Source organism: Centruroides vittatus, unplaced genomic scaffold, assembly GCF_030686945.1.
Source record: "Centruroides vittatus isolate TY-2023 unplaced genomic scaffold, ASM3068694v2 contig_926, whole genome shotgun sequence".
Lineage (NCBI taxonomy): Eukaryota > Metazoa > Arthropoda > Arachnida > Scorpiones > Buthidae > Centruroides > Centruroides vittatus.
The window spans coordinates 1,669,196-1,813,374 of record NW_027122612.1 but is presented as its reverse complement, the minus strand read 5'-3'; the positions used below and the strand labels follow the sequence as shown (position 1 = coordinate 1,813,374).

The 144,179-nt window shown below is 28.1% G+C and overlaps 6 protein-coding genes across 7 annotated transcripts; 2 read left to right on the top strand and 4 right to left on the bottom strand.

Moving 5' to 3' along the window:
• Positions 1-26,391: 26,391 nt before the first annotated feature.
• On the top strand, positions 26,392-52,917 carry LOC136984707 (calcyphosin-like protein). Its single transcript, XM_067281803.1, has 5 exons — positions 26,392-26,459; positions 48,739-48,892; positions 51,146-51,329; positions 51,723-51,932; positions 51,993-52,917. The coding sequence occupies exons 2-5, from the start codon at positions 48,744-48,746 to the stop codon at positions 52,092-52,094; spliced, it is 645 nt and encodes a 214-aa protein (XP_067137904.1). The 5' UTR covers positions 26,392-26,459; positions 48,739-48,743; the 3' UTR covers positions 52,095-52,917.
• LOC136984667 (zinc finger BED domain-containing protein 5-like) lies at positions 36,657-37,175 on the bottom strand. Its single transcript, XM_067281742.1, has one exon. The coding sequence runs from the start codon at positions 37,173-37,175 to the stop codon at positions 36,657-36,659; it is 519 nt and encodes a 172-aa protein (XP_067137843.1).
• Positions 37,302-38,561, bottom strand: LOC136984666 (zinc finger BED domain-containing protein 5-like). The gene has a single exon (XM_067281741.1). The coding sequence runs from the start codon at positions 38,559-38,561 to the stop codon at positions 37,302-37,304; it is 1,260 nt and encodes a 419-aa protein (XP_067137842.1).
• Positions 52,918-67,938: 15,021 nt separating the features above from the next.
• LOC136984700 (uncharacterized) lies at positions 67,939-82,954 on the bottom strand. Its single transcript, XM_067281793.1, has 8 exons — positions 82,652-82,954; positions 75,442-75,623; positions 74,430-74,612; positions 74,187-74,324; positions 73,919-74,108; positions 72,094-72,185; positions 70,363-70,473; positions 67,939-68,496 (listed from the first exon to the last, which is right to left on the bottom strand). Exons 1-8 carry the CDS (start codon positions 82,776-82,778, stop codon positions 68,239-68,241), a joined length of 1,281 nt encoding a protein of 426 aa, XP_067137894.1. The 5' UTR covers positions 82,779-82,954; the 3' UTR covers positions 67,939-68,238.
• A 443-nt stretch (positions 82,955-83,397) lies between these two features.
• Positions 83,398-120,203, top strand: Vha44 (V-type proton ATPase subunit Vha44). Of its 2 annotated transcripts, none has more exons than XM_067281794.1 (13): positions 83,398-83,515; positions 97,709-97,847; positions 99,794-99,861; positions 100,177-100,262; positions 102,240-102,334; positions 105,519-105,610; positions 107,009-107,107; positions 107,177-107,245; positions 110,083-110,175; positions 114,208-114,301; positions 114,654-114,751; positions 117,416-117,545; positions 119,787-120,203. In XM_067281794.1, exons 1-13 carry the CDS (start codon positions 83,496-83,498, stop codon positions 119,877-119,879), a joined length of 1,176 nt encoding a protein of 391 aa, XP_067137895.1. In that variant the 5' UTR covers positions 83,398-83,495; the 3' UTR covers positions 119,880-120,203. The 2 variants fall into 2 exon arrangements, with proteins under 2 accessions (XP_067137895.1, XP_067137896.1); XM_067281795.1 differs by lacking the exon at positions 83,398-83,515 and adding an exon at positions 83,654-83,673.
• Mtap (Methylthioadenosine phosphorylase) lies at positions 120,082-136,111 on the bottom strand. The gene is made up of 9 exons (XM_067281802.1): positions 136,052-136,111; positions 128,404-128,490; positions 128,269-128,327; positions 126,787-126,954; positions 126,600-126,702; positions 125,325-125,477; positions 122,277-122,363; positions 121,132-121,254; positions 120,082-120,257 (listed from the first exon to the last, which is right to left on the bottom strand). The coding sequence occupies exons 1-9, from the start codon at positions 136,058-136,060 to the stop codon at positions 120,219-120,221; spliced, it is 828 nt and encodes a 275-aa protein (XP_067137903.1). The 5' UTR covers positions 136,061-136,111; the 3' UTR covers positions 120,082-120,218.
• Between the last annotated feature and the right edge of the window lie 8,068 nt (positions 136,112-144,179).

Genomic DNA, 144,179 nt, shown 5'->3' with positions numbered 1-144,179 from the left:
TATTTTTAAAATTTGGTTCCACTTACAGATTGTGTAGCTAAAAACTCACTAAAACTTTTTGTCATATCCAATAGCTGTAAATACGATAAACTTGAATGAATTGGAAGTAAATTTTATATTAATACTTTCTTTTAGATTAAAATTAACTATATGCTTAATAACTTGCATCACCTTACCAATAATTCTATTACGGAATGTTATCAAGTTTTTAGTAAAACAGAACTTTTCTGTCAGTCATATAATACTAATAAATTTCAAGGTTAATGAAATTTATAATAATTTTTACTGCGAAAATGTATATGATACAGTTAAAGTGATCAACCGCTATTATGCATAATAGCATATTATTATGTATAATCCCCAATTATTTTGGTGAGCTTGATAAATTTCACTAAATTTCTCACTGTTAATGTGTAATTCCCAAACGAATTTGGAAGCTTGCTACTTATCGCTGAATATAATTCTTTTAATGCAATTTTTGCATGATTTCCGAAATGTACTTCATAAATTTGATAAATGTCATGAAATTGCCCATCTTATTTTGTTTTAATAAAGTAGCGTATGGATTTAAACAAATTTTAATAAAATGGATCATAAATGCATTTTTTAAATTAATATTAGATCGACTTAATGATTATAAAAAACAAACATAAATCTGTTTCTGCTTAATATTAAAATAATGTGTAAAAAAATATCAAAAAATATCTATTGGACATAAATAGAGAACTCTAATAATTATTACTACTTATTCAAATACGGCAAACTATCATGACATTTTGATTTACATAATTTTCACTTTTCTTATATTTCCGTTTGGTTGAATATCACTTTTCTTTTCGAGCATTTTGGTACAACCTGAAATTGATGTTTTTCTTGAGCATTATAAGAGGATAATTTTTGGTACATTCTGTACTGTAAGAGTTTGTGCTGTGTAACAAACAATTGTGATAGACGTCCCTCCTTTGTTTCCAAGTGATAGTACTCGTCATTTTCAGTAGCTAATGTTACTGCCAATATAAATATATTGGCATAGTAATATAATGAGTACTGTCACTCCGATCGCTTCTTGCCCTGTTCACATCTGTTATTGTTAGCTTCATTGTTTCTCCTACTTTGTCTACAGCAAACTTCGGCTCCGATATTTTCTTCATTTTCTTCTCTCGAGCTTCTAAACCGGCTTTTGCGTTCGCTCGTCTTTTCTCAACGTCCTCCTTTTTTTCTTGATTGTAGAAATACTGTACTTTGATTGACGGATAGTCACATCGGGTTGATTGAATGACGGCTGTTCATTTTCAATATTTTTTCTGAAATATTTTCATTGGGTGCTTCTAATTGACATTGATTTTAATCTGGTGATTCAATTATTTCTTGTAGCTCCTCTTCGACGCGAATATCTGCTACAGCATCATTAGGAAGAGATGATGTCTTCAGCCCAACTTTTAAGGGTGACCCATCATAGCTTCATAACTACTACACTTAATGCCTTGATGATATGACGTATTTTTTCGTGAGCTGTACAAGCGGTAATTTCTCCACCCAGTGCTGGATTTCGTTATTTTCTAACCAAGACTTACTCGACGAGAATGCATTATTTATCAAATTTACCATCCTAGACTGGCGAGTATGCATAATCATCAGTAAATGTGATTTAATATTCAATATATTAAAGAAATCCATCACATTTAACGAAATCGCGGTGATTATGCACAACAACTTGTTCGAATCCGGCGGAGACCTTCAGGAAATTTTCGGGGCGGTCTGTCCCGAGATATGTTATGCTCGTCCGTCACTATCCGATTCCCCATTGTGAGTCTGGTCAAACAATAGTGGATATAGGAAAAATTCTTATTAGTGTCCACGTCAAATATGAAAAGTAAACCTTTAGTTATCATTCTAATACATATTTTGAATTTAATGAAACAATTAATTTATAGCATTTAATAATGATGATAAATTCACATTTTCCAAATCCAAATTTAAAATAATAGATTCACCTTTATACTTTTCACAAAATTATAAATGTAGATTTAAATTGAACAAAGATATTTGTCATCATTTTTTTCTGCATAGATATTCTTAAATATGACTGTAGTGTTAATTCCTGTTGTAATTAATCAAATATTAGAAATAAATAAAATTAATTAAAAAAATAACAGTTGAATTTAAAACAGAAAGTTTGAATCTTATTAGCTTAGAATTAAAAATACTTGAGAAGTTTTTACGATCCTAACCTTATCATCATTATCCGGTCACATCATACTTTTTTTTTTAATTGGAAGGCTACCTCTCATTTATTTTACAATCCTCAGAAAACCCGTATATACACTTATGTAGTCTTACATACCGTTATGAGATCCTCAGAAGGGTCTCATAACGATATGTAAGACTACATAAGATTACCCTCATCTTAGAAGGATTTCACAAGAACTCTCATTGTAAATTGTACACGGGTATAATCTCACCGTTTATGCGCAAAACTTAAAGTACTGTATTTATATGCACATATATTATGTATATGCATTTTTTTCGAAAAAATCTTTTTACATACAATAAAATTACATTCGCATAAATGTATTTTGATTAAAGATAAGATATTATTTTCTCTATAGAGAGTATTGATATATTTTTTAATTAACACGTTACTTTTTATTTTTTAACATTATCTCATATTGCATATAATGTTTTAATTTATTCATTTTAAAAAACGCTTAAATCTAGAAATTTTTTGACATTTTTCTATATATTAAACTTAAAAATTTAATAAGCTTTAAAAACAGAAAATATTTCTGATATTAGCAGATGGCTTTAATTTAAAGTCGTTTAATAAAGCAAACAAGGAATTAATCTAAATTTATTTAATCAGAAGTGTTTGGCAAGTACTTAAATCAATATTTTATAATGAATTCCGCATTTTTCAATTATGTTATATAGGAGATAGATTTAAAATATCTTGTTTTCGGGATTACCTTAAAGACACAAACTTTAAATGAAAATTAGGATTAGCTATTTATACATTTTAAACAGAAATTATACGTTCATATATGAAGGAAATATAAAATATTAAATATACAATTTTTAGTGTAAATACTGTGTATGCAAACACGTTCATAAAATATTCTTCTCTGATATTATTTATACAGCGAATCTACGTAGCAGTGACTGAATAAATAAAATTTTTCCATTATATTTTTAATTAAAATTTCTGAACATTAAAATGTTAGTAAAAAATCAGATATAGATTCATTCAGACATTTTTTTAACGAAAAGTCACATAAATACAAAATGCCATTTGAAATAAACTGTCTAAGATATATTTTTAAATATGAAAAATCGAAATTATTATTTTTGTCTTTATAATATTAAGAAATATACATAGGGTGAGGCAAAAGTCTGAAAACACACTTTTATCTCCAGTAATGTTGACAAAATTGACTTCCCATGTGTCAAGATAGTAAGTGGGCGAGAGCTGTACCTTTTGATGGGAATAACTTTGCAGCCGCCTTCTTGAATACAACTTACAATTTTAGAATGAAAACAGTGTCAAATAGTTTATCAATTAAGGCGATAATTTATTCCAAAAACACAACGAAAGCAATTTTGCTCCAAGTTTATTAGTTTAGAATTTATTCACATGCGGTATCCTCTATCCTAATTTTTATTCGAATTTTGTGTCTTTAAGGTCTAAAAACAAAATATTTTAAATTTAACTTTTATATAATATAATTAAAAAATGCAGAATTCATTATAAAATTTAAAATAAATTAAAGCTTAATACGTGCAATGTGTTTTGTGCAATTATTTTTGTGCAGTATACCAATTTGATTGAAATTCATATACCTGCACACAAAAAATCACACAAAACAAACCGCACAAATAAAAAATTGCACAAAAATCGACCGCACAAAAACAGGTTCGAGTGTATATATAATTAAAAAATGCAGAATTCATTATAAAATTTAAAATAAATTAAAGCTTAAAAAGGAACTTAAATCATTATAAAATATTGATTTAAGTTCTTTCCAAACACTTCTGATTAAATAAATTTAGATTAATTCCTTGTTTGCTTTATTAAACGACTTTAAATTAAAGCCATCTGCTAATATCAGAAATATTTTCTGTTTTTAAAGCTTATTAAATTTTTAAGTTTAATATATAGAAAAATGTCAAAAAATTTCTAGATTTAAGCGTTTTTTAAAATGAATAAATTAAAACATTATATGCAATATGAGATAATGTTAAAAAATAAAAAGTAACGTGTTAATTAAAAAATATATCAATACTCTCTATAGAGAAAATAATATCTTATCTTTAATCAAAATACATTTATGCGAATGTAATTTTATTGTATGTAAAAAGATTTTTTCGAAAAAAATGCATATACATAATATATGTGCATATAAATACAGTACTTTAAGTTTTGCGCATAAACGGTGAGATTATACACGTGTACAATTTACAATGAGAGTTCTTGTGAAATCCTTCTGAGATGAGGGTAATCTTATGTAATCTTACATATCGTTATGAGACCCTTCTGAGGATCTCATAACGGTATGTAAGACTACATAAGTGTATATACGGGTTTTCTGAGGATTGTAAAATATATGGGAGGTAGCCTTCCAATTAAAAGAAAGTATGATGTGACCGGATAATGATGATGAGGTTAGGATCGTAAAAACTTCTCAAGTATTTTTAATTCTAAGCTAATAAGATTCAAACTTTCTGTTTTAAATTCAACTATTATTTTTTTAATTAATTTTATTTACTTCTAATATTTGATTAATTACAACAGGAATTAACACTACAGTCATATTTAAGAATATCTATGCAGAAAAAAATGATGACAAATATCTTTGTTCAATTTAAATCTACATTTATAATTTTGTGAAAAGTATAAAGGTGAATCTATTATTTTAAATTTGGATTTGGAAAATGTGAATTTATCATCATTATTAAATGCTATAAATTAATTGTTTCATTAAATTCAAAATATGTATTAGAATGATAACTAAAGGTTTACTTTTCATATTTGACGTGGACACTAATAAGAATTTTTCCTATATCCACTATTGTTTGACCAGACTCACAATGGGGAATCGGATAGTGACGGACGGGCATAACATATCTCGGGACAGACCGCCCCGAAAATTTCCTAAAGGTCTCCGCCCGGATTCGAACAAGTTGTTGTGCATAATCACCGCGGTTTTGTTAAATGTGATGGATTTCTTTAATATATTGAAAATTAAATCACATTTACTGATGATTATGCATATGTACGGTTCGCCGACTTTAAAGGGGGATACAATTAATCCCGCGTCACTGACACCAGTGTAAGATTTGGACTGGTGTAGACTGGGCTTAAATATCCCGCGTCAGGATGAGCTTAAGGGAACCCGTGTATGTGGGCGGTGGCGAAGGAGGCAAATGATGACAAGTGTTTACATGCGGAAAACCGTTTATTTGGTCGAATACATGCTTACATCGGTTAGGTTGATCCTAATCTCGACGATCTTCAGAACGTAAGAGTTCGGCAGGTCTCTATATCCAGTCCCGGGCGGACGAGAAGGGCCGTACGGCGATGTTGACGGGCGGTGGCACACTTAAAGTTCCGAGGGATGGCACAGCACACACTGGTTTAATCCTCAAGTGGCACGTCGGTCATTCCGAAAAACTCTTTTCTTCTTGACCTTGAAGTCCCAGTTTTTATACGTTTTTCCGTGTCCTGTCCACCTTGCGGATTGGTCCCTCGTCCCTTTCCTCGCTTCCCGATTGGCCTCTCCCTTTGTTTCCAAGCGCAAAACGAGACCATGTCGGGTCGCGGGAAAGGTCCGATTCGAGGTGTCTATTTGACACTCTTTTTCGACTATGCTCCAAGATTGTTGATAGAACCACAACACCTGCACTCATAATTTAATCCGTTGTTTGCAATTGATGTCATTTTGGAATTCTAACGATCACGCGATATTTTTCTATTTCTTCAATTTTTCCCTTTTTCTGAAATTGTTTTCCTATGTTTAATTTTTTCTTTGAATACTTGTGTCAACCTTATATCTCTTTATGAGCGTGTGTGTCAAAGTTCTACCTTTGGATTAAACATTAACAGGTCGTTTAACACGCGTTGACGTCATCCCGAGACTCGTTGTTTACATTTTTCGTTACGTTGTTTTGATTAAGAGGTTTTTCTTCTCTCTCTCTCTCTCTCTCTCTCTTATATAATTTATCGTTATTTTTTTTCACAACAGAATTCTGCATTTTTGCTATTTCGGACCTCGTCTGGGTCCTTACACATACTCGCCAGTCTAGGAAGGTAAATTTGATAAATAATGCATTCTCGTCGAGTAAGTCTTGGTTAGAAAATAACGAAATCCATCACTGGGTGAAGAAATTACCGCTTGTACAGCTCACGAAAAAATACGTCATATCATCAAGGCATTAAGTGTAGTAGTTATGAAGCTATGATGGGTCACCCTTAAAAGTTGGACTGAAGACATCATCTCTTCCTAATGATGCTGTAGCAGATATTCGCGTCGAAGAGGAGCTACAAGAAATAATTGAATCACCAGATTAAAATCAATGTCAATTAGAAGCACCCAATGAAAATATTTCAGAAAAAATATTGAAAATGAACAGCCGTCATTCAATCAACCCGATGTGACTATCCGTCAATCAAAGTACAGTATTTCTACAATCAAGAAAAAAAGGAGGACGTTGAGAAAAGACGAGCGAACGCAAAAGCCGGTTTAGAAGCTCGAGAGAAGAAAATGAAGAAAATATCGGAGCCGAAGTTTGCTGTAGACAAAGTAGGAGAAACAATGAAGCTAACAATAACAGATGTGAACAGGGCAAGAAGCGATCGGAGTGACAGTACTCATTATATTACTATGCCAATATATTTACATTGGCAGTAACATTAGCTACTGAAAACTATAAGTAATATCACTTGAAAACAAAGGCTTGATCCGTATTGGATGAGTTGTGATGACCCCGCTAGTGCTAACCTTAACGTCCAAAGGGCTTTGTATGACTTGTTTAAGTAAAAAAAAGAATCTCGTAAAAATGCCAGAATAATTGTTTTATGTGATAATAAATTTTTTTAAATTTTGGCAACAGATTGTATAAACTATGCGGAAAGTGTGTTCTCATAAATATTGCGTTTATGGAAAAATTATTGGATTAGAAATTTTAAAAATTTTAGACTTATAAATTCTCACTGCCTTCCTTAATCTCGAGAACGGAGTTAGATGAAAGTCGAGACCATGCATGGAAATCGTAAAAGAAAAGAACCAGATTATCTATATACGAACTTTTACAGACGACAGTGGGAATTTATAAATTACAATTTTTCAAATTGCAGCAGCTTAACAAATCGCGGCCCAATAGGTACTCTCCAATAACCGAGTCTATAAACCAACGAACACCGGTGGTTTTATAAACCAATGGTTTTATTTATATATTTATATTTAAAGTCGTAGATTCGTGCATCGCCAACAGACTGGCAAAGTGAATTTTTTCGAGTTTTCTTCACGTTTGTAACCTCGTCCCTCTTCTGATTTTGTACCCTTATTAATCAGTGGCATGCTTTTAAATTGTATTTTCAGATGGTTTCTTCGCGTGTGAAAAATATTTTGCGAGAGGACCAAACGAAGATAAATTATCATCTAGTTCGAGACAGCACTCAAAAGCTGTACATTTTAGATTCTCTCGATCAAATCTCTTAATTCAATTCAAAAACCAGTGAGAGAGGGAAAATCTTAAGAATTAATGTTTAAAATATTTTAAAACTTCGTAGAAATCTAAAAAAATTATAATTTTTAAAACCCTAAAACCGTGCATTAATAGCAGACTATAAATGTACAGAATAAAAATTATTCTACGTTAATCGTTGCTGGTTTGCTCGTTTTTGCAAGTTTTTTTCATATTCTTTTACAGTGGAACCTCGCTTAACGAGCATAATTCGTTTCAGTCTTACTCGTAATGCGAAACACTCGTGAAGCGAAACAATTTTTCCCATAGAAATTAATGTAAAATACGATATTGCGTTTTACGCCGAAAAAATGCTCAAATGTTTTATGTATAACGTTTATTCGAAAAAAAAATAGTACAATATACACTGTTAAGAAACCTGAATCATCATTATATTTTCTTCTAGCGTGGAATGAACCATCCTGGAATTAGAATTCGATTTGCAAAAACAAAAACAACAACAACAACAAAAAAAACAAAATTACAGCTAATATGTTTGATAAACACTTTAAACGATATGCTAAATTCTTGGGTTATGTAAAGACTATAATTAAATATTAGAAATTAGTGAATTTGACTAGAGGTAAGCAGTTACGTTTCCATCTCGTATCAAATTTAATAATTATAAATATCTCTTCTTTGAAACCGTGTTTGATGATTGTTGGACTATGAACCCAAAGTTGAGTTTTAATTAAACACTTGGCTTTATTTCTATCTTTATTTAGTCGATACGTGCCATTTGCACGTTTCGGGCATAATTATAAATATTTAATTTTTAATTCAGACATTTCTAAAGTTTAATTTGGAATCGGTCATTAAATTTAATGACCCAAGAATTTGGCATATCGATTGGCGTGTTTATTATATAACGGGCTACGGTTGTTGATGTTTATCAGTAATATGTGTGAACACAAGTTTGGAAAAATATGTGATCACAAGCGACACTAAGATGCTAGCGGAACTAGTGCTAAACACAGACTGATGGAACATGCCGCATGCGCACAATTCGGGACTTTCCCTCTCCTCATCACACGTTATGCAAAACATCGCTCGTTAAGCGAGGCAATATTTTACAATTTGTTTGCTCGTTATGCAAAATACTCGTTGTGCGATGTGCTCGTTAAGCAAGGTTTCACTATATAAGGTCTTTAACGCCATCTACAGGAAATCATAGACATAACCAAACGGCTTACAATTATCTATATTACATATAATAAATGACTTACTTTTAATTAGAACGTGACACATTCGATACAAAAACAGATTAACGTGAAAAAACTGAATAAACCTTAATCTTATATTAAAATCAATAAATAAGAAAAAGATTTTTATTTATTAAATTCTGTATTTTATTTCAACTGTAAATAGTCTATACATTTATTTCTCTTATAATAAATATTTATTGCTTTTTGTGTAAAATTAGTTTAATAAAAACGGTTTTAATCGTCCATATTGATAGAACTTTGTATATGGTATATTTATAATAAATACAATCAGGATATTGTGAAATTAAATTACATTAATTAATTAATAGTTATTGTATTTAACAAGAGATGGCGGCCTGGCTACCTACCAAATTGCTAGTAAAGAATATCTCTATGTTTGGCACATACAAAATATATAATATAAACACCTATTAAAATATTTTCTAAGAATCTTCATGCAGATTTTTGGAAAATTTCACTTCATTCAGAATTTAACGATAAATAAAAAATTACGATACAATCTAATCTCGTCTATCAACGTGATACGACGATGAAAGTTCTTATGGTGTTGGAAGTTTAGCAAATAAATTTGACTTGATATTTACCCGTTTTTGAGCTTACCTGTTAATTATGTCTGTAAATCATCAATATTTACAAGTTTTAGGTGATTATAGCAAGTTTACTAAGAAATGATTTGGTTAATGCATGTAATTAATACACGAAAAATATTTAAAAGTTTTCCGGATAAACTAACAGCTAATTTAATGGATCGATTTTCGTTGGTTTTTGAAATAATTATAGAGAAAAATTTTCTAATAAAACCTGTTAAAAGATCCATATTTTCCTTGTTTGCATCGATCAAGTTCGAAATTTTTGTTGTTTTATAACTTGCGTCCATACTTTTATTATCAAATAATTGAAATATATTTTAAATGAATGTTAAAAAATACTTCTCAGATTAGTTAAAGATTTAATCAATTTGACTATTAATTAATTTATTCGATTTACAAATAATTTGGAATAAATAATAACTGTTACGAGTATTATTTTATCGATTAAAATGATTTGTCATTAAAAAGTATTGTATTTTTGAGAATAAATTTAATATTTCCGAAATTTTCCAATTACACGTAATTATTTAATTCCGCGATCATCAATCAACAAGTCAGCAATCCATCATACGTGAATTCCATTCGTAGAGTGCATTCTCATAATCGGAGATTCGCACAAATCATGGCCAATTATTGCAAGAATTATTACAATTATTATTTATTCCAAGAAATGCGTTAAAATTAGGAGAAAGCCCTGCAAACAGTCATCTGTGTAAGAATTTTTGCAGCTGATTTTACGTAGATAAATAAAGACATATTTTGTGATTAATATAAATAAGGTAAAATTAAATGAAATGTGTAGCGAAAATTTATACTCACTACACGAAAACTTTTATTTTTATAGGCTAATACATTTACACTTAATTTGCATTGTACAATAATACATATAATATTTATAAATATATTCAATGATATTTGATTTGACTTCTTTACGAGTAACATTAATTTTTTAATATTTACTCTGTATGACTTACAGCGCATTAATTTTAGTGCGTATATGTAGATTTATTTATTTTTATGACTTATAACAAACAATTGTTTCAAAATTACTAAAACAAGACCGAATCATATCTGCTTCGTACTTTTATCGCCTCCGATCATCCGATTCACGAACTGATCACGTTGACTCGAACAAGTTGTCAAGAAAATCTAGTATTTATAATTGATATGGGTTCGAATCCGGACGGGTCAAAAAATTCCCAGGAATTTTTCGGAGAATGACTCGTCTGGATATTTCGGGCCCGTCCCTCACCACCAGGCCGCCCCATTGTGGGCCTGGCCTTACCCACAATGGTCTTGCTAAAAGAGGTCCTCTTAGTGCCCATAGGACGGGGGTGAAAAATGATAACTTATAATTAACATTTGTCCGAGGGTAGTAAGAATAAACGGAATGTCTAAATTTGTAAATAATTCCTTGCAGAAAAACTATTTTCCAATGGATTACTAGTGCTGTATGAGACGAACGAATGGATTATTGATTTAGCAGGTTTTTTTTATTTATTTAATGGTTTCATGTATACGAGGAAATACTAGGATCTGTGAATCTAATTAGTATCTGTGTATATACTAGAACTTGTGAATTTACCAATATTTACTCCTATTAACTAATACTAGTGTCGTTTACTTAACATTAATTCACTAAAAACTCATTCGATCTAAATTTATAAGAACTGAGTATTATAGTTTTATTACTTAATGAAATGTATCTATGGCTCGTGTTTCAGAAAAGTTAAATTGTTAGGAATGAACTTTCATTTCATTCAAGGAAACCGAATTAATTAAATAAAAAAAAATCATTTCAGTCAAAGAAATGGATTATTTCTAATATAGATTTTAAACCATAAAATTGAATCTATATATAGCTTTTTCTTAACTGTTTAATTGCATTAAAGTTATCGTTAACCTGTATTTTCGCTTTCTTTAATATTCACGTTGCTATTGGAAACACTGCTATGCAGTAAAAATGTAAAGGAAAATTAATAAGAAAAAGAAACTCCTCCTATTTGCTAGTACAAGAAAGTGTTATTTTTCTTAATTGTAAATATAAAACATAATTAAATTAGAATTATGAATAAAAAGTTTGTAGAAAATTATTTAGTTTTGTCTGAAAATTTATAATTAACACTCATCAAATTATTGATTTTTATTGTGTTTTCTCCATAAATTAAAATAGTAAGTTAATAGTTTCAAACTTATAACTTATAATTCGAAAATTTATTTTTGGTGGTAACACAATAGGAACTTTTATCTTATATTTGACACCACGTGCATAAAATTACATTATGAGAATTTACATATGGTTAATTAAAAAGAGATTTTTCTTATCGTCTTCGATACAGTTAAGTATAAATAATTAATAATATTCATTTAATATGTTCTATATATGGTATTGATATAATTTAGTAGACTTTTAGGTTTTAGAAATAGCTATTTTACTGATAATTTTTAAATACGGTATTTACTCGAATATAAGACGACCTCGTATATAGGGCGAGGTGTGACTAAAGATCGAAAAAAAAAAAAAACTTAGATTTATTAATACAATTCTAATTTTATTTCGTTTAATCACAAGTAAAATATCAAATCAACGTAGTACATGCACACATTGTCCCATAAAAATTACTGGCATTTTAACCTTTAAGGAAAATTCTTGTAAAATCGACAACATAATGTGTAAAACTGAATCTCTTTTGCCAATTCTTAACAGTTGAATCCACTCTCCGTCGATTACACTTATGAGTTTCTCCGAATTCTTGATTTCCGAATAATCATCTGTTTTCAACTGGGAATGGATTAAAACTTAGGTTAAAGTTTACCTAGGGAACCCCAATGGCCGCACTTCCGGTCGCCATTTTGTTTGCTGTACTACGCACGCGTACTACGTTCAAAAAATTATGCAAATTAGTTAGTATGTATAATTTTTTGAAAAAATAATAATTACATTAGTAAAAAATAAATGTTTTAAGATTATTTTGCAAGTTCAGCTAGCTATGAAATATAAAACAAACTGTTACTCACGTGTTTGACGCTCTGTCATACATTTCCTTTCCGTTTCTTCTCGCTTTTCCTTGATTTGCGATCCCTATCGCTGATGTTTCTCTTTTTACTTGATATTTTTACACGTTTTTTAGTTTCGCCACACGAATGTGCCTTACTTTTTTTTCCCCTTCTTACACTCGTCGCTTTGTGTAGCAGCTGGAACGGACTCCGGTTCTTTTCATTTCGGCTCGATTCCGGACCCTTCTCTGCACACACCTCCTACAACCACCTCGTCCCCTTCAATTTTCTACCTTTCTCGTATTTTCTCTTTGCAATCGCTGTTTCGTCTATTTCCACAACTTCATTTATCCCGCCAATCTTAAAAGTACAGTACATAGGTTATTAATGGAAACCATCATAACAAAACGTAAAAAGTTTGCCCAGTCGACTGGTGTTCTTTTGGAGATTCCCGAAGCTCCAGCAGCAACAGTTAGCGAACACTCTAAACACAGTAGGTGCCAGATAAATGACAAAATACTCTCCCACGACAAACGACCACATTTCCGTTTAAAGGTTCCTTGGAAAGCTGAATAATTCGTCTTGCAAACATTACATCGCATCGATACAGAGTTTTTATCTGCTCTATACATTAATTTACGACGTTTCCCACATTTGTCGCATACCTCTTCTACATGTTGCAAATTCGAGAATATTGCAAATTTCACATCACTAGGCATTTTCTTATCTATTGCCAAATCATCGTAACCAGAGTACATTAATCTAAAGAAACGACCGGAGGTACAATTAATCCAAAAATTTTCAAAATTAATGTATGCAGTTTCCATTTTGTCGCCAAAAAAAAGAAAAAAACGTCTTACAACAATTACGAATACGATAGAATTATTAAATTTGCTGCACGTTGCATCACGAAAAGTAGACGAATAAAAACTTACCTATTTACTATTAAAAATAGCAGAAAGTAGCATTTTTTCTTCAAAAATGTTTAACTGGTGGGAAAAAAAACCACTCGCAGCAGTCGAGCCGTCACGAAAAACAAAAAATTTGCATACGATAGCGTTATTTAAAAATTGCGCCACCTACACCGAATTTCTAACATCACCTGCCGTCGAGATTACCGGAAGCGCGGCCATTGGGGTTCCCTAGGTAAACTTTAACCAAAACTTATATCGGACTTCAGTGCGATTTTGGAATTTCAATCTGTAATTGAATTCAAAAGCTTTGCTTTTCCTATTACTATTCATCTTTACTCCTGACAATATACAGGAACGATTCAAACGACCCAGATAAAATACTTATGTTTTTAAATACAAGAGGGTAAGCATCCGGTAAAAAATGCAAATACACGGTTCACAAAAATTATTTGCAAAAACGCAAATAATCTTTCGCTCGCGCGTATAGGACGACCTAGGAATTTGAAGCTGTGATAAATGAATAAAAACCTCGTCTTATATGCGAGTAAATTCAGTAACTAAAGTATTGGTGGAATTTATTAACTTGATGCAAACACCTCTCGAGATAAGAAGATACGTGAACCACCACCTCGACCCTTTTAACCATCAAAAATTTAATAGCACCAATGCCTCTTATATACAAGTTACCATGCCAAATTTTGTTATTTATTCTTTACCCCATTTTGAGATATTAAACGAAATAAATGTCAGCACTCACACATTCACACTGTACAGTACGTATACATACATACATACATACATACATACATACATATCTATAGAATTTTTTCTTGTTTTGGGGGTTCAGGACGTCTCGAAACGTGGAGATTTGCGATAAACCCGGAAGGTCAAATTTGACAGGATTCCAAGGTACCCTTGTTATATATACATAATATCCGGGAAAATAAGAATTGCTTTGGCTTAAAGTAAAATTATTTTAAAAACTAACTGTGTTTTTTTATTTATTTATTTATAGTAATTTTTCTTTATGTCTTATTCCTCTATTCTTCAGAAAATAGGGATTTCATTATTTGTGACAATATGTGACAGAGAAAAATGCTTTTGAAAATACAGTAAAACCTCGATTTAACGGATTAATTCACGGAGGTGTTTGTTAAAGTATATAATAAAATGGGTTTTCCTAATGCTCGTGTTAAAAAATTGACAAATTAGTTAATTTATCAGTTTTTATTTACGTAGATATGTTTATGTAATTAATAAAATTTAATTTAACAGAAAAGTTTTCTATCCGTATTATTGCTTATGTACTCACTATAGTTTTAAATTGAAATAAACAAACAAACATTTTTTGGAAAATACAGTTTATGAGAGTTGACTGTTGGATTTGAGAAAATAACCCGTTAATTTAATTAAATATAAAAAATCTTAAATTTAATTTAATATCTTGTTAATACAAGGTATTAATTTTTACATATGACATATAGACCGAAAATTTTGTCCGTTAAATCGACGTTTTGTTGTATATATAATAGTAAAAATCTTGTTTAATAACAAAATAAAATAAGACAAATTAAAAAATATATATTTTTTAAAGATAGAATACTGTTTTCTATAGAGCTAAATGAAATTTATTATTCAAATTTTCTGCTTTATAGATTTTTGTGTTTTAAGGAAAACTTTTTCCTTAAAACTCCAGCATTAAGTAATGTGTAACTATTTATAGTGTTTCGTGATGTTGCAAATGTACCGTAAAACAAATAAATTCATGTAGTTTAATCAATAAAATAAGAATATATTTTTGCATTTTAAGATTAAAATTATCTTAAGAACAATTTTAAGGAACATATTTTATCGTTTGTTTCTACTTATCAATCGACTCGCGTGACAAAGAAGCGAAAATAATGTCAACATTCCTATACAGCTTTAATAATTCTGGAGAATGTACTGTACCTTAATATTTCAATAGATATCTCAGATAAATTCTTGATTAAAATAAATTTGAATGTAAACGTTGGCATTAAGAATTTATGGAATACAAGAAGTAAACTTTGTTTTGTTATACTCATTAATAAGTTCTGACATATTAATATCGATTAGATTTATTGTTTTAATTTAAAATAGTCTTTTATCTGATACATATTATATAATATTATCGATCATGCTTGACTAAAAAAGAGTCATAATAATATCATAACTTTCTTTTCAGTCAAGCTTTACTAAGGAATAGACTAAAATGTAGTGACCTAAAGAAACGATGATAATTTTTAGAAATAAAACCACTCGCATATCTTTATTAATGCAAAATGAAAAGTTGAATAAATAGTAAATTTCCGTTTTCGCTGAAATTTTTTCCGTATACACGCAACAACTAACACGCAACTTTTTAAAAGGACAATTGAATTAATTTTGTTCCAGAAAATTTTTTACGAGTTATATTATATTTTGAAATATCCTTTTTATCGATAGAATATGCAAGTTTTCACGATGATAATTCGGGTAAATAAAATACATTTTTTGGGCAGGAAGATGCTATGAAATTAGGTTACAATCCTTTAAATGTTCGTTTAATTTAGAAAATAAATTTCGTGTTTATAATATTTTTTTTTCCTAATTTTTTTCAATACACGATGTATTTATAATTTTATTTAAAATTAAATTTTTAATGTTAGTAAATGTCACTATACGTCTTCTAATAATATATTTCTTCCCATGCGAAACTGTTATGAAAGCTGATAAATTATTATTTTTTCAATAAATTATTTATTGGTATCGTATTGTATGGTTCACATTGCGGAAAGTTTGTATATTAAGTACTTATATACACATTATTTAACATTTAGAAAAGATCGAGGACAAAATACTCTTTAGATACATATTAATTACAGCATTGTTTTAGTACTCAGAAATTTCACATTATTTCAGATTAATTTAAACGGATATAAACAATGAAATGATACAGTATATGATTTTAATTATAGAAAATAATTTACAATGAGATGAAATTATTTAAAGAAAGAAAAAATTACGTGCAAGCCGTTAAAAAATAATGTCGATATAGACGTATAAAAAGACCTTAACCTACATTTCAGTACTTCATAAAAAAATAATAACGATAAAAATTAAAAGTAAACGGAAAAGCAATATATAATAGATTTCAAAATTATTCAATAAATTAATTTTTTAAACACAATAAATTCAATTTAATTATTTAAAAGAATGAAAGACTCGATAAATTAATTCGTCTTGTAACTTAATTAAATATTCTACAGTGCGATATTTAATTTGGATTCGTATTCCCTTTTCATTCATCTTTTTTGATTTTATTGAAGGTCAGAATCGTCTGTAATGTGCAAAACAGATCTCTCACATTAGGAAGATTGGCCATGTATGTAATAGAATCAAGCCCAAATCTATTGTAATCAAATAATTAAGTAAACAAAAATAAGATTTCTAAAGAAGACTTCAAAAATTTTATAGATTATATTGTAAATCTCAAAACCGTCTACAGTATGAATATCCAATTCTCATTAATTCGATTAAGTGTGGAGAGAACGAATCTTAATATAATTTTTAAAAATCGCAGACTTTAAATGAAATAAAGGAGTTAAAATGAAAAGAATAAGGAAAATAAATTTTAAATGTGATACTTTATTTATAGAAGAAAACCAACAGTCGAAAAAATAAACAAATAAATAAATAAAACCGAGCAATTATATATTGTGACATCGTCACAATGCCAGGCTGCAATTTTTAATCATATTTTTAATTTATTTCATTTAAAATATATGCTCTCCGCCTCAAATTAGTAGTATCTTGCCCCTGTACTGTACATCATACTTTTCCTTTAGCAATAGAGTCGTCCCCATCATCTATCTAACTCCTTTCAGGAGAAATTTTGAATTGAAATAAGCGACTTCCGATTTGTATCGAAAATCTGTATATAGTTAATTGGGCTTCGTGTCCCTAAGCTTTCCATATATAGTCTCGGCTTTCAATTATCTAACTCCGTTCTCGAGATTAAGGGAAGATAGAGACAGACAGAGACGGGGGACAGTGGGAATTTATAGGTCTACAATTTTTTAAAATTGTAGCCCAATAACCTAGTTTTTCTCCTCATCATTACCAGGATAAGGAAAATCCATTTCGTAGTTTACGTGTTAATTATTTTCTGATTTAAATGAAACTTAATTAAACTTAAATACTTCATACAGATATTCGTTATATCAGTAAGATGTTAATCTATTTAATAGTGCATATATACTTATGTACATTTATATAACTATATTATGTATTATGTATGTGAAATGTATAAAAAAATGATTGTCAAAAACTTAGTTATGAAACTTTTTTGAATTTTAGAAAGACTTTTTAATTTTTATAAAAAATTGAGCGTGAAAATTTTAATTATGCGCATAATAATATTGAACTATTCAAAATTTTAATAAATTGATAATACCAAATAAAATGCTAACCTTCAATTTTTTAATCTTTCAAACTTCGTTAAAATTTAAAATTAATACAATATTTACTATTATTATTAAATGTAATAAAAATCTCTTTCATCTCAGATCGTATCAATAGATAATATTTTAATATTTACGGAAACCTGAAATTCAGATGGGAAAAAATTAAAATAAATTATATTTAGCGATCCATATACAAATATATATATATATACAGGGTGTAGGTGCCAATATTTGAAGTATAGATCGTGAGGTTTTAATCCTAGAATATATCCTAAGAATCCATCCCTACCTTTTCTTAAAAGCAGAACTTCAAAATGTTTATAGAGGACGTTTTACGATATTTTTAAATACATTCTAGAGTTTTAGTCCTGAAACTTATTTTAAAAAGTCGTAAAAAATCCTCTATAAACATTTTGAAATTCCTCTTTTTTTCGAGATCTGACCACCTAAAAAAATTATATCAATTTTAAATCTTCTGCCAAATGGCTATCGCTGTTTGTTTTCCACTTTTGTTACCAACAAATATAAACTGATCTTTTATTTCAAATGTTAAAAACTATGTTGAAAACATAGAAATCGAACTCGTTTTAATACGAGTATCGAGCTTTACTTGTTTTTGTTTTTTTTTTAATAGGAAGTGAAATCCACTTCCTCGGAGAACATCGTGAGAAATTCTTGTAAATTTTTTTCTTTAGTTATGCAAAAACGAAGTTCTATTCATTGAAAAATTCTTATTATTCCAATTAATTTTTATATTTTCTTTTTATTATAAAACGGATGGATACTGGAAAATTTGAGGATAAGGCTTTGTTTACATTTATTACAATAAAGGCAACGTTTACTTACGGATCTCAATCCGTTGACAAAAGCATAAAAAGTTACAAAATTACTTTAAAAAATTGACAATTCTAGCGTTAGTACTTTAGCAGAAAATTTGAAAAATACCCTTTTTTGGCATACTATAACTCGAAAATGAAGCCGAGTTTGAAAAAAGTTCATAGAGGATTTCAGTTTTTACGCTAAAATTTATCCCTAAAATATTGGCACGTAGTTTCGTTACATCCTGTAAATAATTTAATTTTTTCGATGTAATTTACAGCCTTATCATAAATCATATACTGCAAGATAGACGAGGAATTTGTAAGAATGGAATTAATCGATATATAAAGGTCTTCTCACAATTGTTTATATAAGTATTTAGAGCCAACTTTCTTAAAATTTCAACATTTTTATTCCAAAGGGTTATCTATTTTTAAAATAATAAATTAGGAATAAATCTCACGTTTAAAAATTATATAACCTATGATTTCTTCTAATTTTAAAACAAATTGTTTTAAATTTTTTTTTTTAATTTTTGGATAGTTTTCAAGAAAATAATGTTAGATATAAATTCAGATATTCAAACTGAATAATTTTCCTACATAATTTAGATACATTTTTAAATAAATATTTAAATTCCTTCGATATATTGTTTATATAATCAATCATAATTAATATAAACATATGTCTAATCAATTATTGTTCTCTCTAATTTGATGTAATGATAGTGATAATGTAGGACATTTCTAATTATCTAAAACTTTGTTGAAAATGTTCCGCATAGTAATATTTCATTCTATCAAATTTTGGCATGGATTTTGAAAACGTTTTGAGTATCATTATAAATTGAGATAATTAAAGTAATAAATGTATTCTATTCGAAAATTATAGCTTTATAAATTAAATAAGTTATTATTAAATAAGCTTAAAATATCTTTAATTTTATGTTGGCATACTTGAAAACATACTGTTGTAAGATTTATATATTTCGAATAAAAATACCGTAATTCTTTTGTTGAAAAAATTAAGAATGAAATTTAAAAAGATGAAAATGTGTATATAACTAGCAAGCAACAGACATAGCTAATATAGTAATAATAAAAACAAAAATCAATTCAGTAATGCTGGCAAATGACATCAATGACTTTGTCTCGTAATCTATTCAAGAAATTTCGTCTTCACTACTGTGAAGAGAAAGGATCCTTAATATAAAACCATTAAGATAGTTTTAGGAAGTTTATGTTACGAATGATTAATTTCAAGTTAAATTCTTAATTTGTACTTGAGATAATTTTTTAAAAATTCTAAACGTTATTCTATAGTTTTGCAAAATTTTTCTTCGTTTATTTCTCATTCTGTAATAAAATGTTCATAAGCTACTAAAATTTTGGAAACCAGACATCTTCTAAATCATCGATTTCATTAAAATTCGGGCCCTTTTTGGGCTACAATTTGAAAAAAAATTGTAACTTTATAAATTCCCACTGTCGTTCGTCCGTGTGTCTTTCCTTAATCTCGAGAACGGAGTTAGATAGATCGAGACCAGATATGGAAACCTTAGGGGTAAGAGGCCCGGATTAACTATAAATGAACTTCTGACACAGATTGAGTCGTGTTATTTCAATTCAGAAATTTTACCCTGAAAGGTATTAGATGGATGACCTGCACGATTCTGTTGTTAAAGGAAAAGTATGATGTACAGGGGCAAGCCACTACTAATTTGAGGTGGACAGCATATATTTTAAATTAAATAAATTAAAAATATGACTAAAAATTGCAGTCCGGCATTGTGAATATGTCACAATAAATAATTGCTTATTCTTAAAGTATGTTTTTTGAGTTTTAAGATCAATTTCTAGACTCATATTTTATGTTTGATTATATTGAATATTGCTACTGAATAACTAACAATCTTTGCAATATCATTCCATTCACTTAATGTTCGTGTCGGGTAATAAAATAAAATTTGTCATTACTGTAGTGCTGTGATTAATTGTTTGAGTTCATTTTGCAGTTGCAGTATCTATAAAAATACTTTTCTTCTTTTCCACTTTTTCATATGTTTCTTAATCTGCTATAATAATTTTTCAAATTTTTATTAAATTATACCTGATTTCATTTTTGCATTATTATTAAGTAAATATGAACTTTAGTGCATTTAAATCTATTGTAATTAATTAATTAATTTTTATCTTCTAATAAAGAAATTTGAATACAGTTTTTAATATTCTATTTTAAACTTAATAAAATGGATAAATGAAAAGTATTCATGAACACAACCTCTAAATTCGCATAAATATATTGCGCTGTATTTATATATAAAACAAAAATTAAAATATATTCCATTTAATCAAATAAATATCCTTTAAATTAATAAAAATTCAAGGAATACAGCACACTTAAAAATGTTTTACTTAATAATAAAGCACTAACTAAATGTGAATTTTCTAATGAAATTTTTATCTAAGTACGTTCTAAATGAGGTAACACTTTGAAAAATAGAATAATGTAATTTGTCTGATATTTCTGCTTCGGGTTTTGTGCCTAACGAACGGAAAGAGGCCAATGCCCTGACTCCACTTAATGAAATTGGATGACTAATTGGCCAAACGCTTCACGTCCCTTTCTCTTTCACAAATGATCTTCGGTCTTTATGTCAGAGTCCGTTCACACTAAATCGACATACGTCCAGATCACGTAGTGAAATTAACAGAAGAAAGTTTCATAAGTTTACTCTGATTCAAAATAAAATATAAATGATTAACACAAATTTTGACTTTTAATTTATTTATTCGTGGTTCGTATCGTACTTTAATTTTATAAATTCTCAAACACAATTAAATTTTAATAAAGATTATTCTATTGGTATCACATCATATGCCAAAATAAAGTTAAAAGCTTTGATCCTACACTTCTTGTCCTAAAATTTATTGTTCAATTTATATTCAACATTAATAAATAGATAAAAACTGTTAATCAAAAATGACACTAAAGTACTAATTAATAAAATTCTATATGTAATTAGATCAACTTTATAATTTAATAATAATTGCGTAAATAATATATGATTTTACAGTTTATGATATACTTATAAGATTTATAATACAGAATCACCACTCGCGTTAGGTTTATTAAAACTGGCATAGATATTTATTAGCTTTATACAAGTGTGTTAATTTCTGTAAAATAATGAAATGAAAAATAAATAAAATATTACTAAAGTTTCGAGTATGTTGTCTTTGGAAAGCTATATGTATAAAATCGTCAGTAAAAATACAATTATTTGTATAAATATGGATTTCTCATAGTATATGATACAAGTAGATTTGTATTTGGATTGAATAAAATGATGACATTCCTACTGACAAACATGATGATAATTTTATTAGCTGATATACAGGATAATCAGAAAGGTGGCTGCAGATCTCTCATCGTACGATAGCACTATTTAATTACCGGGAACGGAATAATGGCATTTGCAAGTCAAATATTACAAATGATATTAAAATTACGTTTAGCCAGTCTCAAACCTCCCGGTCATTTATGCAAAATTTCCCTTGCTGCAACTGTAACTTGCTACTGTACACTTAGGGCCATCCTGGATGCTGATGTAGTCACGTTAAAACGTGACACGATCTGCCGAGAGAGGATGCTTTCCGGGAGGACTTTTATGGAAACTGGCTCCCTATTTAGGTTAAACGTGAAGAAAGCCCGGAAAACTTTAGCACGGGCCAGCCCGTTGATGAGACGAGTACCCATGGCTCAACTACCAGTTAGTCAGTGGTTTTATCCACTCGGTCACTGGTGGGCGACCTCTTCTTGGAAAGGCAATTTCAAGGCAACTTCTTTAAATGCCATCATCGGTTCCCAGTAAATCAAACGGTTTCATCACATCACGAGATCTAGCCAATTTTCTGACTCATTCTGTAGTTGCGGGATAGTCACTAACTCTTAAAAATAAAGTGGACAATTATAGAATAATTTTAAGTTTAATTATTAGCTTTTATAATTAAAAAAGAGTTTGTTAGAGACATTCTTTAGTGTGTAACGTTGTAAACCTTATAATATGGATCGTCTACTAATCACAGGATGGAAAGTTGAAAGAAAAAAATCACTTTCTTTTAAATGCTTTTAATTGGCTTATCGTTTAATTTTTATAAATTAATCTAAAATTATTCTAGCAATTTTATTATTTGTTTTACCTGATTCCGTTACATAGATTTTACTTCATTAATTTATTCCATTTGAGTTCAATATTGAAATTACTGCTAGTATTCAGATGATTAAAAATGATGGTCGGTGAAATATTATAACTTTTTGTTTGTTTGTTTGTTTTTCACTCATATTTTTCAAAGAAAAAGTTTATTTAATAAATTTTCTTTCCTCGAAAAATATCATCTTGTAGAACGGTTTCATAACACGTTTATCATTTATTTCGTGTAAAATATTTAGCTCACATCGTCTTATTTTGCACGCACCTCGCTTGCAATATTAATATTTTGTAAACATTTTCTTTATTTATATAGACATGTAATTTAAAAACGTACAAAATATGAACATGATCTTGAATCCAGTTTTTATTAAGTAAAAAAAAAAATTATAAAACAATTAAGATCTATGTTGAGAAAATATTATTTATAATATACATATATATATTTGTGTAATTACTAAAGGAAACATTTTATACATAACGTTATCTTTTATTTTTCTGTTATATTATAACAATTTTTTAGTAAATATATTATATTTAAATTTATTCCGGAAGTTACATTGAAATAAAATTACATTTAAAAAAATAAGTTATTGCAACATTCATTACTATAAATTACAATCATGACTAATTTATCAAATGATATTCAAACTCATTCAAAACTGCAATAAATTCTATTGGTGGTATATATTTGTATATAATTATTCATATAAAAATTTCTCGGTCTGGGCAATGAATCGATATTTTCATCGGAGGAAAGGAAATCGTGCAGTTTTTCTATGAATAATTTTAACCGACATATAACAGTGCATTTCCAATTAAGTTTATTTTTATTTTTATGGCATTTTCATTAAAAATTCGTAAAAATTTAATTTAATTTCTTTAAAATTAAATTGGAAGTAAATATTTAATTTTTATGAAATTATTCTGCTATTTATTATATGATTAAAATATGAAACCCATTCGATCGATTGATCGATCTTATACGTACAGTACTTAGTAAATTTAAAGTTGTTTCGATTCGCTTTCATACATTTTTAACTATACAAAAAATAACAATTATAGTCAGCCTTATACATGGGATTTTTTCCTGCATTGTGAGCACTAAAAGGATTATTTTACCAAGTCCACTGTGGGCTTGACCACACTTACAATGTGGATTATGGCCGAACCCACAACCAGGTGAGGAATGGGACCCGACATAAAAAAATAGACCACCCCGACAGACAGAAGTGGATCCGAAAAATATCCCTAGGATATTTTGATCCGACCAGAGTAGTTCCCTGATCCTTGATCTGATTTAGCTACGTAAAACATTGTAAGATGAGAGACAATATTGAAAATTACAATTCGAAAATTGTTATGATTCTGCAAATTTAAGTTTAAATAAACTTTTCATTTACACATAAGTTTGAGATTAAGTTTTATTTAGTAAATTAGCAAAAAATCCTAAGCGAATTCTTATATTAATTTTTCGAATCATCAATAACTGAGGATATTGTTGTTAGTATGTGTAGTTTGTAATCGTTAAATAACTAAACCTTTACGCCGTTTTAAATCTTGATATTGGTTTAATAATTCTTTCAATTCAAATAATTGTCTGCTCTCTCTCTCTCTCTCTCTCTCTCTCTCTCTCTCTCTCTCTCTCTCTTTTCTTTCACGTAAGACAAAAAATATTACAGATACTATTATTTGAATAATAAATACTAAATTAAACCGTAATAAAAAATATAATTGAAATTTCACAAATGGTGTATATATTCATTTAGATCATCAAAGATGGAAGATTATTACGTTAAAACTTCACGTAACATTTATTATTACATCTTTTTATTTTTAGGCGATGTAAAACAAATCTGTAGCGATTATATTATTTAATTTGCAGGATATTCTTAAAAATTTTATTCTAAAAGTAATTTTAAAGTTGTATACAATCTATACTTTTAGTTAACCGATAATAACGACCAAATAACACGCTTGCGTAAATAATATTTTTTATTATTATTATTTGAAAATCAAGTTTTAAATATTAATTACAGTATAGTAGAATATTACTTGGATATTTCTTAAGCAAACGAAAATATTTAAATAATGAAAGAATCAATTCATTGAATTTCTATTGATTTTTTTATTTACAGTAACTATTTTTTTCATTTTCTACACAACGTTCTGATTCTAAAACAATTATTAAAATATTTTATATTTATATATAAGTAAACTAAAATAATAAACTGTATATTTTATGTATATCTATTTTATCAAAAATTATATTGAACATATACTTTTGAATAGTTATACTGAGAACTTCAAGAAGGTAGGACTATTGCATTGTTTAATTGTTTTAACCTGTAACTAGGTCGAACAATAACTTAATTAAACATATCGTGTTAAAGAATTTATTTATAAAAATATACTTTAAGTGTCCGTATATAATTCAAGACATTTTTATAATAAAAATCAATTTCTTGAAACAGTTTACATCATATTTCAATTAGATGCTATTTGGAATTTGGTAAATGTCGTTTATTTCAGGCAGTGGTAAAATAAAGGTAAATAAAAAAAAAATATATTGTTCTAGTGATTCATGCGTGAAGATGGTTCGTGATACTGTTTTTTTTCAATTCTATTTAAATATTAAAAGAAATAAATTTAAATCAAAGTATATCAACAACATTATATAACCGTTTGAAAAATCATTACAATGATAATTACTTTTTGAGAATGTTTATATAAGTTATAAATAATATTTTATATCATTAAAAGTATCTTAATTTTTCATATATTTTATAGCATATTTTTAAAAAATTAAGTTATAAGAATTTAATGTTAATTCACTTTTTATTAAATTAAAAATAAACATGCATTTTATCTAAAGAAATTATAAATATTTTTTAAATTAAAATTTTATAGTAATAATTCTTTTAATTCTTATTTTATTTTGTATATAAATTATAATTATTTAATTTGAAAATTTGTACTATTATTAGCTATATTATAAAGTTTTAATAAATTACATTTTAACAAAACGATATGTTATAAATTAATTATATGTTATTTTATTTCCATATTTTTAATTTTCTAAATTTTTTCTTCTCTCTTTTAAATCGTTTCTGAAATATCACGTAAGGCATTATTGATAAAATCTAGGTTATAAATACAAAATTCGTAGATATGTCAATTTTTTAATAATTTTTTATAGTATTTTTTTTTTAAGTAAATATAAAATTTATTTGTTATAAAATAATAAATGATACATTGTGTAGTATTCAATGGGTGAATATACTGAGTTTGAGTCCTTCGTATAGTAATTCCTAGAAAGACGTCTCTCACATTGTTAGTCACCTGACCTCGTGTATTGACTATTTTAGTGTTTTGTATTGTTTCTACGGCAACGAATATTGGTGACGTATCTAAATTGGCGCGAAATCTCATAGCCATATGATTAGAAGGTTTCATAGTTAGACTGGCAGTTGCTCGTTTGCCTCCAGACTCTTCAGGTGAGCTCAAATTTGCTTACTTTTGTATATTTAAACGAATGAAATTTCGCATTAGCTCTTTATCAAATTTCATTCTAAAATATTTCTTATGAATTTATGATTTATAATTATATAAAATTTATAAATTTGAAATTAATGCAGGATAATTAATCAAATAATGCTCTACTGTACTTTAGTTTCTGAATCATTTATATTTTTTGAAATTTTAATTATTCTTAACGATTATAACACATTAGATTTAAAACATTTAAAACCGCTTGATACTTTTAAAAAGCATTAAAAATAATTATAATTCATTTAAGATTATGAATAAATCTTAAACATTTTTGTGTATTTAATTATATTAATAAAATATACTATCTAACGAAAACAAATGTGATAATTGATGGTAGGAAGTATTATCTCAATTAACTGATAAAAATTTATGGTAAATTTTATTGATTTAGAAATCTGTATTATTGAAATATTGATTTTCCTATAGATTTTTAATATTGTTCTGCTTAATAAAATCAGATTTGATTCTCGTGTAAAATTTGATTTGAAACACAAGTTGGCATGGGTTAAATTCAAATAATAAACTGTTACGATATAAATTTTTAATTTAAAATTAGAAAATAAGAATTGGAGAATAATGATTATGTTTTCATTTCAAAATAGTGAATAAAACGAGACGTATGTAAAACTCATCGAAATAATAAGATTAGATCTGAAATGACTAATGGATTTCATCGATTTCGTGTAAGAAAATGACTATCGAACAAAAATCTAATAAGAAGAAGAAGGGGAAAAACATTAAAGTTAAAGATATAGATCGGTTAATTATAAATAGAACCGAATCAAATTGAACTTAAAGGTTTTATTTGTTGTTATTGCAGCTTGTTGTGCAATATTTTCCATGAAGTTTTTATTGACAGAATGGTTCGAAGAAAAGAATTTTTATTCTAAGCATCAGTTCGATTTGAAAGTATTATATAATTACGTATAACTACGTACTGAAGGATTAAATAATATACGAAGTTGTTTTTTCCTTTCAATTATAAATTTATTTTGTGTATGAAATAGTTTTCTTAAAATAGTTGATACTAAATGAGATATCTTATGAAAGGACTGAGAATAGGGTTATTATGTAATCTATGAGAAACGCAATGACTGGGTAGGGTTTTTCTTTAACGTTGAGAATATAAATGATATGATTTATTTATTTATTTTTTAAAATATATATTTAGCTCCTAATAGAAATTTTTTATTCAATTATTTATTTTTAGTGGTTTTATAGTTTAACTTCTCAAATTTTATGAGGACTGAAGATGAGCAGTTCTTAGTAACCCGTATATCTAATTCAAATATTTCACTAAAATCAAATAATCAGACTTTATTAATTTGTTATATATACACAAAGTAATAACATTACGAATTTTTGCTAATATTATAAAAGTTTATTATCGATAGGTTATTTTATGATGTATTAGTATTGGCTTGAACATTGTTCCATTTAATTTCTGAAGCAATAATATATATTTATTATATTATATATATATTAAATATTTAAAAAACTAATATATATAATAATAATTTTAAACTGAAAGTGCATCTTCTCTTATCTTATTACGTTTTATAATTCGTATAAGTTCATAATTCTTTTCAAGTAATGAAAAATGTTTATAAATGTCAAATAAAAATCTAAATATAAAAATAATATTATTGTATTTTCATAAATTATTGTGGAATGTTCTGCAATATGGTAATTTATAAATAGTACATAATAAATTTTATAAATTGTAAGAGGTACGTCAATATTATGACTTGCATATATCATGAAGTATATGTTGATACCCAGTCGCCATTAAAGACATCACAGTTTTTTAGTAAATTCTTCAAAAAATTAATTGAAAATTTACCGTTTTGGAAAGATAATTACTGATTCTGTAAATATTTTATGTTTTTATCTAAAGTATTTATATTCAGCATCTTTTACGTGTTTATCGTTTATAAAGTTTAAATATATAAATTAAACTCTATGTACTGCCTTATTCACGTCTATTATCAAAATGTTTGAACTTTTTTGAATAGAGAACTTTCGTAGAAAGTTATTTTTAAAATGTGCAAATATAATTCAAAAATCAAATGTGTTTATATTAAACAAAACAACTTTTTATCATATAATTTAAAATAAAATACAATCCACAGTACAGACACAGATAGTATGGACAGCTGGCTATATGGCTCAGATTTTCGGACACAGAGATCTTAAAATTTAGTATTTTGTAAGAATTTCTCTAATATAGATTAAAATTCCTCTTGATAAATGGTAGGGAAAAACCTGTTTTTATTTCTTTTATTCATATAATTTTGTGACTTTCGGAAAAGGGTAACTGAAATCTCACTTCTCTCAGTCCCTGCTAACGGGAACTTATAGGAACTTATAGTTCCTATAAGTTCCCGTTAGCAGGGACTGAGAGAAGTGAGATTTAAAGAATTTATATACTAACTATATAGAGGCAGGAGGCTTTAAGCTTTCCGTGTCTGGTCTCTATTTTCGTATTTATAACTCTTTTCCTGAGATCAAAGAAGGGCAGACAAACGGACGACAGTGGGAATTTATAGTTCTGCAGTTTTTTTTCCAAATTGCAGCTCAATAATTTATGGCTAACAATACAAACTTTAGTTTTTGTAATTCGAAGACAAAACATTTTAGCTTAAATATAAATAATGCAAAAATAACTCATTAATAAAATTACACCAGCATATTATTTATTGATATTTTGTAAATACGCAATCATGAAATATTATTTCTTTCATGTATTGCGATTAGTAATCTTTTAATATAATGCAAGTCAACGACTCTTTTAAACAATATAAAAATCGTTAAATAATAAAATTTATTGCATATATACAGTTAACTCCAGGTGTGAAAGTTTTTAGGGAAACAAGAATTTTTGTTTATTAAATATGTAGCTTGCATGAAGAAGGGTGAATGTTACATTAAGGAAATAAAGATTTTGGAGTCAGTGTAGTATGCTTGAAATCGTCAATCATTTACTGACTAATAACATTGAATTGCAAATTTCAGAATATATGAATTTGTTATAGTTTATGTCAATTTTTATTTTATAGATTTTTTAATGTAAAAAGTATGAATTCTTATATTTGAACATTTTTAATCGGTCCATATTGCTTGAAAGTCAAGCATATTAAAAGCATGATAGACAATATTAAAAGAAATATTTTGTACATGATGAAAATTCTTTAATATAATATAAGGATTATGAAACGGTTAAAACTTTTTACCTTCCCGGCTCGTTTATAACTTATATAACGGAGGGAAAGTATGACGATCGGTCATTAGATGATCCCCAAGAGTTTTACATTTTGGGACTCAGAAGACCTTGAAAAGTCGAGAAATTCAAAAAAAAAAAAAAAAAAAAAAAAAAAAAAAAAAAATTCGGAGGATTTTTCCGTATGTATGAATATTAATGTGTGGGGGCACGATTTTGTTCACCCTTTTTGAATCTTAATAACCCCTGTGCCTTTTGTCAAAAATTTCTGAAATTTTGCAGGGAGGTTTGTATATTAAGAGCAATGATGCTGTTAAATTTTGGAGGCTTAATGTCAAGGGGGTGAGGAGATAGAGGTGGTCTCGTGTCATATCTCGGGTGGAACTTAATGAGATTTACTCGTTATTAGCATTTACAATATTTTTTTTATAAAACCCATTCCTACCCTCAAACCGAACTTTTTGCTATTTTATAATAATTAAAAATATAAAAAGTTTTTAAAATAAAATATCGTAATAGATGGCGTCACACGTGCAGTTTTAAATGTTACCGGGAAAGTTAAGCAACTCGTTGCTGGATTTTTACATTTTTGTGTAGTATTCGACAAACGCGCTTATCTTTAGCTAAACAAGAATACTTTGATTATTAAATCTTCAGTTCAAATCCATAAAAGTTCAATGTCACATTAAGGAAACAGATACTATGTAGCCAATATAATATATTTGAAGTCATTAGTCATTTATTGGATTGATAACTTTAAATTACATATATGTTTTGGGATTATAAATATTTTTAATATAAAAAGTGTGATATTCTTATATGTAAACATTTCGGAATTTGTCTATTGTGCAAGTTGAACTAATGTTAGAGATGCAAATAATACAACTCGTTTCTAGTATTAGGATTGTCATGTTGCGCTGCATACTTTCGATCTATTTGTGTGGCGTGGACCATGTGTTTTTCTTTTACTTTTTCTGTCTCTTGGTTCAATGAATGTTTTATTTGTCGTAAATAAATGCGTTAATACTCTAGAGTGTAGAGTCTACACGATGTACAGTTTTGACGTGCGTATCAGTTCACTTTTCACTGCATATATACTAGAAAGGATTTTGATAACAGACTGTATGAATATTCCTGTATAGTTTAGTTTTTCTTATATTCTTCTACAGAATAATTTTTAAAGAAAATTTTTTACAAGTTTAGATTAAAGTAATATTTTTAGAGTAAATTTATAATTATTTATTATATTATATTTAAAAATTCTGTATACATAATATAATAAATAATTATAAATTTTAAAAAATTGTCAGCTGCTCTCCTCTTTGTATTTACGTAAGGCCCTAAAAGCAATAGGCCCTAGATAAAACTCTTACCTTTATTATGAATAAAACTAAACTAGCTTATTCGTTGTCAATAATAAAAAATAAATGTGAAATTTAAAATGAAAAATAAACAATTTTCATAGTTAAAAATATTGTATAAATTAGAAATAATTATTTCCTCTCACAATAAATCAAATATTATTTTTTATTCGTGATATACGAATATAGATTTAAGAAATTTAGAATATAAAAAAATATGTAATGCATGATCAATCATCTAAAATATAGTTTCCGGAAATGAGATTTATAATTATATAAAAATTAAATTTAGGATATAAAAAAATATATATTATATAAGAAGAATATACATATATATTCATTTATTTCGTTTTTATATAAAAAAAATTTATAGCTTTATATATGTATATTTTAAAATATAAATTGGACTTCTTTATGATGAAAATCATTTTAATAGCTTACGTGTTCAATTCATTGAACCTATTAATCAAAAACGTAGAAAATTAGGTCCACGTGCATTCATTTATTATAAAATAAAATGTCCTATTTAATTTTAAATTTTATTGTTAGATAAATAAAACGCTTAAATGCGTGAAAAGTTAATTGCGTAAATATTAATCATTTTCTAATATTGTTAAAATCTAAAGTAATAAAACCAAAAAGAATTAAAATGGAAATACTGTAATTAATAAAACTTTAAAATTAAATTAAAGAAAACAAAATGAATAAAATTGGATATGAGAAGTTAATTGAAATTAATATAAGGTTTATTTAAGAATTATTAAAATTTAATAATAAAAATTCAGTAACTAACTTGATTTTTATATTTTAACTTATTTTATTTAAATTAAAATGTTTATTAAAATAGATATTTTGGTTGAAAATAAAATTAAATGCATAAAATGCATGTATATTTAAAAATTAAACTTCTTTAGATTGTTTGTTTTACTGTATATACAATTGATTATTTATAATTTAAAATTCATGTTGGAAAACTTCCAATTCTTATTTTTAAATTATAAATTCATAATAATGGAAAATATTTTATAAAATTACAGCTTTTTGAAAAGCATATTAACACTTCTCCATTTGAATTTTATTTTATATAGAAATACGTTATATATAATAAATAAAATACTCTATAATATATTGCGTATTAAAATTATTTAAATAGTGGAATTTGTTTATAATCTATGACAATTTTATATGCCTATATATTTTAAAGTATAATAATTTCATTATATTTTAAATTATTATACAAATTATATTTATATTAATTATTGAATTAATTTGCTATTGAAATGATAATAGTAATAATAATAACAATTATTATTATTTAATTATTTCAAATTAAAGATTAATTTGCACAAAATTATTTTATAACCAAAGATATCTGAAATATCATAGATATGAAGTAGATAAGTTAAGATATGAAATATCATAACTTAAAATTCTCTTGTACTTTTTAAATTTAAGTTAACAAATATTCGACTTATCATGCAGGAAAAGGTTTCAGAAGAATAAAATTAATCACTTTAAATTGTCTTTTTTGGATGCATTTCGGGTCTGAACCCCTCTTTAGCCCCAGAACTCATCAAAGACAATTCAAGGTGATTAATTTTACTCTTCTAAAACCTTTTTTTGCATGATAATTCCAATATTTGTTAACTTGACAAATTTAAGAAGTACAACAATTGAATAAAAAGACAAGAAGCTCTGAACACATCATAAAAATTTTCTAATTACTTTAAATAATATTTTAGTAAATGAATTTTATAAAATTTTAAATCCAAAATTTAAATTTAATGATAACTTCAATGTAAACATTCTACTAGAATGAGCGTTTCAACATTATAAATTGTATTACTAATTCGTATACTTACTTTTAAACAAAAAATCATACAACGTCTAGGAAGCGTATATACAGTAGATAAACCTTCAATGATGGTCATCCCTAACCAAGAATGAGTTTATACAACAACTTTATTATTCTTGATATATCTTGTTAAGTTATGGCAATGCAACACTTGGGCAGTCTGCCTAAGGGGAATATTCTACGGGAGGTCTTTTTAAGGGAAACTGGCTCCTATTTAGGCATTACAGACGTGGAGAAAAACCCGGAAAACTCCACCTGGCCAGCCAGTCCGAGCGAGGCGCCAATCCAGTGTTCAGGGAACGAAGACCACTTGTGATATATATTTAGTGTTGTAGCACTCCTTCTCAATCAACAATTATTATCTTCAAAATTGCATCAGAATGCATATCATAGAATAATAAAGTTGTTGCATAAAGTCATGCGTTGATTCATGGTCTTTCTGGAAGAACAAGTAAAGAAAGAAATCAGTAATAAAAATAAAATTGTTATTATGATTCTGTATATGTATTTATATGTATATATATATTCTATTGAGAATTCATTTAAATTATTTATCCATTATGGTACTGTATTACTTAATATAATAACACTTCAGTTGTGATAAGTTTTTATATTTTTGGGTTGCAATTTGAAAAAAACTGTAGACCTATATATTCCCACTGTTGTCCATCTGTGTCTTTCCTTAATCTCGAGAAAGGAGATAGATAGGTGAATACCGAGACCAGATGAGGAACGCATAGGAGCACGATACCCCGATGAACTATATATGAACTTCAGACACAAACCGGAAGTTACGTTATTTCAATTCAAAAATTCCCTTGAAAGGAGTTAGATAGACGATCGGCACGACTCTATTGCTAAAGGAAAAGTATGATGTACAGGGGCAAGACACTACTAATTTGAAGATGGAGAGCGTATATTTTAAATTAAATAAATTAAAAATTGCAGCCCAGCATTGTGACGATGTCACAATAAATATTAGCTCGATCTTATATATATTTCAAATTTAATTCTGATTTGACGATTAATAGTCTTTTGGATTTTTAATGGAGTAGACGTATAATATTTGAAAAATACTATGAACATCAATAACATCTTTCTATTATTAGATATCCTAATTTGATAATACGCTATATAATCAATATAATGTAAACATGTTTTCGCATAATATGAAGAAAACGAGTGCAATACTTCTTTGTAAACAAAAATTCGAATGATTCGCGGCGTTTTTGAATTATATTCTTCGAATACACATATGGGAAGACAATTTCAGAACGAATGTGAGCAAAATATATGCATTTTATTTGCATAAAGTATACATAAAAAAGTTGGAAGACGATTAGTGATATGAATTATTTTATGCCATGCAAAAATCACATGGTGAACAAATCGATTGTACTATTAAAACTGTTAAAGATAGCAATAAATACAATGTTTTGTATACAGTATATTTATATTCCTTACGCTTTTCGTCATAATTTAACATTAAAAAGACTTATTTTATCTGCATTTTCTATTACATGACTAAACTTATATTCAACAAAGATCAGGAATATTTTGTTGTATACTTTCTAAAGAATACGTAAATCTGTGATGAATATATGCACGAAGATAGCCAAAAATTACACAGCATGATGTAAAAATCGAGGCTTGAAAAATATACCTTCTATCGAGAACGATAGAATTTATCGATTTTACAATATTTAAACAGGAGACATTAAAATTTTCTAATATTTTATTCTGAAAGCGACTGATGTTTTTTCTAATTTGTAAACCTAAATTTCAAAGAAAATCATCTAGAAATTTTGATTCTTAGCTTTAAATTTCATCTTTTATGTTTGATGTATGATATTAATGTACAGTTCAATCTTACATTGTTAGTGTCGATTCAAATGGCATTTCTATGTTTCGAATACAAATTATAATCAAATATAAATAAGATATTTAAATTTCATACAAATACTCTATTTGTATTCTAAAATTCGTCGTAACATAAACTTATATTAATGTTTTAACGATGTTATTTTTAATTCAAGCTTGCACAATAGGTTAAAAGTTTGGTCTCAATCGAATGCACAGACTCGGTTTAGCCTATATATGCGGTATTTTAATACGTATTTAGGGACCCTCCCTTAAACTGTACACGTAATTAGTAGACGGTCCCTTTTGATAAAATCTATAATTCTATGGTGGGTTTTTTTTAAATCTAAATTAAGCTGACGTTATTCTTATTATCAATCAATTTAATGCATTGAAGCCGGTTGTCTAATAAAAGTTCACTTAAACTATTCATATTTTAAATCTTGATTTCTAACATTAATGTCGAATTTACTTATAATTGGAATAAACACAAAATCATTATACGTTTTTGTTGCATTTATTAATGTAATAGAAAATGTGTGGCTTTTTGAAAAAATTTCACACGTGTTCTGTTTCTGTTAACTTTGCCCACCAATGGCCAAATCGATAAAACCACCGATAAAACTACTAACCTGCACTGGTAAATTGGTTTGGTTTATTCGGTTATTTCAACGCGACGAGCGACATATGTCGAGGGAGGATGCCTCCCGGGTGGGCTTTCTATTGGGAAACTACCCCCTATTTACCTGTTACTAATGTGAAGAAAACCCGGAAAACGCCATGTGGCCAGTTCATTGGCGAAGCGCGACCAAACTACCAGTGTTCAGTGGTTCCACTCGAACACTGGTGGTCCAGACTGTTGAATAACTCAAGTTTTAATGAATCAGAATTATGAAATTTCGGTTAGGATTCTTCACCAATTTCGGAATATTTTTAAAACATCAATTTAATGTGATTTTATATCGAAAATTCTACGAAGGTCTTGAAAAACCTCCGAGCATTGACATAAATAAATTTAACTTGTCTGAAGAAAAACATTATAAATTAACATAATGCATACTAGAGTTGCGTGTTTCTTAGATCATAATACATCATTTAGAATACATAGATATATACTTGTCATAATAATTAAGAATATTGGCAGATTTATTAGGTTATGAGATAATAACATTGTTAGTTTAATGTCTTTTTTTCGTGATAGAAATTTTTGAACAAAACAATTAATTAATTAAGTTAAATTTATTTTATTGGTTAAAAAGTTTAAAAGAGTTAAATATCGATTTATTATTAAAATTAAGTTTTTTATAATAAATAAAATTCAAGCTCCATTAAATCGAGTATAGGAAAAGCTGGGGGGAATGATTAGAACATAATAAGACACTTAGTAATAATTATGACAATATCGATTATTCTTTCGATAATATAAAAATTGCATAAAATTTTACGATAATAAAATAGACCATAAAATGATATTTACACTATAAATATATAGAAACATAAAAGTAAATTTAACATCCTGTAATTTTAAAAAAATTATTTAGTTTAATTAAATGAAATAATATAAACATCATAGCGTAGAGCAGTGTTTCCCAACCTTTTTTTCCTCGCGAACCAAAAGAAAGGTCCGAAAAAATTTGACGAACCCCCTATGTAGTCGTTAATGACAGGTAAAAAAAAGCAATAAAATTTGATAGAATATATATTTTACATATTGCAGAATAATATGATTATATTAATCGTGAAACATTTAAATAAAACATTAATAAGACTAAAATGATGGCTATAAAAGTTGAAAACAAGATAAATTTAACAAACTGGTTCTTATGTTTTACATTTGGAAAAACTCTTAATGGGATATTTGTGGCTGTTTGATAGAACAAAGCAATTCAAAGTTAGGCTCAATATCTGACAATTTCAGTCTTAGATCAGGTTCTGCATTTAACCTGTTTCTGTATTTATCTTTCAGATAAGTATATGTTGAAAATCCTTTCTCGCATAGATATGTTGTGCAAAATGGTAATAGAACTTCAATGGCTTTTTTTGACAGAACAGGATATTCATTTTGTATACTGAGCCAGAAGTCAATTAAAGATTGATCTTTAAAAATTGCTTCTAGAGAACTGTCACAAGATAACTCTATGAGTTTTTCTTTTTCCAGTATATTTAGAGAGGTTTCTGAACTTACATTTCCTTGAAATGGATTACGTATCCAGTTGTTTGAGATGGATATATTGCATCTGTTGGGAAAATAGTCATCGAAAGTTAATCGAAGATAGTTCAGATGTTCACATATACTCCTTTTAATGTTTTCGTCAAGTTTAATTGAATTTTCTGATAAAAAAAAGTGCTGACAGAATCGAAACATCCATACTCATTCATCTGCAGGCATTGAATCCAAAAATTGATCTTTTTCAACATAGCCTCAATTCTATCATGTACACTGAAAATGGTGACACCCTCGCCTTGTAAAGACATATTTAATTCATTCAGTTTACAAAAAAATGTCAGCTAAATACGCAAGCTTTTGCAGCCAAAGAACATCGGATATACAAGAAGACAAATGAAACGGATGATCAATAAAAAATGCTTGAACTTCAGACTTCAATTCAAACAAACGCGTCAAAACTTTACCACGGGAAAGCCATCTAACTTCTGTGTGAAGTAGTAAAGAAACGTGGAAACTTCCAAAATCCTCACAAAGCGTACGGAATAGACGGCAATTTGTAGCACGCGATTTTATAAAGTTCACAATTTTCACAGCATCACTTAAAGTAGTAGATAACTCTGCAGGAATACGCTTACATACTAAAGCTTGTCTATGAATACAACAATGAGTCCATTGAATTTTCTCGTTGATCTTCTTCACCCGTGCCACAAAACCAGAAAATTTTCCTGTCATTGATTTTGCACCATCTGTACACACACCCACACAATAAGACCAGCTTATTCCATTCTTTTCAAAATACCCATTGATCATATCGAAAATCGCTTCTCCAGTTGTGTAGGTTTTCAAAGGTTTTGCAAATAGTACATCTTCTTGAACAATATTCGTAAAAAGATATCTAACGTAGACAAGCAAGACTGCGGCATTTGTTACATCCGTCGATTCGTCAAGTTGAATTGCAAAATAATTCAATTTTATTCTTTTTAGAAGTTCGTTCTCCACATAATTAGCCAAGTCATTAATTCTACGCGACACCGTGTTGTTTGATAAGGGAACTAGCTCAATTTTCTTTGCTGCCTTTTCCCCAAGCATACATTTGGCGATATCTTTCGCACATGGTCCAATTAAATTTTCTGCTATTGTATGCGCTTGTCCAGATCTTGTAATTCTATAGCTTACTCGAAATGATGCTTCAAGGGCCATTTTACTATCTTCGTTTGAAGTCAAGAAAGAAGAAAGACTACACTTTTTGATATCTGCTAATTTTCTTTTGAAATATTCAAGAGGTTTATCTTTGTGTGTCGGATGTTTTGTTTCAATATGTCTACGAAGAAGTGATGGTTTTAAACTGCTGTTGGCAAGAACTTCGTTACATATAACACAAAGCGGTTTAGGTTCCGACTCATCCCCAGTAAAATGAAAACCCAATTGTAGATAGTCGCTGTCATATTTTCGCTTTTTCTCTTTTCTATCATCATTTCCTTTGTTTTTCGTCTGGTGAAACGGTACCTCACTACAGCTTTCAGTACTATCATCTCGATTATCATGTCTCGTTTCTAAACGACCCGTTTTTAACCATCGATCCATAATAAAAATAAGCTATAATAATAATTAAATTAATAATTATTAAATCATTTACACGAGAACTTGACAGTCACAGTATCACTATCACTCAAGCTTTACAAGTGCTAAGCCTATGTATGAACGTCGGTTAATACAACACTACTCTCCCAGTTTCCGGTTGTGAACAAGTATCTAATTCTAAAATCTGTAGTAAACTGCCTTAATTTGATATTTATTTCCAATTGTATTGTAAAAAAAAATATTACATAGAAGGGAAAACTGCTGCAATGATTTTAAATATAAAGCAGAACATGATACTAATCACATTGATAAAATGTTTTAAATATAAATAAATGTTTGTAATAAAAAGAGAATAGTATTTGATTACTTGAATAAGAGGAATAAATTATAAGGTATAAAATTGTTGATATAATTTGATATTGATGAAGTAATTTTGAAAAACAAATAAGGAAAAAAGAAATGAAAATATTGAAATTTATTATAGATTTCTTAACAAACAGGCAGCGAACAATCTGTTTTACAGTGGGTGTGTTCTTTAATTTTTGTGTTTTTGTTTTGTTTTTTTTTTTTTTGCTTTTGATTTTAATGGCGTTTTAAAAAATCCGCCATTACAATATTATTTTCGCGAACCCCCTCTGCAAACACTGCGAACCCCCAGGGGTTCGCGAACCACCGGTTGGGAATCACTGGCGTAGAGAATAAAAAAAAAACATATTGTATTATTTCTAAAAGAGTAAATTGATATGTTTTCTTATAAAAGCTTTGAAAATATCAAAGGATATTTTTAAAGTTATTATTAAATTTATTGTAAATAATTATTATACAATATTTTAATACTCTAATTATAATTAGACGAGTTATTTGTTGCCATAAAGCTAAATAGAGTAGATTCAAAATCATCCTTAAACATGTAAGTTCCCTCTTGTGTCCGTTTGTGTGTCCTTTCTTAATTTCTAGAAAGAAATAGATTTTCATCCCTTTTTATAATAATAAATAAACGAAAACACACAACTCTTCGCTTGTCCTTCGTTATTTTCAAACGAATGGCAACCCAGAACTCACCACGGGGAGGTGGCTGCGTTAGAGTTCCACTGAGAGTTGGAAAAAATGCAACTCCACATGTCATTAACATCACTTGTGAAACTTAATTTATCCTAACTCATACTTCAAAAACATTTATTTAATGTTAATTAAATAATTTAATAATAATTAAACTTTGTACATTAAACTTACCGTATTATACCTATATAAACTAGTGCATGCAATTCTCTAACTACTAAAAATGAAAATCAGTAACGATACCTTACCATAATGAAACAAAAACACGAATATTGCAAATAAAATATAATGTACTTCAAACATTTCTCAGACCACATTCGAAATACAAATTAAACATAGAAAACTATAATAGTCAATAAGTATAGCGAATCCTTAACTCAACACAGTTGCCCGAAAAAGTCGGAGCAGACTCCGACTCCCCTTAGTATCTTCACTCTTGGATCTACGCGAAATTTAAAAAAAAAAATAAAAACGGCTGACTTCCATCCCTGTTCGAGTCTTCTCGTTTGCCTAAGAGAAGCGTCAGAATTTTAAAGAAAATTGTCACAGAAATGCTTTAAATTTAAAAACGGACACGAACCTCCGAGCAGAGCGACTTTCGCTTAACGATTCTTTTCGCAATTCCATATTTTCTCCTTCAACAAAACGGCTCCAACAATGAAATAATCCAACAATGCATTCTAAGAAATGGTTACTTTTGACAAATATGTGACACGCGTTACGTCGATTTGAATTATTTCACTTAAAAAATTAAAATTTTTGTATTTTCTAATAAATAAAATTATGAAAATGAAATTTACAGATGTCAAGTGAATTCATTTATTCTAATGTTGTATTTTTGAAAGTTCAAGCAGGAATTCGTATTACACAACCACACGTGGAATTTTTTCTCCTTCTTCTTTTTTGATTTCTTTAGGCTTAGGGCTCTTAAAACGTGGAAATTTGCAAATAACTCGAAGGGTGAAATTTGACAAGATTCCAATACTTTACCTGGTCCAATACTTTACATGAAACATCAGTGAAAATAAAACACATTTTCAATCCACGAGTATTTTTACCATTAATTAAAAAGGAAACAATATACAAAAATAGAAAATATAATCGTAGATTTTAATGCGATGCCGATAATTTCACTATTTAAAAATAATAACTAGCCTCAGTTGACACCACGTGACCAAACTCCTATGTTTTAGACACCCTCTGGAGGGACAACATAAACATTGGCACACCAAAGCTGTAAGAATACAGATAAAATTTCATCCGGCAACCGGTTATGGTTGCCGGGCGAAATTTTATTTGTTTTCTTACATTTTTTTGTTAATTTCCCTAATTTTCCTACTGATTGCATAATGATGGAGGCTTATACAAATTGCATTAGAACAGGCCATTTGTATAAATGTAGTGCTTAAGGTGACACCTACCGCTACATAGACCCAAGAACGAGTCCAGATGGATCATAAACCCCAAGAATTTTTCGGGTGGTTGTCGGTTTGAATTTGTTGGACTCACAATAGGCTTGGCTAAAAAAGGCCCTCTTAGCCTCCACAGGGCTGAAAGAGTTTTAAAAAATTATATATAGCGTTAATTATTATTTATAAGCAAAACAATAATTGCATATATCAAATATGGTAGCTGTTTTATATATTCCCGTAAATGTCTGTTTCTTTAATCCGAATAAAAAATTTCGGTAGACTATCACACAGCCATAAGGTTAGGTACTTCTTTTATTATATTTCCAATATGCATTTCGGGCTTATTTAGTTTCTAAGCCCTTCAAAGCTTTTTTTTTCTACTAAAAATAAATTTTGTATATAAGATGAGTAAATTCAAAATTCACATTAGCATACCAGTTTGTTAGTCTCTACCTTATTACTTTCTGTTCAAAGTAAACTAACGATAAATTAAATATAACTTAAAAAGCAAAATCGAAAAGTTACAACAACGTTTTAGTTTACTTTCTTGGCGTGTCACCTCCTTTTTGGCACAAATCCTATGGCCTAAACATTAATATTTTTCCTTATAAATACCAATTTATTTTCTATTCTATATTCACAACTGCATTAGATTTTGGACAAATTGGAAATTTTTACTTCATTTTCTAAAACCCAGTACAGGCAATCGGATATACTTTCTATCTGAAAAAATGAATTATTTGTTATAGATAAACGTTTTTCAAATGATAAAATGTATAAATTTAGCACTGATCATCAGTATGTGAAGAAAGAGTTTAAGTCATAATACAATGGGGAGGGAAATACTATTAAAATCGATTACGATTAAGATGAATTTTGTCGAGGTTGGCAGCTTCAATTACGTTACTCCTTTCTGTTGAAAACATTCTTCTTCTTCAAGCATCATTAGAAAATAATGAATAATAGTTATGGAAAGAAAAATCGAACCATACAGATATAATGGAAAAAACATTATTACCAATAAAATGGCTAAAACAAAGAAAAAATCATAAGGAAAAACACAAAATTAATGATTAAAAATATAAAAAATAGGATGAAAAAGATATATTTTTTTAACAATCTATATATGTTGTTTTAACGAAGATTTGTTATATTTTCAAGCCAATTTACTGTTACTTCTGAGTTGGTCTGTGAAAAAGATAAAAAGAACAGACTCGAAAAATTATATTGTTATGTAATTCTTCTAAAGCTTCAAATGAAGATAATCCTGGATTATGTCCTATTTATGCAAATAATGTATGAATTTAGAAAGTATTTCTTAAAATGTCCATAATTAATTATATAAAAAGAATTTTATAAACACGAAATGTATCAAATAAATCTTTATATTCGCAAACCACGCATTCAGTCGCGTACTACATTAATGCATCGATATTGTAACACGTTAATATTTTATTCAATTTGGCTTTCAAAGTATTACGATTTAAAAAATAGGCGGAAGGTATTTCCCGCATATTTTTTAAATCGTAATACTTTTGATTCTGTGAAAATTATTTTATGACCCAATAAATCCAGTGATAAGATATCAAAAAAATAGAACAAATAAGGCTGGGTCTTATAAGTTTACATAATTACGTAGTACTAGAAAATAATCGTAAAAAAGGTTTTAATTTGCTTAATTAATATGTATTATTCAAATCATGAATTATATAATTTGAGAGATTCTTTTAATAACTTTATCTCTATTTAGTTTTAAAGTAATGCCTGTACGTTATCAAAAAAGAAAGAAATAAAAAAGAAAATGGTTTCTTTCAACTTTACAGGCCTATTACGGGTTAAATTGTGTTTTTATAAGAGATAACATACTTTTCAATTATCATTTAACAGTTTTTTATTCCGTGAGATTTTACTTTATGTGCAGTTTCTTTTAAAAATATTTTCATTTAAAAAATTTATCCATTTGTCGCACTGTTTCTAATGACGTAATTCATGGTGTGTTTTGTTCATTCAAGTCACATATTAATCTCTTGAATAATGGACTAGTTCGTTGCAACATTTTACATTTTTACTTTCCTGGCTGTTAAACAGCCGGGAAAGTATGGCGATTGGTCAAAAATTGACCCTCCCTCAAGATTTTCACATTATTGGACTCGGGGGACCTTAAAATGTCGAGAAATGAAAAAATCGGTATTTTTCTGTATGTATGGATGTTAGTGTGTGGGGGGCACGATTTGTTCACCTCTTTGAAGCTTAATAACTCCTGTGCTTCTAGTCGAAAATTTCTGATATTTTGCCTGGAGGTGTGTGTAGTAGAAGGATTGATGTTATTAAATTTTGGTGATTAAAGGTCGAGGGAATGGGGAGGTAAATAGGGTCGTGTGTATCTCCAATAGGGTCGGACTTAATGACGATTTTAATCGTTATTACCATTTACAATTTGTTATAAAACCCATCCATAGTAGGAGTGAAATAAACAGTCATTAACTTTTTTCGTTTAGAAATTTAAACCATACTTTATGATATGAAATATATATATCAGTTTGGTATATAGTTAGAGCCGAGCAATGTCAAATAAGTATGTGTTGGTTCGTGAATCAATGAGATTTTAAAGATCCAAACCATGGCAACATGGCAACGAAACAGCCATTATGAATCCTGAAAGATGGCAAACGTTATTTTTTGGTAATGAAGATGGATAGTAACATTACCTCAAGTCTGGTAGATGAACCATCTAATGAAGCATTGACTGCTAGACAGGCGGATGATCCTTAATGTACAGTACACAGAAATAATTAGGAATAACAAATAGAAAGATAACCTTCATAATCTATTCATTATACCGGTACAAAAACGATTATCGTCTTATTAATTTTTCTCTCCAACTGCAATTATTAGAAAACAAAGTATAAATTAATAATCGGCATATTTAAACGCTCAGCCTTATTTAAGATTAACTTCTATATTAAAGCTGGTTAGTTGAAAAATGGTCAGCTGGCCAAGACAGTTAAGGCATCAGCCAATAGCACTAGAATACCCGGGATCAAATGTGAAAAACCCCAGGAATTTATCAGGTAGAGTCTCTCGAGCAATGGCAGCTTACATTGTGGTTCTGGCCGAACCCATAATTGATATGTGATTAGAAGTTCCGCTTAATAGCCATGGGCCGGAAAGAAATTAAAAAAAAAAAAAAAAAAAAAAAAGCCAATTAGCTAGAATCTAAAATTGCTACACTCCTGGAATTTTCCAGACACGTCAACTTTTTTGTCATTTAAGAACGCCCAGGAAAATTTTCATTATATCCAGGAATTTTTGCTGGGCACACGGATGACAATTTGTAACTAGCTTTATATTAACTGAAGTGTTTTCAGCGGTTTATAGGCAGCTATTCTTTCAGTTTTCTGAACTTACTTCCACATCATAATGTAAACCTCTGTATTTAGTTCAATGTAAATAATAACTTTTCTAATTTTTGAAAATTCTTTTTTTAAATATTTAATAACATGAATAATTTTTAAACTATATATTATGAAATTATAAAATTGTTGATCAGCACACTTTTCTTTCAAATTATATTCTGTTTCATTTTACTCTTCTAGCCGTGATATAACGGAAGGAAAGTATGGCGATCGGTCAAAAACCGACATTGCAAGATTTTAACATTTTTGGACAGAGATATTGAATCGTCGATAAATACAAAAAAGTTGGGATTTTTTCTATATGTATATATGGATGTGTATTTGAGTTTTAGAAGCTAAATATCCCTGTGCTTTTTGTCGAAAATTACCGAAAAAGCAGTGGCCGAGCGAGAAAAATCATTGAACACTGGTTTATACTCGATACTGGTTTATACTCGATACTGGTTTATACACAACTGATCGCGCCTCGCTAACGGACTAGCGATGTGGAGTTTGCCGGGTTTTCTTCACGTTAGTAACGTCTAAATAGGAGTAAGTTTCCCATAAAAGACCTACCGAGAGGCATTCCCTCCTCGGCATATCGCCCATATATTGCGTTGTCGTAGGCAAACAAGACCGAAATTTTTCGGGTAGGTTTATGTATTAGAGGGAAATGCTTTTAGAATTTTCAGGAAAATCGGACCATTGGTTCGGTAGATATTGAAGGGGGACCATATTTCAAAAGGCTTCCAGGTTATGAAATTCTTTTACTCGTACAAATTTTTGTTTACCAAAAAATAAACGTATTTGTTTCTAAAGTTTTTTTTAAAAACAATTTATTATAATTAATAATATAAAAGTTATTTTTTTAATCTCCTAACAAATGGCGCCACAAACAATTTTAAACTTAACATAATTATTTTCCTCCGGGAAAATTACCCAACTCATTGCTGGATTTTTAAGATATATTTATAATTTGTTCATATTTGCATGCTAATGATCTATTTTAAAAACTTATTCAATTTATTTTTTAAATAACTTCAATGTATATTCTATATTGTAAAATTATATGCATGTTATTAACCCCCATCATTACATTTTACCATACTTTTGAACAGTCTAAAATATTTTATTGACGTATTCTAAATTCATTCTTATTTTTTAAAAACTTTTTACACTCAGGTTTGTTCTAAATTTTTACTTTCGCGGCTGTAATATAAAAGAGAGGGAAAGTATGGAGATCGGTCAAAAAATGACCTCCGGGATATTTACATTTTTGGATTCAGAGGACCTTAAAACGTAGAGAAATGCAAAAACATTCAGAGGTTTTTTTTGCATGTATGGATGTTAGTGTGCGGGGTGCACGATTTTGTTAATCTAATTTGAAGCGTAATAACTCCTGTGTTTTTTGTTGAAAATTTCTGAAATTTTGCAGGGAGGTTTGTGTATTAAGAGCATTTATGCTATTAAATTTTGGTGGTTTAATGTTAAGGGGATGGGGAGATAGAGGGGGTCACGTGTCATATTTCGAATGGTGTCAGACTTAATAACAATTTTACTTGTTATTAGCATTACAGTTTTTTTTTTATAAAATCCATCTTTACTTTCAAAATTAAGCTTTTTGCCTTTTTATAATAATTAACAATATAAAAAAATTTTTAAATAAAATATCATAACAAATGGCTTCACACCAATTTTAAATTTATTTTTGCCGGAAAAGTTACTCAACTCTGCTGGATTTTTACAATGCTTTTTATTCTGATATTTGAAAATATGGCAACCTTTTATATAAAGTATGTTAGCTTGAATATTCTAAATACAATCCTTATAATTAAAATTTCTTTTAAACTTTATGTTGTAGAATTATAATTAGATTTGTACATTTTCTTAGATTTTACTTTATCAGAATATTCTACATTTGTATATTTCCAATTTATTAAAATACTAACGTTGTATAGCGAATATGTCTTACATTAATAAATTTTATGTAAATAAATGTATTTGCTTCTTTATTTTTTTCTATTTACTTGTAAGTTAACAACAATTTTATAGCAAATATTTTTCTGGATATATATAATAGTTGTTATAATAATAGTACATTAATAATCACCCTTGGCATATCATATATGAACACTATATCAGCCATAGTATATGAGCTATCTGATCTAATTACATACGAGGCGTTTTCAATCACGAGATTCTGAGCGAATGTTAGCAAAGACAATAATTGCTTAGTACAGTGGCGTTTGTTTTGTATTGTTCGATAACAGAATTAATTCGATATATATACAAGCGCGGGATTGTGTGTATATCGAACATTAAAATATATTTTTATACAAAAGGGATAGAAACTAAGACGAAATTGTTATTATTATTTTTTTCATAAAATAATGATTGCAGTATATTACCATATTCAGAATTCAGATTTTCTGTTAAAATATAATATATAACATTCTAACAGATAATTACAACTTAATTATTTAATGATCATTTGCGTAGAAACTATTTTGATTAAATATTCAGCCATTTTTTTTTCCGTCATTCTTTCGTAAAATTGAATGACATTTGTTAAAGCATATCTCTGTAACTGTTAACTGTCTATCAGTCGTAAACCATTTTATAAAATATTAATAGTAAATTCACTATCATCGTATAAATTTAGCAATCAAATCAATAACTTTTTTGAATTTATTTTACTTTTGTTTCATTTATAATTATTTATTATTAAAACATCGTCAGAATGCCGACTGCAATTTTTAATCTCAATTAGTTCTCTCAACCTCAAATTGGTAATATCTTGCCCCTGTATATCATACTTTTCCTTTTACAATAGAGTTGTGCCCGTCATCTATCTAACTTCTTTCAGAGGAAAATTTTTGAATTGAAATAACATGACTTCCGGTTTGCATCAGAAGTCACATTATTTCAATTCAAAAAATGGTTTCTCTAAGAATTCCTGATTAAACAAATTTGATATTAATATAAAAATACACTGTAAAAATACGAAGTATTAAAAATCAATACGAATACACAATTCTTATCTTCTCTGTCGTCCTCTTTCAACATCACAGGAACATGGTGATGTTGAAAGAGGGTATGACAAGAATTATGTATTCATATTGGTCTTTAATACTTTGTATTTTTACAGTGTATTTTTATATAAATATATTACGTCCTGGATTTTTAGAATTTTTCTTTGCAATGTAATAAATTTGATATTAATTCAACTGTCTACTAAATTTCTAAAAATTTTAAATTAACTTGCAAAATAACACTAAATTCTCAGCAAGATTTCTAAATAATTAGTTTTCAATACTCGAAGTATTTGAAGGGGCAACGGCTACATCACACTGAAAACACTAACCAACGAAGAATATGAAAAATTTTAAGCACTTTGAATTCAGTATAATTAATGTTTTATTATTGTATATTATTAACATTAATAAAGTAGTACAGTAAATATTAGCCAAGATTCAAGAATATGCCTGTATCACTTATTATTTCTGTCAAATAAAATTTTCTTCGATTTTGGTAAAAGCTGGAATCTAAGTATCTAAGAAGTAGTATTTTAAAACTTTACCGTTTTAAAATTAATTTACGTTAGTTTTATGTTAATTTTAATTTTAAAATTTAAACGTGGCTTTATTTTTAAAAAGTGAAGGATGATAAATTGATGCCGTGTCACAAATTGTAATGTTACACCGAAATTTTCTGGTAGTACAGCAGTTATGTAGAATCATCTTAAATCTAAGCATACCTTGCTTTACTGCCAACTAAAAATTAAAAATGGCAGATAAACACGATGATAACATAATAACAATATTGATTTCATTGCCATTGCAAAACTGATTTTCGGTTTTTGCTAAAGCTGTGGTTTATCGAAATCCAATTTTGTTTCCAGCACTAACCTCGAATTACCTAACATATTTTTCTTTGTTGATTTCTACTTGTGTTATTTTCTATATGATCTTCCTATTCGTTCCATCAGTATCACAATTATAGGTAAATACATCTTATGATTCAGTAAATTGCATTATTATTATAATTAAATTTCAAATTTTTGCCGTAACGGATGTTCAGAGACTTAATAAAGATATGATTTATGTTAAATATAATTCTCAAAGTGCCATTTACTTGTAAAGTTCTTATATAAGCCTATCTAACAATGATAATTTTCAGAAAAGTTTCTTTTATATACTCATATATGATTGAAAACCAGAAAATTATAGACTACATCATTATTTAAATAGATAACTTTCTGGTGTATTTTAATGTTATATTTATATTAGATAATTATTTTGTGTTCTGTTACAGAAAAAATGCCTCGGCCAGTCTCAGCTCAGACCCGAAATGAAAATATTATGAAACAATGTGCCACTAGAAAATTAGCGATGGTAGTGGATCCAGTAGAGAAATTACGTCTTCTTTGTCTACAAAGAGGTTCTAGAGGTATTCTTGGTATGGGCAGGTAAGCTGTTATAACTATATTTATAATCAAGTTTACACAAGTAACAACTTGTGTATATTTTAATTAATTTATTAAAAAAAATAGTTAATTATTTAAAAATTATAAATCTATAAATAAATATAATTTAATACGAATTAGAGTCTCTCACTAAGATGATAGCAGGGATAATTAGCCTGTGATCCGGACAGAGGATTTGAAAATTTATTTCTTTGCGTATGTGATGTGATGTGACGTTAAAGTAATTAAAAAGTTCATTTGGAACTGACCCGGGTCCCATTTCACCTCTTTCATCCTTTAGTTCCCTACAGCGGTACAGTTTCTTCTGCTTAAATATATTCAAGAATTATTCAAATTTAAGATAAATTAAACAAAAGATTGTCTCTGCGTAATGCTTTATTGCTACAAAAAACGGTCGTCCCCGTTGTTGGTCCGGGTAAATACATGATGGCTATGATAAAAAAAAAAAAAAAAAAAAAAAAAAAAAAAAAAAGACGTTTTTAGTGCCCACTGAGCAGAAAAAGTCAAAAATAAACCCAAGTAATGAAATGATTTTAAATAACAGTCAATAAACAAATAAAAGCTCGAAAATTATTTTATAAAAGATATAAACTAGTGTTCCACAAACTTAATTTTACGGTTTTCTTTTTCAAAGGTAGAAATTTGGTACTAGTTATTTTTAAAATATGTTTTAGCTTTAATTATCAAATAGATGCATTGCGAAGGTTTTTTGGCTTAGCTTTTGCTACTTCTATATTGTATTTTATCAATTTAAAATTTTTCTTTCGATTCTTTTGGGAATTATAACCCATAATTTGCGTATCAACGTCACTATTCCAGTAAACGCAAATAACTGTTAACTGTTTCATAGTATAAATACAATTTTTATTTCTTTTTTCTGTAATTGGCAAAGTGTATAAATTTATTAAATGCATTTTTTTCTCTATCTTGAATTAGATAAGAGAAAACAACATAATTTTTAATATGGAAATAATTTTTTAAATATTCATTTCTTTAATTTTCAAGAAAGTATAGGCCTATATAATGATTCTATAACATTCGTTCGTTCATATTTTTAGTTTATTGACTGTGAATACGAGAACTTTTTTCCCTATAAAAGTCCTTGTAACAATTTTTATAACCAATAAAATTCCATCCCCCCATAACTTTCGTGTCATTGGACATTTGCTTTTTCATTCTTTTTATATTTAATATTAGTCCGAATATTTTCGTCTATAATAACAACAATTACACATGGTTTTTCTTTAATTTTCAAAATATCGAAATTACCGTTTTAATTAATGAATTAGAAAGTATTGTATTTGAATATGAATTAAATAACATTAAATTCTGAAATTTTCGACAAATAATTATTATAATACTGATACAAATATATCTATCTTGGTATAGAAATATGGAGATAAAAATTACCTATTTTCTTGAATGCCAATTTACAATAATTTTTCAATTTATTTCAAGATTATTTTAAGTAGTGGTATTAGTATGAATCAATAAAAACTAACAGGTTTTTTACTTTTTCATATTTTTAAAATTAAATATTGATTTATGATATTTTTTTAAATATCGTCAAAGCGCCATATCATAAAAATACATTATTGAATTTCAGAAAAATCTGGGTGAGGTAGAAAAACTTCTTGTCTGTAAAAGTACAATATAATATTATTGTTTTTATATGACAGAAAAGCTTTTCCAATATATTTTCTCAAAAATTTTTTCTGGAAATCAATAAGTCGATAATAAAAATCTCGCATAATGTAAGTGATTTATTCCTGAAAATCAGACATTCTGCACAAAAACTCTAACCATTAGTGTAATTCCCATTATTTGCATACGTACAAAATTTATGTTAACAAATAATTGTATTGCTTTGTATGCAGTAACATACAAAGTACAATGTAAAAGTACATAACTGCATCCCTACGATAAATTTTACGATATTGGCTTGATCAATTACATGGCTAAAACAGATTCAATATTAAATGCCTCATTTGAGAGACTTTTCTTTTTTATATCACAATTATTTACTTTAAATTTTGTTTGATAAAATATAAATTGTTTCAATATATATGCATATATAATGGCATACGTGACAAGATCAACCCAGTTAAATTAAGCAGTAAAATTTATTTAGAAATTTTTGAATGTGTCTTTATATTTACGAAAATATTTATAACAAAACTTGTAAAAAATTACGTAGGGTTTGTTACTATTCTTACACAGTTTATATTGTTTCAGGGTGTTTCGAAGAATGGATGATAATCGCAGTGGTGATTTAAATGAGGAAGAGTTTAAGAAAGGTTTAATGGAAACGGGAATGGGTAGTAGTCTTTCACCAGAAGAGATAGAAGAATTATTCAAACAATTCGACTGTGACGGATCAGGAAGTGTTAATTATGAAGAATTCATTCGCAGTGTCAGAGTGAGTTTTTTTTAATTCACTCTAAAATTAAATTAATCCTATATTCAATACGAACTATAATTGACTTTTGATAATTCGGATTGAAACAAAATTAAAAATTAGAATGTTAAATATTAATTACTGTTGAAAGATATTATTCGTTTATATATTCGGGCATTACTGCTTTTAAAAATTGAAGAAAATTGTTTATATTTCTGTTTAATTTATTAGAAAATTGAATGCAGTAAGATGTAGTCATATATCTGCTTATAATTTTGTCTTATATTTCTTCTGACTTCTTCAGGATTATACATTTATTTATTTAATTTATGCCATTTTCTTAAATATTTAGCGTAACAGTACTATCTGTTGATTTATATATATTTCCTTCATAATCATTAATTGTATCCTTAGCCCAGAATGTCTCCTCCTAGACTGGCGCTGGTAGAGAAAGCATTTGCTAAATTAGATAAAACAGGAGATGGAAAAATTACATTCGAAGACTTACAGGGTGTATATAATGTAAAAAATCATTCACAATATTTGAACGGACAAGCAACAGAAAAGGACCTGCTTAGAAAATTCCTGGCAAATTTTGAAGAAGGGGGAGTGATAGACGGCACAGTGAGTATGATGTTATCATGACTCGAATGTTAAATAAATATTAAATCGTTATTCTTTCAGGTGACTAAAGAAGAGTTTATAAATTACTATACAGGAGTCAGCGCATCAATCGACGATGATGCTTATTTTGATTTGATGATGAGAACATCTTGGAAGTTATGAATTCGTGAATTATGATTCATCGATGAATACAGTTCCTCTTTGTCCGTTCTTTGTACGCAAGATGTTTATAACTTTTACTTTCTAATAAAGACTATCACTTTCTCCAATAACTGAAAGTTACAGCTTTGTTTTAATGATTAACATTTTATCTGCATTATTGATTATGTAGTATCTATGGAGTACCAAATAAAAGCCGATCAATTTTTCGGGTAAATCGAATTCACCTGGAAAATTCGAATAATAAACCATTTATTTCTAGATTTGTTTAGGAGAAAAGCGAAGCCAAGAAACAAAAAGAATGATAACCCTTGGCTAGAAAACGTTGGCTACTTTTAATCAATTGAATATATCTTTTTTAATGATATACTGCTGCCAAATTCAATTAAAGGAAGTTATTTAAAATACAGTATATGTATAACGAAATTTTTATATATTGAAAATTTTCAATTTTGATTGAATATCTATCCAATCATTGAGTGAAATTTGTTAAAAACTTCTGATATTCAAAAATTATAATTTACGACCGGATATCAAAAATATAAATGCATATTTTCGTCTCTGTACGATATTGGCACATATCAAAAATTTAGTTTTCAGCTTAAACGTTTTTTTTTCTTTTAACAGAAAATGTGTTTGTTTGCAGTACGCTCAACAAATTCCTATTTCAAACATTAAAGTGATTGTTTAATTTGCTGTATACTTTAAATATTACCACTTTTTACTAGAATTCATTTTCAATAATTGTGATAATATGTATTTCTCGTGTCCAATTAATTCTTGAATGTATATATATATTTATTCAATAAACTGTTAAGTTATATAATTGTGTATTTTAATATTTTTCTGTTACGGTGTTATAACGCAGCAATTCCAGAAAATAAGTTCGTGGCAAACTATTTACAATACGTTCTTACTCTACTTTATGTAGTCATGAATGAAAATCATTTGTTCTTATCCCCAAAATTACAATAACTGACTTTTTAAGACATTATGTGACTAAGTTTTATGTTATAAACTTTACATCTTATATATGGGCGTCCGCAGAAAATTTTACAGGAGAGGGCAAAACTTGCAGACAAATAATTACATCAATAAGTTTTTATTTAATTTTTTACAAGTATTTTACAGAATACAAATAAGGCAAACAAAGGTCCAAGGCATAAGATTACATATCTCAATCACTTTTACGATTAGAATTTGTGGAATATTCTACTCGATTCCAGGGTGGAGCAAGTGCCCCGTTTGTCACCTTTGCGACACCCATGTTTATATTTCTTTTTACAATGTAACATTTTTTTTTTTTTTTTTTATACTAGAGATGATATCGCCATAATGTGTCAGTTTTTTTCCTGTAAATCTTCCAAAATTGCCATTTGCACGTATGGTGATCTTACTAACTTCTAAAATCAGAAAATATAGCTTATATGTTAGGCCTACTGTAAATAAACGAAAGTTATTTTAGAGGAATATTACTATGCTTCGTGTATATTGCAAAATCAGTACTATAATTTATATGACAAAGTTATTGTATTATTCATAATATACCGGTAGTTTCCGTATTTAAATACATAAACGCAAACAATAACTGAATAAAGAAATAAAAGTAGTATAATCAATCTGCCAATTCTCATTTTATACGAAACAAAATAGGAAATAACACATTACTATCATTATCGTGACATCTTAATACACAAAAAATAATAGTCTACATACTGTACTAACAGAAGTTGAATGCTCTCAAAAATGTATCTTAATTTTTTTTTAATTGCATACAGGAAACGATTATTTTTTAAAAAACTCTTTCCGCCCTGTGGCACTAAGAGGGCATCTTTTAGCAAGTCCATTGTGGGCTCGGGCAGGCCCACAATGGGGCGCCGGGTGGTGAGAAACGGGGGCCGACATATCCGGCCAGACCACTCCCGAAAAATTTCTGGGGATTTTTCGACCCGTCCGGATTTATCCCGGGTCCCCAGAGCGGTAGGTTGCCATCTTGATCGCTCGGCCAGCCAGCTACCTACACGAAACGATTAATAATGACGCCAAATTCCACGAACAATTAAAATATGAATTTAACACATCAATAATATAAGAAACTGTATTCTACGTTTTTTCACAGAACTAAATTTAATAAATTTCAGACTGTCTGTCTCGCTAATTGAAATTTCCCACTAGATGGCATTAAGAGTCGGACGTGGCGTATTTAAAATGTTACGACGCGAAATTTGGATGGAAAAGGAAAAAAAAAAAAAAAACATGTGCGAAAGATGTACAAAATGGGTTCATTGTGCGTGTCGAAAACGGTGTGTCTGCGACCGTGAGATAAAGTTGAGTTTACTTTGTTTTAATAGTTTAAGGCTCGTCGATTAATTTGAGAAAATGGTGCCAAATCTTGGCCGAAAAACAGCTGTCCTTGGAGCTTGCTTAGATCAGTGATTCTCAAAGTGGGGGTCGCGAAAAATTGATGCCAGATCAATTTTTTTTCAAATATTTTATAAATTTACTATGGATTCGTGTTTAGAAATAATAGAAATAAAAAATATATAAAATAATTTTTACTTAAATAAATTGCACATATAAATAGTAAAAATAATATAAATAGTTTAATACGAGCCTAATATTCATAAATTTGTGCGCTATTGGGAAATCCCCGAGTTCCACTCCCAGCCTAAACTATGAACTAGAATAGCTGCATAGATAGAATTTATTTTCACTATTTCTCCAAATATATCATCTTTTGAACAGAAAGAAAAATTCCAATCAGATAATGAACTTTGGCGTTTAGAATATTTCTCTAGAATATTAAAGAATAATTATAAGAGATGCAGATAATGTAGATACGAATATAAAGAAAAGCAATATTGCTAATTTATGCTTGGACTTTTAAAATCTATTAGAAATAACTTTTTTCTTTCCAAAAATTTAACTAAACTCTCTTTTTATGTTAAAGATACTTGCAATGTTTTGTATGCAACTGGCAATTTTTCCATTTTCTCAAATTAAACAATATGATAATTCCAATGAATAAGTAGAATTAAAATCTATTAAAATCTTGGCTAAATACTTCCTGGACCTATGACCAAAAAAAAATTGATATTTTGCATATTTTATGTTCATTAGTTGATCTAAAAGCTTTAACTGTTACAACTAAATTTTTTTCTGTACTTCTATCTGCAGTTTGATCTTGGAAAGTAATAAAATATCTTAAAGATTTTTTTCATAAGATCACAGAAACTTTATGGAAAATCTTGATGCAGAAATGAAGAAATTAGATAAACTTTAATCTTCAATGGACTTAGTTCAGATGATCTTAAGAAATTAAAAATCTTCGAGGGTTAATATAGAAGACAACTGTCATTTTTTAGCTATAACTGCATTTTATCAGAGACAAAACTACTAAGGATTACAACCGTTAGCCTTTGTTGAGCCGTTAGTTTTGTCTCTGAACAGTTGTCTTCTGTATTTGAAGTTTTTTAATTTGTCTTTCCTTGAAGTTTTTTAATTTTTTAAAAAGTTTTTTAAAAGATTGACTTTTTTAAAAATATATATAAAAAACCACACCATAAACAAATATATGTATATTTGTTACTTATAGAAGAAATTAAAGGATTTTCTCTGAATTTGTCAGGCCATGACTTAGCCATATTTTCCATTGAGTGATAGAATTTTTATTAACTTTTAAAATAATTTAACATCTCTTAAACATTTTAAATTGTACTTTTAAAAAGAATTAAGTTTAAATATTCTGAAATTATACATATATTTTAATGTTAGTCTGTAAATATGAATTATATTTTTAATGCATGTAATTTTTAATTTTTAGAATATAAAAATTCTATAAAACAGATTACCTTGATATTCATCCACTGATTACTAAAATTTACTTTTTTTTTCTGTAAGACCTGAGTGTATTAAGACTGACTTTCTGATATTATCTTGTTTATCCTATTGTCAGTTTTTTACCTTAGGGCAGGGGTCACCAAGCTTTTTTCACAGTGGGCCAGATAACTGAGAGAATGACAAGTGTGGGCCATATAACCATTTTGTTCAATACAGCACAATGAATACATAAAAATAAAGACAACCAACATATTTATTTAACAATACACAAAACACAATCGCTGTAATCATTTTCCTTAGAAACTTCATTGCAGGTACTGTACAGTACCTGTATATAAAATGCTCTGATATGCAAAGTTGCAAAAAGTCTCTGAACTTTTTATTTCACTGATTTATCTAAAAATTATATTACTGTCAGATGCAAAAATCAGATTGGACCAATTTTGGCATTTTTACTTACACTCATTTTAATTTTTTATATAGTAAGTTTATCTACAATTTATGATATTTCCATATAAATAATTATATTTTAGCTCATTTGTGGCACAGTGCAGGAACAGACCGGATAAACTGACCTCACAGGCCGTAGTAGCGGGTCTGCCTTAGAGTATACCAGTGTATAAGCTTAAATCCGCTGTTTTTTAGTCAGAAAAAAACACGTTTTTTTCATAGCAAGCAAAAACAAATTTATTCAAAGTACTTTCCCTGACTAGCGACACATTTTTTCCATCTCTCGGGCAATGTGTGGATACCATGCCAAAAAAATTCTTTTTCTTTCGAGGCAAACCACTCATCAAGCCATTTCTGGACATTTTCGTAAGAATCGAAGTGGCGCTCAGCGAGCGCGTGGCCCATCGACGAAAATAAGTGATAGTCAGAAGGGGCCAGGTCTGGTGAATAAGCGGGATGGGGTAGCACCTCCCAGTCGAGTGTCTTCAAGTAGTTTTGGACCAATGTTGACGAGTGCGATGGTGCATTGTCGTGGAGGAAAATCAGCTTGTTGTGTCTTTGCTGATAATCTGGCCTTTTTTCACGCAGAGCATGATGCAATTTGATCAGTTGTTGGTAGTAGCGGTGGGCATTGACAGTTTCACCAGGTTTCAACAGCTCATAGTAGACGATACCCTGCTGATCCCACCAAACGCACAGCATCGTCTTCCGTCCAAAGCGATTTGGTCTTGGGGAAGATGTTGATGGTTTTCCTGGATCAACCCACGATTTCTTGCGTTTAGGATTCTCAAAATATATCCATTTTTCGTCGCCAGTTAGAATCCGATGAAGAAACGACTTTCTTTTTTGTCTGGCGAGTAAGATTTCGCATGTGTTTTGGCGTCGCTCCATCTGCCTATCGTTCAATTCGTGCGGCACCCATTTTCCGATCTTTTGAATCTTTCCCATGGCACGTAGACGCATGGAAATAGCTGGTTGAGTAACACCCAGTTGCTCGGCAAGCATTTTTTGTGATTGGGTATCGTCCTCGTCCAAAAGAGCCTGCAATTGATGGTCTTCAACCTGTCTGGGCCGATTTTCACGCTTCTTGTCGCTCAGGTCAAAATTCCCGTCTTTGAACTGACGAAACCAATCTCTGCACGTGGTTTCCGATAAAGCACTGTCGCCATAGGCCTCCACAAGCATTCGATGAGCTTCGGCAGCCGATTTCTTCAAATTGAAGCAGAAAAGCAGAGCTTCCCGCATATGCTGTTTTTCTGGCACAAAACTAGGCATGATTAACAAAGGAAAAATGTATGATGTCGTATGAAATCGCTGATGATGTGCACGGATTAATGTTGACAAATGTCAAAGTCATCGAAAAAAAAATATGGCGTCTCCACGGTAGCTTAATACGCTTACTAACGCCATCTATTAGCAAACAGCGGATTTAAGCTTATACACCTGGTACATTCATTTTTTCTTATGGTATGTTTACAATAAAACAAACTCACCACACCTTGTAAATGAGCAGCCAAATTTATTATCCTCTAATGTTTTCGATCATGTTCAATGACCTTTCTCAAAAAAAAAATTAAGAAAATCAAATACTTAGAAAATTTGCATTTTCGAACGTATTTTAAAAATATTCTATTGCAGCCACATGTGCCATTTTTATCAATGGCTGCTAGATAATTAAGAATACAGAAGTAAAAATAAAAATAACAGTACAAAACTATAATAAGATCATATTGAAAAATAATGAAAAACAAAAACCCACAATTAATACGTAACTAAGGCATAGAATAGGGCTACATGCATTTAAGTTGCCAGGTTCTTCCCCTAAATGAGTTTTTGGTGTTTATAAGAAGCTTGAAGTCCAAGCTGCTGAAACTTTAGTTGATTCTCGAAAGTTGATGGAAAGACCTTTTTGGTTGGCTTCGCAAATGTGCCATGCTTCTGCGTATTGCCGGTGCTTCAAATCACGAACTATTTGTATTAGTCTTGCTTGGTCCCATTCTGCTTTGACTTCTTGTGGGTCAGCTAAGACGTAAGTCGCCAGTGCAATACTTTAGTTTTTAGGAAGGAAAATAATTAAGAAAAATCGACAAAATTTTCGATTTCACATTAACGTGGTTCGTGAAAAGGGTTACTCCACCCACAGTAAGGAATGTTAATAGAAAATTTGAGAAAAAAGGAAGAATGAAGGAGAAAGAAAACTTGAAACTAAAGTTATATCATATATACAATAATATGGCATATTGCCACATTCCTTAAAATTGTCTTTCAAAGTAATAAATAACATTGCCACCATAATATTAAATGTTCACTGAAATAAATCTTACCCATAATTAAAATTAAATAAATATATTAAATAAAATGCAAAATAATTCAAATTTTGTATTTTATTCTAATAATAAATCAGTTATTATTGTTTGTGTTTTTTTTTTTGAATATGATATTTAGTATGAACTTGAATATGATATGAATATGAACTTGAATATGAACTTGAATTATAGTAAAACAATATAAGCATCAAATACTTAAACAATTTTAATTATAAACAAAGAGGTAGTACACAAAAATCACAGTTGCAAAATTTAATTTTACAATTTTTTTTTGTTGTTTACATGAAAATATCTATATTTTTACATTCTTAAAACAATGACTAGAACAATCTTAAATGGCATAATTCTCTTAATCTCCATTCTTTAAACTTTTCTAACATATAAATAACAATACGATATCCAATTATTGAATAAAACTCAATAACATGCTTTGGCTCAGTTTTATATTTCTTAAAAATATCTATAATCCTGAAGATTATTTTTCTCAAACATTAAATTTAAAAGATTCTCATTAATATTTTATTACTATTTTTATTAATTATCATCATATTATTATAGTGTTATTTCAAGTATTTTATTATTTACAAACTAATATACTTGTTTTATCTCTATCAACTAACATATAAAAAATGGTTGTTATTAACAACTTAATATATTTCAAAGTATTTCAAATGTAAAAATAATTTTAATATTTTGATCGATTTTATGTTACAAACACTTAACAAGAAATTGTAACAATATTTCAATTAATACTGTGTGTAATAGTTCAAGAATTAAGTCTTTACTCTTCTTTTGAAGATATGATTTTTGAAGTACTGTTTTACATTTTAATTAATTTTATTCATTTCTTTAAACATTTGCAAATAAATAAAAGTAACCCTCATTTCATGATGGTTTTTGACAATGCACAATACCAAAAGATCAAAGATATAAAACTAAAAAAATTTTAAAATGTGAAACTACAATTACCTGATATAAGGCAAGTCAACAGGAGTAGGAGAAAGATGATGATAAAGTGCCTCCTCTTAAAATGTATGAAAATAAGTAAATTGCAATGCATTCAGCCATGGTAATTCTTACAGATGAGCTCTGCAAGACAGACTATAACCAAAAGCAAAGTGAAAAAGAGTACAATGCTATCTGTAGTTCTTATTCTGAAATCTCAATAGTTAACAATGTGTGCTTTTTGCAATTAAGGAGATCCTCAACCAGGAACTTCATCAGTGAAGTAAAATCTTTGTATTACAATTGTCATAAAAGATCAATTACAGCAGCATTACATTGATGCTTATAAAAGATGTGGCTCTGACTTTGAATATACTGCCACTCTTCACTTAATGATCTGTTTAATGACTGCTCAGGCTTACAACCAGCTCTCTAGTGTGAGAAATCCCTTTTCTTAGTTTGTTTCAGAAATCCATCTCATTCCCACAGTTGGTCAGTATTTACTATACAAAGCATTCACAATTTTCAAGACTTTAAAAATTCCTACTTTATTATGCACTCCATAGTAAATGATATTGGTGAAAAGAAAGAGCATGACTTCACACAGAGAAAGTGCCAAGAATTGAAGGAAAGGCGACAGAGTTGGAAGTGCAGCAGCAATCAGAAGAGGAAAGAATGGAAGAAGTACAAAAGAAGTTCACCATAAAGAGGTTAGTAGGTGTGTTCTCAAAAATAAATGAGACTATATTAAAATTAGAGTGTATGGATCCAAATGTCAAACAGTTCACAAAGTAGAACAGCAAATGAATTCTTAAGATGCTATCATAAAATTTATTAAGAAAAAAAACTTACAAAGCAGATCACACTAATGAAATTCTTCTGGAAAGTTACATCCAGGATTCTTACCCCTGTAAGTACTTCCATTTCCTCACATCATTCTCCCTTGCCTTTACCGTCTGTATCTCCCAATAACCCGGCCAAAGTCATTGAATCCTTCAAAGTGTGGTAGTGGTTTGAAGGATTCAATGATTCAAATATTAATCTGAATAATTATTTAAATGAATAAACTTTAATTTTTTGGTATAAGATTTTAATAAGTTTTGCTGATCATATTTTTATGTTCCATAATATGCAAGATGTAAATTAAAGCAAAGTTATCAAGTCAGAGCTTCCTTTTGACCATTTCTTTATCCAGAATAAATAAAAACAATTAAGTTCCTTGTTTATCAACCAAGTTGCTTAACAATACAGTCATAGGAACGGGACTCAATCATTAAGCGAGGAGTGCCTATAATCAAAATCATATTCAAATCTTTTATAAATAAAGTAAATATGTTATCAAGCTTCTATATTAGCTTCTAATCTGAGGACTTATCACACCTTTTGGGGAATATTTTCAATTGGACAGTAAATTTTCAAAACTTGACTGATTAATAAACTGAATATATTTATTTACATTTTATAGTTTTCTAATCTAGTTACACTGATTAATTTTACTAATGTAAGATCTTCTTGAGCCTGGTAATTTGTTTATTATGTTATTTAAAAAATCTACATTGGAAACCTCTGTAAAACTCTATTTTTATTATTACTTATTTTTTGCATTGCTGAGATGATATAAGAATATTTTTCAATGAAAAATATATGTTTATGACTTTAAAAAGAATTTTCTGTTAAAAAGTTATGTATCATCACAACAATAATTTGGCATAAAGTTTCAAAGTCAGTTCATATATTTTCTTAAGAAACAAAAAGTATAAGAAATTGTTCAATTATATGAAAACTAATAGCAATTTAAAATTTTAATAAAATAAATCATCATTGACTTTCTAAAATAATTTATAAAATGTGTTCATATTTTAATACTGTTCCAATATTCAATTTCTAATTGAACATTTAATACTGTTCCAATATTCAATTTCTAAATTGAACAATTTTAAATTTTCATACTAATATAAATTTCATTTTGTTAACTCAAAGTATAAAATTTTAAGATTTACATATTAAATCCATACAAATGTTCAATTTATTGTTGATATGATTATTCTGCAGATATAAACATTTTGAGCTTCAATTTTTCTTTTTTATTTGAAATTTTGTTTGACACTTGTGGAGATTATTTCCATATTTTTAAATTTAACACATTCTATAGTTTAAGTGGATTCATTATACAAGAGTAAAATTTTCAACCATAGTATGAAAGTATTCTAAATATTAAAATTTTATAATTTCTACTAAATAAATCTCTTGCACTTTGTTTAAAATAAGCTATTCAGATAAACAGAAACAGTATTTAAATATAGAAAAAGTTTGAGCACTAAAGAAACACTTTTGCCTATTTTATGCAGGCTCTTTCGTATTTTAATAAACTGAAGACATAAAAGACAATTTAATTTAGTTCATTAAATTCTTTAATATATTTCTATTATTAAATTTTAAAATGAGATGGCAGCTTAACTTCCTATCCCTAGCTTAATATTTTATGAGGCTATATTAATGCTAATTAATTAATAAGAATCTGGCTGTTCATTTGATAATTAAAACTTATCAAGCTGTTTCTATCTTTTTGTCTAACAACAGATAGAGTATTTAGAATGCTCTTTTATAATTTTTTCTTCTGTTATAATTCAAACTAAAGAAGACTGAACAAATAAGCAATAGCCTTTTAACCTAGTTAATCAAACCTTTTGCAAATTTAAACATTGCTGTTATTTATTAACATAAATTTATACCCTCAAAGAAAAATTTAAGTTATGTACTATGTGAAATATACTAAAAAAGATAATTAATAATGCTAATAAAATTTAAATCATCATCATATAAAACTATTTCTCAACCCATTTCAGAAAAACTAAGGAAATTTTCCAAATAGATTGTTTAATTTCATTATGAACTAGTTTAATGTAGAGGAATACATGAAAGATATTTCAATGCATCATAATGAATTTGATGAAGCTCTGAGTGAAAAAATGGAAAACAGCTATTGTCGTCTCATCAGATTTGAAAGTATTAGATTTTGAAATACATTAAGAATGATATTTGTTTTAGCTCACAATGTGGTCGTCACAGTTTTCAATGATATTGTTTGTATGGATAAACTTTGGTATGAAACCTTTATCAAGCAAACAAACCATGCTTGTCAAACTTTTCAAGAAATTAAAGTTAAATATCTTGAATTCCACTGAGCCACAGAATCTTTCAGTGAAGATTCTGTGGCTCAATGGAAGCATTCCTAACTGGCAATTGAAAGATCACTGGTCTCTGAATAAACTTTCTTTTTAAATCAATGCAACTTTTACATAGACAAAATGTATAAACCCATAAAAATTACATTTTTTTTTTTATTTCTTTTATTAAAAATGTGCATTTTCTATTCTTTGAAAATGTTTTTTTAAGATTTGTTTAAAATAAAGTTTGTTTTTAAAATTGGAATACTCAATTATTTTATAGTTTACAATTTTATTACTCTATATCTTTGTTTTATTGGCTATGAAAAGGGAAAATAGTTATGATGTAAACAATTGGAAATGGGAAAAGTGACATTTAAAGACAATTGTTTACTGTCAGACATATAACTAAATAAATATCAAATTGAGTTGTAACTAATAATTTATTTTATTTTATTATTTAATTAAAATGGTAAATTATTTATAATATTTTTACATTCTCAATTATAGAAACATCTTTATATTTATTTTTGATGGACAGCAATTCCAAAAATAAATTTTCAAAGAAGAGAGAATAAATAGACAAAATGTATAAACCCATGTAATTTACAAATATTATATGAAAAGATTGTATTGATTGGAAAAAAATGCTTAATTATAGAGATTTTAACCAGTATTCTATAAATTAGCAGTCAGATACTATGCTGCTGAGCCAAGTTTTCACAAAGCATAATCATAAATCATTCAAGAATTTTTTTAACTTTAATTTTCTTGAAAGGTTTGAGAAGCAAGCTTTCTTTGCTTGATAAAGGTATATCCACACAAACAATATCATTGAAAACTGTGATGACCGTATCCTCCCCTTGTTAGAAAGTTAATGGAAGTATTACAAATGTTGAAACATTTTAATACTGTAAACCAAGTGTTGAATAATTGAACTTTTTGCTGAAATTCATTTTTTAATAATTAAAAATAAAAAAAGATTCCAGAGAATTTATAATATGTAAGATGGATAAGTCAAAAAATTTTATGCTGAAAATGCTAAAGATAAGCAATCAGTGTTACAGATATATGCATTTGAGAGTTATTTTTTTAACTTTAGAAAATATGCTATGTTTAATTTTATAATTTCCAATTTGACCTCTAATTTTTAGCTACAGAATTTGTTACAATACAGTTTATAATTTTATATGGAATTTTGAAAATAGATTAATCAATTTTATGAATTTAAATTTTGTGTAAATAATAATAATTATTATTATAATTTTTATATAAAAATTCTTAAGATTATATTTAATCATAATTGATTTTTATTAAATGACATTTCAAAAGAAAATGATCAAATAGAGAAATAAAATAGAAACTCTTCGTTATAAATAAAATTTAAACTATGATAACGTAAACAATAAATATTTTTCAATATGATACTTTTAATAATTAATTGTTGTTTCAAATTTTAAGAGATTATTTCTGAGTTTTGAAAATACAATTTATCTGAAATCATATTTCTTAATTCCCAGAAAATTGTTACAAGTGAAATCTCATTATAACAAACCTGGGAGAACTCCAAAAATGTTTCTTAGACTGTAAGTTTGTTTTAATGAAAAATGTATATAAATTATCATCAAGCAAATTAAACAGCTAATTATGATGTACACATATGAAACAAAGATGTTATTTATGAATATTATTAGTTATAAATATACCATTTAGAAGACAATAGCAAACAAGAGAGAAAGTAGTAGCAATGAAATTGTTATAGTGAAGTGAAAATTGTAAGAATTCTATTACTGTGGGACTAACAGAAATGGAACATATAACAAACTTTCAGTTTAATGTTTACACAACTGAAAAATTTAAGTATGGAGATTAAAAATCTAAAAGTTCATTATTAAGAGGTTCCACTGTATTTACTAATTTTATATTACTAGTTTATTAATGTAAAATGACAATGAAAGATATTTATATAATGAAATGTATATTTTAACACATTAGAGGTTTGACCCTTCATAAACTGTCTTTTTTTTTTTTTGACTGACAACTATTATTAAGATTTCATTGCACACTTAGTAGTAATAATAACCATCATTATTTTAAATTTGTTCCAATTAAGTTCCATAAAGGCAATTAGATTCTAGATACAATTCTGATACAGATGCTGATTTGAATTCAAGTTCAAAACCTAAATGGAACAAGTCATTTTATCATTAATCTAGATAATGACACACATGAAAGGATGATTAAAACCAAAATAATACATATATCAAAAATTCAAATCTACAAGACAAACTACATAAATAATAATAAAATGTAACATATCCTCAATTTTTGGATACTAGAAATAATATAGTTTTTTACATAGATAACAACAAATAATAATAAAAAGAATCAAAAACAAACATGGCATGAAAATGCAATAAGATAACTATTTTAAGTAAACAGTTGCACACAAATAATGACTAGTTAAAAATCATAACTTATTCTGCAATATTTTTTCAAAGAGAATTCAATTTCATCATAATTTCTAAAAATATAGATTTTAGAAAGAAATTTTATGATCTGACTTTTGGAAATTGTTTCCAAAAATCATTTGCAAAATAAACAAGTTCTGATTCCTGGACCAATATTCTTATTTGTCTATAACTGGCTGCAAAAGGTTCTCTCATCATTATTCTGCTGAATACAATCTAACCATAAAATATTGGTATATTTGTTGGATGTTAATGTTTCTTTACTTCATTTATTACAAATAAATAAAAAAAAATTCACTGAAATTAATTTCAAATTTTAAAAACTGATAAAATTATTTTTATTGTAAGAAGATTATTGTGTCATTAATCAGTTAATGGATAAAATTACAAAGAACTCTTCTACCATAGAAAATCTGGATTCAAATTCCAAATTTTTATGAAAAATAAGTTAAGGACAGAGGATGAGGAATAGAGTTATTCTCCATTCTCTGTTCATACTGACCAATCTGTATATCAGATCTAGCTATATTGAATAAAACTGAGATTGACCATATAGCTCATTAAACAATGGTGCATCAGAAAACAAATCTAATTCAATCTAGATTATAATGACATTTATTATTCTGCACTAACAAAAATTTCAAAAAATATAAGTAATGCACATGCAATAACATTTTAAAATATTCTACAATATATTTTAATGCTTGTAAAATCCATGCATAAAAAATAATTTTTTTTTTTTCAATTTTCTACCATTATTATTTTTTAAAAAAATAATCAAAATTAATACAGTCATCTTTCAAGAAAAGTCATTGCACTACTAAAATTAGAATTTACAATCAAAGCATTTAAAAAAATAATAATTATGGAAATTTTCAAAATGTATTTCTATTATTTAATACAAATAACAAATTTCATAAATGTTTAGTTTAAGTGAAATAATAATTTAATAAATTTCTATTAAATATTCTTAATGGAAAAAAAAAATCATTCTCCAATCTGTGAATAAATAATTCTGAGAAAAAGCAATTTCTATTAATTTAAAATCTTAAAAATATTTTTCAATTAGTTTCTTATAAATACAGAAACTATTTTCACAAGGACAAAAATAGTTTAAATACGAAAAACTTAAAAATAAAAATTTTGTTAGAGTTGAATCAGTTCCGAATATTTATTTAACTTGTTTATTTGAATAGTTAATTTCGAACTCAAGAAAAACATTTCAAATAAAAAAAAAATAAAAATTTAATTTTGTAGAATATACAACAATAAATCAAAATCAACCTTAAAGTACACAGACATTTCAAATTTGACTATTTATTAAAATTCTATTTTAAAACTTTTTTAAAAAGTGTTTTAAAAATAACCATTATTATTTATCTGTCTTCTGTTTTGCATTGAACTTTAATGTTTCTCATTCAACTTTCAGAATAAACTTACATATTAAAATCATATCTAAAACATTAAAAAGTGATGTAATGAGTTTTTAAAATTTGTAGAGTTTAAAGTTATTCAATATTTTTTGTTTTGTTTAAAAGTAGTGAGTTATTTTTGATAATGTAATTTGTTTCCTTGTGCACAGAATGATAGTCGCAAAGAAAAACATTGTTTTAAGATTTTAAAACACAACCGTTAGACAATTAAGCAAATATGTTAGTGAATGCATTTGAATATGTTCTATTTTTCATAAATTTAATCATCAAGAATCAATTTTTACAGAGCATAAACAAAAAATTATTATTATTTTTTCTTTGTAAAAATGATTCCTCATGATGATATGTTTGAAAATAATGAATGTGTTTCAGTATGTCTTATAATTTTTGTTTAATTCTTTAATAATAATTTTTTAATACTGTAAAACTGTTTTTCCTTTTTGGTATGCAACACGTTTATTTGTATGAATAATGATCTTGAGTGAGAATGTAGTGCTATTTTTTAAATGGTATAATTTGTCATTCATTACATATTTTTAAAAATTTTTTGAATTTACAATATCTTTGCCAAAATATTATCTAATTTAAAAATTTAATTTCTTAATCACAAATTTTTATTAAATTTAAATAAATAAAGTTATTAAATTTTACATGTAAATATATCAATACAATATACCATAGATTCTGCTTATTGTAATCATTTTGGGACTAGTCTATACTGATAAAGTTATCAAGAAGTGGGGTAAATAAATAAAATTATAGTGGAAATTCTAGTTTTATTAAATCTGATATTAAAAAAACATGTTAGAATTAAAAAAGATATAACTTAAAAGGTTTATTAATTAATAGTAAGTCATCCAATATATAACAGACATAAGAAATTCAGCAATTTAAACTACTATACTGCATGAAAATAATGGTTAAATGGTTAATATTTAACATACTATAACACAGATAACTGATAACACTCTTGCATATCAGCACACATTGAAGGAAATAGTAGGAATCAACAACTTAAAAAATGCCTATTTACCTGAAGATAATAATAACTATAACTAAAATACTGCTTACAAAAGCATAGTTTTATAAGCATATTTTAGTTTTATATGTCTTGGGTCATGGTAATTTTGATAATATTAAATAACTGACTAACAATATCTGATTCAATAAGCAGAATTTATTTTATATAAGACTGATTTATCTCAAAATTCTTATATTTTTCATAATATATATATTAAATATATTGTGCACACTAAATTATTTATACAATAAATTTGTATAATATTAAATGTGATTTGCTTATATTATAATTATACACCATACAATGATAAAAATGTAAAAAATATATAACTAAAAACATTATTCTTACAATTAAAAGGATAAAAAATTACTCATATCGATCTGAGTATTGTATTATTAGTAAAACAACAAAAATATATGTTTTAACACTATACTAACTTCAATAATAGCTACTTTGTAAAAACATTTGGAAGTGTTATACAAGCTTGGAAGTATTATAATGATCTATTATTATTACTTAGCTCTCCATTATAAACAACTTCTTTCGTATCTGCATAAAGAACAGCTAGCTGCTTACAAACTTCAGTTGGGATTTCTTTTGGGAATAAACATATTTCATTTTCAGTAGTGGATACTGCTTTGAAAGATACTTCAAATAAATTTTTCTTGCAATTACTAGTTTGAGATCCGACATATATATATTGATGAAGATGATTTTCTCCACCATCAACAAAAAATATCTGCTTGTCATCCTAGAAAATTTGTATTAAACAGAATTTAATAATCATTACAAAATTTTTTTTGAAATTCTAATAGTAATATATTAAAGTAAGACAGAAATTTTAAAAACTTTTATACAATTTATTATCCAGGCTCATTTTTTCTGTATCTAGACTTTCTCTCAATTAAAAAAAGAGAGAACCTGAATGATCCATAACTCTTTTTGTATAAAAAAATTAAGTTTAAATACGATTTTTAAAAATCAAGTGATATACATTCATACAAAATATCTTTGCACAAACAGAATTTTAGAAAATAGAATTTAAACTGAATCTATTCTGAATATTTTCTCATTGCCAAACAATTGCTGTAACGTATTGAACTACTTAAAATCTTATTATTAATAGCAGCCAAAAAGTAATTTGTTACTAGAAGTAGACATTAGAAACCATCTCTTATTAAATTTAACAATTTTAATAACTTAATATTTAATAAATAATTTAGAATATTCTGGAAGAAAAGAGTGGAACTCAAATTTGTAACTCCCACTTACTGTGTGGATGCATTGCCATTTTTGCTACCCAGAATCCCCAAGTGATTCTCCACTTCCAGACATACTTAATCTTAGATACAGCCATCCATATATACACCATGTTGGGGTAAAGCGATAGCAGGATGAGTGCCAGAGTGAATTATTGTAAAGCTGTGGGCAAAGGAGTCATCCTCAGTCAGCACCATGAGCAACCATGGATGGTTATATTGAAGATTAAATGTGTCTGGAAGCAGAGAATCACTTGGGGGCTGGGTAATGTAACTGGCAACACATCTGCACAGTAAACAGGAGTTGCAGGTATGAGTCCCATCCTGGACTAATTCTTTTCTTCCAGAATATTTTAAATTATTTATAATTATTAAATTTAAAAAGAGATGACATCTAATGTCTATTTCTAGTAACAAATTACTTAAAATTTAATTATTAATAGTATCTGATAGTCCAATGCATTACAGCAATTGTTTGTCAATATCGGGTTTTGAGATGTTTATACATGTATTAAATTCTCATATGCCAAGCAAGAATCAAAACAACAACCATAATTCATACATAACAATTGGCATCATTTGAGAAAATGTATGATTACTTTAGTGGTTTAATTATTTGATCTAGAATAAATCAACTAATTTATGCTTTGTAAATTCACTGGATTCTCAGAAATGATCTTAGAAAAATTTCTGATTTTTGCATTTGCTAAGTGACACTAATGATTGAATCATTTTTAATGCGAAATGAGTTATGTAATTTTTGCAGAATTGATTAATAATTTATGAATTTATAATGTGCTGTCATTCATCAAAAACAAGAACAATGAATTCCAAGATTAAGAAAATTGCAATCCTGTAATCCCAACATTGAATAATTTCTCCAGGACTGCAATTCCTAATCTTTACGTTATTTTAATTGTACATAAGTAATTTAAATTGTGTTGAAACAGATTTATACATCTGTTACTTTTAAAATTTTAACTTGAATATAACAATATGTCCTTATATTTTTTCATATAAAAGTGATTCATTTATATTAACTTTTTTTTAATTTTTAGTTTATTAATAATGCATATAATCCTGAATTTAAATTAATAAAAAATACATTAAATTTTCTATTACTTTACATAAAATTTTAAGTAATTATTTTTGTAAATATTATTGAATTATTTTAGACATTTTCTCAAATGATCAATTTGATTACTACATAGAATACACTGTTCTGAAGTAGCATTGGTATTCAAAAAAAAAAAAAAAGTGCAATCATTAGTATGGCAATGAGAATCATAAAAATATAATTAAATGTTGTTAAAAAATCTTTTATTAAATTAAATATTTAAACTTTAAAATATTCTTACTTTCTCTTGTAATTTTTCAAACACAGAATAATCTTTGAGATCCACTACAAATGACTCAATAGATACTCTCGAATTTTTAATATGTTCATTTAGAGCTAGAAATAAATCCTCCTGAAGTATAAACGATATAAATTTTATCAATACATTATCATATTGCATCAATTATTATGGTAAACATACTAATGATATCATAATAATTATAACATTGCATATAAGCAATTGTTTATTTTATTCAAATATATATTATAATAATTACAATGGAACTGATTTGTTGACACATTAAAATAAACAACAACAAATTATCTTGTATTGCAAGACAATGTGTTAATTAAAAGCAAACATTTGAACAAGCTTATTTATAGCAACTCCTGTAAACAAGTATTTATGTTAAAATAGCTTTTTCTCTAATATATTTAACCTATTTTTAATAACTTTCATTAATAAACTTCTTATTTTGTCTATCATTTTAAATTATACAAGTTCAGACAATTCTCCATTTTAGTAGTTTCTTAGAATGATAAATGGATTTTATATACTCATTTAATATAAATCTGAATCATCTTAGTTGTTAAAACTTATCTAGTGAGAGTCAATGCATTCTGCATTCAAAATTTATACATGTTTTAATAATATGTATGAGATACTCTTGACTATAATAAATTTCATACTTATTTTCACTTTGGTTTCCTAAATAATTGTACTATTCAAAAAATAAATATTACAATATAACATAAGATATCAATGGCAAAATTTAAATGTGAATAATTATACAGGTACTCCTCACTTTATGACCTATCTGCTTAACGACCACTCGCACTTATGACCAATCAAGTTTTGACCTGCAATTAGGGGAATCCCTCTTCTCAGCTTGAGTGTCGGTCAGTGGCGAATGGTGACATGCGCACTAAGCGTATTATAATAGGCTTACGCGTACTACAATAGTCTTTTTATGAATAAATTTGAAGTTTGTTGCATAATTTGTATAATTTTACAATGATTCTATATTCCCAGCGCAAGATCCTCGCTTATCAACCAATTCGCTTAACGACATAGTCGTTGGAACGGAACTCCATCGTAAAGTGAGGAGTACCCGTATTTTTGAAAATACTATAACAACATTTGCATTTTATATCTGCAATATATAAAAACCATATAATTAAGTATAGGTTTATATATATATATAATGTCAATTTTATATTTCTTCAATATACTAATCAGTTTGTGACATTTGCAAAAATAAAATAGATTAAAAAGCTTTGTGTGTATAGTATTACCATCATGCTTTTTGTAATTACTTTAAATTAGTACATAATACATTTAAATTTTTAGTAATATCTTATAGTGTAAAACTATTTATAAAACAGTTTTTATAGATAATAACATTGTTTTTGATGACAAAACTGTTGAGTTTGTCATATTTATAATGGATATTTCTGTTATATAACTTTGTACAGGTTACAGAAAGAGAATTTTATGTTGCAAATATACATTTGCAACATAAAATTGATATATCTATAGTTAGATTTAAAATAGTTTGATCATTATTTGCAAATAAAATATGAAAAATAATTACAATGAACATTTACTGTTCAGAATTAAAAATACTGAACCAATAAAAGTTTATCATTCTGACTACAAACAAGAAATATTTATAAATTATATTTTGTATTTTAAAATAAATTATTTTATAATTTAATATAACTTATGTAAAAAGGAAAACAAAATACTTACCAAAGAAGCATTTGATATATTCATCAACGTATTTGCATGAATTAATTCCATTCGATATTTTTCTAGATCTATTGATGATATATCATCTCCTTCTATTTACAAAAACAGAATTCATAAATAAACAATTAAACAAATAATAATGAAAAATCTTAAAAAGTGCAATTCTTAAAAATTCATTAATTCATTAGAGTATCTTAATTATCTGAAATATGTATAATTTGGGAAGAAGTTAACAAATTTTTGTCTATTAATAAATCAAAGTGATTATAAATATTTTTGTATTTTTAACACTAACACATGAACTGAACTTTTAACAATAATTTAGATTATTGATCTTGTTTTTCTATTTTTCATTAACAGAAAATTATTAATTCATAAGGTAAACAAGAAAGTTTGCTCATTTTTCAAAATAATATAAAAATATCACAAAAATGCAAAGGAAAAGTTCTTGCTTTCGTTTACTTTCCATCATTCACACCAGTGACAGTCGAAAAACAGAATTCTCATGTACAGAGGTGACCTTTTCTTTGAGATTCTGCCTCCACAATATAATGCAAATGGAAACACTGATGTGAACAAAGGAGAAAAAACAAAAAAAACTTTTTCTTTGCATATTTTATATTATTTTTAAAAATTAAATACCGTCAGCCAAGGTTTTAAATATTTACTTTATAAAGTTTACTAATTTATCTATCTTATTATCTATCTTAACAAAGTTTACCATTTATCTATCTTATTCTTCTACAGCTGATTTGACATGTATGTCTACAACTCTATCTCTCAGATACCATACTTGGATAAATCAAATGATTTTTATTAAATAAATGAAAAGTGCAAATGAATTTTATTTTTAGTAATTTTATCACATAATATTTTAAATTTATTATTAAGTAACAATCTTGCAACAGTTTATACAAACATATTGTTAGCAATTATTATTAATAATCTGATGAAAAATCATACAAATCAATAAATTCCGTTATAAGATAATTACTGGAAATAAATAATGATTTAAGTTTATATAGTGTTATATTTGGTGTTGAACTTCAGATATGTTTCTCTGATATCTTTTTTATTGGTAATAATAATGGAAATTATATTTTGTGGAAAAAAAATATTTTTCAAAAAACTTTTCTATAAAAATTCAGAAAGAAATTAATACTTTGGTTTGTTTGCACAGGATACTAATGCTTATTAGGTTATAAGACCACCCTTAATTTATATTATGGACAGAAAATATCCACAATTTAGTCAGTTTGAGTAATACTGACTAAACTGTGGATTGTGTGACTAAAGGATGAACAACATTCCCCTGTTTCAATCTATCTAAAATATTAAATATCTAGATAAATAATTAAAGAAACAAATATTCAGATTCATTAGGGAATCTAATTATCTTTAGTTGTTGTTAGATCCATTAAAGACCTTTCTAATCATTCAGAATAATAAAATTTTACAAAATGAATTATTAAAATATTGATTGTAGGTATATATATATCTTAACAATTAGCTTAGATTAGAAATATTTAAAAAATGTCATTTAAAAAACTAAAAATAATTATCACAAACATGAATTTAAGCTTTTACATAATTCATATGTTTATTAATAATAGTTAACTTCTTTAACTCCAAAAAATTTTAATAATTAGTTTTTTTTTGTTCTGTAATTTCAATTACTACAGTAACAATAATTAGTGGAACAGGATCTTTATCTGAACAATTTAATTTTGAAACATTCCATTGATGGAAGTGCTTTAGAATTAAATTGCTCAGCTAATCAAAAACCTAAAATATAGTTTCTTAAATTATAAATAACAAAACTTACTAAAAATAAATAAAATCACTGTATTTATTGCCATTTTAGTTTTGAATCCCATACTAAAGAAAAACTCGGAAATTCTAGACCAAATGAGATCAGCTACTCCACAAGATACATTAACAGTCGCTAATCTTTCTGATTCTTCAAAGTATTTCAAAAATTCTTTTACACTGGAAGAATATTCTTCATATCGTTTCTAAAATAATATAAAAAATAAAACGTTAAAAAATTCTCAAATAAATGTCTTTATTTGTTAAGATTAAAGAATTAATACTTTAGTCTTTGTAAAATCTTTCTCATCACTCTGTCCTCCTTTCTGCATATGATTTGGATTCTTTGCTACAGCAGTTGAAATATTTTCTACCATTGTTTCTTCAGATTGTGCCAGATTAAGAGCAAACATACAAGGCCACTAAATTAAACATGTTTATTTATAAATTAATAATCAAAAAGTCTTTCATGTAAAATCATGAATATATATTAACAATATTTTATTTAAAAAAATAAAATCAAATACCTCTTTTTCAAATTGTTCCATTTCTTTATTGCAATCTTTTATGAATGTAGATACTTGTAATATAGCTCTTAAATTAGGTACTAAATCAATTAAATAATATTTGCAACCTTCTTCTGTTGCTTGTTGCAATTCCTCTGAGATCTTTTCTAATACCCATTGTAAAGTCAAAATTTTAGGTCTCTTCTATTGAACAATAAAAATGCCATGTTTAAATGTTATATTAAGAATTTAAAACTATGAAATAAAATATATAAATCTTATCAAAAATGATATAAAATAAAGAATAAAATCATTATTATATATTTAAATCAGAAATTTACAACTTTTATTATTTTCAAGTATGTTATATTTTTCTTAAATACCAATTTATTCAAATAGTAGATGCAGCTACAATTTAAAACTATATATTTTTTTTGTGGTTACTATTCAAGAGCAGTTATTTCGTTTATTAATAATGGACATCAAGCATGTATATACAAAATATTTAAATACTTATTCATGAAAACTTGATTTTTAAAGCAAATTAAACTTGAAATAGCAACTGGTGTGTTACTTTCTACATATCAGTAATTAGCAAATACTTAAAAACTACACTTCTGTATATTGTACATTTTATATATTTGCAAAGTTCATTTGATAAATAAATAAATACAGTACATAGCTACTGTGGTTTACAGTAATTATTAATTTTAGATTTCTCTAAGTTTTCAGAAATCCTTGAATAATATATGCAGCTACTATTTAAAGGTAGTTATTATTTCAAGCTTTAAAGAAGAGATGCAGTTATTATTCAAATAAAACTGGTAATATTTATTCATAAAACCTAAGATATAGACATGATTCTTTAAGTTATTTGGATTGAAAAATAATATGCTACATTACTTTCAGTTTGTAATATATTACATAGATATTTTGACAAATTTAAATTTAATGAAAAACAAAGTCCATTATTCATTTTTTGTTGAAAAAAATTTTTTATACATGGTTTAATGAAAAAGATACAACATTTTACCCTTAATAATTGCTCAAAATCCTTAGCTGATCCCGTATATTTGTTTGATTCACTTTCTTCAGATTCTGAATTAATTTTTTCCATTAGTTTTAGCCTTATAATATTTTCTGCATTAATAACATGAAAGCCATAGCCTTGTACTAAATCATTAACAATTCTGCCTTTTCTTGAGCCGGGTCCACCTAAACAACACAATTAATTAATTTAAAAATGTAATAATAATCACAAAAAATTTAAAAAAAAACTAAAAATAAATTTTTTTATAAGTAATTAATAAACTGGATAAAACACTGCATGTAACATGAAACTAATATGATAACATTTATATTATGATCATATTATTTATATTTCATTAACATCTAAATGTACAAAATTAAGAAACTAAGATTTAAAACAGATTTATAATGGAAATAAAAAGTCAATATCATTCAGAACAACTATTAAAGTATTAATTGCCTTTGTCATTCACAATCTTCAAAATAACTGAATTGAGATTCAACAATACTAAACCAATTGAATATTTTATCTTGTTAATTTAAAAATAACTTGAAGTTTAATACTTTATACAGTGGAATACTTTATATCTAGCTCAAACGGAACTGTGCCCAATCCAGATGTCCAAAAATCCAGAAAATTTGTTAACGACATAAATAACACAGTTCAGATGTACATTATGTTTTATTTATTGCACATTATATATACTTTTACAATAATATTAACAGTATAAAGCAAAAGACATATCTACATACAGTATTAGTTCTTTGTTTTCTATCAGTTGGTACAGTACACATACATAAGTTTCCAGACCATAATATAATACACATAAGTAGGAATTTATATTATATTGCAATTTGATAAAATAATATATTATTAATAATTAGTTAATAATATTGAAGCATATATCTTTCACGTCCATTAAAATTAATAAAAGTTCTTACAGGTTATATGTAATATTATAGTCTTGAGTAATATAAGATGTGATTCTATCAAAAAATACAAGGTAAACCTAAAGTCCCCAAACTGATTTTAATATTTTTTTTATATTGATGTTGTTAATGTGTGCTACAAATTTCTAAAATCATTGCCTTCTTCTCATCTTTGAGAACATGTAAAGACAATAACAAATGCCCTAAAGCAATTAAATTAACTCTGCAAAAGCAAATTCAAAATCATGCCAGATATGTTGAAGAGTCAATAGGAAACTGATGCAGGTTGCACTAATCCTCATCAGTTTCCTATTGACTTTTCAACATCATAATGCAGCAGTGTAGGCTTATCCACATGCATAAGCATATCTCTTTCACAAGTACAATGTGTTTTCTGTTTGGAGGTGTTGCTCAAATCCAAATCATATGCACAATGCATAATGTAATTTCCTCCCACATTTCCCAATTTGTCATCAACTGACTTCTTTATATGAGGTTATCTAAAGGAACACACATGCAGGAATAATATAAGAGACCTGTGGTCTTTGAAGACAAATATTACTGCTTGATAACATTTCTCCAGTCGTACTAAGATGTGTGGCTACAAACATATTTCACTGCATGCATTTGCAGGAACATGGGTGGATCCTCTGCAATAGTGTTTTCAAAGCCTAAGAAATCAAGATGCATAGTTATGATATACAGGGTGGGCCAGCGAAAACGAAACGGCAGAGTGTTCGTGTTCGTCCAAGCAAATCGCTCAGACAGGTCGATTTTACTCTCGAGGGGACATCTTATGCAATAAAGTTTTTGCGAATCTGAATAGTAACTAAACAAACATTTTTTTCGAAATAAATGTTTGTTTAATTAATACAAAATAAATGAGTTTTTAAAATTTTTTGTTGTCTGTTGCATTCAGAATCGCAAAAACTTTATTGCAAAAGATGTTCCCTCGAGAATAAAATCGATCTGTCCGAGCGATTTGCTTGGACGAACACGAACACTCTGCCGTTTCGTTTTTGCTGGCCCACCCTGTATAAATGTTTTTTATTTGTATTAAAAAACTCACTACAATTTTGTGAAATCAGTTTGGAGAATTTTGGCTCACTTTGTATATATAAAATGAAATGTTATTTAACTTCATTCTATAAATAAGCAAAAATATTGCTATAAGTCTAACAATACTTAAACAATCAAACTATCCATTTCATCCCTCTTCATTTTATTAATAAGCAACATTAGAAATGCTATTATCAATTATAGCATTAGTTATAAAACTACTATGCTAAATACATTTATAACCGGGGCCAATGAAAGGGTCAGGAAGCTGGAGTTAAATCCTGGGACCAGGCTGGAATCTATATGATATTTTAATTATTATTAATTATAATTAAAAGTCTAGAAAATCAATTTATGTAATTTCAAGCATAAAAAAAGGGAAAAAATAGAATGTTATATACCAAGAATATCACGTCAGAAAGAATAGTCCTGGGCCTTAGTCCCAGAGCTCGTGATCACCCTCCACGGCCGTGTTTATAACCATTCTAATTATAATTAAAAAGTGAAATCTATAATTAATTTGAAGAAACTCTCAAAAATATTTGTTAAGGTGAAAGTTTGTTGTAATGAATAATGTATGTAAATTATTATTATCAAGGAAGTTAAATAGCTAGAATGAAGTCCAAATATGAAAGAAAATGTTAATACAGTATGATACTAACATCTTTTTTAAATTTCATTTAAATAAAGCAGTTTAGTTCTATATTCATCAATTTAATTTACTTCTAAAAATCATTTGTTTTGGTTTCCTATACTAAAAAGGATTGACCAGAAGAGCAAACTACATTTCCTTCCTCTGGATGTCATCACACCCTCGCATCTTTAGTTTAATTTTGTTATTTCTCTTATACTTCACTTAAGAAACTGAAGTATAGAAAGTGAAGTATAAGATAAATAACAAAATTAAAAGAAACTTAAACAACCATACATACACTTGTGTCTATAACAACTTGTTCCTCTTTTAAGTGTGCCTTCTTTTTTTCAAACCCATTTGTAATCTCATCCAGTTCTAGTGTAACTTTTAATCAATCATGAGTTCGGTTAGGCCGACAATGAGATGACTTGGTGGTGAGGGTCAGTACCAACACGTCTGAGACAGACCACAAAAGTTATTCATATTTTCAACCTGTTTGGATTCAATCCTGGGTCCCCCAGTGCAGAAAGTGACACTTTAATAGCCTTGACTATCAACTCATTAATTGTTTTCAAGTTTACCCCTTTCCTTTGAATACAGTTCTTTACCAGTTGGAAGACAATAGTGAGGAGGAAAAAAGTTGTAACAAACTTGTTATAATGAAGTGAAAATTCTAAGAATTCTATTACTATTAGTCTGACAGAAAAGGAAGAGAAACTAAAAGTTTGTTCCTTTGTTTTATTGTTTAAATTGCCCTCTGTTTAGGGTTTTGGTTTTATATACATTTTTTAGATAATGACAGTTTGTTATAAATATGTTCATACAATTGAAAAATTTTGTTGTAGTTTCCAATGGAGGTTGGATTGAAGAAAATCTAAAAGTTTGTTATTCTGAAAAGTTCATTATTACAAAATCCCACTGTAATATGATAAATACATTTATCATAGGCCTAGCAGTGTTTATAAAAAAAACTAAAAAATCTAGAAGAGTCTAATCATTTTTCAAAATAATAACACAAGTTAATAAGTCCTTATTATTAAAATTACAAGGGTTATTTTTTTTCAACCTCCACCAACCCAGAATAAAAAAATAAGAATGAAAAACAAAATCACTTTATTTGTAGAAGGTAGTTACAGTCTTCACCTATTTTCCACATAATTGTCTTGTCGATTCGGGCAGACATCATACTGTGACACCAGCTTTTGTATACCCATGTCAAAGAACGTTGCCACCAGGCCATTTAGCCAACCTTTAACACTGTCAGTCAGCGGTATACAGTGTGAGCCTTTAAATTTGAGGAAACTCCTCACTGAGCTCAGAAATCTTGAATTGATGCCTTTCTTGCACCAATTGATCCACTTTGTCCACCAAATCATCAGTCATCACACACTTCCTCCCTTGATTACCCTCATCATGAACATTGTTGCATCCTTGTTTGAATTTCCTGCACCATTCACACACACATCCGTAGCTCATGAAATTCTCACCATGCACATTACACATCCTTCGACGAATTTCACCTCGATTCAGCCCTTTGGCCTGTAGAAATCTAATTACTGCTCATACTTTACAGTTGGCGGGAGACTGGATTGGCGGCATCATATTTACGTGTTTACTGCAGAGTAGCAAATGTTTAAAATAGCTTGGCACAATGCTAAGTGATGATGGAATATACCACTCAGTAGGTGTGCACCCTGTCCCTGTCTTGCATGCTTCCAATTTTTTTTTCATGTGTTAATTGAGGTTGAAAACTAAATGACCCTTGTATTAAATTTGTTTAGAAATTTCTGGGTTGAAAACCTATAAAATCTAATATATACTTCGTAATACATTTATTTCATAAAAAATTAGTTTGCAAGATGATTTACAATAATATATCTTAAATAAAATGATTCAATATTTCCAGTAATTTTACATTTTTCATATATATTATTATTCATTTTCTTTTGTATTCATTGTGTGTATGCTTTTAACTTGGACTTTGTAGTAGGAAATTTGAATCTGTAGAAAAAGAATAATTTATACAAAATAGTGCACTGTAATGATAAAAGTAATATTAGTATAAAAAAAAATTAAAAATGTTAGTATAATTGATTAATGTAAATTTTATTTAATTATTCAATTTTTTATAAAATGGCTAATTTCTCATTTAAAATTATAAAATTTTTAAATTTATAACAAAAGTTTGCATTGTTGGAGATCACTCTAAATATCAGTTTTCCCAGCAACCAATGCATTTAGTTGACTTAGTTACTGATGTGATTTACTTATATGTCAGAGAACATACAAATCAGCTTCGTAGCTAAGTTACTTAAATTTGTTTATTTTTTTTTTTAAATATATTAAGAATCATTCCATTATGATTTGTCCCTTATGTATACACTATTTCAGGTTTAATATTAAAACTTCATTATGTTATAATTGATTTTGGTGTACAGGTGTGCACTGCTTAACAACCTTCTACTTAACAACAAACTACATATACAACAGAAGTCTCTCAAGATTATGATGGAGCTGAAAAATTCATAATCACCTATACTTTTTCTATAATTTAGATATAAGCTATAAGTAACACAATTTTAATACAGTAAGTATCTATATATCAAGGTTCTTCATCTCTATTGTTCCATGAATCCTTTTTTCAGTCAGATGGTCACAGACCCCTTCTCAGAATAATGTTTTTAAATGCATACAATAAAATTACAAAAGAAACCAGTTATATAGAAATACATTTATTAAATAGTGCCACTTAAAACTGGTTATACTTGAATTAAAACACTAAAACCTATAATCCAGCAATTTTTATAAAAAGTTCAAGCGTTTTTCCATGTTGAAATGTTTGCACATTTTATAAAACTCTCTGGATTATAAAATTTAGTGTTTTAAAACATTTATTAAAATAAAAAACATATGACAGTAATATATGTGCTTCTCTGTTAATACAATAATTAATAATTTCACCCAATAACACAAAATAAAGAAAATAAGTTGATTTTTGCCCTTCCAACCCACAAACCTCTAAACACTTTCTACAGACACCTGGTTAAAAACTGGCTTATATTAATAGTAAACTATATCATATAAATTTATCTAAGTAGGATCTATGATTTTTTATTAATGACAAAGTTGGTTAACAAAATATTTCTCAGAATGTAACATCCCTATTGTTAAATGACACACATTTGTATTGATAAAACCATGCAGAAAAATTAATAAATAGTAAAGATATCTTCTGCCTTAATTACTGGTGACAATGACAATATTAAAGAACCTTTACTTCCAGTAATAAACGAATGCTTTCGACCTTTTCCAAGGTCTGCATCAGGTTATAGAACCACCAAATGTCGGAATCGTTCTATTCAACACATTCCGACATTAGAATTTGATGGTTCTATAACCTGACGCAGATCTAGGAGCAGATCAAAAGCATTCATTACACGATTTAGTAAACATTCTTTACTATTGTAATAAATAGTATTCTACAGTTATAAAATTTGAATAGAAATCATAATTCAAATAACTTTATATTAGATGAGTAATATTGCATTAAACACTACAGTCCTTTACAGATTTCTCTGTAAATGTAAAGATCTGAATTAAACCTGTGATAACTTGCAAAAGTCAACAAAACTCGAGGTAGTATTCCAAATCAAATGAGAATTATAATACATACTTTGATAGATTAAGTTGATAATTATTGGTTAATTATTCAAAAAATGAATTATACATATATATATATATTTTAATGTTGATAAAGTAAACTATCCATGTATTCTGTATATGACTTGGATCTTTAGACAGATGTTATGCATATACTGTTCAATTAATAAATGAGAAAATACCAAAAATTCAGGAAATTAAGCCAACATTCATTATAAAGAAAATATACATAATTTGCATCCATTGATATTCTGAATTCTTTATTCTATAAATATATACTGAAAAATTTTGGAAAGAGGGAAAGAGAAGAAAACTACACCGAATAGAAAATTTAAAGTAATTGATCATAATGGCATAAATGCATCTCTGAACGAAGCAGTCGGAGATGACTGCTTCGTGCTTCGTTCAGAGATGACTGCTTCGTTCGTAGACCATGCCCGTTGGTAGGACGAATAGCCATCCCCGATTTCCGGAGACCGTTTTTCCTACTTTTAATATACGATTGTAGAATCAATCTTCGAATGAAACAATTTTATCACCGTACCAATTTATGGATCAATAAATAAATTTTAGAAAGTAACCAAAGTTCAACCAATTTCAACTCCAATTTCACCGACTCTGGAATATGTCCCCAGTTGGACTATAAATGTTACGGTCAGCCCCCCCACGGGAACAAAAGATCTGAGCTGCATTTGTTCCATTAGAAAGATGCACACGAATCACTTTCTTCTCTAATTCACTTTAAGGAGCCGTTTGCTGAATACCGACCTCATCAATGGAGCAAGAGGATGACCTCGTGATGATGATGATGATTAATTATTGTTTAACAATTTACTTTCTCATTAATCATCTAACATATGTAAAGAATTTTACATAATTAAGTAATACTATTACGTAACGAAGAATTTTAATTATTATAATTAAGAATTACCGAAGACGAAGACGATCTTGTAAGGGAAGCTGTTAGGCTTCACCCTGTTACCAATTTGAATGTTCACTTCCGGCAAAACATCCTTCAAACGATTATTCCGGTTCTTTTTCGTTATAACGCACCCCATTATCGCATTCAGGAAGTAAACTTTCTTCGATATTTTATATTCATTCTCTTCGTGTCATCCCTCGGTATCTTCCTAATCTTCATTTTTCCGCTAAAATAATATACAACCGATGACGTCACAATCGAGCACACTGCTCAAACACATGCGCCTTAGAAAATCACGTGACGATAAATAGGTGAGAGAGAGTTTTGCTTATAAGAATTTTATTTTGACCAAAATTACTTAATTTAAGGTTATTTTTTAAGTAAAATATAAGCGTAATGAATGTATTTACCTTCGGAATTATACGTGTTTCCATTATATGAGTTTAAATTGTATATTAAGACATTTAACATTGGTTAAGGTGATTTTGTCGTTTTTAAGATTTATCTTTGATTATTTTTTAAAATTAATTAATTTATTTATATAAAAATATGTAAGATAATTAATTTACAACTATTTAATAATCGTTTACAGTAATCACGTGTAATAAATAAAACAATTTCAATTTAAGAAGCTTAAAAATATATTCGAAATCGAAATTGATTTATTACACGTGATTGTAATATACATAATTATACAGTTATGTGTTTAAAGTTTTCAGTTTTTCTTACTGTAAAACGAAAACAGAAATTTCATAATGCATAATATTCGAGTTAATCACATGAGTAAGCTGGGTACTTGTACAGTTTATGGGACGTTGCTCTGTGTGATGCTGAGTGCTTAATGTGATAGTAAATGTACTACAGTTTTTTCATGTTTTCTGCATTATGTATGTTTATATTAAAAGTAATTAGAAATATGCTTTAAAAATAATCAGATTTATATGGAAGAAAGATGGAAGGACCTTTAACCTTGCCTCGGATACAGAGCCCAAAATTCAATCTTTTATGCAAAAAACAACTTAAATAATGAGGTATAAATTAAAGGGGTTTTTAAAGTGATAAAGTATATGTTTTTATTTGTTTAATTGATTTATTCGTGTATTTTTATGGTTTGTTAGAGAGGGGTGGGGCATGCACATTTGTCTGATCCAGACTCCATCTCACTTCTCTTTGGCCTTGGAAATACTAAATATATACTATATAAAATTGTTTTGAAATTATTATATCATAATTAAAAACAAAAACTATAAATTTTTGAGATTTTGAAAAAAAAAAGCAATTGACCCAACAACAAATCACTAAGGAGCCAATTTATTTAATTAATTAATGGTTTGTTGTTGGGTGTGATTGAATGACACAGTCCATATTTCATTGCTGTCTGAAGAAGAAAAGTTAATTTTTGACAAATAGACTAAGCTTCCGATATGTTTTAGAAATATTATCATCATTTATTACAGTTTCCGAAGAGATTGCTAAATTAATACAAAATTACATCTACTAAACTGGTTATTGCCGCAAACTTTTTAGGAATTATCTATACTTATAGCTGAAAGTGTTTATATATTTTAAAAAATTGTGAGATTGTAAAAAGCATGTGTTAATTTTATTGCTAGTATTATTATAAATTTAATACTACTAAAATGTTGTCTGATATTATTTGTAGAGAACTATGTGATTTCATTATATGTAATGGTCAGTTCCGTAACTAGGATTTTGGACACCTATGGCCAAGAATAAAAATGGCATGCCTTTTTAATTTTTGATATTAAATAAAAATAAAAATGGCTGTTTATTTCTGAAATATATGTTCGTAGAAATTACAGATAATAAATACTATATAAATATAATTATAGAAGTTTTTTTGTGTTATTAATTTCGAATACATATTATTCCAAAACCTTCTCGTTGGTGCCTTTATTAAATCGGCGCCTATCGCAGGAGCCACGTTGGCCATACCCTAGTTACGGCTCTGATAATGGTAGACCAATTTTCCTTTTAACTGCAAATATAGCCTATGCATCTATTTAAAAGCTGATAGTTGTATTTTATTTCTTTTCTAAACGAGACTGAGATATTAAAAACAGTACATTAATACAATCATTTTGAATAGAGTTTAGTTTAAAAGTTAATGACAGAAATCTTTTAAAAATAATAATAACCTAAATAGTTTTTCTTTTTAATTTTTGCTCCATAAAAATAACTTGGGTTGGTTTTCATATTTCAAGAGCTTCCTTAAGAAATGAGATGATAAAAACAAAATACTGAAATCAGACTACCAAACATGGTTTAGTTTTAGAAATTTTTTTGTAAAAATACTTGCACAGTACTAAGGATAAATCAACAACAACAGAAAAAGATTTAAGAATTATTATTATTATTTTTAATAATCTTGAAAATGAAATAATTTCTAATTAATTAGCTTTTGTATTCATGAAGTTTATAACAAATTTAATAATATAATTTTTTGTACCTATGAAATAATAATAAAATAAGATGACGTATTGCATAAAAAACAGTACTAATTATAAATATCTTTTATCAGAAGAGGATAAAACAGCTGTTTTTGTTACTCTTTTGAATTAATTAATTATACTCTTAACTAAGGAACACTAATATTTTTGATGTGGTTAATAGGTCATATTCAGGCAAGAACAGTTGAAAGTGGAATCATTCCACTTTTAACTGGAAGAAAGAAATGTTGAACGATTCAGTGGAAGTGATTCCACATTTCCATTGTCCACAACTGAAGATGGCCTGCTAACCAGGTTGAAAATGTTAGCAGTTGTTAAGCTTCACTACTATTAAAGGTTCATTTGTTAATTTATTAGAAGGGTTTTATTTCTTTAATTTTCAATTATATTTCAATCATTTTTAGAATTGATTTCCTTCTTGATTGTTCATTTCTCGTGAATTTTATTATTTATTATTTGGTTCCTAAACAAATTCAATCTGTTAATCTTTTTCTTACAACAGGATCAAAATTATTAAGAAATATTTTCATATAAAAAGTTTTTGGTAATTTCAAAACTCAATCATTTAGTAAATCTTTTTTGTGTAATTAAATATTTTATGTATTAACTATTAGATGTCTATTTTATTTTTGTAAGTAACAAAACAATTTGATAACTGATATATATTGAGCTGACTGATGCATATATACCTGATGAAATGTTTGTTTTTGGGTTGCAATTTGAAAAAATTATAGACTTATAAATTTCCACTGTCGTCCATCCTCCGTCCGTCTTTCCTTAATCTTGAGAACGGAGTTAGTTAGATGAAAGGTGAGACCAGATATGGAAACCTTAGGGACTGGAAGCACCAATTAACTATATATGAATTTCTGATGCAAACTGAAAGTTGTGTTATTTCAATTCAAAAAATTTCCCAAAAGCATTTAATAGATGACTGGCATGACTCCATTGCTAATGGAAAAGTATGAAGTACAGGAGCAAGACACTACTAATAATTTGAGGTGGAGAGCATATATTTTAAATTACATAATTTAAAAATATGATTAAAAGTTGCAGCCTGGCATTGTAAAATGTCACAATAAATAATTGTTCGTTGAATTTAATTTGTGAATAACTTTTTAATTAAAATAACACACATTATAATCAGATATTTTAACCTATTAATATTTCTTCCTGTAAGAGAAATATTAAGAGATGATCAACTAAAACGTGATTGAAAATTAAATAACATGGAAATTAAAACAACAATTATGGAAGTTTAATAAACATTGAGTATCTCAAATTTGAAAAAGAAACTAATGAAAGATTTAAGAAAAACTCCAATTCTGAAAGTTATCAAAATATAAATTAATTTATCAATATTTGTATAATTGTTCACTTTCGAAATTTTTGTTGACAAACTGTGTACAACATGCAAAATTACTGGTATATGTGTTGAAACTCCATACATTTATTTATAGGATATGCCTTAAATATTTTCTTAATGCTGATTCAAAATATGACACGTTTGTTTCCTTTTGTTTGTTTTTAAAATAAATCAATTTATTAAATTATTGGGGATGTTGATAAAAGAAAAGATTACTACTATATAAATGGGCTAGCAGTCTTCTCAATCAATTACTGTAATTTTATTTTTTTTCTGAATTAATAAATTTATTTCAAAAATTATTAACTAACAAATTTCATTAATACCATTTTACTTATACATTTATTATTATTGAGTCTTAATGATATAATTAAAAATGTGCATTTTGTGTTCTATGTTCTTGATTTTTATACTCTTATCTGTTCATTGTTTTCTAAATATCATATTTTATGAACTCTAGATAATACAATAAAAAATAATAATAAATTAAACCAAACAGTAATTTCATGGATTTAGAATTTAATTATAAAAAAAAATATTGAAATGATGAAGTTTAGTTTGAGATTATTACAAAAATAGGCTTGTTTTAATTTTTGAGATTAATCTTGGTTTAATTTTAAGAATTGTGAGAACTATTGAGATTATTGATCTCAGTTTAAACTATAATAGTTGTTTAGATGTTGGACCAAGAAATAGTTAATAAATCAATATTTTGTACACAGTATTTGGAATGTTTAGTACATACACATTATGTACTTAATTGCAATCTTCACTATGAGACTCATCTATATTACTACAAACTAAATAAATTTCATATTAAATACAAAAATCAAATTATTCTTCTATATCCAAATATTTGCATATATTCTATAGAAATCCTCAAAATTCTATTGACCACCTTTGTTTATACTGTCAAGCACTTCAAGAACAGAGAAAAGAACTATTTCGTGACATTCAAAAGATTTATCATTCATTATCATCTATATATAAATCATATAAATATGTGGAATTTGTTAAATTAGTATTTAAACATCTCAATTGTGACTAAAATATTTGTATTTTGTTACTTAAGCTTTTCACATATTTGTAAAAACTGTTTTCTTTTGTTATCCTTAGATAGAAGTAATAACCCTAAATAGGTAAAATTGAGTGATTGATTGAAAATATAAATAGTGTTTGGCTGTATAATTTGCATACTAATGCAAATATTCAAAAAAGAAAAGCTTCCAACTTAAAATTTAATTTAAATTTAGAATAATCTGGAAGAAAATATTGACCCAGAGCAGGACTTGAACCCACAACTCCCACTTACCATGCAGACATGTTGCCAATTTAATCATTAAATCTTTGCTTTTAGGAGTACTAATTACTTAATTCATATATAACCAGTATGGTTACATATACAAAGATTGGATTGGGATCTGGGTAGTGTAACTGGTAATGCATCCGCACAGTAAGCAGTAGTTACAGGTTCAAGTTTCACTCTGGACCAATCTTTTTTCCAGATTATTCTAATTTAAATTAAAAATTAAATTTACTTCTAATCATTAAATTAGCTTTGCTATAGCCTATTAAATAATCCAGCAGTTCATTTAGTATATCTAATAGAATTGTGTTTGTGTTGTTCAGAAATGTTTTTTCATATCATTATGCAAAAAGTTTTTTACTGACAAACAGATTGTGAATAAGATCTTTGTTCTTCTCCAAAAGATAAAGGAGTTGACAACAAAAATGTGTTTAGCTAACATAGTGCATGCATTGAATAATAATGATTATCTGTATTTTGTATAGATGAATGTAAATTTTTATACAAGATGTATGCAGAGCTATGGACTATGTTCACTGGCAGCCCTCACATTTGCAATATTTTCTGGGGTATACAGTTCTTATTGTATCCAGAGGCTTCTTTTTTAGTGCAGAACCAGTTTTAAGTTGTTATTCCATATTATAATAGCATGTCTGGACAGCATAGGATTATTTTGATGGATGTTGAACTAACAGTGAAATGACCATTGAGTGGCCACAATACAATCGTTATTTTTATAACATGCTTTAATAGTGAACATGCACTGTGCACCTATCCACTAGTTTATGATTACTGAATCCTATACTCTTGACAACATAGTGTCTGTGAGCAAGGTATACCGCCCCATGAGTGCACAGAAAAAATTGACTTTCAAAACTTTCCTGTTTCTCTGGCTCACCCTGTATATATAAAGAAGGAAAAGGACTACAGACTAATATGTTATTTTTGTTAAGTTGTATATTCTGTGTTGATTTTATAAATTTGACATTTTTTTTTTAAATCCGAGATTTCTTTTTGTTTTGGAATATTTAGCAACTGTAATAAACAAAATTGATTTGAATTAGTGAGGATGCATTATATTCTTATTCTGTTCTTCAAATAAACAGATTTAAAATTGTTTAATTGTTTTATTTTTAATTTATACTTGAAGAAGCATTAAAAGAAAAAAAAACAGTTATATTTTAAGTATTAGTCCTCTTGTTATTTTACATAACAATTATTCTAATACTAAATTTTTTGAATGTTAAATTTGGTTATCAACATCAATATGCATGATTTGCCTTTATTTTTATTCTGTTGTTTTAATTTTGCTTACCTGAAATACATTAATATACTAGTTAAAAATGTCAGACTTGTACAATAATTGTTTGATGGAATTATAGATTTCTAATAAATAATGAATAAACTCCAGTTTATTATACTATATAAAGCTCTAGTAAAAAAAAATTTGAGTTTATATAGTAAAAGATTCTCTATATTTAATTATTGTATTTATTATGTTACCACTTGTGAATGCAGTGCTTGATCTACCCAAAACACAAACAAGTTTCTGGATGACCCAAAATTTTTTTTATGTAAGATGCCAACTTTTAGGGAGAATCCATTAATCTTTCATTAGGAGAAGCCTAGGGACTGATCGCATGTGGGTGGCGATGCTGGAGGCAAAGGTGACACATGTCCTTATAACAAAACTGTTTATTAAAACAAATGAGAGGCTTACACATAAGTTGATTGAGAGTTCCTTGATGAAAAACTGTTCTAGTGTCTGTCCAAGTCTGCGGAATGGTAGAGGTTCACTTCAATCGTTGGATTGTGCACAGAGAGTTAGTTCCTAGATGGCCCCGGGGTAGGGATGATGATGGTCTGTTGGTTGGCTTGGATTTGTATCTGTCGAAGTTAGAAAGTGTCGGGATTATCCTGAGTAGAGGCAACACAGATTTATTATGCTAAATTCACGAGGAGAACTCTTCTCTGACCTTGAGATTTGGGGTTTTTATAGGACTACCCTTTGAATCTCACTTTTTCATTGGTTCTGTGTCCCTTTTTCCTCTTCCTGATTGATCATTCTTGTGTCTCCAGGCGAAAGCAGAGACCAATTCGGGTTGCGAGTAAGGTCCGCACCAGGGGGGGTTTCCTCCGGCATGCTCTGTTGACTTGGACTGAGAGGTGTTAATTGAGCTTTGAGGCTTGCACTCGTATTTTACTCTGTTATTGTCTTTTCCTGAATGTTTTACAACTGAAACAGTTTTTCAGATGTTTTTGTTGTTGTTTACCCCTAACGTGTTAAAGCCTAAATGACCTAACAGATGTCCTTTTGGTTATTAAAATCCCCTTTTCTTGATTGTTTAAACCCTGATGCTGCCTTGACAAAGCTCTCGGCTGACATTCCCTTACATCGTTTATCTTTGCATCCGTTTATCTAAATATGAGTATATAAAATTACTTGTCCTGATTTGCTGATTGATTCATCATCACTCAGAGCAAACTGCTGAACCTAAAGAGGTGAAATTTGGTACACAGTTAGGATACGTCATAAAAACGCACACTAAGAAGGAATTTTTCGAAATTCCCCTTTAGTCGAAGAACGCCTTAGAAGAACACCTTTAGTCTTCATTGAGTACTTAGGTGTATTAAATTGATAACACTTCAGACATTGTTATAAATATTTTTATATATTTCGATTTTTTAACCAAATGTTTGAACTGTTTTAAATTTGAATTTGTTATTGCATATTGGTTTGATTATAGAATGATTGTAAACATTCCAGAAAATTGACCAAATTGAAAACAGTTAGTTTGATTCTCAGCAATTCTCATCATTCTCAGCAGTAGGTGTTATATAACAATTACTATGGCTGTTGAAATACTGAATATAAATGGTGCTTGCTTGCAAAATCCACATGGGCAAAGTCGCAGGTAACAGCTGGTTTTGATATAAATATGTAGTTTTCCCTCCAGTCTTTTTTCTACATCACTAACATGATCTCTTTGTCTGATTTCTCAACCGAATTTTGCCGTCTTAGGAATTTTATAATAAATTTTGATTTCAACTCAATTTTGGAACCTCACAGTTTTTCTGAAAGAGCCTTGGTCTCATCAAGTTCAGATAATCAAGTTTTCATTGTGTCTTATGATCATTGTATATTATGTATGTAGTTAAACTAATCTTATCAGGATTTAATGAATACCTATACTTAGCAGACAAAACATTCAGTCTTGGCATGGCAATAAGACTACTAATGTATTTTAATGTTGATTTAAGTGGACAATGCCTTCTGCAACAGACAAAATTTCTTACTCTCTCTATTCTTCCAAGACCTTTCTTAAACAGACAGCACAGTGAATTACATGTCTCTTATAAATATCATTTAGAAATACCAGTACATAGTTATATTCAGTGTCATTGTTTCATAGGATTTCTGTGTTTTTAACCATATTAAATGAGTTTCCACAGTTCAGTTTTACATGACACTAATCCTGATATGTTGTATGTCAAACATTAGTAGATTTACACCAGCCATTATAGAAGAAAGAAATTTAAAAATTTGCAGAATTTTGAAGAAAGGAAAAATAACAGAAGCAGAATAAATTGTCGTCTTCCTATTTGGAAGATATGGATAGCATAATTGGTGAAGTCATATGACTGGCTCATAGGAATTGTGGTTTTGAGTTCTGCCACAGGCTAAGCCTTTTCTTCTGGATTGCTCTAAATTGATTAATTATTAACTTCCAATTATGAAATCAAGTACATGAGAAAATAAATTTGATTAAGGAGTATCAAAAAAGTAGTAGGAATATGACTTTTAGCCTTAACTACCCAATTCACAAAATTTACAAAATGGCTGTTTTCACAGTTCTGACACACAACTCATTATCATCAAGATTGCAAAGAGAATATTAATGGAAAACAATGTAGAAATAAATGAAGTTCAAGTGAACAAGTCAAACAGCTTGTTTGGAAATGATTTGTTAATACCAGAATGAATATTTTAATCAAGACAAAATACGTTAATAATCCTATTACCAAGCTAGCACCGGATGCTTTCTGATATTTCTGTAGAATGCATTTAATTCACCAACATGATTATGTAAATTAACTAGTAAGCTAGGAAGTGTTGAGATAGTTGTGGCGATTTAACAAAACAATTCCCAAAATAGGTTTTAAAGGAAATAAAAAAAACTCATAAATAACTAAATTCAATCAAATCTTCTTGACTTTAACACTAGGGAAAATCAATGTTTTCATCATTTTTAAGAATTAAACTAGTTTTCTGCAAGTTTCTAATTCTTGGGCTCTTTTCTCTAGTGATATTGTAATTCCTCTTCACTTTCTTTTTTATTTCTTTAATCATATCATTTTTTAAGATAAAGATAAACTTGTATTATGTTCCACAATTAGTCATCATATACTCATATACTCATAAACTTGTATTATGTTCTGCAATTAGTCATCATATACTCATAGCTAAACAACTCTGCTGTCACTAAAATTGTGAAACACGTGACAGTAAATTTCACCCACATCTCAGCGGTTTACAGACCGTGTGCTTTTTAAGAAATCCCAAAATATATTTTATAAATCAGTTGAATATAGGTTTTCTTTCAAAAGATAAGCTGTACTAGCTTTGAATTATCTAAATTTATAGTTCAAAATTCAAATTAACTGTCTTATTTTTTAATGTTAATTTAAAGGTAAGTTTTAAAGAGGATAATAATATGTTTATCTAATCTATTTAACCAATGATTTAGCTAATGATTTGATTTAATTAAATTTGACTGTATAAGTATAAAAATTCTTACACTACTTCACACTTTGATCTTTATTAAAATCTTAACTTAAAGTCAACATTATGAAACTCATGATAAAATTATTTAAAGTAACTTTAAATAATTTTATAATTTGTAATGTGTCTTCTGAATCATTTTATTTTTGATATTAATTGAAATTTCTCTAATGTGTGATACATTTTAAGAATTTTAAAACAGGTATATTTTTATTAAATTTTATGATTTTATACATGTTAAAATTTATCAAAATTAAATTAGTAAGATTTAAACTGATATCAGATGAATTATATTGATTTATTTTATATCAGTTTGATTAGTTTGTATGATTCAATTGTTTATCAATATTTAATTATTTAAATACTATAATCAATAGAAATGTAATATATTATCATGTTCTATTTACGTAATAATTTAACTCAAAATTAAATTATAAAATTACTTATAAGTAAAAAACATTAAGTACATTTTAAATTCCAAGAATAGACTGCATTTTAACGAATATAAGATGCATTAACATCTCGAAACTCAATATATTTATAATAAGCCAAATAATAGTATATCAGATTATATCAGGCTACTTTTCCACAGTTATATTTTTAAAATATCAGGTAAGTCCATTATTTTTTAAATCTTCTTCTGTAGCCTGATATTGTAACTTATTATTTATCATTACCTCTTCAGTAAAGAACTTTGTAATTACTTATAAATTAGCACTACATCATCCTTAAAAGTTTTCCCTTTTAAAAAGTTCTGCAAACTACAAAAAAGATGATAATCACTGGGAGCAATATCTAGCAAGTATGGAGAATGAGGTAAAATTTCCCACTTGTAGCTTTCGAGTTTTTGTAGTTATTTTTGCAGCATATGGTCTAGCATTGTCATGTTGCTAGAGAACCTGCTTTCTGTTAACTAATAATGATTGATTTTTTTTTCAATTTTTCATTTAAATGCTCTAATTGCTTACAATACATTTCAGCTGTAATTGTCTGATTTGGTTCTAATATCTCAAAGTGAATTACACCTTACATATCCCACCAAATACACAAACTACTTTTTTTTTGGATGCAACCCACCTTTTACAATCAGTTTTGACTGCTTGTCGCGATCCGTCCATTGTCTTTTTCATTATTGTACAGGATCCATTTTTTGTCTCCAGTAACCAGCCGATCAAGGAAAGGTTCTAAAACAATAGGGATAAAAGAGACGTGTAAATGTTTATACGTTGTTGTTGATTAGCTATTGACAGTTCGTGTGGTATCCATTTTCCTAGCTTTGAAACTTTTCCAGTCTGTTATAGGTGTCTATGAACAGTTCCTTGGGATGAATTTAAACGTTCTGCAATTTCATCAACTGTTTGTTAAAGACGGTTCTGCTTCAACTAGTGCAGAGAGAGCATCATCATCAAAGTCAGCTGGTTTTCCTGTATGAGCTTTATTCTCCACACTAAAATCATTGTGTCTAAATCTGTCAAATCGCTTATGCACCGTCCTTACACTAGTTAGTTTGATTGTGTAGAGTATTTATTTTTTCAGCTGCATTTGTAGCATTTTCACCACTTAAAAATAAAAAGTGTAAAGCATGTCTTTTATATTCATCAGTTACTTCCATTTTAAGAAAAATAACAATTGAAATGTTCCCAATTCTGAACAGTATCATATGAATGAGATCCAAATTCACACTTTGGTGTAAAAAGTATCACATTAGATTTGTGTTTTTAACAAGAAAACAAGATTTTTCTCAAGGTTATAAAAATGTGCAGGAACTTATGGACTGACCTGATATAATTGTGGAAAACTGGCCCAATGTAATCTGGTAGTTGTTTGGCTTATTATATATAAGAACATCTCTACTTCAGCACAGAATATTTACAAAAAAAAATTTAGTGTATTTAAGCCATCCTATGCCTTTGGCACTCTCCAGGATTTTTTTACTATATTCTGTAAAATTAGACACTAAAGTGTGCACTTTTATTTATCAGAAAAACGAAGTCATTTACAATTAAAATTTACCATTAAAATATTCTACATGAATACAAGCAAAAGCTATTTAGCTAGAGCAAAAAAATAATAATGTTAATTAAACAATAATAATTTTATTTAAGAGAGGCTAGATAAAAATTACATATAACCTACTAAAGGCTATTTGAGAAATTCATTAGCCTATGGGAGATTACAATTTCACACATAAGACACAGGATGTTTTTATATATGTATATAGTAATAAAAGTTGCATCTTATTGTCATAAAATATGACAATTATTTTTATGTAATAATATATATATATATATATATAATGAGAAAATGGTTTTAGAATAAGTCTTTTAATTCAAGAAAAAGTTTTATCTAATGAATCACTAAATGTTTAAGTACATTTTTTTTAATTAATATTAATTTAATATGTTAAATTATTCAATAGAATGATTTAGGAAAAGAATAGTTAAAATAGAATTAAATCTCCAACTCTTGTATGTTCATTAAATAAAGTGCTAATTAAATATTCTATACTTGTGTCTACAAAGTGAAAAATTCTCATATTTGGTGAAAGAAACATCATGTAGCTGAAAAATTCAAATACATGACAGATGTACTCATGCAGAAACTAACCATAGAAAAAATTTTGCATATCAACATTATTAACAAGAAAACATGGCAAGTATAAAAATGGCTTGTTTTGTGCAGAGCCTGTATCTCCATTTTACAGACTCCAAAAGGAAATTTGAGATAGCCAAATTTTGAAAAATGGGTAGACAACATTATCTGAGTGCCATATGCCGCTTATATGCAAGATGACCAGCAGTTTGCATCCCACTATTGCCCTTGCACAGACAGGCTGGTTAAACTGGGCTCAACATCACCTCAACTGGTCTCCACAACAATGGGGTGCTGTGCTCTTCATGGATGAGTTACAGTTTGATCAAAAAGCTGATTCCCGACAGTTATTTGTCTGGAACTTGCTGTCATGCCAATGTTATCCAGAAAATGCACACATGCAGAGTCGTTGGTTTAATGGTTTTGGCAGAGATTGCTGTCAGTGGCCGCACCGATCTCCACATCTTTCCTTGCAGCAGTGTGATCGCAGTGGGGTATAGTGATGACATCCTTGCACAATATGTTTTCCCATTTCTTGTGGCCATGGGCCCTCATGCCATTTAATGGACAATAACATGTGAGTTCACGGGGCTTGCATTGTCTGCCAGTACTTAAACTTGGAAACACTCTTTCATATAGAATGGCCAGCAAGATCAAACTTCACAGATGATCTTATTCTTGGCATGAATGGATGCTGTAGGGCTTTGTGTTTCCATTAAAGGTTCCATAGGTCTATCAACATTCCATATTGATACTATTGATTGACCTATACTAATGAATGTTTCGTGGCCCAAAATCCTATGATTTTGTTTACCTCTATTATTTATTTATTCATCAATTTCTTTACATTTCTCCATACTAGTATCTTTTGTTATGCCCCATTCTCTGTGAAAATGTCACTGATTTGGAATAAATATTTTTCTTTTTATCTGCTTTTTTCACTTTGTTGCTTAACTTTTGGACATGATTGTATACACTAAAACATATTTTGTAGTTCAGTAAGAAGTTAGAAAGATATGAGATTATTTTAGTTCTAACTGAAGACCTTGGGGCATGAACGAAGTTCGAGCCCCAAGGTCAGTTTCACTTTCTTTGTTGAACATTGTTGAATTTCTACATACACAACGTAGATATAATTTACAGACTCATGATCCACAATTTCTCATAGACTGGCCTCTAAACTTCTAATATCATCAATCACTTGTGACTTACTCTAAAATAAAGAGCAAATTCAAAACTTCAGGGTGTATTTTTTTCTTTTTTTCAGAAACTTGAAAAATGAATTAATATGTTCTTGTCCCAAGGTCTTCAATTGTCATAATCAACTTACAATTGAGAAAATTTTTTGTAGATTTTTCTAAATTAATTTATTATTTAATTAGTATATGATTAAAGTATCAGTTTTATAAAACACCAACAAATACTTTTAATTATTAGTAATAAAAAAAATTACATGAATGTTTATTTATACTGTAATAAAAAAAAAAGCATAGAAAAAGTTTTCTTTATTCAACATTCCAAAAATAAGATATGTTCATATTTGAGAGCAAATGATAGCTGCATAAATGCGTTTAATACTCAAAACTATACAGTGTTTTTCATAAGTCACATGCCAAACAAGATTGTGTGGCAAAGCATCGGGCAAGTGTGTAGTGTATTGATTATATAATGCATCATTTCAGTACCACAATACTGTCAAATGTATGATTTTGTGCAATTAATTTAATTGAACAAAATTCATGTGTGGTTGAATTGCTTCCAACGAATGTCGGCCAGGCTACATAGTTCTCTGACATTTTGTGAGGTTCGAAAATTTTTTTTTATACCTGATATGCTGATGTTAGCATGAACATGAAACATTACCAGTTTTTTAATGTTATTTTTAATTTTATTTAAATAAAATTAAACACAATAATAATAAAAAACCAGTAATGTTTCATATATTAAATAGAACAAGTTCAATCTTTGTAACATACCTAATTGTGAATTACAGAATTATGCAGCTGGGCCTACGTTAGTTGAAAGTGATTTGGCCATACACATGAATATTGTGCAATTAATTTCTTTTTGACTGTATTACAGATTCAAAATGATGCATCAGTATACTATACACGTGCCCTGATACTTTCCTTCAATCTCTTGATGCTTCTCTGCACTATCTCCTATGGCACATGACTTATGAAAAATCCTGCATAGAAAATATATTGAGGTTAAGGGTAGAGTAGTAAGCAAACTTGGTATCAGCTGATTATCAATCAGATTTTTATAATCTAATTAATTGATTATTTCAATTACATTATCAATGAAAATAAATTTGAAAACACAATATATTTTCATTCTTTATTCCAGTATTAACATTATATTTCCATAAGTAAAACCGAATTTATCAATAACATTTTCAGAATATTGTTTCATTATCAAGGACTAATAAGTTATTTTTGCTTATGGAAGCATACTCAGTATATCCCATAAAAAGATTTTTATTGTGTTTTGTTATTTCCAAATTTTTATGTTAAAGTATCTATTTTACATGTAGAATTTCTTTCAGAGAAGAAATGACAGAATTTTGGTTGATCTCTGCTCCTGGCGAAAAAAGTTGTCAGCAAACATTCGAAACATTAAATAATTTAACTAGCAAGCATAACAACTTATCTGTCAACTACAAGTTTGATGTTCCTGATCTCAAAGTAAATATTTATTTTAATAAAACTAGTTCAATTAAAGTTTTTTACTAGAAATGTAATAATTTTGTGCTTATATGTGATTAATTTCAACAGAATTTTTAATTCGGTCATTTATAAGTTCTATTCAAATAATATGTTGTAATAATGTTCATTGTATTATCATCAGTTTCATCTTTAAATATCATTAGCTAATTATTAATATGTCCTTTATCCTAAAAAGAAATTATATGTCTGTTTAGTACAAATTTAATAATGTATAGAATGATCATAAAGTTCATATATATGATATTTCTGATTGAAAACCCTTTAACCATTATTTTCAAATTTAGTTTATAAAGGGGACAATGAAGAATGATTTTATGAAAAAGTTAACATTCATCACAGTAGTTGATTTTGGAATGAAACAAGTAGCATACCTCAAATAACTTCAGCAGTTATATTTTAAAAGACCAAAAACATTTTTGCTTACTCATATAGGTTTTTATCAGTAGGAATACTTGGAAAGTGTGCATTTAGTTCATCCAGATACTACTACAGTTTCTGTGACTATTATAGTTACTGTTGAAAGAGGTTATTTTTACAAAATTTTATAGTAGCATAATTATTAAAAATGCTCTTGGAGAAGAATGTATTTGAAGTTATCCTCTGTCATTAGAAAGAAGACAAAATGCAAAAATTAAACGTATAATCATAGTTTTCCATGGAATGCTGAATTTCACAATTTTAGAATAAAAACTTGCTTCTAAGAATTTCATGCACCCTCTGGAAAGGGATATATGACCTCACTTAAACTGGCATGTCAGTTTTTACCGTAAGGTAATATCTGATTTCATGGTCTCCCTGGTTAGACCAATATGACAGACAATTCAGGAAAATATGGTATCATGTTTTCATGAATGCAGGGAAACTTCCTTGAAATACATGATTTTCAATTGCATTCCACAGTTACATAGAATGCAATTACAGCTTCTCTATTTAAATGATTTGTGATGTCAATATTTTAGCTTTTTGAGTTTTTAAAAATATGACTAAAAGTGACAATTAGAACTAAAAAATTCAGAAATATGATAAATTACTGGAATTGGAAAAAGATGTTTATTAATGACAGCATTAAAGATTGTTTTTAATTATTTCTTTTTTTTTAAACAATATTTAATTTCTAAAAATTTTGCTTAGTCTTGTGTTTTTAATATAACAACAAAAAAATTCTTTATTTTATAAAAATCCATAAAGTGAAAATTAGATTGATAGCTTCTTTCATGAAAAATAATTATTAGATACAGTTAGATAACCCAATAAATAGTATTTAACAATTTGGAGGGCTTATCACACCAAGGCCAACAGAAAGAAGGACCAGATCTTTTACAAAAAAGTTAGTCTTTAATAATCACATTTCAAATTTAGGTAAGGATGCATTTCGGGTACAAGAACCACTCATCCGCTTACAAATACATGGCACCACCATAATAATTATAACACTAATAGTTATACACCGATACAATAATAATACCAATACAAAGGAATATGTAATATATACAGTGTACTGTATTTACAATTTTTAATGTAACCCATATACTAAAGAACTAAAACTATCGAGCATAAAATTTTTCAATACAATGACAATGTGATATATCATACTATTTGGGATCAGTAAATGTCTTATTTTCTCCCACATTTTCCAAATTCTGGTAGATGATTCCACTATTAATGTGATTATTAAAGACTAAGTTTTTTGTAAAAGATCTGGTTCTTCTTTCTGTCATCCTTGGTGTGATAAGCCCTCCAAATTGTTAAATCCTATTTATTGGGTTATCTAACTCTATCTAATTTATTGTCGTGGGCTAAAAGTGTCATTTATTATTAAAAATAATTATTATATTTCAAATAAAAGAATATTTACTTTTTAAAAACATTTTTATTTTATTATATTGTAAAATTGTATTTTAAAGGTTGGAACACTTGATCAACTAGTTGGACTATCAGATGATTTGGATAAATTGGATTTATTTGTAGAGGGGTAATTATTATTATTATTTCTTTCTAAATACTCTTTTAGAAATATTCATCAATATTTTCATCTTAAACGTCTCTAAATTTAGCATACATCATAAAATTTATTAATTTTCATTTTGCTTCAATTAAGTAGTCAAATTATTAATGGATTATTTGTTAATTCGACTTTATAGATTGCGAATTAGCTAATAGCCATTTTAATTTACCTAAAATAAACCAAATTAAATATTTACCTTACAATTATTATAAATTTAAAGAAATTTTAACTGGCATGATGAATTATGAAAATGTAAATTTGTTGAAAATTTACTTTGTCAAGGGTGACATGGAAGTTAGCTAATTATCTTGGAGATGTTTTGGAAGATAAAAAAGACAAATTGGCAGAAAATCTTCTAATAAATAATGGTGAGTTTTACATGTACTTTTAAAACCTGAAAAGTTTTATTATTTTAGAGGATTTCATTTAATTTTTATGATTAAAAATAGTTAAAACTTTCAGTTACAGGAAACTCATTTACAAAGTGTAATTAAATCAAAACATTGATTAGGTTTAATCTATAATAAATACAGTATTTCAGATATTATTCTGTTATGAGGTTGATTCTAGTTTATATCAACACAACATTTTTTAAATTAATAAAAAAAAAACAATTTAAAAGTTTCTAGATTTATGAGTTTGAAAAATTATATAACTATTTATACTGAAAATATTAGCTAAATAGTTGTTATTCCAAATTGATTAGATGAATGTTTAACTTTTTACAATAAGTACAATAAGTTGTGTAAGATAAAAAGGAACAATTAATATGAAGTTATAGTATACTTTTAAGAAAAGTAAGACATTATTCAGAAATATAAATACAGTCAAACCACTGAACAATTGTTGCTGACAGGAATATAAAAAGTAATCATTGTTCAGAGGTTGTTTTGTATGTATTTCAAAAAGAAATGTTTCTGAAAAATGACTGTCATTTAGAAGTTGGCATTATTAGAGGTTTGATTATATAAAGAATTGCTGATTTTTGTATTTTATGTGTAGCATTATGCTAATATGTGTTAAGTTTACTATAACTCTATTAGTTGTTATTTCAAGTCAAATTTTTGTTTTGTTTCCTAAATAACATCTATTTAGTACATTGTTAAATATAGTAAAATCTGTCTAAAATGGAAAACTGCCTAAATTTTTCAGAATGTAGCACCATTCTATGTTAAATCTTATCTATAGGTTGGAAATTTGTCCATCTCTTTTGTTTCTACATTGACAGAAACAGAAGAAGTTTATGGATTTGAAGAATGTAAATTAACCTGGATAAAGTGGAAAATTAGGAATCTTCTTGGATAAAAATAAGTAAAATTTTCTCCATATGTAGCCATTGCCACAGATGATTTCAAACTGTATTTCAAGAACAATTTGAACTTGTTAGAGACTTGAAGCTCACATGACCGTCTTTTGACCTTTGTTTTTCCAACAAGGCCTAAGGTCTTTGTTGGAATTAACCAGGGGCAGAATCAAGAACTTTCAAGAATTAAATGAGTTTTCCAAAAATAGTTCTTAGAATAGTTCACAGAAAGCAATGTAATTTATGTGAGAACAATGAGTGTAATTTAAACTGAAAATATTTGTTATATCAACTAGATAATCTTTTCTTTATTCCATTACAAATAGAACACATTCATAACAGACCTGAAGCAGGACAGTCAGAGCTGCTTGAAAACATTTGTCATATTTTTATTGTTGCTGGAAAAAAGAAAAGATTATCAAGTTGACATAATAATGAATATAAGGTAACACTTACCGTCAATTTGTCTTGTATTGAATATTTAGAAACAAGTTGATTAGCATGTTGACAATTACAGAGAATGAAGTAAACAATTAATTAGATATTAAAATTCCTCAAAATCAAGTCACAGAATAATTTGGTCTCTGTATTACTATAATGCAATTAGAATTTCTGACAGCAAACCCAGACACTTGAATTGGCTTGTTCACTGCCATATGAACTCATATTTAAATATCCAGCATAAGTTCTTAGGAGCAATGAGTACATTTTGCTAGAATAGTTTCTATCTTCAGTTGCAGTCATTTTGGATTAAGCCTGGTAACAAAGTTTCTTTATGTATGTAAAAGTGATTTTATTATTTAAAAAAATGAATATAACTGTCTGGCATTTATTTGGCATGATTTAAAGATTAAAAAAAAAGAAAAAATACTAAACTTGTTCAAAAATGAAAAAATGATTCACTACTATGTGATTCTTGTTTACAGAGATATTACTCTATTAAGTATACTGATACTGTTATCACAAATATTATCATATGTATTTTAAATTAATATTTTCATTTTTATAATTTATAATGATTATAGTATTTATTTTGTTTCAGCTCCTTTAGCAGAATACTTAACTCGTTTCAAATGGATTGAGGCAAAATACCCTACCAAGCAACCGCTTCCATCAATTACTGAAATAATTAGTAAGGTAATTGGAAAATAAATATCCTAACAAATATTCTTGATATTGAATGCTTTCTGACATCCTTGGGTGCGTTCTTTTATTCCTCCGCGTAACTCCGCGCGAGCGACATCCGTTTTAAAATTTCTGCAGAATGTGTTCCTAAATTCTGGTGGGAGTGCGCGCCGTCGAATAGCAAAAATGGCCGTTTTTAGCAGTAGTTTACAGTGGAAAGCAAAATGGCGTCCTCCATGGCTCAGATAGTTTCGTTTTGGGGTCCATTATGTGGTTTTATGAATGAAAATTTAGAAGTTGTGAAAGCACAAGTTAGTGCACGCGGTGATGTAAGTATCTTTTCGAATTTTTTCGAATGGTAGCCGGTATTCTAATTTTTTTCATGGCTGTTTTGAATGCTCTTTCAACAAATAATCCATGTTATGGTTAAATTTTACAATTGGGACCCTTCTTTTGCCTTTAAAAGCTCATATTTTAGAATTATAGATTCTTCCATCACCATACTATCAATAGTGCAGGTGCCGCCATCTTTCTTTCTTTGACCATTGTTCCTAAATGCCTACAAACAGCAGCACTCTCCCGTAGTAGCGGCGATGCAGAACGACTGCTATTAAAGAATGCACCCCTTGATGATGGTTAAAACCATACTCTATACCAGCAGTTTTCTTAAAATATAAAATTTATTTTTCTTTAAGTGTAAAAAGAAAAACTACTTAAATATTTTTCTAAATTTTATTTTTACTAATATATATTATTGTTTAATAACTGAAATTATGTCCAGTTTTAGAATTTTAAAATAATGTGTGCTTAATTTTCATAAATATAAATATTTTTTCTGTAATTTATGTATTAAAGTGTTGATTATAACTTTTTTGTGAGATTTAACTAACAACACTAAGTTTAAAAATTATATATTTAAAAAAATATCTATCCACAAGTTTCCAGAACATATTTTTTAATTCTGCCACGTGACAGTGTGTGTCTTGGCATCCATTAAGATACTGCTAGTTGTTTGTGTAGGTCTGCAATTTTTAGTTTTTGATTGGAAATATGCTTTATAAAACTAGTCAGGTAGATATTGTGCAGTGATTGGCTGCCATAATAGCTTATAAAGAGAGTTCTTTATAAGTAGTTTGTATGCTGTATGTGATATACATGAAAACATGATACATCGAGATTGTCTTTGTATTTAATTGTTCCAGTTACATTCATTTCCATGTCGTGAAAATTTGAGAATGGGTAACCCAGTGATTTACAACCAATGTGCCACAAAAAGTTTTGAAGGTTCTTAATTTAAATTATTTTTGAAAGAATCCCCAAAAAAAACAATAAGTGTACATGTCAAAATTAAAACTTCTTTAAATTGATTATATGACTTTTTCATTGTTATAATAATTAAATGTATACATAATGTAGTAAAAAATATATATTCATAAGCAAAATTTATATGTGCATAACACCAGGTTATTTCATTTAAAATGCAATTTCCTTTTAATCAAAAATGTATCTATAATTGTTCATATTTAGTTCAAATTATTTTAACATAGAAATAGTTGGACATTGGGTAGGTTTCTAAAGGCAATTTTCATGCCACTTTTAAATACAAATTGCCGTATTTTATGGACTATAAGACGGACCTTAATTTTTAAGCAATTTTTTAGAAAAAAACCTATAAGATGCTACGGACTATAAAACGCACCTGAATTTTGGAGGCAATTTTTCGAAGAAAAAAGTGCGTCTTATAGTCCGTAAAATACAGTAAGACTTAATGTTAATTGCTTTTCTTATGTAAATGAAAATTATTAATTTAAATGACTATTATTGTAACCTGCTTCTATTTAAAGGAACAACAATACAGTTTTATTTAATTCACAAAAAATATAGATAAAAAGAATTAGGTTAAGTGGCAAGTAATATGGCAATAGAACGTTTACAGACACAACTTTAAATCACGTGATTTATTCCACAGAAATTTAATTATAGGTTTGAGTGTACCATGAGCTAAAAAAGGTTGAAAAACACTGGGGTAACCAGCCATGCATGTCCTGTACATGCAGCTAGATAAATAACTTTGTCATCATTAGACACACAAGTCCATATAGAATGATTACTTGCAGATGGGTTTGTGATGGCTCTACATTTGCCTTAAGGATGTGACAATTTATTAATTAAAATTAAATTTCACCTACTTTACAACTTGAAAAATAATTATAAGAGCCAAGACTCAAATAATTAAGCATTTCTTTGTAATCGTAGGCTTTACTTCTAGTAAGACATTCAAAAATAGCTTTCTAACAGTGGCCATTATCTCATGTCATTATTCTACAATTTTATAGTACTAATTAGTGGAAATGACTGTCCATCTGAAAATAAATTAGAAAATACTAGTTTGTAGAAAAAACTATGCCAAAAATCTGAAAATTTTGCATCAGACTTAATTCTATGAATGTTTTTGACTACTTTATGAATTAAATGTCAGTATAAATATTTCTTGATAGATAATAACAGTGGAATATTAGTAAAATTACAGAAGCCAATTTTGCCAATTATTTTCTAGAAACAAAAAAATAAAAAAAATAGGATTTAGATTTTCTTAATTTCACTTTAAATTTTTATCTGTTTTAAAAGATATTTCTCAATGATATGTGTAGCACGGTGTTTTATTTATGTTAGAAAAAAATTACTATGCCAAAAAATTCATCCTTTTTGGTAACTTATCACCTTCTCAGTTCACATTAAGTTGCGTTTGGGGGACTATACTGTATTAATTTTTAATTATTCGATTATATATCAGTAGTAGTCAAACTGTAAAAGTAAATGAATTTTAATAAATAATAAAAAATGAACTTTTACTTAACAACATACTGTTGTTAAAAATATTTATCGTATTTTACGAACTATAAGACGCACCTGAATTTTGGAGGCAATTTTTCAAAGAAAAAAGTGCGTCTTATAGTCTGTAAAATATGGTATACATATAAGAAAATCTTTTTATAATAATAAAAATTTAGTATAAATAAGCAACATTTATAAATTGTGTATAATTACTGTGGTTCATTTTAGAATTTACCTTTAAATTTTAAAAGTAATGCTCTTTACACTAGAATTTTATAAATTGATTTATAGTAATATTACCACATAATAAAAAATAACATAATAGATAATTTTATTTTAATAATTAAATAACTATTTTTAGCAAATTTCTCAAATTGATGCTGATTTAAAAAAGAAATCTGCTGATTACAATAATATCAAAACTGATTTAATGACATTTGAAAAAAAATCCATGTAAGTTTCTTTATTTCTAAGGTTTTACTTGTTAAACAAATTAATTTTAACTTGATGATAATATAATAAATTTATATAATCTAAAATAGATACTTTTCAGAAATCATGGAAAGAAAAATCTGTTTGTTGTACAAGAGTTGTTAGTGAGGTTGAGGCCGAAGTTTTAAACACGAAAATGTGTACGTCAGACGTTCAGCGCCGCTTTCCTGTAAGCCTAGATGTTTGACAATGGTGTTTGGATGTCGAACATGATTCCACTGACTTTCTAAACACCATTGTCAAACTTCTAGCTTACAGGAAAACGGTGCTGGACGCTCGACGTACATGTTTTCGCATTTAAAACTTTGGCCTCAACCTTGCTATTGGTTTGATTTTTGATTGCAATCATTTTCAATTTCAAAATATCTAAATTAATAAAGATTTTATGCTTAACTCAAAAACAAACAAAAGAAAAAAAAAACTGTGATTTCTGAGTAATAAATTACAAAATAAATTCCTAAAGTGTACAAAATTGAGAAGAACTCTTCAGAATTCTGCCAAATATAGTAACAAAATATACTTAATAAAATACAGTTAATTTATTTTAAACATTATATGTTTAAATTGTTAATTTAAAATACCACAGAAAGATAAAATAATTAAGATAAATTATTTATTTTATAATGATTAAATTATATATCAACTGAAACCAACATGTAGTCATAAACAAATGATCCTTCCAGATTTTTATTAGGCTGTAATGTAGCTAATTAATCATAAAGATGATATGTAATTTGGACTAAAGGTAGATGGTTAAGCTGCCATCTTTTTGTTGAATTTAATACTACAGATCAATTAATTAATTTAAAATATTTCTAGAAGAAAAGATTGATCCAGAGCAGAACATCTTTAATTAATTAGTTATAGTCCAATCAAAACTTCAGCAGTATTATTTATTTATTAATCTTATTAAAGCTGGCAGAATAATTGTTTATCTTTAGTTCAAATTATGTAGCATTTAAAAAGATTATTTGCTTTTCTGTTAAAAGATAAGTGTGTGAGTAATTGACTTTTTTATATGAATTTTTAAAAATTTTATGTTTATTAACATTCTTATTATACTTTGAAAGAAATTCATCTCATAATCATTGATTGAACTTGATCTACTTGTACAATAAGTAATTAGATGAAAGTAAAATATCAATATTCTTTGCAAAGATGGTAATGTTTTATGCATACAAAAGAAAACAATTTACACATATAAAGCTAAAAATTCTGTTTTTTTTTATTTATTTATTTGTATGTATGTGCATTGGTCAATGGTAAAGTTAAATTATATATTTATTATACTTGTGTTTTTATAAATATTACATTATTTGAACTTACTTGTTAGTTATAATAGTGAAATTTCACTTTTAGAGGCAGTTTACTAGTAAGAAGTCTTGGTGATCTAGTTAAAAAGGATCATTTTATTCTCGGATCTGAATATCTCACCACATTACTTGTTGTTGTTCCAAAGTATGTCATTTTTTTATGATTTTATTTGTTTTTTTTTTTATATAATAATAATAACTACAATTTTAACAGAGCTCTTTATAAAGAATGGGAAGCTAATTATGAAACACTTACAGCTAATGTTGTTCCACGTTCAAGTCAGTAAGTACTGAAATATAAACATTATAAGTTTTTTGATGTTTTTAAATAAAAGGTTTAAAATGTCTTATTTATTTTTAATTAGAAATAAATTTTTATCTATATGTAAAAAATATATATAACAAATATTTATATTTAAATCATGTCTATACATCTGGATACAGCAAATGAAAACAAAGCCAGTCATGCAACATTGTATATTAGCAATAAGTTTGCTTTCTTGAAAATATTATGCTAAACAATTTATCTAGCCCTGTAATAACAATAAATATTAAATAATAATGCAGTTTGGTTTCTCAATAACTAGTCAGACTTGGTATGAATAGTAAATTAACTTTTTAAGAATCTTGTATTTTATTTTGAATTATTTATAGTACTATTTAATTCATGAAACTTAATTGCTTGGATTCAATTTATAATATAAAAAAATTAATCATAAATTTTCTTGTATAATTTTGTTATTAAAATTTGAAATTTACAGCATTTCATAATGTCACAAATTAATAATTTTTATAAATCTGCAAATTTATTTGCAGATTTATAAAAAAAAAAAATATAGCAAAAGATACTTGACTGAAAGTAAATTTATTTTCAATCAAATATCTTCTACTGTAGTAGTTTTATAGATTTATATCCATATATAGTTATATAATCAAACAAGTAAAATGGCAAGGCCATATTTGGGACAAGACTATGTATCGGAGACTCACTACTAAGTGGGATCACTTCAACACTCATGGCAAGTCTCCTTCTCATTCTCTAATCTTTGGTATATCGCTGGTTTTGAGCATGATCATTCAAACTTTGCCGCCCACTGCCACGACCATAAGGTCGTCCACAATGCATTTTTGGTGAAATTAACCTATCGAATGTTGAAATTTCTCTTTGTTGCTGTCGCCCCGGGTTGAATTTTTATTGATGCCTAACAAAAATTTTCCCATTTTTGAAAAAATAATCATGGATATTGTATCATCTGAAATTATTTTTTTATTTTGCACAAACAAAATAAATATATTAATAAATATAAAAACAAAAAATAATTATATTTTGGAAGTTAGTTTTATAATATAAAATTATAACGACTAGCGCCATCTAGTTTCGAAATGTTCCAATGCTGAAACAAGATATCTCGGGTCTACTGGTCAAGGTCAACACGTTGCGACCAGAGATATGTCAAGAATAACATGGGACGGGTAAATGGGTTATTTCAAAGATTCATTTGTCAAAATTCAATTTTGCAACGTTCGCATTTCCAACAAGCAACACATGTGCAAATCTCGCACTAGCGCCTGTTTGTAGAAAGAGTGTCGTCATTTTGTATTTTATTTTGACTCTGTTCACGGTCCCCTGAATACCTACAAGTCTGATTTGGCGCATGATTTGGACACCTAATACTCTGCCAAATTACAACTCCTATCATGTACTGTACACCTTCATACCTCTAAGGTATGCACCTGTTGACAGCAGCTCAATTTTATAAACAAGACATAGTCTTGTCAACAATACAGTCAGATTCTTATCAAGCTATATTATGGATAATTAATGAGTAAGATGATAAGTAATTTGGATTAGAAACAGATGTTCAGCTGCTGTCTTGTGTTAAATTTAATCATTAGAAATAAATTCATTTAATTTAGAATATTCTGAAAGAAAAGATTGGCCAAAGCAGGACCCAGTCTTCAATTAATGCTTACTGTATAGATGCATTACCAGTTATGCTACCCAGACCTTCATGTGATGTTCACTTCTTCTAAACCAATTAATTTAGAATATATAATCATACTGATCACTCATATATAATTACATATATAACCAGTGGTGATATTCGAAATAGTTAACAAAGGGTTCGCTAGCAGAAAATTTTTCCCTGACAATCACCAACAAACAAAATGGAAGTTTTGACTAGAAATAAATATAATACCTTTTCTTGCGATATATCTAGGCGAACACCAGGTAACAATAGTATATTAGTGCTGTCGACTTTTTTTTTCTTTTTTTAGGCAGAGAACTTTTTCACCCCGAATGGCACTGCTGATAATAGACAGATGTCATCATCTCTCGAAATACAATATCCTTTTTATTTCGCTGTCCATAGCCCGACACGTGTTCCACAGCCATCTTGTATTATCTCGCAGACGTGAGATTTTGGGATCTCTCTTATGACTGGATCTAGTTTCAAGAACTCTCTTGAATTGATCACGATTAAACCTCGTTTTGGTCGAGATTGAAACGGTCGAGAGAGATCGCACCAAGACATAGTTCCCGACCTTGCTCACAATCTAGATTGAAATGCTCGGTGCGAACAGGGTATAAGGCTCTAGTTTAGTAGTGTTACAGAGTATAATACGTATATTTTAATATATTTTTTAAAAGAAACAAAACCACTGAGAAATGTTGTGTGTTTAACAAGGTTCGGAAAAACTGAAAATTTTAACAACGAGTTCGGGCAAACCTGTGTGAACCCGCTGAATATCACCACTGTATATAACTACATGTAATTACTATACAATTAAATATATATAACTATATTTCCTATATAATCTATAAATTCTCCTTCATATTTTCAAATTCTTACCAATTTTGTCAGTAAATATTTGGTTTACTTATCAAATAATTATACTTATCAGGTTTCTTTTTTCAAGATAAGAGAATAAATTCAATTTTTAGACATATTCTGGGAAACAAAAGATAGTTATTTAACTTAGTTTTTTTAACTTGCATTTATAATTTATTTTTATACAGTTTATCAATATAATTATATATATATAACTGTTTTCATCTGGGTTGAGACAACATTTTTAAAAAATTTTAAATTTAATTGAAAATATTTTTACTTTCAGATTAATTTATGAAGATGGTGAACATGGTTTGTTTAATGTAACTCTCTTTATTAAAGATGTTGAAGAATTTAAAAGACTTGCTAGAGAAAAAAGGTAAATTAATATTAAATTTAATAAAACTAGTAAATAGACAGGACAACAATTACATTTAAAGAATTAAAATAAATTCATTGAAAATTCCCACAAGAAATTAACAGGAAAAAAAACAGGAATTTTTTATCCTTCATTCTTTTTACACCTCAGGAATAAACAGTGTTACATTGGAGTCAAGCTTTTATTGTAGGCTCTTATCCACCTCAATATATAAAAAAATATAAAATAAATTTTCCTTTTGCAATGGCTAAAATCTTAAATATGCATATAGTAACATTAATAAAACTAGTAAAATCTAGTACATGGGATGTAAAAAAGACAAAGGAAAGAAAAGATGAAGAATCCCTGTGTTTTCTTCCATTAATTTCTTTTAAAAAATTTTTTAAACTTTGTTTAAAACTTTTAAATTACTATATTTGTATTAAACTAGCAGATGAGCCTGGCTTTGCTCAGGCAAAAAGTAACAATAGTGAAGATTAAGATTATTAGATTATAGCCAATCTTATTTGTTTTTACCAGGTGCAAATAATTAGGTTAACCCTCTTCAGAGACTAATTAGAGAATTTTTAGATGGGTCTAAAAATATGTTCAATTTTCTGCAAAAAGCTGCATCTAAAATAGTACAGTAAAATCCGATTCAGGGTAATCCTTAACCCTCTTTCTCTCCCCTGCAGGGGAGGAGTTTTGAAAAATCCCTTCTTATTGTACATTCTCATGATATACAGTACCCTAATTGTGTACCAAATTTCAACTTTCAACTCCTAACCATTTGGGCTCTGGGCTTATTATTATTATTATGTTGGGTTAAATGAGATATACTCAGTTAACACCGGTGGCTGTGTACTATGCCGGACCAAAGTCAAGGCATAGTAACCAAAACAGAAATTAAAGAAGTGTATCAGTGTGTGTGTCTGTATTCAGGAATTTTCTCACAATATGACATTCTCAATATAGTGGCCTTCTGTAGTGTGATGTATGTGTTTCTATTCAATTGTAATGTGCCCAGGCTTTTGTGTAGTGTGTGTGATATGACACCTGTGGAGGAGAGAATGACAGGTACAATAAGCACTCTATCCATCCTCCACAGATGCCTTATTTCCTGGGCGAGTTCTGTGTACTTGCTAATTTTTTCAGTGCATGCGTTTTGTATATTGTGAGTGTTTGGAATGGATATGTCTATAATGTGTTTGTCAATGAGTGTGATGTCTGGTCTGTTGTGGTAAATTGTTTTATCCGTGATTATGGCTCTGTCGTAGTACATTTTGTGCATGTTGTTTTCCAATACTGTCTGTGGAATGTATTTGTAGTATGGTTCGCAGATGTCTACTAATTTGTGTTTCTTTGCAAGCTCTTGGTGTATTATATTTGCTACTTGATTATGTCTGTGTAAGTAATCTGTCTATGCTAAGAGCTTGCAACCAGAGGTGATGTGTTATATAGTTTCTGGCATGATGTGACATTTTCTGCATATGTCATTTGTGAGTGTTGTATCTTTGAGTATGTGTTTTCTGTAGTTTTTAGTATTTATGACCTGATCCTGTATGGCAATCATGAATCCTTCCGTCTCCCCAAAGAGGCATCCCCGAGCTAACCAGCTGTTTGACGCAGTTTTGTCAACAAAATCCTGGGCCAGATCAGTAAGGATGCCTGCCATGGAGTGCCTTTCGAGCCCACGATTGCTTAATGGTGTCTATGCTTTTTATATGTTGTGTTGTGTCCATATGATGTGAGTGTAAGTTTAATGGTGTGTTATTTGAGTCTGCTGTAGAGTTACTGGCTTTATGTAATTGTGATGTTTCTTGTTTTTTGTAGAAAAACTCTCGCAGTGACTGTATTTATTTGTAGTGAAGATAAACTATGCCTAACAAATAATTATATAGAGAGAGAAATAATAAAGTTTTAAAATTAAATTTTATTTAATTTATTTAGTTTTTAAAAACATAATTCATGGAATAATTTATAAATATTTTTTGAAAAATTAAAAGAATTTATCTTGTTACAAAGCAATTATGAAAGTGTGAATTTTATTATGAATTGTCAAAATGAAGGAGAGGATCAAAAAATAAAAAACTTTGATTAGTAATTTTGAAATCATGTTGCTATTTGTTCCGTATTCTAACACTATGTAGTGTAACTATTCAACCACTTGGCAGGCATTTTTCATCTTCAATTTAGTTGATACGCGTATATGTTGTTTTGTACACTTTTCAGGCTCAATAATGCCCCTCCTCAGTCAACTAAAATCATAAAATACACACTAATCATAAATTTGCTACATGCATATATAAACAGTATAAATTTTGTATTAGCATACCTTGAGATCACAATCATATTTTGAAAAAATTTTTACATTAGATGTCCACGTGATAGGTGCATAACTTACACGTATAATCATCTCTGCTTATCTAGTAAACAAGTATTTATTAATTATCGCATTAATTAACTAAATTCTTATAAACATATTTCAGACATACCTTCGCATGTTTCTCTTTTAGAATTAAGATTTCCCACACACTTGAAGAGTAGATTTATTGCCGATACATAATATTGTATCAATTTGTTCTTGTACTTTCTTACTGGTATTGCCTGTGCTCTCAATTTATTCTTTCCTTTCAAAAGCAGTAAGACATGGGGATTATAACAGTTTTTAGCAATAAATTAAACTTGTATAACAAGTTTTTATGACTAAAACGATGCACCTAGTTATTCTTTTTGGTAATAAAATCCAATAAAACCGTGTCACACTGTTACATGTTATTCCTTATTTCATTTTTCTGATTTTAACAAGAAAATTTTTATAATGAATTAAACTTGTAACGAGTTCCATAAGATTTAGACAACATACCTGGTTACTTTTCTTTTCTGATAAAATCCAAGAAATTAGTATCGTACAAACAGGTTTACTGTTACATATTATCCCTTATATCACCTTTCCGATTTCAATACGCAATACGGAGCTCATTTGCATATTATTGCATGATGATATGGCCGACCTATGGCCAGGCCAGATATTTATTTTCTGATTAATATTTAATTACCGTATATTTCTGCAGATAAGACTGGGTATAAATTTTTGTCAAAGTTTTATAGTTTAAGCCTATATCTGTCCTATTAGACGACCCCAAACTATCCATGGTCTATGAATTTAGTTTAGATCAGCACTCACCATCTGAAGAATAATACTGTATAGAGTATACAGTATGGTATCTCTAATACAAAATTTACACCGTTTATATATGCATGTAACAAATTTGTGATTAGTGTGTATTTTATGATTTTAGTTGACTGAGGAGGGGGCATTATTGAGCCCGAAACATGTACAAAATAACGTGTACGCATATCAATTAAACTGAATAAAAACGAAAAATGCCAAGTGGTCAAGTAGTTACACTACATAGTGTTAGATGGAAAAAAATCTGAACTAAATAATTTATGGATGATTTTTTATGTGCATTATCTCTTGATATTTTTTTACAATTTAGCTCCATAAACACATGCTTCTTTCTTTACTTTATCCATCATCAGTTATCTTAGGCATTGTTTTAATAAAAAATGTCTTAATATTTTTACTGAAATATGATCACATCATTATATCAAGATTGCTGTTTTAACTACCAACTTGTTGCAGATTCATTCATTATAATAATTTCCACCATACACTATAAAATATATTTATCACATTGTGTTTTAAATAATATGAATAACATGATTATATGTTATGTTTTAAAATTATGTTATTCAGTGACATATATAAATAATATAAAATATATGTTAATAATTATAAAACTTATGATTACTTTATCATATTATAAAATACACTCTTCAAATAAACAATAATAAAATATTACATTCAGTACTTCTGCACAAAAATTTGATGTGTGTCATATGCATTTTTTTTTTTTTGTTTTGTTTTTTTTTGTTTTTTTTTTTTTTTTTTTTTTTTGTTAAGTTTCATTTACAAGCCTAAATTTCAAGACTGCAGTTTTGTTTCTGAAAAATAACATTAAAGTATTATATATTTACTGTTTTCAGATTCAGTGTAAGAGAGTTTACTTACAGTGAGGAGGAATTAACAAAAGGGAAGAATGCACTTGCACAATTAGAGAGTGATAAAAAGAAACACTATGTAAGTTCTTTCTAAAATGTTGATTATGACTTTGACTTCTGCATTAATTATAACTTGAATAGAAGCTTTAGCTTCTATCAACAGTTTCCAATTTCCAATGTATCTTTCATTGGAGATTTCTTAAACCTTATTCATTTTATAATTATTATAATTCTTTTTAATAGAATTATTTTTTTTGAAAGCTGTTGCTGCACAAAGGATTGCAATTCTGATTTTATTAGTATTTAGCACTTGAAATCATAAAGAATTCATTTTAAAAAGTTACTACTTCATATAAAGAAACTACTCGAAAACTTTAACTTTATTTTTTAAATTAATTGCCTAAAGTAGCTTTTTTTTTTCTTTATTTTAGAGTCAACTGGTAAGATGGCTGAAGGTAAATTTCAGTGAGGCTTTTACTGCATGGATTCATGTAAAAGCTTTGCGTGTGTTTGTGGAATCTGTGTTGAGGTGAGTTTGCATTTTATAATAAAATAACTCTCCTAATGCTCAGTTATTTAAGTATTATCTTCTTTTCAAAACTTAAAATTAAAATGTGATACAGTAAATCAATTTACTGCAATTTGGGACTGATCCATATTAATGATGATAACCAAGTGAGGTAAATAAACAAGACTGCAATTAGTGGAAATTCTGGTTTTATTAACTCTGGCTTTAAAAAGACATCATATAAAAAATGTACAACTTTGATTTGAAAGATCTGTTAATTATAATAATTAATTAATAGTAACTTATCCTATATTGTTTAGCCGCTGGTTTTTATTTTTTTGCAGTAATATCTTTATGGCTAATATATAACTGAGATAAGAAATACCAGCGATTTAAACTGTTATATTGCAAGCAAATAACAATTAAACTGATGAATGTTTAAAGCACTGATTCTAATAACAGTTGCATGTTGTCAGCCATATGATGTGGCTGATAGCATGTTAAGACTGGTTAAAAGTACCTATTTATGTGAAGATGATTACAAGAAGTGAAGTTTTGAAGTTCATAAGTATATTATAACTTTTATGTCTTTATATGTGCTAATTTTGATAACATTAAATGATCATGATTGTAATAAGTGGATTTTACTGTAATAATTTAGCTCACTTTAAATTCTATTAGGTTTCTAATTATAATAAGATTTAAAGATTGTAATTACATTTCCTGAGAGAAAAATACAAATTAATCTGTATTCTACTTAAACTACTTTTAATTATATGAGTTGTTAGATTTTATTGTTGTCCAGATACATATTTTTAATTTTAACAGTTCTAAACAGAAATAATAATATTTCTGTTTAGAACTGTTAAAATTAATAAATAGGACTGTTATATAGGACTAGGACTAAAATATAGGACTGTTAAATAGACCAAAACAAATAACATAATGCTAAAGCTTCAGAATTTGATATATTCATGTACAGTACATACAAGATTAAGATAAATGAAAATATCTTATTCCATTTGTAGGAAGTGTGAAAGTTATAATAGTTATATACAAGTGCCTATATGCAAGTCGTGGCCAGTTACCTCAAAATCTCAAAATTAAATTTTGACAAACTTTGTGGAAGATAAATATTGTATGGTTCCAATCATGATTTATGTTAGTTTATTTATAACTTTATAATAGAAAAAAATAACATTTACATTTGAACAATGGAGGCACACATTATAGAGGTTGCAGTTGAAGTTCAAACTTTAAACTTGTACTGCAAGCAGAAGTACACGTTTGTCATTTGAACTCTAAGTAAAACATGTTGCGCCACCCGTTTGCATTGCACACTGATTCATGGGATATTGTTGAAAAATAGCAGAAACATTTAAGAATGACAAAGGTTAGTAAAGGTAAATAAACAATTAAACTATTTTAAAATATTTAGAGAATGTTTAATAACACTAAATAATTATTTTTGACTTTAATTAATATCATCATCTACCATACAATATAATAATAGTACAATTCCAATAAGTTTTGCCTGTTGTCACGACATACTTTTGTTGAGGGAAGTAATGGCTTATATAAATCCTTATGTGGATAACAATCCTAGTGCAGCTTTTAATTATTTTTAGAAATTTACAAACGTATTATGCTGTCGACGGTAGAAGATGCCAAGAAAGAACAAACCTACTTCTACTTCAAACTTATGAACACAAATATATAAAAATTCTATAGGCACATCACTTGCAAAAAATTGAATAATTAAATATTTCTGGATTAAAATAGCCTATTTTTTTATAGTGTTATTCATAAATATTTAAATAATCATTATGCGAGGGAAGACAAATACATAGAGTTAAACAGTGTCAACCATGTGAGAAATTCAAGTACCTGGGAGTACTGGTAACTAGTGATAACTTAAGAGATAAAGGCAAGGATTGCAGTGGGAAATAGAGCTTACTGGGCCTTGTTTAGAATTGTTAAATCCCGTAACCTGTATAGAAGATTGAAGGTGGCTGTTTATCACACAGTTATTAGACCAGTGGTGATGTATGATTCAGAAACATGGACAATGACTGTGTCTGTGGAGGAACTCTTGAGAAGATGGGAGAGGAAAATTCTAAGGAAGATATTTGGGGCAGTGTGTGAAGCAAGGCAATAGAGGATGTGGAAAAGCAGTGAATTGATAGAACTGTATGGTTATACTGAAATAGTTGTGGAAATAAAGAGTAACAGACTGAGATGGTTGGGGCATATTGAGCGAATGTCAGACGATAGAGCTGCCAAGATCTATAGAGGAAATCCGGGTGGCAGGAGATAGAGGAAGACCACGGAAGCGATGGCTGAATGATGTGGATGATGATTTGAGGAAGATGGGAATCAGTTATTGGAGGAAACGGAAACGTGCAGATTGTCAAGATTGGGTTGCGATTGTCAGAGAGGCCAAGGCTCTACTTGGGCTGTAATGTCTAGTAGTAGTAGTAGTAGTAGTAGTATATTTGGATAACAATGACTCCAACATCTGGGAAGTTTCTTTGTTGAGATTTGCCAACCAGGTGGCTATAGATAATATAGCAGGCTGCATTTATAATAATTAAATTTTAATTCTATGCTTTAATAGTTATTTGTCCCATTTCTCTCTTAATTGTGCATGGTTTAACTTTATTCCTTTTTATTTTACAATTATAGATATGGTCTTCCAGTAAATTTTCAAGCCATGTTGCTAAAACCAAATAAAAAAACTATGCGAAAATTACGTGAAGTTTTGAATCATCATTATAGCCACTTGGACACAAGCATAGCACAAGGACCAATTGATGTGAGTAAAATTTGTTTTCATACTAAAAAAGTAAACTTTTAAATTGTTATTGTTTTTCTACATTTATTATTTAATATTACATTGCCAAATCAGATTTTAAGTATACGATAAAATAATTATGATGACGACGTATAAAATGCTCAACACGATGACGACGAACTTTAACCTTTATCATGTTTCACATTGTTCTACATGCACAAAGACATCAATGGCATTCCTTTTAAATGTAAGTTCTTTGTCTCTGATAAAAGGCAGATAGAAAAACAAAATCTAAAAATGCTAATTTCATTTTTACCCTGTTTGTTTTAGTTTAAAAACAAGACTTAAAATACTTATTGAAAGAGAGAAAATTGTTAAAAGAATGATAAATTTTAACATTAGAGACCAATCAGTTTTTTTTTTTTTTTGGTGGAAAATCACATTTAGTGTGTGTTGTTTATTCTGACTTAGACTTAGCCATTGCTTAAATTTCACATAAAATTTAGCGATAATGAATTACAATTTCAATGTATTTTTTGAATAACTTTCAATGGAAATAAGATAAATATAATGAAAAACACCTTTACATATGTAATAATAATTTCTTGTGTGAGGTTTTCTTCCCTATACCATGCATAATTTTGAATAAAATGTAACAAAACCCAGAAGTTAAACAAGATATAGATTTTAAGTTAATCAAGACACAATTATAATTTCAAAATTTTAAGTTTAGTCATAGTAAACACTGTTTTTTTTTATTATTATTTTTACAAATCAGTATATACTTTCAGAGGAGAAAATGTTGATAAGAAAATGAAACTGGTTTCCAATTCTCCACTTTTAATATTTCATATATGCTATTTTACAGTTTTTATCCTATAAAATTTATACAAACTGATTACTCTTTAAATGTAAATCTTCAACAAAGTTCCTGAATCCATTTTTATAATTTGTGAAAAATATATATATATATTTTTTCAGACTGAGAAAGCTCACTTTATAAAATATGGAACTGAGTAGATATATAATTCATTGAATAACAAAATGATGCCCGAGATGAAAAGTATTGACACGATAATTTAATCATTTGGTTGCTGTCAGTTTGTCCTGCAATTCTGTGATTTCTATTTCTATATTGTTATTTATGGCGAATGCTTCTTGAGATAATCAAATGATCTTCACTCTCTAGTAATTATGAAAATGGTGATCTTAGACACACAAAAATCAAGCAATAGTTATTATGTCATGTTTCTCTCTGCTTCAAGACCTCCAAGAATTAATTATGTGAATAATTCCACATAAGTATTATATTTTCCATACTTTCTGTAATGTAAATGTAAAGCTGAACCAGTCCACCAACTTTTGAATTACTATGGAAATTTACAATTATTCCATTTCATTTGAATCTTTGATGAAACAGTAGACAGAAAAATCTCAATATACACCTATCCCTCGATTTACACGGAAGATAGGTTCTTGAGAAAAACGTGTAAATCGAATTTGTATCTTTTTGAATGTAAAACCGTGTAAATCGAAAAGTATGCAAAAAACGCATAATTTCGTTGTTTATTAATTATGAATTTTTTTCAATTTTTTAAAGGTACATAAATCAAACAAAAATATTGAAAGGCAAAAAAAAATATATTCTTTTATTAATTATGTACAAAGTACAAAGGAACAAAAAATAAAATCTGAAAGATTCATAAAAATGTAATGTAATTGTGTAATGTAATGTATTGTAATGTAAAAATGTAATTAAAAATAATGTAATCGTTTTTTACTTATGAATATGAAAAATTAAAATTTTCTGGTTTAAAACTATGTGCAATGAATGCAACTTCGTGCGTATGGGGGAGTACCCTATATCGGTTATCTATTTGACGGATTGAAATAAAACTGTCACCTAGTATCCTAAATATCAACTGTAACATATAATTAAGGTGGATTGGAATATAGATGTAGATTAGAGTTCAAAATTGTTATTTTTATCATAGCCAGTTTATTTTCTACATTTATTTTTTAAAACGTGTAAAAAAAAGTACCGTGTAAAACGAGGGATAGGTGTATTATCAAATTACTTTCAAATGTAGAATTAAATTAGTACAAATATACATTATTGTGCCAATGATTTTTAAATGAGCATACGATGTAGAGAAAATTTATTGAAAACTACTTGCTTTCTGAATTTTTCTGTCATGTTTTATATATTACTTTATGTTATTCACTTATTTCATGACAAATATGTACTTTTATTTCTAACAGGATATTCCCGGAATAAATCTAGGACATCAAGAATATTATCCGTATGTATATTTCAAAATTAATATTAACATATTGGAAGGTTTGTCCAGATAGTGCTCACGTTAATCACCGAAACAAGTTGTTAGATAAAGAAGTAATTGAAAAATGCATAATTTGGAATTAAATGTTAACAGATCTTATTCATTCTATTGTCAGATTTTAATTGGCCAAAAAATTATCAGATTTGTGGAAAAATCATTACATGTATATTGTGTAAGATAATGTGAAATACAATAGCATTCCAAATGTTATAAACTTGTTATTCTAGATAAATTTCCATTTATATTTATTAACAGTAATTGTGAACAGATTCTTGATTTTGATGTATAAAAAGAATATTCAAATAAAAAAAAAGTAATGTTATATATTTAACGTTAACATCGTGTGTTACTTTTATTTCTTAGGAACCATAACTGCAGAGCTAGCTTCATTCTGTTAAAAGAAAAAAGTAAATGTTAGTTGTTCATTATTATACAGGCTGACCCTGTCCACTAATTGAGACAAAAACTTACATAACTGAGTGCAACATTAAAAAATTGAATTGTTCATTTAGTGTAGAAGAAACTAGATTAGATATTTTTTCACTTTACCTTTTTCCAACAAAGATCATCAAAATATATTTATTTTATCATTCTACACTCATCCCTTCTTATCTATGCCAAATTTGTGTTATCCATAGCTAACAAATAATATGAATATTTCACAGAACTACACCATTTCATTTATTTAAAGCATTCATAGATTGTCTGCAGTTTAAGATTCAAAGTATATAATGTCTTTATTCTAGCAAATCCAAATTTTTAGTTACTCCTTCATTTAGAACCATTACTTTAAACATGAAATTGTGTTCAAAAGATTTGAGAACTGAAGATAAAACAGTGTAATTCCATTTTATGAACATTCCTTCTCAAAACTAGAAAAGTTTACAGAGAGATCTCATTCCATATAATCCAATAACTTTACAATGTTGCAATACGTGTATAACATTTCACTTTCATTGGTTAATAGGAAGTTCCTATTATATTGATAAAAAATCTAACTACTTTATATTAATCACTGATAGAAGGATTGGAGTAGACAAAGTTAACTGTATTAGAACACATAGTGTGAATGAAAATGGAGATTACTGCATGCAATGATTTTATATACATCTCATAAATCAACAGTTCTTTGTATCAAATACTCATATATTGAACATACTTTACAATAAATGATTATGACTAAATCTGGCAATTTAATAAAAATTTATCTTGAAAATGTTCTATTAGTATGAATAAAAAATATCTTTTAATAAAACTGTATTTACCTTTAGCTTCTCTAGAATTTCACTCCAGTCTTCTTTATTTATTTTTGGAATAACATTCAGAATTAATTTTGTTGTCTTATGTACATTGCCTTGTAACACAGACAGAACTTTTTCTACACTAACCTGAAATTAAAGACATTGTAAGTATATAATCTGAAATAATTATTTTGCTGCTTATTAATAAAAGAACATCAATTGATTTTTATTTCTGTGTGTTGAAAGTAAGAATGGACATGATGTAAATAATATATGAATTTAAAAACAGGGACATTCCGTGTTTAAAAAAATATGTTTTGGCATTTGATATGATTTTTCCTCTGATATTCAAATATAATGTATGATGAAATTTGGGCTTTTTAACTATACTTGGCTGCCACAGTAGAGAAGCTGATTAGTAGTTGATGCCAATAATTCAAATATTTAATCTACAGGTTTATATATGTTAACCAATTTCATCCAAAATAAATCTATTGCATTTTTAATGCCTTAGGTTACATTTATTTTGTCTTTTATGCCACTTTTTTAATTTGTCAAGTTTCTTTACAGTAAACCCTTGATTTAATGGACTAATTGGGGAGAGGAGATATCTGCTATTGCCAAAAGTCTTAAATAAAACACATCTTGCACATTCTAAAAACATCAAATGTGTTGTTAAAATTTTCTTATGATGTATGTATGTATAAGTATGAAAGATATAATGTGCATTGAGTAAATAATACTAGCATTCTTTATTCACAATAAGTATGTTAGAACAAAAAAAGTTTTACTTTTGTCTATTAGATCAATGTCTGTTAAATTGAGAATTTACTGTATTTCAAAAATTAAAGTTTCTACAGGTTATTTTACACAACCATCTTTGTTTTTTGTATAGTGATTCCATAACAAGTTTGTCCTCTTTGTAATTTATCATCTATGTTATAAATGTTCTACTTTGAATTATATATGCTCATCAGTCTTTTATTTGTTTTCTCAAATTATATTATTACTCCATTAAAGCAATTTTTGTCTGTGTAGAAATGTATTAAACTTAAATTCAAATTATCTTATGAAATTTTATATATATTAGAGAAAATTTAAATTCTACCAAAGAAATTTCTTACAGAATAGCAGAGAAATGATTAAAATACAATTACAAAAATATTTACCGCTTCACTTCTGCTATACCAACAGTCATAGTCAGTAGCCATTGCTATTAATGCATAAGGTATTCCTATCTCCCTTGCAAGAACTACCTGAAAACAAATAATACAATAACAAGTTAATATTGCAATTTATTGTAATATAATAGTACCTTGTACTTCAAATGACTAACTTCAAACATTTCAGAGTTCAAACACTAAATTCGACAAAAATTTGCTTTAGAGTTCACATTGTGCATGCAGTGAAAAAAGGCAGTCAAAATGTAAAGACAATATGTTGTATGCCCAAGTCATCTCTCACTCTTGTGTAACATTTGTATGTTTTCAGTGATTTTTTTTTTTGTGTATGTTTGGTTATATATATCAGCGGTCTGCAACCTTTGACCTCATGGACCACTAAATTCACAATTTCGAATCCTGCGGACCACTGTATCGTTTAAAAAATTCATGATAAAATTTGTAGAATAATGAATATAAAAGTTGAATTTTACTACATTAATATGAAACTCGCTTGTTTAATTATAACAAATTAATACAAGCCTATAGTTTGTTGCTGCTTGTTTGAAATAAGTTTATGGATTATTAGCGCTTTTCCACCAAGGATAACAATCGCACTCACAATATTATTTATTGATAACAGTCGCTTCATATTAGGTTTTAAATTCGAATAAAAAACCCGCAATGAGTGAAAAAAAGCAACTAAGCATTTTGCATTTCTTTCATAGTACTTTGCATAACCTTGAGTTGATCAATGTCCAAATTTGTCCACGGACCACCCAAATTTTCTCGTGGACCACCGGTTGCAGACTGCTGATATATATTATGTGTTATTTATCAATTTTTAACAATTTCTTCAACAGCTTTTGGATGCACCATATGTTTTGTATCCTTAAGTTCTGTTCAGGAATCGTCTTACAGATTACAAATTTTTTTTTACTGTTTGTGTAGCATTATATCTTTTCTAAGCTTTCTATCTGAAGATATAAACTTAATTTTTATTCAAACAAAATGTAAATTAAAAAATTTTAAACAAGTTTCTAAACAAAGAATATAAACTCACATTAGTAATAATATGTTAAATTTCACATCTGTGTTAAGTAAAGATAGCTGTTAAAACTATAACAAAAACTTTCTCTTCAACCCAATGTAACTTTACTTACTAACCATTGCATCCAAGAAGCAATGAAGTCTAAGAGAAAGGTTGTAATATTGATGATTGATGCGAAATGGGAACTTATTGCAAAGCATGAAAGTGATACATATATGGCAGATCTGATAGCCATGTTTAAGATACAGTTGATGGACCAGTAAATGCAATTTTTATTTTATTGTACAGTATTTACATATTTTATTTACTGTTTTCATGTTTTAATTTATTATTAGGAAATTAATTGTGTTATTTTTACCTTAAATTTGCTGTTTTAACTTTATGGAAATGGGGATTAATTCACTTTCCATTACTTCTAATGGGAAAAATTGAATAGGGCTACAAACAGTCTCTTGGAATGAAATGAATTGAATTTGAAGTACGAGGCACCACTGTACTCTGTTCTGAGCAGTATATTATTGATTTGTCTGATTAAAAAAATAATCAGATGTAATTTCAATAAATATTTTTTCCTATTATAATAAACAATTTGCAAATATATGTAATTTCTAAAACACCACTGTTTATAACATAAAAAAGTATTTTGTGAATATCATCAAACTTGCATTCTAAAATATTAAAATAAGATCAGATATATTGATTTGGCTATATAAAAAATTTGATATTACAATATCACCTAATTTGAGTAGTGCATTGACTAATGATGATGCAACTCAGTTTATTTGTAATGATTAATGGCATGATACTACAGTAAAACCTTGCAATGTTCCAAAGAATTTTACATTAAATTCTACTACACGAGCTGGAAATTTTATCCAATGCAGAAATGAAAGATTTTTAGGAAAACAAACCACACTTACATACTCTGAATTTACATTTCCTGTATGAACTTTTACAGTTTTGTGTTTTTATTGTAGTAAAAAACATTTATCGTAAATTATAATGAAAAATATTATTTATAGATGTCCAATTTTTTTTGTAATTTATCCTATGTAATGGCTGATGAGGGACTAGTTCTAAAATGTATACAGGAAAGAAAACAAAAGTTTAATTTCCATTTGACCTACAAGTCTCCTTGCCTTGGTGTAATAAGTGTTATTAAACAGGGTCTTAGAGCCATAATACCTATAAGTAGTTATATCTACATAAATTTGCAATATTGCCCTAAAGAATATAAAATCATCAACTTTTTATATTTTCCAGTTCACGAATATATTATTTAAGAACTATTATTAACATTTATCCATTTTAATTATATACTTTTTGAAATAAAAATTTGTAATATTTCTACCAAAATTTGAATAATTTACAGGAATATCTACTACTCATTACCAAAGTAAATCAAAATACAATTTTGCTTTTTGAACAGCTGTAATATTGATATCTTTCATTTAATAACATTTTATATCTTATATAAACTGTACAAAGATAAAAGTAATTAAATTCCTTTCAACAATAATTGATGATAAATATAAAATTTGTATCCAAATAATACATAAGTAACAAATTAGTTTGAGAATATATTATTATTCTGTAATTTCTTGAAAACTTTAATTAATTTGTTTTCTTACTGAGAAAAAGAATTGATATTACATGTAACATTTCACTATTTAATTTTTTTTTAATAAAACCCTGTAAATAATTAGGAAAAAGCAATTACTTTAAATTTAATGTACTGTACTTACTAATCACATTTGTTGTTAAACATTTGACTATCAAAATAAAGAAAAATATTAATACAAAACAAACAATAAAACTTGATATTTTGATATATTTTTGATTCTCAATAAATATTGTTTCAAAGAACAAAAAACATTACCTACTTCATATTATAATTAATGAAATTATATTAAAAGTTTTTCAAGTTAGTACTTTAATAATAATTAGCTTCAAAAACTAAGACGATAATAATAATAATTAAATTAAAGAATTTTTAGTTTATTTACTTCTGGAACAGTAGTCATGTTTATCAAATCAGCATTCCAACTTCTAAACATGTTACTCTCAGCTCTCGTAGAAAAACGTGGTCCCTCAATAGTTAAAATAGTTCCTTCAATATGATGGGGAATATCCATTTCTTTTGCTGTTTCTATTAATATCTGCAAATAAATTTTTTCTACAATAAATGTTTTTATGTTGTTAATAATTGCATTATTTGGAATGATGATTTCATTATTTCATAATTTAAATACTAGAATGAAACAGATGTACTACATTTCATTGAATTATTTATCATGTACTGTACATCATAAACTAGAATAATTCTATTTTCAACTAATTGAAGTAAATAAACTTCTTACATTAATTTAGCACAAAGTCCTTTGTTACTCTTTGATTAATGTTTTCAAGATGTGACCATATATTTCTATCCCTACCATAATCTGACTTAGCTATCCTCACCAATACAATGCTTTGTCCATTCTAAGTATTGCACCTGTCTGGTTTTTGCATTGTATCCTAGTGTCTAGGTGAAGACCAAAAATGTCTGGGCTTTAAGAAAATTTGGCAAATTGTCAATAAATAATTAATTATTTTTTTAATGATATAACTGGTTTTATAACCAACAAACAGAAACATTCTTATAATTTAATTAGCAAGTCATTTATAACAACATCCCAGAGTAGGAGTCCAGAAATAGAGCCTTGAGAACTTTATTTAGTAAGCAGTTTTTTTTAAACAAAGCCCAATTTAAGCTCAGCTGTCTTAAGAAATCGTTGAACAAGAAGAAAATATTTTGTGGTTCTTTGGTTCCTCTGATAAGTTTTAAAATTGAGAGCCACTAGATGTCGGACTAGTACACACCTGATCTACTTTCAATTGAGATGCTTTGATACTATGAGAATGCAACTTCCTGTTTGGAGTAAAGGCCCTGGATTATGCTCTATAGCAGAAATTACCAGCAATAATTGAATAATTGCTATACAACAATAAACAATTCTATAGAATTATCTGTATACCACACACTAGAAAAACTCACCAACACCCACCATCAACTATACAAGTTATCTATGGAATACTATTAATAATTTTCTCCTCTTGAAATCATTTTTTACACAGAATAATCTAATTAAAAATAAATGTGTTAAAAATATAATTACTGAAATTAATTTGAAATTAGATTAATTGCAAAGTTTTTAGTAATTCAAAATTTTATATTATTATGAAATTAGGAAGTAAATAAATGTATTTTACCTTAATACTTAACTATAACATTATTTTACCTTTCTCGTATCAGAGCAAAATGGCATGTGCATTGGAATGTGGCATACACCTAGTGGAGAAGATGGAGAACCATCATAAAAAGTGCTAGCTCTTTTGGTTGTTCTGAAAAATTTGTATTATAGACAATTATAAATAGCTACCTTTTAAAATAAATTAACATTTAATTTAATATATCTAAAACTTCACCTATCAATAAATTGATCAGGAAATACTAAATCCCCAGGATGAATTTCTTCTCTTAAAGAACCACAAGCTGAAGTAGCTAATATATGAGTACAATTGACTTCTTTCAAAGCCCATATATTGGCTCTATAATTTATATTAGAAGGCATAATACTGTGATTTCTTGCGTGTCTGAAATAAAATTTTAAATATCAGTCAACAAACAATTGACTAAATAAAACAGGTTCAAAAAATAATCTGTAACAGTAATTTATAGCTCAAATCACTATATATTGTGTGTAAAAAATACTGTTATTTCTAGACAAATATCAAAATACTAGTCTAGAGCTTTACATGTTAGACACAAGGAGTGCTAAGGAATAGTAGAAATTGTCCATTATATCATCTTCCAGGAAGAAAACAAAATTAACAATTTCATGATATGTTATGATATACTTAGCATTTACTTTGCATTTGTTTTTTCATATTCCATGAAACTTAAATTCAAAAAAACTTATATGCCTTTTTAAGTAATACTAAAATGAGATATTATCTCATATAAAAAGAGATTTGTTAAGTAATTGTTATCTTCATCATCATTCTTTCTTGAGAAATGCAATAAGCAAATTTATCATGTATTTGGTCATATTCTAGTAAAAAGTGATGTGTATAAAATGCAAAATACATAAGAAATTTTGCTTAACACATCACACACTAAGTTCAGAAGTTTTTGATAAAATTTTTCAGACTGAAAAAAGTTAATTTGATTTCAGCACATGTATAATTCAGTCTTAGAAAGTAGTTCAGAACAAAATATAAACTATCCCAAAAACCTAGTGCAATTTTAAACTTTAATAACTTCAGATTTATGAATACAAGTTCATTCTTAACCTTTGACCACATAACAACCAATATACCTCATATTATTCAAGCCAATTTTTGAACTCTATGAAAACATTTAATGGCTGCTGCTCAGTAATGTTATCCTAACTCTAAGATTATCCAAAGAATGATATATAGATAACTATTTTCATGTAACCCACAAAAAGAAAAGGCAATGTTATTAGATTAGGAAAATACAATAGCCAAGTAAGAGACCCTCTTCTATTAATTTGTTCATCTGAAAATTCACAAAACTAAAGTATAAAAACTTCATTATTAAAGCTTTCAAATAGTGTTTATTGCAAGTTTATAATATTTATGCATCTTAAGTTATTAAAGTTTAAACTGTACGATAACTTTTGGGATATCCTATAGTACTAATCATATGTAAGAAATTGTTCAGTTTTAAGAATATTTGTAAATTTAGCCTACTTGTTACTATTTTAAATATTGGCTTATATAGGCTCATTTAAAATGTACACATGGTGAATATTAAAGACCATATAACAAAAGTTATCACATAACTAAAGTACTAAAAGAAACTGTTTTAACTTCATTAATTAAAGTAACACTTTCATACATTTAAAGTACAGTTCATATATTTTTAATAAATAAAATCATTACCTAGCTAATAGAACACAATCGACGTCTTTTATTTTTCCTTCTATCAAAACATCGGATGGCTGAAAAATAATTTTATATTTCATAAATTTATTTATTTAAAATTACTAACTATTAAAGATTATTTTTAAATATTACATTTCCAAATGGTGTTGTAATATGTAACTCCTTACGATTATTAATAATATCTGGATCATCCAATCCTGAACCACCAATTATTCCAATCTAAATAAAAAGAGTATACAAAGATGATAAAAGTATTACAAACTAGCCTAAATATTGACAACAATAATTAAGTATGCTTGTACATTAATGATATAAATAAACTGATAATATTTAGAATGAAATGTACAAGATAAAATAAACACATAAGCTTATGCAGTTCACAAGACTCCAGTGTAGTCACCAGCATTGTCTATCCATTGTCATCAATACGAAAGTCAAATGTCATCAGTAAACCCTAATTGTGTTGTTAGTCTGAATGAAATGGTTGAACTGCTTGTCTCAGTGAGGTGCCTTCATCTCTGAGAACAAATTAAAGTCACAGGGACAAGTCAGGTGGTAAAGTGCCTCTCAGCCCCAGAAAACATCATTAAAAAACATTATTATTAACATTTGCAGCCACTTGACAATCAGTATTATCATGCAAAATGATGGAAGGATTGCTCACATAGTGATGCCACTTCTGCAAAACTGCTTTATTAATTTTAAAAAGTTATGTAAACAAAGATTAAATAAAAAGTAAAAACAATTAAAAACTAATGTATCTTATTAAGCTATTTCTGTTTTTATTTTCTGTTATTTGTTATTTTTTTATTGTATCTTTTGCAATTGTATTGTATTTTTTATTGTAACCTTCAAAAGCAAAGATATTTATCATCTTTGCTTTTGAACATTAATGCTTCAAAGAGTAAGTAATTACATTCCCCAAACAAAAATCTCTGAGATAAAAGCAATGATGATAAATATCTTTGCTTTTATCTCAGAGATTTTTGTTTGGGGAATGTAATTACTTATTCTTTGAAGCATTACCTTTTGTAAAAAAAAATAGCAGTGTAACCACCTATCTTTGGTCCAAATAATGTAGTAGTTTTATCATCATGATAAAAATACAGCAGTGTCATTTGTTTATTAGTTACTTATATGATTTTTTATTTCTATTAAGTTTTGGAGGTTACTTTGTTTTCAACAGCTATCTAGATATTGATGTAGTATTGGAATTGCACTCCATATTATTTATAATTAATAAATAAATGATTACTTTTACTTAAAAATTATTTGCAAATAAATATAAAGCAAGCCTAATACTGTAAATTTGCGAATTTGTAAAACTTCATTGTAAATTAGTATGTCCCTAATATGTATAACAACTGATCAAGTGGTCTTTAATTGTGCTAGTTGTTAAATGTACTGACATTTTTGACCCATTGTTAGAGTGTTGATTATCTGGTAGGTTTTTCTCCTCTAATCAGTTTAAACTAGTTGAACTTGTGTAATGTAAATAAACTAATTGTAAAAAATCTAGTAACTATCTAAAACAAACTATTAGGTTTGTTTTTTTTAGATTATTTCAAGATCTAACCAAATATAATTTACAAACTCAAAAACAAGTAATTTATTTTGCTGTTTATCTAACGTGTAATATTGCAATTTCAATATTGCTTACATCTTCTCTTGGATGTACTGTACAACTGACAGAGAAAATAGAATATGTAACAGAACTTTGTAATATTTCTTTGTACATTAGTTTTTAATTGTCCTGGTGATTGGACATGGCAAGCAGTGAAGATTGGACTAGTATCCATCTGTAATATATTTTTACTTTTTATTAAGTTGTAATATTGTTTATCTTATAAAATTCCTATCTAGTTAAATATAAAATTACTTGAAACTATTCATATATTTTTTTTTTTACCTTTTTATATGAAAATTAACAAACAAAATAAATCTCAAGCAATGGTATATATATGTCCTTTAATAGCTATGTAGAGTGTATACAGATGAGAAAGTTGCTAGATGAGAGACTGGTAAATAAAAGAATGAAATAGTGTAATGAATAGTGTAGTTCAGCAACTAAATTTAAAATAACCGGTAAGAAGTCCTGCATAATAGTAAACCAAGGCTTCAAGTTTTACTTTGCACCTCAAAGTTGTTGCACCTAAAATAATTTGGCTGAATGTTAGAGCATCTTTGAGCAATATTAGTAAAGGAACTTTAAGGCAAAAAGTAAAGCTTGAAGCCTTTTTCTGTGACAATTCTTGTTTTCCCGATTTATTGTCATGGTGACACTGCTTCATACAAAATTTCCTGTAGTTATAGTCTGTGTAATGTACACTTTATACACATGTTGAGTCTTATTGTGAAATCTGCTTCCAATAATCTTATGCCACAACTTTCAAAAATTTCCTTTATTTAGATGTTTTTGCTGAGATTTACTTTTCATATTCTGATTCCACCAGGGTTTTATGAGCTTTCAAGTATTTTTCAGTCAACAACTACTTCATTATAGAATAATTTTCATGATAATTCTATAGTCACTTGACAGTCATGTGATAGCTTGCAGTAAGTCATGCGACATGATGACTGACCAATAATATGCCAAAATTTAAAAAATGGGATCTTTTTTATAAATACTCAATATTTTAAAATAAAACCTTCAAAAGGGCAAATAGGTGCTGGCCTGCTCTTGAACACAGACAAGTGTGATTTCACATCCATCATTTTTGACAGATGTCATGGGATTGCAAAAACATATGAGAGCAGTCAGATGAATGGGCCACTGGATCATTCATGATCATCTCATGACATTGCATGACCATAGTGCGCAACGGTCATGCAATGTCATCACACACTCAAAGCCTATGGTCGTCAGACAAGCATGAAAAACAACGGACATGGTAACATTGTTTCAAGGAAATACCGAGTCATTGTTGTTCCTGCCAAAGGGTGTACAGTGCCTATGTATTTTAAAAAATAGACATTAATATATATAAAATGATTGTACAAATTAGTGAGGGGCCAGAATTGAGAAAAACTTTATTTGAACTTTATAAAAACAGAAATAAGAAAAGGAAGTCCAGTTACAATCAAAAGGGCATGCCCAATATTGCCTACATGTTTTTGTTTTTAAATACTTCTGTGCATGATAAAAAACAGCGCAATGCAATCTACGAGATCTGTCAATATATACCGTATTTTATGGACTATAAGACACACTTTTTTCTTCGAAAAATTGCCTCCAAAATTCAGGTGCATCTTATAGTCCATAGCGTCTTATAGGTATTTTTTTAAAAAAATTGCTTAAAAATTAAGGTGCGTCTTATAGTCCATAAAATACGGTACATGTCCAAAATAAAGCTGACTACTAATACACTCTGTGAAAAACAGCACTCATCTGAAAACTGACTTCGCCACCATGAATTTTCAATGCACGAATCGATAAAATAGCATCCATGCATTTCTCACTCACTGACATTACCTTACACATATGTAGACTCCTCCTAGATTGTTCAGTAGCTTGGTATCACTATTCTGTCTCCTTGTAAATCTAGGCAACAAAATGCTGATTGCATAAGTCAAACAATCCAATGAATTTATTCAAAATTAAGACATCCATAGTATTCATCATGAACAGTAAATATTATAAATTTCATTCAAACTGAATCATTGGTGATGGAAATATTAAGGATCAAAGTTGGCACTGTAACATTACACTTGTACCATAGAGCACAGTAGTGCTCTATGATAGACTCCAGATCTTTCTCATATATCCAGGAGTTTAACTTATTTATTTTGTTATATATGCATTTAAAAAAAAAAAACAAAATCTTAGCATATTATCATTGCATATTTGAAACTACAGATTTGTTCTGAAATTTCAAATTCATTCTGTTCCAAATTTGCAGTTCTGTTCAATTATGAATTTTCACCTGAGGATGAGAGATGTGAATTTGCTGTCAAAAGTGCTTTTGAAAATTGTTAGTTTGTTAATTTTTAAATCATTAAATTTTTGTTAATGTTGAAAAACAGAGTTTATTTTATTGTATAACATATAAATTTTACCAAAGCTATAAAATTGTCTTCTTATCCTGTTGTTACAAACACCAGTGACATCCAACAATAATTTTCCATTACAGAGACGACCTTTTATCCATACGTACTCGGATTTTTTTATCGAGGCAACACAGTCTCGAGGCCATGCCACCAGAATAAAATGCAAAATGGATAAAAAAACATATTTAACATTGAGTACCAAAGAATTGTTTAAGTAAAGGCTGGATTGAAGCACTTACAGTGGTCCTCCACTCTAATACAGTGGCCATCTGTTCCCAAATAAAATCATCTGGGATTTGTCAATAAAGACAATATGCTGCCAGTTCGTAGCAGTCCACACACTTCTTCGTCACAGTACCATTAAAAACAAATATAGCCCAATATAATCTGGCAATCGTTTGGCTTTAACGTATAAGTATGGGGTTTAAGATGTTTATACACTCGTGTTTGTGAAAATTGCAACACCATGAAGAAACTGTTAGAAATTAATGAAATTTATTCCACATATTACTGATAGTGGTACAAATAAATGATCAAATTTACATGACAAAAAACAAAAAGATTGTCGGAAATCAGTACTTTGTGTGTCCGCCATGCTGAGCGATGAGAGCCTGTACATGTCGTGGCATTGAATCATAGAGGTTCTGAATGTAATCCTGGGGAATGGCATTCCAGATGGTTTCGACTTGATGCCAAAGATCAGTCTTATTGTGTGCCCCACCAGCTGTATGAGCAAGTTGCTGACCAATGACATCCCAGATATGCTCAATGGGCAACATATCCAGGGAATAAGCAGGCCATGGAAGAAGCAAAACCTGTTATGCACTGAAGAAGGCTTGTGCAGTCTGAGAAACATGTGCACAGGCATTATCCTGCTGAAATACAGCACCCGGAATGCGTTGAAGAAGGGGGAGGACCTCTGGCTCCACAATTTCCCGTATGTAGCAATCACTGTTGAGGGTGCCTGCAATGTGCACTAGATGAGATTGACAATTATACTCAATAGCTCCGCACACCATGATGCCAGGGGTTTGTGCGGTATGATGCTGGATAACACACTGTGGGAGCAGACATTCCCCTCTGTAATGTCTGACACATACTCTTCCATCATTGTACAGCAGACTGTAGCAAGATTCATCAGAAAAAACAACTTGTTGCCACTGGGCCCGCCACGCGCTGTGTTGCTGAGCCCATTGAAGTTGAAGGCGTCTGTGAATCAACAAGAGGGGAATCCTGCGTAGAGGAACCCTTGCACGCGGTTCATGCTGCAGCAGATGGCAACAAACTGTGGAGCTAGACAACAACGAGAGGATGCTGTACGGTTCGTCACAGCCACGTGGATGAGGTGTCTGTCATCCCGTGCTGTTGTGCTATTGCTTGCCCCACTGCCAGGTTTTCGCTTTATTTGGTTCTCCTCTGTCCATTTCTTCCAAACATGCATCACTGTTGTGGCATTACACTGCGTGTGGGCTGCGATTTCTCAATACAAAAATCCACCCTCTCGCATAACGACGATGCGGCCTCATACAAACTCCGTTAGTTGTTGGTATGGCTTCCTCCGCTTTTGACGAGGCTTATTGACCACCAATGAAACGTTTACCGCAGACAGAGGAAGATAAACGGATTTCAATGCATCTTTACAGTCCTTAATATACCTGGAACAAGCCGCTGATAAGGAGCCATTTCTTGTTCCACGCATGCGCAATCGCTTTGTAATTCTAATCATTTGTATGTCTTACCTCACTTTACATTTCCTGTAAGTATGGTTCAATTTGCACAATTCCTTCATGGAGTTGCAATTTTCACAAACATGAGTGTATTAAAAACAAAGCCGATGATATCAAGCCGCTAATGGTAGAATGCACAACAGTTGCCTGGTAAGTAAATTTGTTCCGAAATCATAAGGAAAGAAACAGTTTCATAGCGAGGCTTACAACCATCACCAAACGACGGCCAAAGACAGCATTACAGTCATTCGTCCAGTGTCACGATCGGACGATCATATATCCTCTGGAGCACGGTCACCCAGTATGCGCGTCCCAACACTTCGACTGCCCCGACATCCGCTGGCAGTTCTAGTGAAGTAAGTGAAGGAGGTGATGCTTCATCTATAATGACTCCAGTAATAAACACATGTCTTTGACCACTTGCGTACTCTCAATGTAGAAGTTTACACAGAAGAGGCCAAAGGGATGCATCACTGTATTCTGGACCTATATTGGCATGTGGTTTTTTTCATTTGTGTAATCCATCAAAACTAAAAAACAAAATAAATAGGAATAATAAGTAATAAACACATCAGAAGGCATGGCCATGACAACTGCTGATATATATATAAAATCTCCAGATCAGTTGTGACCAGCAATAGTGAAATCTCAAGACATGTATTTCATGGCTGTAATTGTGGTCATTTGTACGATCGCAGTTGCATAGAATCAGAAAAATGGTTGAAAGGATGAGATGAACCAATGGATATAGATATGGAATGAGATGAATGGATGAACCAATGGATATAGATATGGAACTGCAGAGTGGTTAAATTTCAGTATTTTAACATTTTAGCTTTCACTTCAACACTAATTTCCAGAAAATGTATACGAATAATACAGTTGAATTAATTATCAGGCTATAACTTAGCTAAAAACATCAGAAGGCACTTTATCTCAGCATAATGAAATTCTTATTAGACTGTTGTTTCTTTAAAATGTGGTCATTTGTATAGTCGCAGTTGCATATAAAAATGGTTGAAAGGATGAGTACGTAAAGAAGACAATGCAACTATCAGGTAAAAGTGCATACTCTCATACTCATTTGATGATAGGGAACAAAATCCTTTTTTGGAATAAAGCTTTAGTGATAAGTATGTTTTAAATTTGATTTAGTCACTTGAGTCAGATATATCCTCGCTTATCCACAAAAGTTAATAGTTCTAGCGAAGTAAGTGAAGAAGGTGATGCTTCATCTATGACGACTCCAGTAATAAACACATGTCTTTGACCACTTGCATACTCTCAATGTAGAAGTTTACACAGAAGGGAAGCTTAACTTGACACCTTCGGATCCACAAAACGTGAAGACGAGTAAGTAAAGAAGACAATTACTAAGGAATGGATACGAGGTTTCTTTTTATTATTGCAAAAAATAATAAAAATATAAGCAAAAAATGGCTGTAGAAATAAGTTCATCGCCTCAAAGTTTGGTCTGGCGTATACTGTTGTATGTTGGTTACTGGACATGGGTGAAAATTACAACAGTCAATCAGAATTGTTTGGACAGCCGGCATTTTGGCAAAACTGCCATCCGGCTTCCTTCAACCCAATAATGTGTGTTCTCAAACTGCCAGCTGCGTATAACGTAACTGCATTATAAACGTACGACTGCCATTCAAAGACCTCCAAGCATCAAGTATGCTAACATTCAAAACACGGTGCTCAAGCTTTTAACAGGATACGATTTTAAGGCAGTCCAACGGCATTAGCCGACACACAATCGGACCATTTATATACCTACAGAGACACAGCCATATTCTGAGTTTTGCAGTAATTGAACACACCTTTTCTGTCAATAAGTGTGTACCTTACTATTAATCATTATTATTTAATTTTATGTTCAAGCATACCAGTAAATAAATATACGTATTCACAGATTACCATGTGAATAACACTTCGAGTTTTGGCTTCATTAATTATATTTTTCGTATTAAATACGCTGTGAATAAATAAAGGAAACAAACCTTAACCATTTCAGATTATCTTGCGTAACTCGCAGACGACTGACGATCGACGTACAAGTGTTGCCAGTCTATACGCAATTTTTTTTTTTTTTTTTAAGTTAAAATTAATAACTTATATTGATAAAGATTTTGTATCTTTCGTTTTCGGTATTTATCATTTTTCATGAATATTATTTATAAAATATCGTATCGTTTTTATTGCCGTTTTATTTTATTCTTTGTTTATTATTATTATTATATTATAAATCTCCTTCGATCAACGATCGGATGGCCGCGTGGTTAAGGTGGCAGCCTGTCGCTCTGATAGACTCTGGATCAAATCTGGACGGTGTGATAGTCACGCGAGTGTACAATAGTCTGCAAGAGGCAGTACACAAAAAAATAATAACAATAATTTGCTTTTTCTCACGTGATTAGCAATATACAGGATTCCAACTCTTAATTAATAGAAAAGAAAACTTATATCTAATGTATGCATTAATATGGCGTATTGTCACAATGGGACGAAAAAAAAAATAGTCCGTCCCGGATATGTCGTGTCCTATCACTCATCATTCGGCCAAACCCATAATGAGCTTTCTAAAAACAGACCCTCTTAGTGCCCACAGGATGGAAAGAGTTTAAAACCCATTGTTCCCCTGGCCTTTTTAATCGTAGCCATCATAGGTTCCATGATTGATATTATTAAAAAGTTTTCTTAGCGTCCGCAGGGCGAAAAGAGTCAAAAATGGAAAAAATGATACGGCTGAAGGAAAGAAAAGAAAGTTCCAATATGTATTGCTTATAATAAATTACGAATGTCTTGAACGGATTTACAGCAGACTGATATTTTACGGAGAATCTTAGACGATTCTGATTACAATAGTTGATCAGAAAGTTTAGTAAAATAAAAAAAAATTCTGACTTTCACTATTTATTAAAAATCGAGGCTTCAAATAATAGCGAGGTTGAGGCCGAAGTTTTAAACGTGAAAACGTCTACGTCGGACATTCAGCGCCGCTTTCCTGTAAGCCTAGAAGTTTGACAATGGCGTTTGGAATGCCGAGTATGATTCCATTGACTTTCCAAACACCATGTCAAACTTCTAGGCTTACAGGAAAGCGGCGCTGAATGTCCGACATAGACGTTTTCACGTTTAAAACTTCGGCCTCAACCTCGCTGATATCGAAAATCGTAATGTATTCAACTCATTTTTAATGAAATTGTTATAATTTTATGATATCTGTGAATAGACGAATCTAGATTATGATTTTGTAAGTTTAAATAATTAGAATAGATCCCTTAAACTATATATATATATATACTCTTTCTGACTAAGATAGCCTTTTTTCAAGCTCGTCGTGGTTTCAGCCAGGTCCAGAAAGGGGCAGCTTGGTGGTCCAGATAATAATTCACTATCGTTCTTGTAACTATTTTTGTTCAATTAGCATCATTACAGCTAACAGTTTGAGTTCATACGATGTGTGGTTTAATTCACAAGTTCCTGCGACCCGGCAACGGGAATTAAGTGAATTCTCAAGAAACTGAAGGACCGTGACGGACTTTCGGTCTCCGATGAATTAAAGTGAAAACGGAATGCAAAATGTAATCGGACAATAGAACTGATTAGCCTAAAATTGGGATAAATCCCTCGGATTATGTTTAGGGTTTTTGTTTTATCTCTCGCTCAAAATAGTTGAGCGACGGGTTAGTTTAAGATCTATTCCAAGCAAAAACTGAAAACGTAACAATAAATATTTAAGTTTTCCTTCTTTTGTTCTTGAAAGAATCCTCCTAAAGTAATTATCACATTGACAAGAGGTATTTCGGGAATTAGATAAGTGTAGGAGTAAAGACCGATGGGTCAATAGTCTCGTTGATCAGTCGCTTTATTGATGGCGACTTCGCATGCGATTCTAGTTTTTCTCTATAATTGCTATACTGTCTAACCGTTATGGATGGTTTCTGGATTTAAAAAAAAAGCGGGTGACATCTTGATGTAGTTTTTGAACTGTGAAAATTCCATGATAATTATTATCGTTTTTTAACTCTTTCGACCCTCTTAATGAAGAGGGGTTTTTTTTCCATCCCCAACATAGGTTCGCACCAGGGTCGTAATGGGGCACCAGGGTGATGAGGGACGGGACCCGATATATCCGATACTAATTGTTCACGAAAAATTCCTCAGGAATTGCTTGCTTTATGGCCTTCGACTTAAATTATACTTAGCTTTTACTAGATATTATTGAATTATTGTTAAATCTGAATCATTTTATTCAGATTTAACAATATTTATTAATTTACTGCCACGTCTTTCATGTGGATGAAAGTAGGAATAAAACACACAAATTAGTTCTTTTTCCTACTTTCATTCACATGAAGACGTGGCAGTAAATTAATAAATAGTAGAATAAACATAACCATTTAGACAGAAAATTTAAACTTTAAAATAATAAAAATTGTCTGCATATTAATTTTTTCCTACGTTTTTTCTAATGTACTGTACTTTATATTTTCATTAAAAATAGCTGTAATTTTTAAATAATAAACTTTCATTTGCGAAGAAGTGCGAGAAACTTTGAAAATGTTTATCACCCAAAAGATAATTATTAAATATAAAGAAAAGATAAAATAATCAATATAAATTCTACATGTTCTTCAAATGTAATTCTTTTTGTTAAGCTATATCCATTGTATCTTTAGAACTGTACATATTAAACAACACATATAAGCAGAATAAGTATATGAATATAAAATAAAACAAAAATTAATTTAGATATTCAAATCATTGAAACAAATAAATAATATATTTATGTTTTTATCTTTTACTTTCGAGATACATATTGATTTAGCACTTAGTTGAAACAATCTATTTGCACACCACTTCCGAAAGTAAATGCTCTACCACATTTCTAAATGTAGATACTTTGCCGTTGTTTTATAAATAAAAGAAACAAACAAATTAACAGGCAAATCCAAGTGTTTTCTTTTGATATAAAAAAATATTAAGCTTAATAACGTGAAAATTTAATTAAATAAATAATTTTATTAAGCGTACAACAAATGTAAAAGTAATATAAATTTATACGTAATTGAATTTCAAAGAGAAAAGACTAACTTATTAGGTTTTTTTTTTTTTTTACTTTAGATAAATATTTATTTTTTGTTTTAAATTAATGAAGAAGATACAGATTATAAATTATTTTTTGTTGGTTATAAAAAGTAGATTTAATTGTTTAAAAATAAATAAAAGTATAAAACCTAAAGATGTCTTTTAAATAATATAGATCAAATTGATAAAATATGACTTTATATTCTTTATATACGTGTGTAATAGAACTTTAATGGGTGTGAAAGGTTTGAATTATAAATTAAATTAAGTGCGTAGGCCTATATTAAAAAATAAGACCTTTTTTTTCTATTAATTTTTTAAAAACTGTTTCTGTTCTGTGGACACTAAGAGGACCCTTTTTCGTACCCATCGTGGGTTTGGCCAGGCCCACAATAGGAACGATCGGGTGTTGACGGACGGTTACCAATTAATTGGGGCCCCTATGAAAAATTCTTGAGGTTGCTCACCCGGATTCGAACCCGAGTCCCCCAGAGCGGTAGACCGATTTCTTAGACTATTTCCTCCTCTATATTTTTGTATTATGTTGGATGATGTAGAAATGTTTTTATTGCTCTCCTCAAGATATTCGAATAGGCTCATTCTCACTACTTTCATAAAAAAATAATTGGTTTTAGTAACATTGTGAGACATACTCGTATATTTCGATATTTTACACTAAAGTATTGCACTAATATTCGTATTTACTAAGTGAAATAATAGAAATGTTGAAAGTTATAAATTTTCTAATAAAATAAATAGAATTTTTAAAATATATTTACGAGTATTATTTAAAAACATAAGTAGATAAGGATATATAAATGCCATTTGAACTTAGCAACGTAACAGGCCTCCCGCATCTTCGGCTACGCGGACACTTCTATTCTGTCAAATTTGCTTTTATATTATCCTATAATATCAATTATAACATTAGTACTAATGACTATATATGCTGCTATAATTATTTATTTAAGTTAAATATTTAGTATACAGATATATATATTATACCGGTATATTTTATTATTCAACAGTATATAAGATATTAGATATAGAGTAGGGCCTATATTATTTAAATTAGATATTCAATATTCAGTTTACTTAATAAGCTATTTGAATATTGGAAGTTATTTATTCTATTTTACCAAAAATCAAAACTAGTAAAAAAGTTAGCTCACAGATATTATAAATTTATCTATTATTTAAAAATTATATTCGATGAAAACGAGAATTGTTTTCCATTGAAAAGCAAACACGAAAAAATGTAGTATCTTAACGTGGCAATTTTTTATTTTGTTGTTTATAATATCTATTATCTTCATTGTGCGTCACGTTACTTTGTCGTACAAACTTTTCTTTAACACTACATTATTGATGTTACGCGTTTCTATCGCGACGAACTTTTATTATAAGCATTCTATTGTTGCTCATCCCCAATATTTTGACATCACAGTATATTAAACGGAAGAAAACTGAACTTTTTTAAAAAAATATTTACCACGAAATTGATTTTACACCACTTTTCTATTAATTATCAGACGTCTTGTATCGATATTCTATGTAGTTTTCACGTTACCGCTCTCTAACCTTTTGCCGTTAGCGATAAACTTCATTTTACTAGAAATTATACAGTTTCTACGCTGTAATTTTATCTACTCAAAATTCAATTATTATATTTTAAAATATGGTATTTATGAATACGATTGGATACAAAGATTTAAAAATCCCATTTGCGCTGTTATATTATCTTATTTAAGCAGGTAACAATGTAAAATAATAGCGTGACAATTGCTTCAATACCGAAATTATATATATTCATACCTGTTCTAAATATATATTATAAACATCGTCTTCATTCAGGCTATAATAAAGGGAAACAAACAGGGCTTAGACTCTAAAGATAAATTTAGAGCCTAAGCCAAAATTTATTCTTCTATGTAAACAAAAAAGAACACGATATGAGGGTCAAAAAAAGAATTTTCTTAGAAATTTGAAAGCGCGGGCCCTCAGTCTGAGGCCCGAAATACCAAAATTTGAACCGATGTGTATACTTTTTCGGAGAAAGACCTTACATTTGTAACCGATTCGGGCCTTATCCCACTTCTCTCGACTCTAACATTAACGTAATTTAGTCAGTAATTATATCATTTTAGACATTATGTTTACTGAAGTCCGAACAGATCTATAAAGTTTAATGAGATTAAATATATGAATACATATACACGCATTTATCATAATTATTTAAATATATGTTTAATATAATTCACAGCTGTCGAGCATAATAAACGTGTCTACGATTTGAAAACCTTCGATGAATAATTTAATTTCTAATATTTAATATTTTTTATGGAAAAAAATATATATATAAATTTTATTTAAGTAAAAAATTTTTAAAGATTCTTACAGTAATTCCTTTGTATCGATTATATGTTGTCACTCGTCGTATTTTCTACCACAAAGCTTCAGCAAAACCGAAAGAGATAACAGGATTTGTGACGTCTCAAAGAATAAAAAGGATAACGTGAATAAATTCATCTATTGCCCTATATTAAAGGAATAAATTTACTTTTATAAGAGAATAAATTTTAGGATTTCCCATACGATCGTCAGAAAATATAGGCCTATAACTTATATATTAACATTATATAGGCCTATAACTATATATTAGCTTATAATTTATATATTTAATATAAATATAATATATTAAATTATAATTTTTATAGGTTCTCAGTTATTAAAATGTTTTCAAAATTGAACTTTTAATTCCAGTTATTACGAAGATGTAATCATTTTATATTTGTTTTGTAATTTGGTTATTTTCGCTACACAATTTAAGAATGCCATTAAAATAATAATAATAATAATAATAAATTTAAATTATATAGGCCTAATTATCATTAGAAAAGTTGTTTAAATTTAACTGCTTTTAAATTATAAAAGTTTTAAGAAAAAGTATTTCACTTATATATATATATTCTATTGTTAAAGTTTTAAGTGTAGGCCTATAAAGTAAAAAATAAATTATACATTGTGGTAAGTATACAGTACATATATAAAATAAATCGTCTTAAATGTATATAATGTATATAATTTTATATATATTAAGTAAATATAAAGTAAAATATCTGAAATATTCATTTGAGGCGCGATTATCTTGATGATGATTGATTGAAGAAATAGAATAAAATAGCATTAAGTGTATTATTTCCATAAGAAATTGTAATTCAGTCTTACCTGTACTTTATCGTGTTATAATCTCTTAAATATTTTTCTTATATGCCATACACGAGGCTCCCTAATTCAAATTTTCCCGGGCCCCACGAATTTATAACGCGCTACTGGATCCTATTATCATAATGCAAAAATAGAGTCATAGCACGAATATATTATTTATATATTTCGGTTTATATTTAAACTATATGTTGTTTTCGTGCGATTATATTTAAGAAATAATGATTATATTTTATTCACTGGATAAAAACTTTATCAGAACAATTATAAATATATTTATCCTCGACAGTATCCTGGCAAAATCCTTTAAAGAAAACTGCAGTTTCCAATCGATGAAGTACATTTTAAATTAAAAGCTCTCGTATTAAATAATTTGACGATTGAATGCCATAATACTTGAAAAATTGATAGCAATTTCACTTGGAAAGCCAATTTTGGAATTATTATTATTATTATTTATTTAGTTGTAATGAAACTTAATCATTCAAAATTCTTAAATACAGTTATTATATATTAAAAATTGAATGTACAGTCCGTTCCAAAGGGCATTAAAATTGTCGAATAGATGGAATCAACGCTTGAAAATGATTTTTAGTCTACAGCTAAGGAATAAAGCTGCACATAGAAAAATAGACTCTTCCTTTCCTGAACGAATTAAAGGCGGAGCAGACGTCTGTACCAAAAGAATTGTGTTGAAAGAATTGACTTAACCATTTGATTGGAAATAATGTAATAATATATTTGTGTTGCAATGATTTAATAAATTAAGAATATTGTTTTATTTATTATATTGATTATTGATTTTAAAAAAAAATTCTTATATTTTATTTATTTATTAGGTAATAAAACCTTATATCAAACTCAAAGTGGAATGAAATAAAATTAAATTCTTAAAATTCTACAATTAACTTGTAACGATGCTAATGAAGCTGTTTCGTCAATAAAATAATATTAGTATTATTATTAATTAACATTTATTTATTATTCTTATTAATTTGTACAATTTAGAAATTATTTCAATTCTTCCAATTATTAATTTTAAGCAATTTAAATTAGTTATTAAAATTTCATTTATTTCTTTTATAAATATGCAATAAATTCTTATTAATTTACAAATATAAAAGGCAAATTCCAATACAGATGCAGTGTGAATATGTAATAAAAATTCGTAAATAATTAAATTAAGCTCGTTAAATTTTATACAATTTAATGATATTTTTTAAAGAATTTTAATTTAGAAAAATGCAAATATGCTTGATATGAGTGAATAAGAATTTCAAGGAGGGTTTATATTAATTGAATAAGCTATGGAAGAAGTAGTAAAGAGATAAATATAAAGAAATATATATGTAAATCTTTATTTAAGTCAACAATTTCTGATACGAAATGAAATTCTTGAATCTTATACAGAAAACAAATGCCGTAATTTAATAATAAATATGCAATTGGATGTTTGTTTTGTATAAAAATGTTCAATCAGGCATAAATGAGTTGATTTTATTTATGTAAAGTAAATTAATTTCGTGTAGAATCTGACTCGATACATCTAGATTTATTTAAATATAAATATTAGCCTAAATATAGAAAATGTAAAGGAATTTATCAAGAAAGTCTTTGCTAACAAATAAATAATAAATTACTGTATTCATTTTCCATAAAGTTTTATATTATATTTGTTATTTTCTTTGGCAAATAATGTCTTTATAAAGCTAGTCTCTTACTACGTGCATACAGTAAAACCTGTTCAAAACGGAATAATATCCGGTTTACACAGGTTCTACTGTATATACTTAGGTATTTTTATATTCAGCA

Bases quoted from the DNA above. Each gene is read 5' to 3' on its own strand.
- LOC136984700 (XM_067281793.1), bottom strand. From the start codon at position 82,778: ATGGGGTGCGTTATAACGAAAAAGAACCGGAATAATCGTTTGAAGGAT. The intron at 75,624-82,651 runs GTAATTCTTAAT...TGTGTTGTTTAG, and splicing joins CAAGATCGTCTTCGTCTTCG to GTGGACCCGGCTCAAGAAAA. The intron at 68,497-70,362 runs GTAAGAATATTT...CAAATTTTCTAG, and splicing joins TTGAAAAATTACAAGAGAAA to GATGACAAGCAGATATTTTT.
- LOC136984667 (XM_067281742.1), bottom strand. From the start codon at position 37,175: ATGTTTCGATTCTGTCAGCACTTTTTTTTATCAGAAAATTCAATTAAA.
- Vha44 (XM_067281794.1), top strand. From the start codon at position 83,496: ATGTACTACAGTTTTTTCAT. The intron at 97,848-99,793 runs GTAAATATTTAT...TGTATTTTAAAG, and splicing joins TTGATGTTCCTGATCTCAAA to GTTGGAACACTTGATCAACT. The intron at 114,302-114,653 runs GTAAGTTCTTTC...TCTTTATTTTAG, and splicing joins GTGATAAAAAGAAACACTAT to AGTCAACTGGTAAGATGGCT.
- Mtap (XM_067281802.1), bottom strand. The intron at 126,703-126,786 runs GTGAAGTTTTAG...CAAATTTTTCAG, and splicing joins CCTGATCAATTTATTGATAG to AACAACCAAAAGAGCTAGCA. The intron at 122,364-125,324 runs GTAAATAAACTA...ATTTGTTTTCAG, and splicing joins ACATGACTACTGTTCCAGAA to GTAGTTCTTGCAAGGGAGAT.
- LOC136984666 (XM_067281741.1), bottom strand. From the start codon at position 38,561: ATGGATCGATGGTTAAAAACGGGTCGTTTAGAAACGAGACATGATAAT.
- LOC136984707 (XM_067281803.1), top strand. From the start codon at position 48,744: ATGCCTCGGCCAGTCTCAGCTCAGACCCGAAATGAAAATATTATGAAA. The intron at 51,330-51,722 runs GTGAGTTTTTTT...TTGTATCCTTAG, and splicing joins AATTCATTCGCAGTGTCAGA to CCCAGAATGTCTCCTCCTAG. The intron at 51,933-51,992 runs GTGAGTATGATG...TTATTCTTTCAG, and splicing joins GGGGAGTGATAGACGGCACA to GTGACTAAAGAAGAGTTTAT.